This window comes from Anser brachyrhynchus (assembly GCF_964034855.1).
Source record: "Anser brachyrhynchus genome assembly, chromosome: 22".
In the NCBI taxonomy this organism is placed as follows: domain Eukaryota; kingdom Metazoa; phylum Chordata; class Aves; order Anseriformes; family Anatidae; genus Anser; species Anser brachyrhynchus.
The window spans coordinates 2,684,494-2,793,857 of record NC_137715.1 but is presented as its reverse complement, the minus strand read 5'-3'; the positions used below and the strand labels follow the sequence as shown (position 1 = coordinate 2,793,857).

The 109,364-nt window shown below is 57.6% G+C and overlaps 6 protein-coding genes across 14 annotated transcripts in view; 4 read left to right on the top strand and 2 right to left on the bottom strand.

Moving 5' to 3' along the window:
- Window positions 1-14,616: 14,616 nt before the first annotated feature.
- On the bottom strand, window positions 14,617-39,538 carry CDK12 (cyclin dependent kinase 12). Of its 3 annotated transcripts, none has more exons than XM_080565069.1 (14): window positions 38,338-39,538; window positions 32,203-33,087; window positions 28,337-28,513; window positions 27,348-27,487; window positions 26,713-26,883; window positions 25,840-26,029; window positions 24,906-24,962; window positions 24,252-24,353; window positions 23,128-23,205; window positions 22,545-22,661; window positions 21,805-21,936; window positions 20,785-20,999; window positions 18,627-19,076; window positions 14,617-16,148 (listed from the first exon to the last, which is right to left on the bottom strand). In XM_080565069.1, the coding sequence occupies exons 1-14, from the start codon at window positions 39,396-39,398 to the stop codon at window positions 15,463-15,465; spliced, it is 4,461 nt and encodes a 1,486-aa protein (XP_080421195.1). In that variant the 5' UTR covers window positions 39,399-39,538; the 3' UTR covers window positions 14,617-15,462. The 3 variants fall into 3 exon arrangements, with proteins under 3 accessions (XP_080421195.1, XP_080421196.1, XP_080421197.1); XM_080565070.1 differs by having other exon boundaries at window positions 15,322-16,121; XM_080565071.1 differs by lacking the exon at window positions 14,617-16,148 and adding an exon at window positions 17,239-17,670.
- Window positions 39,539-40,185: 647 nt separating this feature from the next.
- MED1 (mediator complex subunit 1) lies at window positions 40,186-57,368 on the top strand. Of its 2 annotated transcripts, XM_080565177.1 has the most exons (18): window positions 40,186-40,451; window positions 42,152-42,258; window positions 42,812-42,890; window positions 43,331-43,385; window positions 43,514-43,646; window positions 44,398-44,426; window positions 44,803-44,874; window positions 45,183-45,257; window positions 45,825-45,898; window positions 46,243-46,332; window positions 47,070-47,181; window positions 47,474-47,598; window positions 47,812-47,930; window positions 49,058-49,259; window positions 49,451-49,546; window positions 49,653-49,758; window positions 51,146-51,286; window positions 51,464-57,368. In XM_080565177.1, the coding sequence occupies exons 1-18, from the start codon at window positions 40,424-40,426 to the stop codon at window positions 54,393-54,395; spliced, it is 4,575 nt and encodes a 1,524-aa protein (XP_080421303.1). In that variant the 5' UTR covers window positions 40,186-40,423; the 3' UTR covers window positions 54,396-57,368. The 2 variants fall into 2 exon arrangements, with proteins under 2 accessions (XP_080421303.1, XP_080421302.1); XM_080565176.1 differs by having other exon boundaries at window positions 51,146-57,368.
- Window positions 57,369-57,730: 362 nt separating this feature from the next.
- FBXL20 (F-box and leucine rich repeat protein 20) lies at window positions 57,731-94,837 on the top strand. Of its 5 annotated transcripts, none has more exons than XM_080565180.1 (15): window positions 57,731-57,852; window positions 71,170-71,231; window positions 77,433-77,487; window positions 79,618-79,692; window positions 82,041-82,135; window positions 82,599-82,667; window positions 82,858-82,953; window positions 84,220-84,346; window positions 86,322-86,396; window positions 87,408-87,538; window positions 88,885-88,945; window positions 89,475-89,519; window positions 90,837-90,893; window positions 91,750-91,962; window positions 92,656-94,837. In XM_080565180.1, the coding sequence occupies exons 1-15, from the start codon at window positions 57,832-57,834 to the stop codon at window positions 92,761-92,763; spliced, it is 1,290 nt and encodes a 429-aa protein (XP_080421306.1). In that variant the 5' UTR covers window positions 57,731-57,831; the 3' UTR covers window positions 92,764-94,837. The 5 variants fall into 5 exon arrangements, with proteins under 5 accessions (XP_080421306.1, XP_080421305.1, XP_080421304.1 ...); XM_080565179.1 differs by lacking the exon at window positions 57,731-57,852 and adding an exon at window positions 57,957-58,238; XM_080565182.1 differs by lacking the exon at window positions 57,731-57,852 and adding an exon at window positions 59,815-62,462.
- Window positions 94,838-95,879: 1,042 nt separating this feature from the next.
- Window positions 95,880-98,933, top strand: STAC2 (SH3 and cysteine rich domain 2). Of its 2 annotated transcripts, none has more exons than XM_080565560.1 (11): window positions 95,880-96,056; window positions 96,359-96,584; window positions 96,675-96,772; window positions 97,226-97,307; window positions 97,421-97,518; window positions 97,620-97,677; window positions 97,786-97,841; window positions 98,154-98,188; window positions 98,304-98,355; window positions 98,450-98,587; window positions 98,690-98,933. In XM_080565560.1, exons 1-11 carry the CDS (start codon window positions 95,973-95,975, stop codon window positions 98,783-98,785), a joined length of 1,023 nt encoding a protein of 340 aa, XP_080421686.1. In that variant the 5' UTR covers window positions 95,880-95,972; the 3' UTR covers window positions 98,786-98,933. The 2 variants fall into 2 exon arrangements, with proteins under 2 accessions (XP_080421686.1, XP_080421685.1); XM_080565559.1 differs by having other exon boundaries at window positions 98,091-98,188.
- Window positions 98,934-100,567: 1,634 nt separating this feature from the next.
- RPL19 (ribosomal protein L19) lies at window positions 100,568-102,591 on the bottom strand. Its single transcript, XM_080565175.1, is given in 6 exon segments — window positions 100,568-100,757; window positions 101,204-101,314; window positions 101,543-101,663; window positions 101,884-102,006; window positions 102,452-102,530; window positions 102,532-102,591. Coding segments are annotated over 6 exon segments (585 nt in total). The 5' UTR covers window positions 102,559-102,591; the 3' UTR covers window positions 100,568-100,633.
- A 3,342-nt stretch (window positions 102,592-105,933) lies between these two features.
- CACNB1 (calcium voltage-gated channel auxiliary subunit beta 1) overlaps window positions 105,934-109,364 on the top strand; it is a 15,181-nt gene continuing 11,750 nt past the window's right edge. Inside the window, 2 exon segments of the mRNA XM_080565173.1 lie at window positions 105,934-106,088; window positions 107,578-107,664. Coding sequence (XP_080421299.1) covers window positions 106,002-106,088; window positions 107,578-107,664 — 174 coding nt within the window. The 5' untranslated portion in view covers window positions 105,934-106,001.

Here is a 109,364-nt window from a genome sequence, read left to right as displayed (position 1 = left end):
TGCCACCGGCGAGTGCCAGCCGGGGGGGGGGAGGAGGAGTCATTGCTTCAGTTTAAATTTCATGGCATCTGTTCATTATTATACAGTGCGGATTTTTATATGGACAGCTAAATTAAAGACAGATTTCTGCCAAAATTGCAGATACCATAAAAAACGGATGCTGCCGGCGCTGGGAGCCCGCCGCGCTGCGGAGCCCGGCCCGACGCCGCCACCGGGCCAGCCCGGCCGGGCCGAGACCCCCCCCCGGGGCCGGGAGGGGGCTGCGGGGGCCGCGGGGGCCGCGGGGGCCGCGGGGGCCGCGGGGGCCGCGGGGGCTGCGGGGGCTGCGGGGGCTGCGGGGGCTGCGGGGGCCGCGGGGGCTGCGGGGGCTTCGTCTGCTCGGGAGCGGCCGCCGGGGCCGGGGCTGCCCGGGGTGGTGGTGGTGGGGGGGGGGGGGGTCGGGGCGGGCCGGGGCTGGCAGCGGGCCCCGGTGTACCGGGGGGCTGCCGAGCCGCCCCCTCCCCCAGGCCGGCCTGCCAGGATTCATCGCAGAGGAGTTAAAACAAGGACATCTGTGCCTGGAATCGCTGCGAAGCTCCAAACCTGCCAACGCCTGCTGGCACGGCCCCGCCGAGCAAATGCCTGGTTCTCCGGAATGCTGCGCAGCCTGGCAGCCCCCGCGGCACAGCCCGGCCCGGCCCGGCCCGGCCCGGCTCGGCTCGGCTCGGCCCGGGGCCTCTCCCCCCGTGGGGTGACCCCCGGCCGGCCCCCGGGGCCGCCCCCACTCGCGGTGGTACCCGTGGGGAGCTCCCCACGCCCCGTGGGGACGGGCACGGGGGTGGGCGGGGAGGGGACCCCCGGGGACGGGGGAGCAGCCGGGGGCGGGGGGGGGCACCCCTCTGCGGAGCCCTCCCCGGGCCCGGGGGGGCAGAGGGGGCACAGCCCCGGCGGGGGCCGCGGGGGAGGCCGGAGCCAGCGGGCGCGGGGCCAGCCCTGGCCGGGAGCGGCGGGGAGCAGGTGGCGCCCACCTGAGCCCCCCATGGCAGCCGGGCCCTCGCTGCGGGACCCCGCTGCACGGCGGGAGCCTCGCACAGCCGCGGGATCCTTCCCTTCCCTTCCCTTCCCTTCCCTTCCCTTCCCTTCCCTTCCCTTCCCTTCCCTTCCCTTCCCTTCCCTTCCCTTCCCTTCCCTTCCCTTCCCTTCCCTTCCCTTCCCTTCCCTTCCCTTCCCTTCCCTTCCCTTCCCTTCCCTTCCCTTCCCTTCCCTTCCCTTCCCTTCCCTTCCCTTCCCTTCCCTTCCCTTCCCTTCCCTTCCCTTCCCTTCCCTTCCCTTCCCTTCCCTTCCCTTCCCTTCCCTTCCCTTCCCTTCCCTTCCCTTCCCTTCCCTTCCCTTCCCTTCCCTTCCCTTCCCTTCCCTTCCCTTTTTCTGGGACCCCCATCCTGGGCTCCGGCCCCATCCCCTTGGCACCTCTGGATGCCCAACTGTGTGTGCCACCCTCTCCCCATCCCCATCCCTGTCCCCATCCCCATCCCCATCCCTGTCCCCGCACCCCGGGGCCAGGCCCGCCCCCCCGGCTCGCTGCCCTCGCCCCCCTCCCCGTGGCAGGCGGTGGCACATCTCATATGGGAAATGTCCATTTTGTTGCTACTTAAAAGCTGATTTACGGCGGCTGCATCGCAGCCCTGCCTTGGCCTGCGTCCCTCCCATAATCTGCCCATTTCTCTTGGCAGCTCTGCCGCGGCCGGGCTCGCCCGAGGTCTGCGGCGGGCGGCAGCAGCGCCCGGCCCCCCCACCCGGGCCCCCTTCGGCTCCGTCCCCTCTCCTCCCGCCGGCTCGGGCAGCCTGTTCCTCATGCTGGTGCTCACAGCTGGATCCCATCTGCTTTGATCGGATCCTGACAGCGAGGAGACAGCAGCTCCGCTTGATGCCTCCACGCACCCGGAGTGGCGACGGAGGGGCCCCGCCACCCCCAAACACCCACCTGGGCCACGGGGCTGGGGGGCGCAGCACCAGGGGGGGCTCTGCAGCACCGCTACAAAGCCCTGACCCACTCCCGTCCTTGGGTTGGGCAGAGAGGGCCTGGAAGCGGGGCAGGACAGATGGCCACGGTGCCCCGGAGAGACCCCGGCGGCTGCGTGGGGCACGGTGGCAGTGCCAGGGCTGGGCCGAGGTCCCGCAGCCCCCGCGCCGCTGCCCCGCAGCGAGCAGCCTCCCGGCTGGCCTGGCCCTCCCGCACGCTCCTAATTAAATTTTACCCGACTATAAATCTTTTTGTTAAATGTAATTGAAAAACACACCTTTGGAATCATCAAATTAACCCGGCATCCTCTTTATTAGAGTAATTAAAGCCTTTCTCAAGTTAGCGCCGGGCGGATCGGCTGGATTGTGCCGTAATCCCGGCAAAGCAAACAAGTTCAGAGCAAAACTAATTACATTTAGAACAGCTGTGATAATAATCCTAATTCAACCCCATTTGGTGCCTAAAATCCGGAGATCCAGCAGCGAGGGCAGGAGGAGGGGTGCCCGCGGCCGAGCTCTGCCCTTGGGCTCCCGCACGGCCCCAAGCCCCTGGCAGCAGGGGCTGCGTGGTGCCAGGACCCCAGCACCCATGGGTGCTCCGTGGGATCACCCTTCCCAAGCCCTGCACTCCTCCATGCCCGCAGGGCCAAGCGGTGAGGCCGGGGCACCCTCGAATCGCCCATGGCAAGCTCTGCATAGCTCCATCACTGGGTGGTTTGGGGATGCTTGGGGAGAGAGAATGGGTATGGGGCAGGATGAGGCCCCCTCCCCAGCTTGTTCTGGCTCACCCCAAACCTCGGGGAGCCCCCCGCGGCGGCTCCTTTTGGGGTGCCCTCTTCCTCACCCACAGCTCCCGAATCCCCTCTCTCCACCGCCCGCCCGACCCTGGAGCCCCTGCGCCTGGCACCGCCGGGGACGTGGCGGGGAGGGCGGTGGCGGCGGTGGCAGCCCCGGCGGTGGCACGGTGCCCGGCCCCCCCGGCCTCCCCGGGGACGCGGGATCGTGCGGCCGCAGCTGGCGCGCGCAGCCGTAATGGCCACGGCTGGGCTGGCACGGCGGCCCCGCGCCTGCGGGCACGCGGGCAGCAGCAGCTTGTGCGCGGTTTGTCCTTGACGAGTCCCCGCGCGGCCGCCCCGGCACAAAGCCCCCGCCGCCGAGACCCTCCCCAGCTCATCACACGCGTGGCACCGTGGCCTCGCCGGGCTGGGGTCCGGCCGGGGCGCCCCAACCCACCGCCAAGGGAAGACCCCTCCCCACCATGGGCATCGGCCTCGTGCCGTTGGCATCCTCCTGGCGGCGGAGGCCGGGGGTCGAGGCCGAGCCCCCCCAGCGGCAGCGCCACGCGCGGAGCCGGGCGGGAGGGAGGGAGGCCGGCTGCATCCCGGCGGGGACCTCGGGGGAGCGTTTGCTACAAATGTATATTGGAGCTTTTTATTAAAGTTGCCAAAAATTTGTGTTAGCTAATGGATTCTTAATTCTGTCTAAAATGAGAGAAGGAAAATTATGCTATTCATCTTGTATTGGTTTGAAATCACATCTGACAACTAATCGATCATACTGTGGGACATTAACTCCTTTGGATTGGGGCCCAAGCCGGCTCTCGCAGGCTCCCTCGCTCGCGCGCTGGATTAATTTAACTACTTTACTGCTGGTATTTTGGCACGTGGCTCCGAGGGCTGGTTCCTCTCCGGTTGGTGCTGCTGAATTATTTGCCTTTCTCCGGATACAGCTGGCACGTCTCGCCGCATTATCCCCCGCCCCGCCGGCTCCGCGACCGCCCCTCCGCGTGCCGCCGGCGCCCTTCACCCGACCTTCACCCCGTGGCCGCGGCCCCCCAGGTCCCCCCGCGCCCCCCGTGTCCCTCTTGGGGTTATTTTTTAGGCCCGGCCCTGGGTGAGCATCGGGGGATGCCCAGGGGGACAAAGGGAAGGTCTCGGGGACCACACGGCGGGGGTGGCCTTGCTCCCTGGCCCTGCAGGTGAGCCGTGCCTCAGTTTCCCCATTGCTCCACGGGTCCCCAGGGCGAGCGGGGGTCCCCCCCTGGGTTCCCCCCAGGGAACGCGGAGCTGGTGTGGGACAAAGCCCGGCCAAGACGCCCCCTGCCACCGCGCATCCCCATCCAGCCACCAGCAGCACCCAGCGGGACCTGGAGCACCCCGGGGAGCACCCGGCTTATATAGCCGGGGTGGGCGGGGCAGCGGGCGGGGCCGGCTGCGATTGGTCAGCAGCACGAGTCCTGACAGTGGATTGGATGGAGGAATGAGTCCCGGATGGGGATTGGCCAGGAGCTGTCCCCGTCCCTGGGGCCAGGAGGGTCCCTGGGGGCACCCATGGGTGCGGACGCGCTGCTGGGGACGCTGGCGCCCCGCGGGAGCCACCCCCGGCGCCCCCGTCCCATGGGTGCTGCGGCACCCGGGGGTCCCGGTGCCCAGGGAGGGGCCGCAGCGGGGCCCGGCCCCCCCAGCGCTGGGGGCACGGGGACAGCCCCTGCGCCACGGTGGCTTCTGGTGGCTCCTGCGCGTGGGAAGCCGTCCGCCACGATGTGTCCGTCTGTCCAGTGGGTGCCTGCCCTCCTCTGGCTGTGCACCCAGCTGGGTGTCTGCCTGCTGGGACCTCCCGTCCATCCCACCTGCCCGTCCGTCCATCCCTCTGTCTGTCCGCCCTCCTGCATGTCCGTCCGTCCGTCCGTCCGTCCATCCATCCACCCATCCATCCACGTGTCTGTCTGTCCGTCCACCCACCCATCCGTGCACCCATCTGTCCGTCCATCCACCCTCCCATCCGCGCACCCACCTATCCGTCTGCTCGTCTCCCCACCCGTCTCCGAGTTACCTCTCCGTCCGTCCGTCTGTCCGTCCACCCTTCCACCCATCCATCTCTCCGTCCGTCTGTCTGTCCATTCCTCCCCCCGGATGCCGTGCCCCCCGCATGTCCCCGGAGGGGCTGTGTCACCCCCGCGTGGGGCACGCTCACCAGGGGGTGCGCACGATTACCCGGTGCACGGCTTCGGGTGCGTGTGCGCGTGCAGAGCCCAGCTTTGCACACTTGTGCGCTATGTGGACGGGGTGCGCACAGCTGGTGCGTGTGTCTGTGCACGTGTGTGTGCACGTGTGTCTGTGTACATGTGTGCGCGTGTGTACATGTGTGTGCCCGTGCGTGCCCGTGCGTGTGAGCACGCGCACGTGTGAGCGCGCGCTCGCAGGCTGTGCACTCACCCAGGGCCGTGCACCCCCTGCTGTGGGTGGCACCAGGCGGAGCCAGGCAGGGCGTGGCCAAATGGGAGGGGCCTAACAGGGCGTGGTCAAAAGAGGAGGGGCCTAGCAGGGCGTGGCCCAAACAAGGAGGGGCCAAACGGGGTGTGGCCGAGTGGGCGGAGCCTCCAGCACCGGCCCCGCCCCCGGCATCGCAGCATCCCCGGCCCTGCCCGCGAGGCCTCGCGGGGCCCCCAGCATGCGGCAGGATCCGGCCCCGCTCGGCTCCCGGGGGCTGCGCCGCCGCCCGCGCCCCCCGCCCGCAACGGGGCCAGGCCGGGCCGGTGCCCCCCTCTCGGCGGGGCCGGGGCCGGGGCCGGGGCCGAGCCGTCCCCGCGGCGCGGGTGTCGCGGGCTGCGCGTGTGCAGGCGCCTTTTTTTTTTTTTTTTTTTGGATAGCAGTAGAATGCAGTATGCAAATGAGATGGTTATTACCGCAATGTTCGTCAAGCTGAGCTGAGAAGACATTAATAGCCTGATGAATATGCATGTGAATTTGTTAATTAAGTTAATTATTCTGCTGAAAATGCATTCGTCTTCCAAGGACATTTTCCCAATGATTTTTACATGCTTCAGTCATTAGTCATGCTATATTTTATCAGGGAAATGAGTTTGCTTAAGTTGTAAAAAAAAAAAAAAAAAAAAGGGAAAAAAAAAAAAAAGAAGAGAGAAAAGAAAGAGAGCGAAAGGAAGCCGGGAAGGCAGGAAGGGGAGCAGGGGAGGCGAAACAAAGCGCGGGCGGCGGGCGCGGGCCCCAGCCAAGGGGAGCACCGGGGGCGCGGGGCTGCAGGTGGGTGCGGGCACCCCGGCGCTCCCGGCACCGTCCCCCCCCCGCCTTGGTCCCCCCCCGGTCCCTCTGATGACAAACTTTTTTTTTTTTCCGGTGCCAAATTTCCAACACATTAATTAATTGTTGTAGCCAATTAACTGTAGTTGTGCAAATGAGTTTAGCACTAATTACCATGCAGTGCCTGTAATCACATAAAAAACTTGCTGAGAGATGGAGGGAGCGGGAGGGAGGGGGGGGGGCCGGGCAGCGGGGGCTGGCGGGGGCAGAGGGGACAGGGCCGGGTCCCTCCCCCGGGCACGGGGCCGTCTGTCCCCAGCTGTGCCCGACACCCACCCGCTCTGTGCTGCGGGGGGCGGCAGCAGATGTGGGAGCCCCCAGCGCCAGGGCACGGCCCTGGCAGGATGCGGCCGTGGTCCCGCAGCCCGGGGCAGCGGCAGGGCGAGGCCACCCTCGCGGTGTCACCCTGGTGTCCCCAGGGCTGGTGGGGTCTCGGTGGGAGGGGGCGCGGGAGGTCCGGCCGCAAGGCGGTCGTGCGGGGGCAGATGCTCACCTGCTCCTGGTCCCTGTCCTCAGAGGTGCTGGGGCACCCCCACGGCCGCTGCCCTGCCACGAACTGTGCCGAGCTTTGCCATGCCGTGCCGAGCTGTGCCGTACCATGCCACACCGAGCCGTGCCGTGCCATGCCAAGCTGTGTTGTGCCATGCCGAGCCGTGCTGTGCCACGCTGAGCTGTGCTGAGCCACGCTGAGCTGTGCTGAGCCAAGCCATGCTGTGCTGTTCCGTGCCACGCCGAGCTGTGCCATGCTGAGCCGTGCCATGCTGTGCCATGGGAAGCAACAGCAGAACAAAGGAGGGGGACGCGTGGCACCAAACGGATGCTCGGGCCGAGCCCCGCTCCTTGTCCCCCCCCAGACCCCCCATGGGCAGAGCCCCCACAGCCACCAGCACCTGGCACACCCCAGCCATGCCCCCTGTCCCCCCCCCCATCACCCCGCTGCCCCCCTGGGCGCTGGTTTCAGCAGTGCCGGGGTCACCAGGCCTGCGCCGAGTCCCCAGGCTGCTCCCTTGGCCACTGCCGGTGGTGAGGGGCAGCCGGGGATGAGCCCCCCCCCCCAGCCGGGCTGCAGGCAGCGGGCGGGCAGCAGCCAGGCTGGCACCCGGCCCGGCCGGGGATTATCTGTGCCATGGATACAGGCTCCACGGGGACCGCCTGCCTGCCCGGCTGGGGCTCCGGGTGGCACGGCACGGCACGGCATGGCATGGTGTGGCACGGCATGGTGTGGCATGGTATGGCTTGGCACGGCTTGGCACGGCTTGGCACAATGCTGCACGGCGCTGCATGGCTTGGCATGGCACGGCACGGCACTGCAAGGCTCTGTATGGCTCGGCACGGCACTGCATGGCTCGGCACGGCTCAGCACAGCCCCGCACGGCACGGCACAGCCCCATCTGGCTCAGCTCCGGCGGCCCCACGCACCGCGCCCCACCACGAGCGGTGTCCCCCAGCATCCCCAGCACAGCACCGGCCTCTCCCCACCCACGCCCCCGTCCCCCCGTGTCCCCGTCCCCGTCCCACGCCGCCGTCCCCGCCCGGAAGGCAGAGAGTTAACGCGAGGGGCCCGGCGTGCTATAAATTTTGCATCCGAGTGTGGGGAGCCGGGGCGCGGGGGGAGGCTGGGAAGGAGCCAGTGGGCTGTCTCTAGGTAACAATAAACACTGCGAGCACGGAGCAGCTGTTACACTTACTCTCTCTGCATCACAATGCCGAAATAACGCTAATAAACCCACATGCGCGCGCATCCGCACGCCCCGGGCCGGGGGGAGCGGGAGCTGGGGCGCGTGGATGGACGGACGGACGGACGGACGCGGGGCTGAGACCCTCGGTGCGGGCAGGGAGCCCCGAAGCCTCCCCGCGAGGCCCGGGAGAGGCCGAGGCTGCAGAAGCGTGGCCGTGGGGAGGTGCCCGGTGCCCGCGCCGGGGCCTCCCGTGGCCACGCGGTGCCGGTGGTGGCCATGGGGACGCCGCGGGTGGGAAGGGGCGGCCACCGCGTGCCCCCGCTCCGGGCAGCCGGGGCGCTTGCACCGGGATCCTGCAACAAAGGCTCCGGCGCCGCACGGCTCCACGTGGCGGGGGGCTGGGTGGCACCACGGTGCCCTGCGGGATGCCAGCCCCAGCCCCACACCAGGGCTGTCCCCATCGCCCCCCCCTCAGTGGTCACCCCACCCGGGGGGGGGGGGTGCGGCTGTGTCAGGACCCCCCCCAGCACCATCCTGCCCCCTGCACGCTGCCGGTGGCTTCGAGGGGCCGGGGCACGGCGCCCGCCGCGTGTCACACTTCTGGGGCATGTGGTTGTCCAGGGTGGGGGGGGTGGGGGCTGTGCCCCCCCCCCAGCAATGTGCAGGAGGGCGGGGGGCCGGGGGGGCCGGGGCGGCGGCAGCGCTGCAGTTTGCATTCCAGCGCAGGAGGCAGCTGTGCCGCAACCCCGGCGCGGCCCCCCCAGCGGCACTAAATATTAATGCCTGCCCTACATTGCGCGGCGGCACCTGCCGCGGGCGAGCCGGGAGCCCCCTGGCCCCCCCCGGCCCTCGCTGGCCAGGCAGCTGCCCCGGCCCCCCCAGGGGCTGTGCCAGAAGGTGCGGGGGGGGCTGCGGCTGGGCCAGCTGTGCCCCCCGCCCGGGAAGGGAGGAACAAAGCGAGGGCAGGGGCATGGGGCAGGTGGGGGCAGCGGGGCACGGAGAGCACGGGGGGGGGGTCACACAGAGCCCCCCCGCTCCCATAAGAAGCGGCACCGGCCCTGCAGCCCCCAGCCCGGCCTGGGGGGCGCAGCACGAGCCGGGGGGCAGCGGGGTGGCTGCGCACTTTGCCAGGTCCAGCTGCTGGCGCTCACCGCTCGCCCCCCCCCAAGCCGCAGCTGAGGCCGTGCCGCTCATCACACGTGTGCCAGGCGGCGGCGGGCTGGGGGCCGTGCCCCCCCCCCCGGCCCTGGGCACCAGCCAGAAGTCCGGAGCCGAAAAGTGGCGGGTGATTGATGGCAGCGTTTGCCGGGTAAGCGCACCCCGCGGTCCAATCCTCCTACCTTCCCCAATTCCTCCCCTGTCCCTATTCAGAGATCATGTTGTCTCATGTTGGTCCCAGAGGCACCATTAATTAAAAATACATCCAATTAAATGGCAGGTGAAAGCGTGCAGGCGCGGGCCCTCCCCCCGGCCGCCTGCCTCGGCTCAGCTGTGCGGCTTCGCGGGGGGGGCACCGAGCGGGGGCCAGGGTGCTGCGCCAGGCGCCTGCGCCGGGCTCGGCCAGCCCCGTCCCCGGTGTCCCCAAAGCCACCGGCTGCGCTTCGGGCCCCGTCCCCGTGCAGGCACCTGGGGACGGCGTACGGGGTGGCAGGGGCAGGAACGGCCCCAGAGGAGAAGTCCCGGATTCGCAGGGGGATGCGGCGGCGGTGGCACAGCCACGTGGGCTCGGCGTGGCCGTGGGGACACGGGGACACGGGGACGCGTTGAAGGAACACCTGGGGGCTGCCGCCACGGCCAAGCTGGTGTCCTGCGTGGGGGGGTGCGGGGACACGGGGAGGGGAGGATGTGGGGTGCGGGGATGTGGGGATGGGGGGATGGAGGGATGCAGGATGTGGGGATGTGGGGACGTAGGATATGGGGATGCAGGATATGGGGATGCAGGGCTGCGGAGATGTGGGGATGCAGGATATGGGAATACCGGGATATGGGGATGCAGGGATGCAGGATGTGGGGATGCAGGGTGTGGGGATGGGGGGATACAGGGATGCAAGGATGCAAGGATATGGGGATGAGGGGATGTAGGGTATGGGGATACGGGGATAAAGGGATGCGGGGATGCAGCCTATGGGGATACAGGGATGCAGGATGTGGGGATGCAGGGATGCAGGATGTGGGGATGCAGGGATGCAAGGCAGGATATGGGGATACGGGGATGCAGGGGTGTGGGGATGGAGGATATGGGAATACGTGGATATTGGGATGTAGGAAATGGGGATGCAGGCATGTGGGGATGCAGGATATGGGGATACAGGGACATGAGGGATGCAGGATAGAGGGATGCAGGATGTGGGGATGCAGGGTAAGGGAACGCAGGATATGGGGATGCAGGGCCACAGAGATGCGGGGATGCAGGGCTGCAGGATATGGGGATGCAGGATGTGGGGATGCAGGATATGGGGGTGCAGGATGTGGGGGTGCAGGATGTGGGGGTGCAGGGCCGTGGGGCCGGGCAGCGGTGCGGGCCGGGGCCCGGCGGGGGCGGCCCGGGCCGGGGAAGCCCCCGGCTGCGCGCTCGGCTCCCGCTAATTGCAGATTTTAATCTCGGGCGCTTTCCGCTCGGGGTGCCGGCAGCAGGCACCAGCTGGGCGCGCCGCCGCTTTAATCAAGCTGCGGGCGGGGGGGCGCGGGGCCGGGCGGCCCCGGGGGGGCGGGGGCTGGGGGCTGCCCCCCCCCGGGCTCAGCCCCCGCAGCCGCTCTGCTCCCCCCCCCCCCCCTTCCCCGGCAGCAGCCCCGCGCCCCGCACCGGCGGAGGGGAGGCTGGGGGGGGGGTGCCCAGGGCTCCCGTCCCGGGAGGGGGGGGCCCTGCCCTCCCCCGCAGCCCCTCGGGGGGGGTCCCCCCGCTCCTCCCCGCTGCCCCCCCCCCCCCCCCGCGGCAGCGCGAGGTGGGAACAGATTCGGGGAGGAAGCGGCGGAGGCGCGGGAGGAGCCGCCGGTGCCCGAGCAGCTGCCAGCAAAAAGCGGCCGCGGGGGGGGGGCGCGGGGGGGAGGCGGTGGCCGTGGGGACAGCGACACCTGGTGACGGCCGCGCGCGGCCCCGCGTGAGCGCGCGTGCACAGGCGTGAGCGCCAGGACGCGCCCGGGTGTGAGCGCGCCCGTGCGGGGGGCACGCGCGCGCACGCGGGGCGCACGGACACGCGCGCGTGCGGGGTGCGCGCGGACGCGCGGGGATGTAGACGCGTGCAGGGTGTGCACGTGCAGGGTGCACGCGCCCACGCAGGTGCACACGCGTGCAGGGTGCGCACACACAGATGCACACGCAGGGTGCGCGCACACACCCCCCCACACACGCACACTTATTCAGGGTGCGCGCACACACACACAACCCCCCGCAGGGTGCCCACACCCAGGCACACGCGCCCACCCGCACCCACCCGCACACCCACACTTGTGCGTCCGTGCACACGCAGGCACCGATGTGCTACCCCGCCTGGGACGCGTCCTGGGGCTGTCAGAGCCCCCTTTGCTCCCCGCGTCACCCCCCCCCCCCCGTGTCCCCCCGATGCACACTCACCATCAGCACAGCCCCCACGCGTGGGCTCAGCCAAGGAACATCAAAAAGGCAACCTGGAAAAAAAAAAAAACAAAAAACAAAAAAAGGGGCCAAGACTCAGCAAGAGCACGCAGAGGGACCGGGAGGAGGCCACCAGGCGCCACCAAAAGCCCGGAGAGAGGTGGGGAAACTGAGGCACGGGGGAAGGCGGCCCCACCGTCGGCGTAAAAGCAGGAGATTTACAGCGCCGCACGGCCCCGAGCCATTTGGCACGGCAGCTGCTGCGAGGGAAGTTCAATGCGAAAAATAAATTAAATGGAAGCAAACGCCCTGGTCACCTTGGGATGGGGTCGATGCCGCAGGAGCAAGGGCGGGGGGGCAGCCAGCATCCAGCTGGGATTTAATCCCGCGTCTCGAAGGCTCCCTCGGGTTGCAACGGGGACACCCCCGGCCGGTTCCTAGTGGGGAGGACGTGGGGGTCGTGCTCAAACAGGACCAAGGACGCTGCGTCCTGCAACCGAAAGGGCTTTGCTCGGGGTGCTGAGACCACCGGGGGGGGTCCTCTCGCTGCGCCCTGGGCGATGCCCCGGGGCTGAACAGCCCTGGGCAGGGCGCAGGAGGATGAGGATGAGGACGGATGGGGATGGGGACGGATGGGGCTGCCCGGCTCCCAGCTGCCCCACTCATAAATCACGAGGAGGGTGGCAGGGAGGGCGGCCAGGTCCGGCTGCTGGCGAGCTCGCTCCCGCTTTCGGAGGCACAGCAAAGCGCGGCGCCTCCACCCCCCCCCCCCCGCCATCTGCACGCGGGTGTATTTTAAGACGTGTCAGCGGCGGGGATGCTAAACCAGGAGAGGAGAGCGAGGAACCGGGGCTGCAGCGGGAGACGAGGGGCGGGTGCTGCCGAGCAGGAGGCACGGCGGTGGCAGGCGGACCCCCCACCCTGTGGGGAGCCCCCAGACAAAGCCCGCAGACCCCAGCCTCCTTGGGGCCCCCGCTTTGCTCGCTGCAGCCCGGCAGGATCGGGCCTGGCTGGCACCGAGGGTGCTGGAGCCAGCATGGAGGAGCAGCATCTCCCCGCCACCAGCTCTTCTCCTCCGCCTTCGCACCAGGCCCCAGCTCGGCCGCCCGCCTGCACCCCCCAGGGTCCCCAAAAACGGCTGGGGCCACGATGCCCCAGGCTGGTGCCATCGCTGGGGGGCAACCACAAAGCACCAAGCCCCCGCTGAGCACCCCACGAGCCAGGCTACGGCCGGGGCTGGCATGGAGAAGCCCAGGGAGCGTCTGCTGCCGCCCCAGGGAGGGCGACGCGTCCGTCCCCGAGGGGCCGCGGAGCACCCGAGGGACGGGGCTGCCTCTGTCCCTGGGGCCGTGGGGACCCCCCAAGGCTGCGTCTCTGTTCCCGGCCCCCCCGGGCTCCGCTCAGCTCCGGGCTCCATCCCGCAGCAGCCCCGGCATCGCCCCCCGACCACATCCGCTGCTGGGGGCCGGGGGCTCGCGGACCCCTTGAGGGGGGCACGGTTTGGGGGTGAGCACCGCGACCACCCGGCCCCGGCCCCGCTCACTTACCGGCACCGCCCGCGGTGCGAGGGAGCAGGATCGGGCGCTGGGAGGGGGGAAAGGCTTCGGGGAAACCGCGGCTACCGCGCCATCCGGCAGGGCTACGGCGAGAAGCGGAATAATTCAGCGCAACGGAGCAAAAGGTGATACAGTAACAGGAAATATTTAATTTTCCAATCTCCACTTTCCATTTTTATAAACTGAAAAGAAAAAATCTTAATATATTACAAAATATCTGTACAGAGACAAAGGTACAACCAAAAAAAGGCGCGCTCAGTCTCGAAACGGAACTTGGGAGAGGTACAGAGAGAGCCCGGCCAGCCGCTTCCCCACCGGGCACCGACCCCAACGCCACCAAATTCGGGAGGAGAGGCGGGGTGGGTTCCTCCAACGCCTTGTCTGCAACCTGCATCGCTTCCTAAATCCTGTCAATGCATGTTCCCCCCCCACCACCCAGGAAATCCTTTTGTCTTCTTTGTACAGAGCCACTTAAAAAAAGAAAAAAAAAGAAAAAAAAAAAAGAAAAAGGGGACGCTGAGGCTGCAGGAGGGCGAGCACCCCCCAGCTCTCCTGCACCATGGGGTGACGTTTGGGACCAAATCCTTGGCCCTGGCACCCGCACCCTTCCTTCTGTCATTGCAGGGACCGGGAGCCTGGTGGTGGGACCAGTTTGGAAGAGCCACTGGTGGAGGAGCCCCCAGCTCTGCCCACGCCTCTGCCAGGGAGCGGCGAGGGTCACGGACCCGAACAAGGGACAGAAGTCCGGGATTTCTGTCCTCTGCTCGGGGCGCAGGGGGCCAGGAGCCCACCTGGGGTCCCCGCTGCAAACCCGAGGGGCCCCGGAGCTGGGGCCGGTGCCTCGTGGTGCCTCCCGGCCCCGGCATCGCCCCGCGGGGAACGGGCCCGAAGGCTCGCGGGGCTGCGCCAGGTCCCGGGGAGGCCGCCCCTGCCCTGCTGGTTTAAGGAAGGCTCCGTCCTCGTCGGGCTTTTCTGGGGAGAAGCCAATTTGGAAAGATAATAAAATAGGCATCCGCTTCCTAAGAGGATTCAGCACTGGAACACGGCTTTTCCTTCCAAATTGGATGGGCTCGGGAAGAGAAGGCAGAACAACAACAACAAAAGCTCCAACACGCACCAGCGCTGGCAGCTGCACGGTGGAGAGAAAAAAAATAAATTGAAAAAAAAAAAAAAACCAACTCTGGAGAGGTGACTGCTTTATTTAGCGCGCTCTGCATCTTACACAACTTCTCTTCCCCCCCCCCCTCACATCAGGCATAAACTGGCAATTAAAAAAAAAAACAAAAACCAAAAAGCTGCCCCAAACCCCAGCCCCGCGCCGGGGATGCGCAGCCCGTGCTGGGGGGAGCCGCTCGCCCTTCCCGGCCGGGCGCACCGGGGGAAAAAGAAATAAAGCCAAAGGCTGCCAGGAGCGAGGCCCCGCGGCCCCTGCGAGCGGTCGGCTCGAACTCAACCAACAACTCCGGTTTCCATAGGAAAGGCCTACTCGGAAAAAAAGCTCATAAATATGTACCTCTGTTTTATCCGTCTCTTTTGTCGAAGTCTCACGGAAACGGGCACCGCAGCGCCCTGCGGGGGGAGGAAACCCACGGGGACGCTTCCCCAACAAAAATATTTACGCTCAGCCCAAGGGTGGGGGAACGCCGGCGGCCCCTCGAGCCGCTGCCCGCCCCACAGGCGGCCTCCTGGAGCCTCCCCACCACAACCGGCGTTGGTTTTGTTTTCAAACTTTAATTCTTTCAGTGTTTTGGAAGTCCCGAACGACACAGAATACATATTTTTAAGTGAGGTGTTCTCTTCGGCTCTCGAGAATCTAAAAAAACCCAAAAAAACAAAAAAAACACTTCCCACTGCAACTTTAGGGCAGGAGAGGTACAAAACCCAAAGAGACCCTTCACGAAAGCCAATTTTCTAAGGCTACTGTCAGAAGAGAAGTGCCCCAGAGCCACGGCAGGGGGGGAGACGCGGCCGGGGTCGGAAACTCAACGTGGAATCAAGCGAGGAAGGGGCCGGCGGGCGCTGCGTGGGAAGGAAGCGGTGTGGGGAAGGCTGAGTAGAAGCCAGTGCCACGTCCTGGCTGTCCACAGCCAAGACAACTGAGCCCAGTGTCCCTGCAGTGATATATTTCCATTTATTTATTCCTTTTTTTTTATAAAGGGGATTGAAAACATCGCTTTGGGAAGCAGGCTCTCCCTCAGCCCTACCTGCCCCCCGCTTCTCCCTCCGAGCAGCCCAGCTTGCGAATTTTCTTTATTTCGTTCCTCCACTGCGGCTGGTTTGTCCCATTCCTCCTTTTTTCCAACAGCTCCCCCCCCCCCCCCCACCGCTGGCTCAGGGCAGAAAGCTCACCGTGGTTTTTTTTTTTATCACTACCCAAGCACGAGAGGTTTTTCCAGCGCGCCCCCCGAGCCGGGAGCACAGTACGTGGCGGGGCGCCGCAGCGAGGAACGCAACGGGGAGCGGGGCAGCAGCTGAGCGCGGCCCAGCCCTCGCTCCGGCCCAAATCCTGTCGCTAACGGGCGCGAGGCGAGGCAGGGAGAGGCGACGGCAGAGGGCAGGGATCAGTAGGGAACCCCTCGGCCCCGTCCCCCGCGCGGAGGCACTCGGCTCGGCCCGCGGTAAGCCTTCCCGTAGGGCGCAGCCTGGGTCGGGGCACCCCAGGCGTGGCCGGTTCCTGCCCCGCTGGCGGCGGCCGTCCCCGCGCCCAGCTCGCCGTAGTTTTGGATTTTGGCCTCCGGGTGCACCAGCGTGTTGTTGCTCCCCTCGGTTTTGGCGAAGGACTGCCCGACCGAGTGTATGGCTACGGGGACTCGTGCGAAGCGGAGGTCCTGGTCCCCTGGGAACTGGACGGAGCCCGTGCCCTGGTAACTGCTCGTCTCCCCGAGGTGGCTCACGGAGCCCAAGAAGGTCCTGCTTTTCCCCAGAGGCTGGGCAGAGGGTTCCAGCAGCGTCTGGCCAGAGTTCAGCTCCTCGGCCCCGAATCCCCCCTCGGAGCCCTCGGCGCCGTAAGTCCTGGACGAGTGGGACCTGACGTAGTCCGCGGACCTGGAGGCCTGGTGCTCGTGCGCCGCGTGGCTCTGCGACTCTGCCTCTTGCTGGGAAAAAAGCTGCAGCAGAGCAGCCGTCACGGCTGGGTTCAGCTCCGGCGCTGCGCTGGAGAGGTCTCCTTCGGAGAGAGGCGGCGGCGGCGGCGGTCCGGGGGGCTCGGGGGGCCTCTTCTCTGGTGGGAGAATGCGAGGAGGACATGCTGTGGAAGGGTTACTCCTTTTAAACACCGTCTTAAAAAGCACGCGAGCAGATATAAATACATTTCTACCAAAACAAACATAAGAGCAAAGAGCCCTACCACGCCAGCCCGCTCTGCAGGAGGCGCTGGAAGAGAGGCGGAGGATTTTAGGGGCTGGCGCTCGCTGCAAGCCCAGCGCACACGTCCGTAAACGGCTCCCCCGCGCTCCCACCTACTCAGCAGCAGCTGCCCTAACACCTGGGCACCCGCAGAGGGAATTCCTGCTCCCGGATCAAAGGCTAAGGCGGGGAGGGAGACAGATGTGAGCCACAGACAGCCCGTGCTCCGTGGAAGCAGGGCCTCCTGTCCACAGGGACACCGGTGGCACGCTCGCTGGCAGCCGGGTGCCTGACTGCGTGCCACCGTGCTGGTAAAGGGTTTAGAACAAAACCCAGCCCAAAAAACAGCCCCAATTCCAGCCCCGACCCCGTCCCACGCCCCGGTACCAGCTCCTGACTGCGCCCACACTGATGGGAAGGGGACAGCTACCCCCGGCTGCGTCCCCGGCCGTGTCCCCTCTCTGCCTCCGGGGCTCCTTACCAGGGGCTTCCCGGCTTTGCCTGTTCCCCGACCCTTTTAAGAGGTATTAAGGAATACTTCTCCAGCGTTCAGCCCCAAACAATCTCAACCCCCAACCGTTTGCGTAGCACAGACTGCCCTGCCACACGCGAAAGCCCGTCCCCTTTCCCCCCCTCCCCGCTCAGACCCGAAGCAACAAGCACTGCTGGATCCAAAGGATCCCTCCTGGCATGAACAAAAGCACCCTCCTAGCACGCCCCCACCACGATCCTGCTGCTTCGCCTTCCTGAGCCGGCAGGAGAACAAAGCAGCCGGGTGAGGCGCTGCCAGGAGCCCAGAGCAGAGCTCGGGCCCTATCCTGCTGAGGCAGCCGCCCCGCAGGACGCTCGCCCCGGTCCTGAGCCCTGCACTGCCTGCGTCTCACTCACCACCAGGATCGGCTACGTGGTGATTAAAGCTATTACTGGCGATGACGTAAGAGGCCACGAACGCCTGACTCGAATCAGATCCTCAAATCATTTGCAAAAAGTGGTTATTAAAAAGGTCAAACTTTATTGTGAAAACCAGTAGTCTTCCAGGACCACCCCTCCACCCGTATCCGTCAGTCCACTTTAAAACTAGATTGTATTTAAATCCAGAAAACAATCTTCAGGTAATTTTAAAGCCAAGCTGATTTGGGGACAGCATAGCATTTTAAAATAATTATAAACAGAGAACAATGTTATTTAATTGAATCTGCTCTACAATAACCTAATTATCTTCCAGTACTAGGGCAAAAAAAAAAAAAAAAAAAGCACGATCACAACTGGCTTGTGGTGGGCGGGTGTGTTGAAGGCACGAGAACACAGCACGTTCAGCTACATTGCAGAGGAGTTGTGTATCGGGCCAAAAGAGGCTCCCTGGAGAGTCTGAGACATACTCAGGAGGCGCTTCTAGAATTTGGTGAGGTCGTCACAGGATGTTGCTAATAATTCAAAAAATCAACAGAAAAAAAAAAAAAGACATGGAGACATTTACACTCACCTCTGAAAAGGAAATCCAAGAGATCACTGATACAGTAGGTCTTTAAACATGCCTCTTACTCGCTCTACAAGAACCAGCCGTGCGGCTCAACCTCAGAAGTTGCTGAATTTCAGTGCTCGTAAAAGTCAGACTAGGGCGTACGGACCAGGCACGCTGAAGCCGGACGCACAGTTTGTGTGCAGAACTGCTACTAGCCTTCCGTTTCAGCACTCTCCAATATTTCAGTTCTCATGATATTTACAATCCTCTCTGCGCTTTTTTTTTTGTTTGTTTCTTGAGTGGGCAGGCAAGTAGGAAGGGGACGGTGAAAAAATTGTTGGGGTAAATAAGACGGGGAAATCTGCGCAGCTGCAGATCCAACGCCCTGTGCAAAAAGCCCTACCTGCGTGTGTAAGCCCAGTGTGAAATAACAGCAACTAATGACAAGGTGCAGACTAGCAGCTGCTAGGAGTATCAGAGGAAGAACTGACCCGCCACAAGTTCCCCCTTTCATTTTGTTTTTTTTTTTAGGGAAAAAGCAAAGCCTTTAATCTTCACTGACCCACTCACAGTGGAGTATTATGGGTTTTCGTGTTTTGGAGACCTGAAGCAGACTGGTAAGCGTGTGTTTTGGCTCTCTGCAGTTGTTAAAAACCTCCTGAACAGTCCTGTGCTTACCGCAGGGAGTGGGTCAGTGGCTTTCTTTGGAAATCTAGTGCTTGACCACCACATCCTAGCCCCCAGCTCCTCCCACCCTCACCCCCCTGCCCCGCTCCACGAGCCTCCCTCTGACACAACTCTCCAAACACCTCGGTTCCTCCCGGGCAGTCAAACTATAGGCACTCGTATGGAAGGCTCTAATTGTTCAAACAAGTGAATGGCATCCCAGATGCACAGGCTACGGCCGTGAGTATTTACCTGTACTTTCCTCCGGGTGCATTGTAGGGGTTTTCCTTGGCCCCCGCTGCTCGCTGCTTTTCTCCCCGTTGCTCTCCTCCAGGGTTATAACAGGCTCCTGGCTCTTCATCAGCTGGCTGAGCAGAACGGCCAGCACGTTCTGCATATCTCCCTGAGCACCGGCTGCTTCTGGAGTCACCTGCTCCTCCAGTGGCTGGGCCTCCGTGGGTGGCTCTTCTATGGCTTCCTCTGCTGCCGCCGCCGCCTGAGACTCCTGCTGCTGCGTGGTGGCTTCCGTCAGAGCGTTGATGGACTGGTTGAGAGCCTCCAGCTGCTGCTGCATCTCCGGGTTCGAGTGTACATTTAACAGCTGGGCCATCTGGGGGACGCTCAGATCAGTCTGGCTCTGCAGCAAGTTCAGTAGGACAGCCAGCTCGCTCTGATTCAGCTGCTGGGTGATGTCTCCGAGGCCTGCAGGAAGCACAAGAAGCATCACAGAAAGGTCAGGGGAAGCTACGTCTCACCAGTCAGTAAGCGTGGCACTGCACCAGCCAACACCTTCTCCGTGGGCCTGGGGAAGGCGTGGAATCCTCCTTCCGGAGCCCGTGAGACTGTTTGCTCAGATTTCCCCATCAGCTTGCCCCCCCCCAGCCTGCGATCAGCTCAGAACAGCACTGCAGCAGCACCCCGTGGCACCGCTCACACACTGCACTCACCCACGGCTGCAGCTCTGCTCTGTTAGGAAGAGGGAGGCTTTGCCACCGCCCGCCCAAACCTATCAGAACCACGCACGGCTGCTTGTTAAAATCAGCTCAGCCAAACCTGCCCCCCCGCGGGGCCGTTAACTAACCGAGGTCGTCCCAAAAATCACAGCAACTACACCCCTGCTCGTGGCAGCGAGCCTGAGATGCGTGATGGAGACCTGAGCCCGTTTCAGTGGCGATCAGAGCAGCAAGCGAGAGCAGTCAGCGCCTCCCGAGGCCCCTGCAGCGCCCCGTGGCCCAGGAGCGCTCCCTCCTGCACTAGAAAGCAGGTTTCCTGGGACGGGGCTAAGCTGCTATTTGGGATGGAAGATGGGTGTGTTCCGCTGATGCGGCCAAATAAATTAGGTCAAGCTGAAAGCAATTCCTCATGAAAAGCTGGCCTGGGATCAGAGGGCTCCATCCTGACCTGTGAGTTTGTGTGAAATGCCTCCTTTAAACGGCATCGCCTCCCTCTGCGCCACGCAGGACCAGAGCCCTCTGAGTGGCACGGGTGGCCCTTTCACACTGACCTTGCAAGCCAAGCTCCTTGGCAAGCACGGTGCGCTGGTTTGGTTTTAGAAGCTTAAAATTAATCTTCCCGTGCAAATTCGGCTTCCCTTACTGGTACACGACCGATGCCCTGACACTCGCTCCTCTCTCTGTTAACCCAAGCAGCACCTTTTGTCCATCTGCCATGTTTCAGCGAACACATGGGTTGTGCATTCCCTCGAGCAAGAACTGTCTTCCTTGCTACTTGTCTGTTCAACATTTGACACAAAGGAATCCTCAGCCCGCATATGGGTTTTCCTCAGGCTTCCAGAGAACAATCGGAATGGTCTGGGCAGCTCTGCGTATCTCTACATTCCCGGGAATCAACATACCTCCCCCCTCCAACTATTTTTGGGACACCAGAAGGTTGAATGCATTTTGGTACAGTGCACAAGTCCCTGTCCTGGGAGTCTTTAAGACCAGAGGATCTTTTCTCTAAGGAATAACGCTCAATAATATACGTTTTTGCCCACCAACCCCTAGTCTGTTATCTCCCATGCCTAATCTTTATATAATTTGATCAGCAGGATCAAACTCCAGTTCATTTGCACGCTCTTTAGATGGCTGCTCCTGCCAGCCTGTTATCTGTTACTTTGCTGGCCGAAGCAACTCCAGGATTCCTCGCATTATTCTTTGTTAAAGCGTGCTTAGGAGCCGATAATATAACTCTGACTTCTGAAGACCAGCCAGAATGCTCCGTAGCCAACAGTTTTCACAGCAGACAAAAAAAAACAGGAAGATTCTGGAATGCCCCTTGTGTAGAAATGCAGGTGAAAGAATCAGACTGGCATGAAGAGACTCAAGCACCCCACATCCAGGGGAAACTGCAGACAGAGGGAAGGCAACATATCAAGAGGAGCCCTTCACAGGCCAGACGAGGCACTGACCTACTGCATCTCCAACGCCAGACTCTGTTTTGAGCTGGGCAGGCTGTGAGTGCACAGGACTGCTGTTGTTTTTGACAGTGTCTGTGCTTGTAACAGAGGTAGTTTCTTTCCGAGAAACTTTTGATAACGGTGGCTCCTCCACTGCAATCCCGCTCTGCCGCTGCCGCCGTCGCTTCTTGCTCCACAGCTCGTGGCAGTCCTGCCAGTGGGGAAGGCTGGAAGAGAACAAGACTTGGCAGGTAAGGAACGTGGCACCAAAATAAAAAAACAAACCACATCTGAAGACCACAGAAAATTATTAGTGCCGTCAGAGAAGCACGGATGTTCCTGTAACTGCAGCTCTACTATTAAACCCAGAAGGGGTGAGCTCTAGAACCAGGAAAGGCAGCTCAATTTCCTGTGAATCACATAAGCTGCACCGAGGTCGCACTCCTGAATGGACTGGGTTCGCTACAGTACACACACACCCATCACGAGCAAACTTACACCCAGCTTTGTGAGCACAGTGGCTTTAGAAAGCAACTCATTTTAACAACTCTGAAGGAAGGGGAACCTCAGAAGCTGCTTGCTGTACTCGCATGCAAAGTAGCGAGAGCAGAATTTTACAGTCTGCCTAACTGGGGTGGGAGAAAAGAGCCGCAAACAGCGGCTGCTGAGCAGTGTTCGCTCTTCTAGCCAACTAACAAGCCGTATGAACAAGGCCTGGATAAACACGGCCTGGCCAGTCCTCGATGGCACAGAGGACAGGGGTTTACTACGTGCTGCTCTCATATCTCCCAAGTTTTAGAGCACCTTACGAGCATTACGTTGAGCTTTATAAAACCAGCCCCAGTTCCAAGCAAAAATGAAGAGACGACAAGGGCTATCTGCTCAGCCATATCCACATCCAGGGGCAGAGCTGAGAAACAAATCCAGAAATCCTAACTTAATTCTAACGGAAAAAAAAAAAGGCCAAGTCAGTGACTCCTTCCCAAAACTCAGCAGAGCCCACCACCGGGGAGGATGCCAGCTGGAACTTACTCTGGAGGTGCCATTTTGCTCAGGTCAACGTCCTTCAGGAAGTCACTCTGCAGGGCCTGTTCTGCTGTGCAGCGCTTGCCAGGGTCTAGCGTCAGCATGTGGTCCAGCAGGTCGAGAGCAGACGAAGGAATGCTGCACAGAGTTGGAAACACGGCTGAGTTAAGGGGCTGTTCTGAACCGGGGGAGCTGCCAGCTTTCAGAGAGCCACCTCACGCCCAGGAGAAGTCTGTACAGTCAGATTTTATTACTAAGGGATGCACAGCTCAAAGACATCACGACAGGAAACAGATCCGCAATATTTTTAGTCTAATTTTTCCCATTTAAGAGCAGCCCTGCCACAAGTCCCACAAGCTTATCACGCAATTATCCTCTCCCCCCAGAGAGCACATCTCTGAAGTCACACAGCCTCAGCACCGGGAGGATGCCACACTGCCAGGCGTGCCTTTCAGATACAGACCGACAAGGCAAGACCCAGCTCGAAGTGTCCCACGTGCGCAGAGGCAGGGATTCCCTCTGGAAAGCACGTGTGGCAGATCAGCTATTTAGTGGACAGTGAGCCCCTTCCAGCCTTCCACAGGCGGGAGAAGCCCTCATGGCTGCCTGAGGACACAGGAGAAGCATGGGAAGCACCGCTCCACCCTGCCAGGTACACTGCAGCCGAGGGATGGATCTGTCCCACAAGGTAACAGGCGGCCGTAACCCCCACGCGGCCGCTTATCCTCTCCTCAGTGGAAACTTACAAGGAGAACTCCTCACGCAGGCGCCTTCGGTATTGCTTCTTGGGTTTCATAGTGTTGAAGTAGGGCAACTTGATGACATCTGGCCACACTGCTGGACAGGGGCTCCCACAGAGGCGGCTGAGAAGCAGAAAAGCAGAGTAAAATCAGCAGGTGAGACGCACCAAGAAGCAGAAGTGTCACTGAATCAAGTGAAGACATTTCCTTTCTAAGCAGCTCAGCATACCGACAGCATAGGTAAACAGCTGGTTAAAAAGATGGAATCAGGAAGAGGAAAAATGCTTACCTGAGTTTATAAGCCATCCAACAAAATGAATTTTCAGTGTGAGATGTAATTTAAGGTCATGATTTTTGCGCTCAGCTAACTACAGCAAAGTTTACTGAGGGTGCATATATTAGTGGCCACACACTTGATAGTAGGTATGGACACCTAGATGCTTAACTATTCACATTTGCAGTTACAGTCATTTACTGATCCTATTTTGCAGGCAGATTAAAGAAAGAGGACTCTTATAATACAGCGACTATGTGCATGAGCAGTTTCTGCAGTACCTCTTCTCATAGGCATGCATGTGCAATGCTTTACCTGATTAATTCAAGCTGAGCCAGTTCCAGATTGGCTTGAAAAATAGGCTTCTTTGTAAACAGTTCCCCGAGGATACAGCTGGAAAGAGGAAAAGCAAGAGGTCACGACAGCAAACCCTTGGGATGATCGTTTGAACACTGCAGCATTTCTGTTCAGCAGCAGGTTTGCCTAAAGAGAATTATTTGCATCGGGGCTTGTAGTTGAGGACTGACAAACTAACCTACGTGTACAGTCACCAATTCCACGCAGCTGGGAAATAACACTCACTAGTCTGGTTAACACGTCACGGGCTTCACGCTAACTCTTTGCAGGGAAAGTAGGATGTGCCAATAGCTCAGTAAGGAAAACAGACAGGCATCTTTTTCCTCCAGGTTCAGCCCAATTACCCTTCCAACTTCACCGCCACAATTTGGGGGATATCTGTGGGCCCAAATATCCTCAGCTGCCAGGAGCCTGCTGTTTGTCATGGCCAAGCACAGAATACAGACACAGAATGCACACACAACGCTTGTACAGCTGGAAGGGAAAGAAAAGGAGAGGGGACAGCTCTGGCTCAGTCAGTCCTCAACATCTACCCTGAAGCCTTCTGGTAGGAATGACAATCAGTGCCAAATATAGCAGCAGACTGATAGCGGCACCTGTCTGCTGGCGCTGGGCTGACCCCACTCATTTGGCACAGGGACTGGGAATAGCAACGGGACTTCATGGCCAAAGTTTCCAGAAGTAATTAGGAGGGCCTGCCTTTTACAATGCCTTTGTTGTTTGCGTACTAAGCTCCACTAAAAGTTTACCCGTGTATATCACAATGGGATGCACACACTTCAGGAAATCCAGTCCCACTTCTAAATGTTGAATCCTCAAGATTTTGGTTCCGAATCACTTGGAAGAGTTTTTATCTTTGCAGCTGAACTGCCCAAAGATAGCTTTAGTTAGGTGACAGCCACCTATTTACTTAAAGCACAGAATTTTGGAAGTACTCCTATATTATTCCAGCTAGGCAGAGAGTGCTGTCACAGATATTTTCAGAGATTAGCACAAGTCAGCGGCTACCTTCCATCAGAACTACTCCATTCACATGATGTTCCCAGCCCAAAGAGGACAGAAGATACAAACCAGGCACTTACCCACAGCTCCACACATCTATGGCCGGCGTGTAACGCTCCTCACCTAGCAGCAATTCTGGAGGTCGATACCATAACGTAATGACTTTATTTGTGTATGGACGGCTGGAATGGAAACACAAATGTAAATTGACATCAAGAACCATAAAATCCTTACAAAGGGTAATTATTAATTCCAAAGCATGGAGTTAGGCACGTAAGTAGAAGCAGTGGGCCTTCAAGTGCCTCGACTTTCACAGCACCTGAGTTAAATAGAGCTGCTGAGACATTGCAGCTTTTATAATCTTGCCTAAACGCACCAGACAGCGGGTTGTAGGCATTCAAGACTGAAAAATCCTGACCTGCAAGAGGCAGCAGCATGCTGCCGCAACTGAATAGTGACCGACCTCAACAGCTCACAGCAAAATGTGGTCCACGGCAGGCAGAGATGTTTCAGTTCCTCATGGGTGCGTCTGTCTAATGGGAGGCTATTAATACCAGCCAGGAAGATTTTCTCCTGACAGCTGGAACTGCAGTACACCACTTACACCACGCTGGAAACCATTTCTCAGGCAATGCCAGGACTTCCAAGTGAGGGGACTATGTGGGTATCAAGAACAAAGGAACTCATCCCACCTAGGTAAGTCATTTCCCTTCTCCTTTACCCCCCAGCCTCACCTCTCCTCCGAGCTGTAGAGTCGGGCGAGTCCAAAATCTGCAAGTTTGATTTGCCCACTGAAAGACAAAAACATTCACTGGTTTGAACTGAGCTGGGCTCACGTGCTGCAAGCAGTAAAAGGGAAGGAAATCCCTCCATGCAGCAGAAAGGCCTAGTCAAGCAGCGCTTGCAGCAATTACTTCTGGCTCTATCAGTCTTAGTTTTTCAGACCCCATTTAATGCTTAAAAGAAATAAAGTACTAATTCAGTCCTATTTCTCTCACCATCCCCACAGACCAATGTCTCAGAAGCTTCTATATGACAACCAGACCTGTGGATGCCGTTATGTGCAGTATCATTCTCACAGGTTCAAAGTTTTCTTAAGGGTATCCAGACAACAACTTGATAATTAACAGCAAATGAATAACTGTAATGTATTCTGCAACGAACCATGTTACTGCCAAACACTATCTGGAGAAGAAAGAATTCAGGGAGAGCTGCTGCTTTTGACCTTAACCCTCAATGGTTTCCCGGCATACCAGCACTTCCAATAAATGGTATTTCTGCCAAAATGCCATGGAGACCAAGGGCAGAGGGAGATCCAATTTAAGCTAACACAAAAAGTTAACTACAAGAAGCTGCCAAAGAGCAGAGGGTCTCATGTGGAGAGACTGCTACTGACAGCACATTACACAGAAGGCTCTTAGGGCTGTTCCCCCTTGCAGAAGGAGCTGTGTTCCCAGCCAGCTGCAGCACCCAGGAAAGCTAACACTTAATTTCAATCGTCTGTCACGCTGCTGGTGGAAACACGCAGGACTTTATTCTTACAGGGGTTCAACACCTCCTATTCCTAAGCTTACTCAAGGTGAAGACAACCACTGAGTGCTTTCAGCTGAACCCATGGAGAACGCAGGGAAAGGAACTTGGAAAGAACTGTGTCGACTGCCAGCTTACCTGTTGTTCAGTAAGATGTTGGAGCACTTAATATCCCGGTGAAGGAAATTCTTTTTGTGACAGTAATCCAGACCTTCCATTAACTGTTTCATGAAAGACTTGATATGGTCCTCTGAGAAATGTACCAAGCCAGATTCTAGCAGCCCCATTAGGTCATGGTCCATGTACTCAAACACAAGGTAAAAGGCACCTGGTAAAATAAAGAGGAATAATTAAGACAAGAGAGGAGAGACCAAGGAAGAAAAAAGAATGAAAGTACATTCAGTTGTTGAAACATTCTTTTCTTTGTGTGTTCAAGCTGAACATCTGAAATCTGAATGTCCAAATTCTGAACAAATCAGTTACCTTCGAAACAGTCACATTTATCCAGCCATTTTTTATTTTAAAAAGTTACTTTTTTGAAGACTACTGCTATGCATGCCTTAAACTGGTGTTTCTGTTGTCCCCTTCTCTCATGATGGGGAAGTCCACAAAGAAACCAAAGCAGGTGGGATGCTGTTGCGCCATTCTTCCACAGTGGCAGAGGACAGAAAGCTTTCCCCTGTTGGCGAGTTTGTCAGCACTAATCAGTGTTAAGTGACCCCATATAGGCTTTTTTTTCCCTCTAAAATTGCTTCTTTGACTCTATAGGAAAAAATGCAATGCATCCTTTTAAGCCTGCGTCTACCTCTGCACTGCGACAATGCACAGTAACCAGAATCTATCCTCTGATGTAAGGCCAAATCTGGACACCAAACTTGCTGGAAACGCGCACTGAGGAGGAATGCAACAGCAACGAAACCTACAAACATCGGGATTTTTAGTTTCACACTAACAAATGAAGTTGCAACACCTCTTAGGCTAATTGAAGCCACACCCTGCAGCGAATACTACCTTTGTCCTTCTTGAAATCCAGTGCATCTTGTTTGTCCGTGACAATTTCCTTCATGTTAACAACACTGCGATGGATCAGCTGCCGAAGAATTTTGATCTCGCGGATGGCTGTGATGGGGAAGCCTTCCTTTTCATTGTCCAGTCGCACCTTCTTGAGAGCCACCAATTCACCTGCCAGAACAAGGCAGCGTTAAAGCCTCCGCACACATCCCCGCTAACAACTCGGGGTTTCCAGCAGGGCGTTGAACATAGCTACAGGCACAGCCAACGTCCACTCAGACACAGCGGAGCTGCTTTAGCTACCACCCCACTATTTTTTGCTAGCACTGCTCTGTCAAAAGTTATCACACCAACACAAGGCAGATGACACCAGGGCTCCTCTTAGTTTGCTTTAGCAGAAAAATCAGACAGGTGAACTTAAATTACCCCAGAAGCAGCTCCAGTCCCTTTCACAAGCTCTGCTCCAATAAAACCCGATAGGGGCAGGGCTTCAGTTGGCATCTGTGGCTGCCATGGTTGTGCCTACCACGACCATTTGACCACACGCCACGTTGTGCACACTGGATACACAATTCCAGGAGCAGAGAGGGCAGCTGGGCACTCAGCAGCATTTCAGAGCCTGAAATGACCTTTACCTGTATCCTTGTCCTTGGCCTTGTACACCTGCCCATACGTCCCTTCTCCAATAATCCCGATGATATCAAACTTGTCCACGCAACGCTTCCCCCAGTCGCTTTCTGTCTGCCTCCTTTCCCCGTATCGAGGACAACAGATTCTGAAAGAGGCAAGAGGACTGTTAGACAGCTGAGTGCTCCACCTCACCCCTCAAACACCCCCATTCAACCGTTTGGGGCTATGCCCTAAAAAACAACAGCAGGATTTGTCTGTGCTCTCATATGCCAGGAGCGTACATTTAAGAGTTTAACGAATTATGCTACGTGATCTCAGCTACTCCAGATCCAGGCGCTGTCATACAGGGAGATAATCCTACTCCAGAGACTGAGGCACCCCAGCCAGAACACTCTCGGTATCAGATCTTCCCGCTTCTGATACACACCTACCAGCTGCGCATTGCTAACAAGCAATGCATTTCTCCTCTTGAGGAAATAAGGAGCACAAAGCAGAGCGGAGAAGACGAGCAAAGTGGAGAGCACACCGCCCTAAATCCACAGGCTTTGAGATGGCAGAGCCACTTTGCTACAGCCTTCCTGGGGCATGCAGGTTACTACGCAGATTTCTACACAGATCTCATTACAGACTTTAAGAGAGTAGCTTGAAGAACCAAAGCCGTACCTTTATCTAACGAATATCAAAGAATTACATTACAGTAAGACAAAATTATTATTTGGAACTTTTCTTTTAAATAAACCCCAAATTTCCAGTGTTTATACGAAGTGCAGTTAGCACCGTGTACAAAAATTACCAAGGGAGCTCGCTGTCTCGACAGCTGCATAAATTTTGCTACCAAGGGAAGCCGTGGGTGCCCCGCACACAGTCAGCTCTTCTAGGAGTTTCAGTGTGCACCACAGCACTACCGTCAAGTTTTGGAAACCCAGGCTGACACCTCTGAAGAAATACAAAACCCAACAACCAGAAAGAGCTGAAAAAAGACAGGCAGCCTTACTTTGGTCTCTTCTTGAAGGGTTGCTGAGGTGGTGTGGCTGCCTTTGGTTCCGGGGAGTCAGGAGGAGATGGATCCCCCCCAGGGAGCTCTGGAGGGAGCGGGAGGTCCGTGAGTAAGTGTCGTGGTCTCTGCTCTCTATCTTTCTTCACAGGTTTTGGAGGAAGAATCTCTTTTGGACTAAACTCCGAAAAGTTAATACAATACAGGAATCAGACTTAACAGCCAATTAACAAACAAACAAACATTCTACTGTAGGACAAAAGCTCTCCATTGGAGAGCATAAAGCTAGGAGCCCACATTTAAGCGCCAAAATTAGCATAGCCAAGTATAAAACTGGAAAACAGCCTTAAATTTCACAATGATAAAAGTCAGGAAACGAGCGTTACATTTGAACGCACCGTCTTCGAATAAACACGCGGCTCTCCGCAGCTAGAACTTGCTCAATCTGCACAAATAACTGCTTCTTCTGAAGTTCCTGTCCAACCGCTCAGGTTAGCAGCCAGCACCCGCTCTCCGACCCTTACTTCCTCTATTTAGTCCGTTTCGCACTGAAATTCAATGCATGGCTTGGTAAGGATCGCTATAAATACAAACCCAGCACTACGTCTCTCCGTGAGTCTCTTAACTTCTTAGCAAGGACTGGCACACAGCTCTAACTTGGGCTGAGAAACCAGAACTTTTTTTTTTTTTGCAGTTAAATTATCAACGGCATCAGGAGCTCGTCCGTGTACATCTCTTGTGTATGCACACGGCAGGAAGAATTCCTAGGTCTGATTTGGCAGGAATTCTTCTACATGCAACTCTGTTTCACCAGGCAAAGAAAGACTGAGAGGTATGAGCAACCTTCCAAGGTTCATTTTTTTGGGTGGCCAGCGGGGGGTTTATCAGCATCAGCAGGTCTAGCGCTCATCAGCACAGACATCTCCGCTCAGATGAACACTCGGAAGTGGGTCGTTTGTCTGATTTTCCTCCTAGACACTGCCCAATTAACATGAAAAGCTCTTGTGAAATATAGTTAAGGTACAAGCGAGGCAAAGCAAGGCACCGAGGTACGTTCTGTAAAGGAACGGGGCAGCAATCATCCCCTGCTACACAAGTCACCGCGCAGCTGCAGAGCTCAGCACGAGCCACAGCAGCCAGGCCTCCAGAGGGAAACCTTCGCTGGCAGGCGCTGCTAGGAGGAAGAAAATCAAGAAACACCCGAGAAACAACAGGAGCAGGAGAGCTGTGTGCTCTGAAGCTCCCTCCCCGTTATCTGGGAGCGCTTAGCGTGCAGAACGGTGCGCAGGGAGCTGAACGGTGCCCAGGGAGGTCACCTCAAAGCAGAAGCCGTGGTGAAGCCCAGAGGAGGCTCCGCAGAGCAGCAGCCAGAAAGCCAGCTCGTCACGGCTCTCACACGGGTACTCGCAACGCTGACCTAGCGCCCAGCCTTACAGAAGTTCGCAGTGACAAGGCGGCAGCTCCTTATCTGACTTCGCGTTTAATCCGCTTCTAACAGGCAGCTGTTTGCTTCTGATACTATAAAAATACCTACTGGTACGCGCCAAGCTCAGGCCCTCCGGCCCTGCCGAGATCTCAGCCTCCTTTCCAGACTCACAAACACCGATGTCTTCAAAAGACTTCCTTGGGAAGGGCGCAGGTGTGCCCGTGGGCTCCAGCCACCAGCGGCCAGCCTCAGCTCCCTTCTCTCGCTCTCAGCCCCTTGCTGACGCCCTCTGTTAGCGGTTTACAGCCGCTCGTCTTAGAGCTACGAGGCGGCTGCTGGAACGTCAATTACCACCAGGACATTCGGGCTCCTCAGCAGGCATCGAGAAGGCTAAACGGGCGCTTCAGGGTTAGCCAAGCATAAAGATGACAAAGTCCAAAAGCCAGACCCTAACAAAGGCTCCCAGAAGCTACCTCCTGTCCTCCCCACCCCGAGATAGCACAGATGCCATCGGTCGGGTCTCTGTTTTTAACCGTTAGCGCCGTGAAGCCAGCCAGAGGTTCCCAAAGGTCTGTGCAAGCTAAGGGAGTTGGTGCAACGCCACAGACGATGTCTGTACCACCCGGTTCTTCTCTCTGCCCTCCTGCCGCCCCGCTTCCTCCTCGGGGAGGAAGGCGAGGGGTCCCGCGGCACAGCCCGAAGCTCACGGACAGGGAAGTCTCACGAGCTCGGCAGGCACCAGGGAAGGCTGGAGAGGCTGCGGAGCCTCTAATTGAAGGAGGCGCGCTTTGTGCTGGGATGCTTCAAAGCTTGTTTTTGGACCCTACACTTACCAGGGCCTCAGAGCAGAGGTGTTTTCCACTCCAAGCACGTGAAAACAAGAGGCTGCTCTACAAAGTTCTGCTCCTAAGAACGAAGCTGAGGAAGAGCGCACTTCTGCAGCGGTCGGTGCCATACGCGCCTGCCACCGGCCTCAGCAGATCAAGTGGAGTTTCCCCATCCTTTTACTGGGAAAAAGTCCCCGAATCCTTGCCCTAAGCTGACAGCCAGCCCTGCCATCGTTCACCCTCCCGAGTTCACGCCGACGGCGGGGACAAAGCACGCTTCCACAAACCTGAGCCACACCAGGGCAGGGAAAAGTCGCTCGAGGTGCGAGCGGCTGAGAATAAAACACGGAATTCGCAGAACCATTTCTGTGGCTGGAAGCAGGGGAACACAGCAGCAGGATCCTGCTGAGGCATGCATTTGAGTTGAAAAAGTCTGTAATCTATTAAAAGCTACTGCTCATCACAGGTGCGTTTAAATGAAATAGGTATTAGCTGAGCAGCATTAAACAGCCGAGGAAGGGCAACGTGAACAGGCACGAGTTTGACTTCTGCGTTGACAGCGGTGACAGCATTACCCTCATTTACACCAACACCAGGATGACCCATGAAAAATCAATGAAATTCATCAGAATATTTGTGTTCACTTACACCACGGGGTAATTAAAGCAAATCTTAACTGTCACGTAACATCCTCCTTGTTAAAATCATACAGCACTGACAAACGAGACACCCAATACATCTTCAGCAGTGGCTGGAGAGACAGAAGTTGTTAGGAGAACCACAGGCCGAGCAGAAAAATATCAGCAGCGACCTAGCGGTATCAGAAACACCACATACTCACAGCTACAAAAGAAAAAAAATGCTCTTTTCTACTTCCACTTCAGGTGTTCAGTAGGGTTCCCCTCCTCTCCTGCGTGTTACAGCTGTGAGCGTTACAGCTTAAGAGCTGAGCTCAAGAGACTAGCCCTCAGGCACTAATATATATATATATTTATATATATATATATAAATAAAAGACAAAAAAGCTGAAGGTAGGTGCACTTTTTCAGTTTTCAAACAAGCCATGCCTCCTCAGTGATTAATAAATACATCACTGCTCGGATAACTGAGAGTTACGCTGAACCAATGCCATTTCTTTACCTGTGGGCACTGCGTGTTCAACGAATTTGGGAGAGGCACAGCCCTGGTTCGTGCTCCTACACCGGAGCTGTCAGCTCCTTCCTAAGTACAGGTTTTAGGCAAGTCAAGTGAAAAAGCAGTTTCAAAGCAAGCCTGTGCAAATGGCTGCAACACAACGGGGCGTGTAATTCCAGATCTGCGTTTTCACTATGAAAAATATAAACAAAGGGTCACAGAATTTTTGCTAGCCAGCATGAAAACAGAAGCCAAGCCTCTCTTCCTCACCGTGACCGTACGTAACTACCTGCACAGGATGACAAAAGGCTCCACAGAGAGCTGACGAGCCAGAAGCGGGACCAGCCCAGCAGCAAGGCACTTTTACAAGCAGCTCAGTCTTCAAGGGACTCTGCGGGACGAGCTAGCGACTGTCAGCCCACCCCGAAGAACCACGAACCTGTCTGCTCGCAAACACAACGAGGACACTGCGACCTTACCTATCCAAGTCATCTTCCCCAACTAAAATAGGGGGGAGCGGAAGCGGAGGCAACGTTGAAGTTTTCAGGTGTGGGATAGCAGCCGTCACAGACACTTGCGGTTTCGTAGCGACTTGGACAGAGGACTGGGAGTTCACCTGAGAGGATAAAGTAGACGTCCTTGGGTGGGAAGAAGATGGCAAAGACGTTGGGACCGAAGTAGGGACCTGAACAGGAGTCTGTTGGGATGGTGGCAAAGGCGGGACCGCAGGTGACGGAGGCAAAGGTGGCAACGGTGGAGTTGGAGGTGGCGGCGTGGTTGTCGGCAGAGGCGGAGGAGGTGATTTTATGGAAGGTAGCGGGGGCGGGATCTCCTTCTCTGCCGTGTCCGTCTCTTTTGGAGACCGAAGGTCCTCTGCTGCTGCTGCTACAGGCTTTGAGTCTTTTGTTCCCGGCTGTTTTGAATCTCTGACTGGAGCAGGATGTTTCCTCTCCGAGTTCTCCTCTGCCTTGATTTTTGTCGTCTCCGCAGGCGCTTTAGTCTCTGCGTTTGTACACGGTAAATTAACTAGCTCTGTATCTGAAGAAGATTTTTCAGATTTAACAGTTTTGGTGACCTTTTTGGATTCTGTTCCAGACTCCTTAAGTTCGGCTAAGCTGTTCTCCTTCCTAGACAGGAAAACCGGTGAGCCCTTCGCCTCCTTTCCGTCCACCTTCGCGGCAGCTGCCGCCGCTGCCGCTCGTTCCTTCTTCTTCCTGCTGAGCTCTGCCCCCAGGCTGGAGTTGAGCGGCAGCCTCGTGGGCGATATACTGGAATGGCGGCTGCGCGACCCAGACCTCTGCTTTTTGCTGTGAGATGAGTGTCTTGAATAGCCGGGACTTCGGCTTCGGGACTTCACAGACTTCCTGCGGACAGAACAGGGAGATAAATGAAAAAGCATCTCAGAGCCTCCGAGCTACTCACCGACAGCCACGGCTCCCTGAAAACACCGCCAAGTTATTTCCCAGTTCAGGCAGGCGTGGCAGGAGAGACCGAAGCTACCCAAACCAGCTCGTGAGCACGAGCTTCAGGTCACCGCGCAGCCTCCCAGCACCAAGCCTGCCCCTACAAACCACGCCGTTAAGGCGAGGGAAGGAGGAAGACTGGAGGAGCCCCCAGGTAAAGGCGAGATCGATGCACGTCCCCAACAGAAACCCGAGTCAAGGCTGTGAGCTGGCAGCGCACAAGTCTTCCGCAGTAATTACGTACAGCTTTAGAGGGAACAACAGATAAAATACGTGCCCTCATGGGAACGCCGCCTCAGGACACGTCTCACTTCAAGCTAATTTTCCCCCGGTTCTTTTACCACCACCAGAGCTTAGATTCGCATCCTGGGGTTCGGGAGAAGAAAACCCGAGAATTTTAATTGTTTGAGGGATGTTCAGAGGGTCTCAATCTTCGCCCACGATAAATGGGCTCTGAATTTGTTAATCTGTGCATGTGCAGAACGGAAAGCCCCACTGAAACCCCGGGTGGTGACAGCAGCCAGGCAGGAAGCGCCTCGCACCACCAGGGCACGCACAGCACGCGGGGCGAACCCCGTCAGGAGACGGCCGGAACCTCAAACCTGCTGAAGGCCGATTGGGAAACGAGATAAAAGTCAGATGGAACTGGGAACCGGTACTGCCGGCGTACACAGCAAAACTCCTGACGAGACGGAAGGGTTTCCTCCACCTCGGGAGGAACGAGGGTGTTGCAGGGTACGAGGCAGCAACCAAACCGCACGAGGGGCAGGCTTCGGTGGCCTGAGGAGTTGCAGTAGCCGGCAGGGAAGATTTGAGACCAGATTCTACGGATATTGTAAAAGGAACTCTGCTTAAAGTTGATTTTTACTCCATCATTTACTATTGGGAACGTGTCTAGCTCTGAAGGTACAGAATTCTCTTAAAGCACAGCTCCGCAGTAGCTGGAACTCCTCGAAGCACCCCGCTGCGGACAGGGGTCGGTACGGCAGGCGCTGGCTCACCCGGAACCGCACAGTTAACGACGAGGAGCGCTCCACAAACCAGCATTATCCTGAGATAACAAGTTTGGAAAGTAAGTGGGAAAACTGATTCGGCGCGATGCAAAGCTCCTTGCCAGGCACCAGCAGAGGTGCCTGCATGCCGCTGGCTGACCCGAACCCTGCTCCTTGGTGCCCTCGCCCCAAGCTGCGGCACGCGGGGCCCCCGGCGAGCGGTGGGCAGAGCACCAGCACCGTACGTGGTCCTTCACCAGCGATGGGAACGCTGCCTCAGGATCCCGACCTTTCCCAAGGCTTCTGCAGAACAAATTTAACTGTCTCGGGCCCAGCGTACCGCCCGGGCAGCGCCTCACCTGCCGCGTCCCAGCGCAGAGCTGCCAGGAGCTGCAGCTGCCCTTGGGTTGTCACTGTGCTCAAAGACACGGGCAGGCTAAAACGTTCCTGAGGGGCCCTGCAGGATGTCGCTGACCACAACCACAAGCGGTGCCGGGGGCAGCACTCCCCGTCCTGTTCTTTGGGGATAGGGTAGGAGGTGGCGGCACTCCGCTCCCTGCTCCCTCGCCCACCCACCCGACCCCCTACGGCCGCACCGACACAGCTGGGCACGGGGCCTCCCTCTGGACGAGATCGCCCTGCCCACCCGAAGGGAAACCTCTCCAGGAGCACGATTCCTACTGCGTTTGTCGCAGGACACCAGCGGGGCACGGGGCTGTGCCCCAGCACCACTGCCACCCCGGCACGGAGGTGGCTCCGCGCCTTTCCTGCAGCTCGCCCGCCGCCGTTTCACCTGGGCCCGCTCCTCGTCTCCCTCCCCCGCTCACCCTTTTTCTCCTCAGCTGCGTTACACAGAGCCGCTGTTCCTCGGCGCGTTTTCCAGCTTGGCGTTCGCGGCTTTGTTAGACCTGGGAAGGGGCACGGCGTCCAGAAGCTCCTTGGCTTCCCCAGCCCTACCGGAGGCACCGATCCCGCGGTTGTACAACAGACCCTGCCTCTTGCACCACCAGCAGCCCCGGCTGGGCTTGCTGCAGCGCAACGACACTTCCACAACACTTCTCGCGCCACTGCTGCGCGTTCCAGAAGAGCTACAGGGACACGGAAGGTGCACGAGGGCAGATTTTTGCTTTTCGAAGCCGCTTCCTGCCCTCCGGAACGATGTCCCCAAGGCTCCACCTGCAGCCACTCACGCGCCCCCTTCAACCCCCGCACCTCCCGGAGGTCTGCAGCTCCACTGCCCGCTGGAGTCACCAGGGATGGGCGGGTTCGGTCGCACGAGCAGATCTTCGTCCAGATAAACGGGGTTAAAAACCACCTCGTCGTCTCCCTAACGCCGGGAACCAGAAATACAAGACGCTAACCGTGACTGAGCGAGCATACAGTTGTCAGCGATGAGGAACCATTTAAAAACCCCAATTAAAAGAGCGTTAATTTCCCTGATACGATCCGAGTTAGGGCAGGCCTGGGAGGAGGGCGTGCTGGAAGCCTCCAGGCCTGGTGCCGTGCGAAGGAGCGGGGCGAGGAGCTGCTCGCAGAGCTGACCCCGGGCGAGCTGGCAGAGCACGCTGCCGCATCGATGGGCCGCCACACGACCCCCGGGCCCCACAGACACCCCCGTACTTCACTTGCCACGAGCTCTAACAGCACGGTGGGGAGCAACCCAGTACCCGGGAGGTCCGACCGCACGCCCCGCGCCCTACCTGCTCGACAGACGGGCAACCAGAAGCCGCCATCGGCTCCTGAACGCCCCGCGACCCCGAGGCACGCCGACCCCTGCCCGCCGCACCGACGCCTGGCTGCTGGGCTTGGTGACAGCACGACCCGCCTTCAGGTAGCTGACCCATCTGGAATTCCTTCCTCTGGTTCTAGCTGCGACGACAACGGCGGCTGCGAGGCACGGCAAGCCACATCCGACACCCTCCCGACCGACCGACCCATCCCCGTTCCTCCTAAACGGAGAGCGAGCTGTTCCGCGTGGCCGCCTGAAACGCAAACGTCACTTTTCTCCAACCGGCACAGCACTTCGCTTCGGTTTCCTAACGCTGCATTTTGGACGTGGAAATTAAACGCTAAAAAAAAATGAATATATATATATTTCCAGCCGGCAGAACTAAAGCAGTGCCCCAGAAAGGCCCGCGTTACCTCCCCGGAGGGCTCCGCTCACCGCCGGGTGCTCACGGCGTGCGCGCGCCACTGGAGGTGCTCCGATCGCTGCCACTGCCCCTCGGCTCCTGGAGCCGGCGTCTGACCACGACCACGTTGACCGACACGTGAGCTACAGCGCAGGGTTCGCCCACCATACGGAAAACGCATCAATTCCCTCCGTCCCTTCGCTAGGATTCACCTCAGGAGCGGTTTCCGAAGGCACAACCCGTCTGTCTTTGGGTGTGCCTAGAGAGAACGGACGGCACCGCGAGTTACCGGCCCAGAGCAGAGCCGGCGGGCACCGCCTGAAGGCGGGGATGCAAAAAACCCAGCACGGGCTGAGCATAAAGAGCGCGTAGCCTTGGGATCTCTTTTGGTTCGGGGTCCAGCGCTTTGTCAGGGAGTCAGAGCCACCCTTAAAACGTTTCCCACGTGAGTTTGTCAGCCCAGGGAGCAGCACAAGGTGCTGCTGAGTGCCTCCCACGACCGAGATCCAGGAGGGGCGCCGTGGTTTCCTCGGGACAGATTCAACTCGCCAGTTACGGAGCTCCGGGTTCACCTGGGACACCGAAACACCCAGGAAGGAGCCCCTTTTCCACACCCCTTCGGTTCCCACGGGGTTTTCTCCCCCGCGTGGGGCTGAACGCGGACGTTTAACAGGTGCCACAACGCAACCCCATCAGGAAGCACGCACGCGTTTCCTGCTCCCGTGCTCTCACCCCTCCAGAGGCATCAGCACACAACCTGCACGGGCAGGGCCACCAGGGCAAAAAAGCACCAGGGGCAGGGAGGAGACGGACACCGGCTGTCCCTCGGTGCCTCCCGGGGTGCACGCAACCAGCAAGGCAGGGGAGATAGCACCGAACCCCGGGCCGCTGACGCAGAGCCCGATTTCGTGCCACAGAACCGGAGCAGAGCAGGCAGATTTCACCAAACAGCTCCCGGGTGCCAGAGCCAACACGCCTCTTACAGAGGACAAAGCCCAGAGCTCACTCCCGCCACGCCACGTTGTATTCCTGAAGCAAGGAGAAGAGTTCTGGGGGGAAAGGCTCAGTTTGAAAGCCCTCCCCCAAGCTCTCCGGGACCTGCCGATCAGAGACGTGCCGGAGGCAGCCCCCCAGGCCCGGCTCCCGTTCGGAGCCGGGGATGCGGCGCAGCCAGCGCGGGGCAGCACGGTTCGAGGCTCTCACATTCCAGGTCACATCTTAATCGCCATGGAGCCGCCAGCAAAGCGCCGCGGCACCCGTGGTGACACAGGGAACTCGCTGAACACCATCTGCAGCTAGAAAAAAACGTTAGGCCGCGTACTTGTGCACGTAACGGGGAGATCAACGAACACCTGAAATAAAACAGTCGGCGCTGCCTTCAAGTAACAGTTCCCTTCTGCAGCAAACTGCTCTCTAAAGAAAAAAAGACAATTACGGTTAAGCCAAAATCAGCCGATTCCTACCCTTGCTCCCCGAATGCCCCAGTTTCAGAACGGGAGCAACCAGCTGCAGAGAAAAATAAAGTTTAGGCTGGAAAGATGGAGTTCGCACGGAGCCATCTAATTCGGGGGAAGAGAAACCCCCGAGTCAGTTCAGAAAGGGCAAACCCCGCTGGAAACAAAGCCGCCTCCTGAAGAGCCCGATCCGATTTCACAGCCGGCAAACAGAGGGAGGGATCCAGAGACAGGTGGAAGAGGTGAGGGCGTTCCCCCCCCTCCCCGGCCGAGCTCCGCCGGGGAGCGCCTCGTGCCCGGAGGAGCACAAAGCTGCCCACGAGGCCGCGCGCAGGGGGCCGCCTCCCTCCCCAGGGGACGGAATTCAACCCCCGAGCTCCCGGGTGCCCGCCGGGGAGGGCTTTCCTGAAGCCCCGCTCCGCAGGGCACCCTTCCACGGGGGTCACCGCCCCGCTACCACCCCACAGGGCACCCCCTTACCACAAAGGGGTCGCTCCCCCCGCGCCCGGAGCCAGCCCAGCCGCCCCCCGGCCACCCCGTCCCCGCTCCCCAGGCGGCGCGGAGGGCACGCACCTGGCGATGGGGCTTCGGCTGACGGAGCGCTTGGCGGCGAAGGGGCTGCTGGAGCGCCGGCGGCCGTAGGGGCTGGGCGACCTCCCGCCGTAGGAGCCGCTGCCTCGCTCGTAGCTAGAGGAGCGCCTCCTGTTGTAGGGGCTGACGGACCTCTGCCGGCGGCTGTAGGGGCTGGGCGAGCGGGCGTTGGACTGGTAGGCCACCGGCTCCTTGTAGGGCGGGCTGAGGGACGGCCGGCGCGACGAGCCGCCGGGGCTCTTGCGGTAGGGCTCGTAGGTGCTGGACGTGTGCGAGCGGGGCGGGCTGAGGTCGTACTCCTGGATGTAGGAGGCTCCCGAGGGGCTGTCGTCCAGCTTCGGGCTGTCCGACCATTTCCTGTGGGGGCTTCTGGATTTCCGCTTGGGGCTGTCGGCGGTTTTGTAGCTTTTGGGAGCCTCCCGCTTGCGGTGGCTCTTGCTGCGCTCCTTGTGGCTCGACTTGAGCTCCCGATCCTTCCTGGACTTCTCCTTGTGCGCCTTGCCCGAGCGGGACTCCTTGTTGCCGCTCTTGGACGACGGCGCCTTGGGGTGCTCCTCGCTTTCCAGGAGCCTCTTGGAGGACCCCGACACCCTGTCCTTGGTCGCCCCGGCCCTGCTGGAGGCCTCCAGGCTCTTCTCCAGCTTCCTCTCCCTCTCCGCCTGCTTGCTCTTCAGCAGCTCGCGGACCCGCTTGTGCTGGTGGTGCCGGTGCTTCTGCGCCCTCTCGCTCCTCTCCGCCTTCCTCTCCTCGTTCTCCCTGCGCTCCGCCTTGAGGCCCACATCGTCCGAGAAGGTGTCCGAGTCCGAGCTGATGTCGTCGTACTCCACCAGCGGCTTCAGCACGGCTCCCAGCGGGGCCGCCGCCGCCTCCTGCGCCGCCAGCGCCGGCGGCGCCTCCTTGGAGTGCCGGGACTTGTGCCGCTTGTGCCTGGAGGCCGCCCGGTGCCTCTCCTTGCTGCCGGAACCTCCTCCGCCGGGCCCGTGCTGCGAGGAGCCCCCGCCGCCGCCGTCCCTCTTGCCGCCGTGCCTCTCCGGGTTGGGCATCCCTCCCGGGGGTGGGGGGCAAGGGGGGGGGAGGGGGGGGAGGAGGCCGCCCCCGAACCCCCCCCCGGCAGCTCAAAGTCGCCCGGCGGCCGCTCCTCCGCGCACCATGCGCGGCCCCGGGCCCCCCGCTCGCGGCCCCGTCTGCGTGAGGGGAGAAGGGGGGGGAAGGGGGGGGGGGGCGGGGAAGGGCCCGGCCTCAGCGCCTCATCCGAGGAGGGCCCAGGCCCGGAGGGCGGCAGCGCCGCCGCCGCGGGGGAGCCCCGGGAAGGCGGGGCCCGGGCCCGCGCTGCCTCCGCTCACTCCACGCCTCGCCCTCGCCCCCCCCCCCACGGCCCGGCCCCGGCCCCCTCCCGTAGCACCGGCCCCGGCCCCGCCGCCCCCCGCTCACGGCCCAAAGCGAAACGGCTCCGGCGGAGGGGGCTGGGGGGGGAGTGGAAGAGGTGGGGGGGGACGCGCCCGGCAACTCTCGCGAGACTCCCGGCAAAGCTCGCGAGACCTCTCGCGAGAACCACCCCGCTTCCCCAGCGGCCGTCCTCTAGCTGAGCTCCGCGAGGTTTCCGGGAGGGGAGGGGCGGGGAGGAGCGGGACGCGCGCGCGCTGCGTGCTCTCGCGAGAGCTTCGACGGGGAGCGGGGAATGAGGTCGGGGGGGGGGGTGGTAACGCCCCGCCCCTCTCCTGACGACAGGAGGCGGCGGCCAATCAGCGCTCGGCAGGTTGAACCGCGGGGGCGGGGCCTGCGCCCGGACGTCCCCCCGCCCCTCACGACGTAGGGGCGGGGGGGCGTCCGGGCGCAGGCCCCGCCAGCTCCGCTCGCCCTCCCCACGTCTCGCGAGATCTCGCGGCTCTCGCGAGACTCCGCGGCCCTCGCGAGAGGTGGCGCGGCCGGGGGATGGCGGCGGCGGCCGGCGCCGTGTGAGGCGGGCGCGGAGCGGCCCCGGGGGCCTCGGGGGCCTCCCCCCGGCCCTTCCTCAGGCGACACCGGCGCCGAGGCCCCTCCACGGGCCTCCCCTCCCCGCCCCCGCGACATGAAGGCGGCGCCGGGCGGCGCCGAGGGTGAGTAGTGCCGCCCAGCGACAGCGGGCCGCGACTCGGGGCGGGGGGGCGCTGAGGGGAGGCCGCGGCCTCGCCGGTGGGGCCCAGGGATGATGGGGGGGGGGTTACGGGGATGGGAGGGGTCCAACCGCCCCCCCTCAGCCCTCAGAGGGGTGACAGGGCCGGTGGCACCGGGCTGGGCCCGCTCCAGAGCCGTGCCCGCAGCTCCCGGGGCTGTTGGTGAGGGAAATGAGGAGAGAAACGGTCAGGAAGGGGCCAGGAATTCTCGTCAGGAAGTGGGCAGGCGCTGGGGCGGGTTGGGCAGGAGGTGGTGGCATCGCCGTCCGTTGAGGGGGGTTAAGGAAAGTCGGACGTGGTGCTGAGGGACGTGGTTAGTGGGTGACTGGCGACATTGGTGACGGGGTCGGGCCAGGTGCTCCTGGAGGTCTCTTCTAACCTTAATGGTTCTAGGACTCTATGAAATAAAGGCAGCAGGCTCAGCACGTCGCAGCTCAGCCTGTCCCCACGCTGCGAGGGGTCCGCTCTGTGAGCATGAAGCTATTGGGAAAAGGCAAGGATTTGCCAGGGGTTCCCAGCCACAGGGCAAGAGGCAGCGGATGCCCCGGTGGCACTGGCTGAACACCAAAGCACTTTGTCACCCTGCGGGTGACTGAGTCCCCGCTGGGTTGCCCTGAGCTCGTGGACTCTCCCCTGTCAGGAGAAGTTCAGAAGCCAGCTGGACGTGGTCCTGGGTCCCCGGCCACAAGTGGCCCTGCTGCAGCAGGGGTTGCTGCAGGTGGACCCAGGTGCCCTCGCCAACCTCAGCCAGCGTGTGCCCGTAACGTGGCTGGGAGGTGTGAAGTGTCTGAAAACGTTTAACAAGCGCTCAGTTATTTCGTACCCTTGGACTTGGTGGTGCCAGCGTCAACTCTGTGAACCGTGCGTGCATCGGTAACGAGAACAAAGCCTTTGAATTCCTCACCGAGGGCTTGCAGGGCTGTGCTGCGGCAGTTAACGTGTCACGGGCTTGTGTTTGCCTTGGAGCCAGTAGTGCCTGCGGCAGGGTTTATTTTGGCACTGATGTCTGCTGGTGTTTTTTTTTTTTTTTTTTGGCAAATGCAACTTAAGAAAAAACTCAGCACAAAGGGGGGGAAAAAGCTAAGTTATGGTAGTACCAAAGCCCACATTCTCTTGTGTAAGGCTTCTCTTGGCTGAGGCTTTCGGTGAGGGAAGGTCTGTGAAGGTCCTCGCTGTACAAGAAGGTGGAAGAGCGACCAGTGAGGGAGAACCCCGGGAATTAAGCGTAACATCTCTTCTTTACCTCTCTATTCCTTATCATGGGGAAGCTTCATCTTCAGGCCATGCTGTCGTAGCCCCAGACAGGCTGCCGGCGTATTCCTGTCGTGCCAGAACTTATCCCGATGGGGCTGGGTCATTCAGGGAGGGGCCATGCAGAAGAGGAGCCCTTCTCCAACAGGCCCTTAGGCCCTTTAGGGACCTCTAGGTTTTGATGGCTGGTGATATGTTCTTAACGCTTATTTAGCCTTAAAGCCTAGGTTGCAGGGGTTAAACAGTAATAAATATATATATATTTTTTGAAATCATGCGTAGCTTAAAGGTAGAAAGAGTTATTGTTACAACTGCCAGGCTGTGTTACTTGTAAAACCTGCAGATATTGTCTTGGTCTCTCTCCTGAGTTGTCCCCGTGGTTCGTCTTGCAGAAGCGGAGAAGCTGAACAAGATGAGCACCCTCTTAGAAAGACTTCACGCAAAGTACAACCAGAACAGGCCTTGGACAGAAACCATGAAGCTAGTCCGTCAAGTCATGGTGAGAAGGGCTGGGATCCGAGTAGGAGGGTGCTGGAGTTCCTTTGCTGTTCGTTCTGTTGTTGGATCTCTGCAAAGTGCTTTAGGTTTTGTTCAAGCCTTGGCTGCCTTTTGGGTGTCCTCACACCTGGCAGCGGGCAGGGAGGGGTGGGATACCCTTTACTCTTCCAGCTAGGTGAGGGTAGGGAGGAGCAGGAGGCAGGGCAGAGCTACCTCAAGGACTGCTGCGTTTATTGTGGTGGTAAAAGTTTGCCTCTCTGTTTCTGTCTCCTCGTGCACAACTCTCAGCTTATGCCTATTAAAAAGCTGTTGCAGCCTGTTGTTCCACAGGAGCACGTTGCTCAAAAAAAATCAATTCCAGGCCTGCGTTTGTTACCCGCTTCCAAAATAGGTGCTGTTCTCGTACAGGAATCAAAATGAGGATGTAATTTCGGGATGAAATCTAATCTGCCTTTAATTACCTGAATAAACCTCACTTGACTGAACAAGAGTTGCAGCGATTCCCTCTCACTGAGTGACACACAAAAAGAACATTTTTCTTCTTCCTGGCTTAGGAAAAACGAGTTGTGATGAACTCTGGGGGGCACCAACACCTGGTGAGCTGTTTGGAGACTTTGCAGAAGGCATTAAAAGGTTGGTACATTCTGTGCATGCGCTTCAGGAAATGCTTAACTGTGATATAGCGTGGAAATTCTCTGCGTCGCAGAAGCAAGGTCGTTGCTAGCACATCTCACTGTGCTCGTGGTGCTCACGTTTCCATAAGCATGCTTCTGTCTTATGACTCAGTATCAGCCAAGATCGCTTGTGTTATTTTTATTCTTATTGCCCGTACCCGAATTCCACTCGAGGAAGAAATCCGTTCTCCCTCTGTACTTCTGAGAATGTTTGTTTTTCTCTGTACAAATTGTTCTGTTTCAGTTTTGAGTGCAGGTAACGTTTAGAGGTGCACGTGTTAAGGTATGAGCAGACGTAGGAGTGAGCAAGGAGCTGGGGTTGTTTTAATGCCGATGTCTCATGCCAGGGAAGACGCTGAATCCTTTCAGTAAGCCTTGTTTTGTGCTTTCTCCATCCAGTGTCTTCTCTGCCTGCCATGACGGATCGCCTGGAGTCCATAGCCAGACAGAACGGGTACGTCCACTCCTTTGTTTTACGGCAAAGGCATTTCCTGTTTATCTGTACGCATCGTAATCTCACTGCTGGTTTGATTGTTTTTTGTGTGCATCTCATAGCAATTTTTGTTTTGTTTTGTATGTAAGCCTTGGATCTCACCTTAGTGCAAATGGCACTGAATGTTACATCACTTCAGACATGTTCTATGTGGAAGTCCAGTTAGATCCTACAGGGCTGCTGTGTGATGTCAAGGTGGCTCACCACGGAGAAAACCCTGTGGTACGTATTACTGAGAAAGACGAGCGTAATACCTTTTTGGTTTTGGAACTGTGGTTTCGCCTCCCTTTCGTTTGAGCAGAGAGAAAAATCACACTGAATGGCCTGCGAGACCTAGCATTGTGCCTTTGCTGCTCACTTGTTCTAACGGAGGGTCAGAGCCCCCGTGGAGTAGTTTGCGAGGAGCGTTTTACTCATGGTCTCTCTATTCCTTTGAGTAGCGTTCCAACTGGAAGAATGATTTGAAGAAGTTTTTGGTGTGTTTTTGAGGATTTTATTTCTGGAGGAAGGATAGGGAAACGAATCTTACAAAACTTAAATTTGTGAATGGAAACTACTAAGATTTGGAATGTTATGGTTGAGATCCTGAAAGAAAGTGGCTTTACTTCCCTCCTCCTCAGGTGTGAGAGTTTGAACTTGCCCTTTATGTTGGTGTAGCTGCTCTGCTGCAAACAGGCCGTTTTTATATCTCTATGTGAGATCGTAGGCTTTCAACCTACGGTGTCACAATTTTAAAAGCTTATTCCCAATCAGTTGTTTAAGAAGAAAGAACACTGCTTGTATTCGTTCCAAGGGGGGTTGACAAGCAGAACTAGAAACATAGCAACGTGTAGTTGTGAGCATTTTGTTGCTTCTCACCCAAAGATGATGCTCAAAAACTTCACCGTTGTAATATTTTACAGTTGCTGTGCTGCACAAAGGCTTAATCTGATGCGTTTGACATTGATGTTGCTGCATGTTCTTTCCTTTTCAGAGTTGTCCAGAATTGGTGCAGCATCTGAGGTGAGCAACAAGAATTGGTTGTTACGTTTTCGGGTTGGCTTCTCTTTGCAGTGTTGATGTGATGCTATTTCATGCCTGGAAACACAGAACATTTCAAAACTGTTCTTTCCCCGTAAAGTCTCTCCTCCTCAGGGGATTTTCTGGCTTTGGGTCAGATGTTTCTGATCCTGACTGCCATGCCTGGCATCTTGGGAGTCACAGCACAACATTCATCAGAATTGTTAAAGCTGGATCATTTCAAGAAGGCATCCTTTAGCTGTCATGTAGCAAAAGTCTATTCTAAAGTGACTTAATGTTTGTATTAATGTAACTTTTAAAAACGAAGCCTTATCTGCAACAAATTTGAACGCATGTTACTTTTTCTCCTTGCTTTCAGAGAGAAAAATTTTGATGAATTTTCTAAGCATCTAAGGGGACTTGTGAACCTGTATAAGTTGCCAGGAGACAAGTAAGTCTAGAATATGTATGATATTTATTTACGTCCGTGTATATACAATTAAACCTACAAGCTTTTAGCTTTGTGCTTAAATTTTCATTGTTCCTGTGATCCTGCTGACTTCATCACCATGGCTTGTGTGCGAACACAGTGGGCTGGAAGGATTTAATGCAGAGCGGTGGGAATGCAGATCGAAAAGTTAAAATTTCTAAATGCTCAATCTGATAGGAGGTACTGCAGCTTGTCAGCCATTGGTTTGTGAGTTGAGTTTCTTTGCGTGGTTCCTTTTAATTTTTCTTTTTTTCTTTTTTTTTCCCCAGCAAACTTAAAACTAAAATGTACTTGGCTCTACAGTCCTTGGAGCTGGATCTCTCAAAAATGGCAGGGATGTATTGGTAAGAACATCTCTATGGTTTGCTTTTTCTTTTTTTAATTAATTGCCGTATCACATTGACTGATTATAATAATGCCAAGTACTGTATATCCATGAAGTGTCACATCAATCCCTATAAATTGTGACTTTATTGCTAAAAAGCGCAGTGCTGAGGTTATAGAAGGACTATGCTAGCAGGAGAGTGATAAAGAGAGACAGAAAAACCGCTCAGAGCTTTCTGGAATTTACCATTGTCCTTTTTAACTACAGAATTCAACTGAAGGAAAGTCTGGAAGGCCAAAAAAAGTTCACGACTAGATGGATTAGTGGTAACAACTGTTTTACAGTCAGAAACGAAGAAACATCTGACCACCTTTTACTACTGTAGATTCAGGAGATAAACCGTTCATGCTGTAGGAATAAAAAGTAGCTTCTGCTTTGCCTATGACACTGTGAAGTTTAAAATAGCTACTTCTGTGACTGAGCAGTGTGTATATTGAGTTAAAATCTTAGGCTGCCATCAGGACATGAATTCTGGCTTCAGATATGGCTCTAGCTTGTTACAGACCTGTGATTGCCTCTCTTGCAGGCAAGCCACCAATGCAAATCCACTCGACAAGATTCTTCATGGCAGTGTTGGCTATCTCACCCCCAGGAGTGGAGGTATCTTTGATAAACGCTTAAAAAAGGAAAGAAAAAGTTGGTTTTGTTCAGGGTCCCCTTTATTAACGTTAGTTGGAAATTAACTGGTGGTAATAAAGAAAAACGCTAATCAAAGAGGGACAAGGTGGTTGAATATTTGTAAGTCGCACGTGATCCGGAAAGCCAGGCTTCCGTTACAAAGCTACGTCTGTGGCTGTGACAGCAGAGAACAGCTTTCAAGGTGCGCTAGGAGCTCTGGGCAGCGTGTGCTGTGTTACAGTGCAAACATCGTGGTTACAGGGGCTAGTAATGACGGGGTTAACCTGCGGCATCAGGATGCCTGCTCATAAGCCTCTCTCCCACAGGTCTCCTTATGAATCTCAAGTATTATGTCTCGCCCTATGATTTATTTGAAGACGGCACTGGAGCCCCCGTTATTCTGCATGAGAACAACGGTAGGTCGCCTTTGGAAGCTACTGTGGACCTACTGCTGCTTGAAGGAGAGAAGAAAGCAGAAGTCCAGGGGAGCAGTCTGGCTGCCCTCTGCTGTCACTCTGTAATACGAGGAAAGCAGAGGCTGCCTTACAGAGGACACGGGTTTAATTAGTACATGGGTAAATGCCGTCTGAGCTGACCATCTTCTTGAGCCTCATGGCTGTTCTGGAGTTTGAATTGGGCTGCTACCAGTGGTGGCAGTCTGCAGACAGAGCCTTTGTCCTTAGGATGAAATTCATTGTTAACATGAGAGTTATTTTATTGTTGGAATACTTGGGTATTCCCATCTGCTGTCTTACTGTAAGATTGTTTTTCATGCGTGTGCGTGGATATTTGTCTTTTGGTAAAATGACAGAACCCAGCAGCAGTTAAAACTGAGGCTGGTCTTGGAAAAGAAAAGGGTGAAATTATTACAAAGCAAAACAATAAATGGCTTTGAAAGAACATACTACAGACTGGCGAATGTATTTGAAATATGTTTTAGGAATTATGCCACTGATCAACCTCGTAAGAAAAATAGGTAGCACAATTAACTTGTTTGGCTGTAGTCCTTTTAGTGATAGCAGTGAATGCTGAGAACTCTGCTCTGTGGAGAAAGCAATTCATTTCCACCATACTGATATTTAGCTCATAAAGGCTGCGTTGTTTTTTCATCACCTTATGTTGTTCTCTCTTTTTTTCTTGCCTTCTCTTGCAGTTCCTCGATCTTTAGGAATGAATGTGTCAGTAACAGTTGAGGGAACCATGGCGATGTACAAACTTCCAATTGCACCGCTGATTATGGGCTCTCATCCAGTTGACAGCAAAGGGTAAGCAAAGGACCTATTGGCCAGGCCTTTCTCAGTGGCCTTGGTTAGACGCCAACTCAATATTTAGCCCTCTTTTGAAGTCAGAGTGGGGAGATGAGTGCGTGATGTCACAGCATTATATGAAGCTGAGAAATGGGTATTTCAGGCACGTGACATGCTTTTGAGGACTGTCTTTTAATTTTTAAGAAGGTATACCAGTCTGCTTGTATCTGAGCTAGCTGCAAATTGTACATCTGGCACACGCGATCATGCCCTGCATCTAAAAAGACCGTGTATTAACTTGATTTTCTAGAACTCCATCTTTCTCATCAATCACCAGTGCCAACAGTGTGGACTTACCAGCTTGTTTCTTCTTGAAATTCCCACGTCCCATTCCAGTGTCTCGAGCTTTCATTCAGAAACTTCAGAGCTGCACAGGTGAGTGGCAGATCTGTGAGACGGACACTCCCTAGGTGTTTTTTATCAAAAAACTGCTGCTATTTTTTAAAACACGCCATGAAAGTTGTTTATGGTTTTGTGCTGGTTTTGGTAAGAACCAGAGAGGTTTGTTTCAGGAGATAGTAACTCCTCTGGCCCACCATCACCTTCCAGCTCCCAGTGCTATCATTCTGTGCCATTTTGTTCCCTCAGGTATTCCACTGTTCGACACACCACCAACGTTTGTACCCTTGTATGAGTTGATCACGCAGTTTGAATTGTCTAAGGAGGCTGATCCTGTACCGTTAAACCACAATATGCGCTTCTATGCAGTAAGTACGTCATGACAACCAGGGCATTATACTTGTAGAGGAGCACTGGGGGGGCTTTCATCTGTTCTGGGTATTCTTCAAGGAGGATAAAGGAAATTGGTACAGCGTTTGTTCGCGGGGAAAGACTGTGCTATCCAGTCATTAGAATTCTGATACGGACATGACCGCAGTAATTAGGAAAATAAACTATTTTGTCTTAAACGTGGATTTGTCATAATACGCATTCCCACCGAATTATTTGTGTCTACATCTGACCTGTTCTCTGATCTGAAAGATGGATGCAAAGGCTGTTTGGTCACACTGGTGTGTAAGACGATGTGCGCGCACCCAGTGAGGTTGCAGGGGTTGTTTTCTTTCTCTTTAGCTAAAATTGTATACCAGAAAGCTTTATGTGGAGTGGGTGATGTAAATAAAGGTGAAATGACACAGGGCAAACCTTGAATAAATGACTTTAAATTTAGGCACGTGAGTTGGCTCTTCAGAAGGTCTGTTGGCTGTTCTTGGGTAGCAGGTAAGAACACTGAAGGTAGCTGCAGCAGTGTTCTAGAGGCTAGACCGGGCTTGTGGGAAGACATCAGGATCACCTGTGATGTTTGCAATTTTCATTGATTTTGTGTGCAAATAAATAAACATATAAGAAATGGAAAGTGACTTAGTAGTGAAAAATCCATTGCAGTAAAAGTGCAGCTGCAGTAATGACAGCAGAGGTATTGGAGAGGTCAGCATTGCCAGATTCTGTCCTTTCCTTTTTCTTTGGACTGTAATTTGTGGCTGAATCACTTGCATCACTTGGGAGAAATCCTACGTCTTAAATTAGTCAGTGACAGATCTCCTATTAACTTCAGAGGATTTCTCTTTCCTGAGAAGGGGATGCCGTGCCACACGAAGCTGTTGCAGTGGGGGACAGGTAATGCTGTTTGGCAATACTGCTTCTGAGGAGCCAAAGTCCTGTCTTGCTTGTTCGGGTCTGCTTGTCATTTAATGGAAGGAAGATGTCTTCATTGTCATTTTCAGCCAGAAAGGTGGCTTGGCATCATTTAGGTCTGGAGCCTGCTCTTTCCTCCTTAGATGTCTGTTATCGCCTTGTACCCAGCGCTGGCTGGAGTAAAGCAGAAATTGTTTGTCAGGCTCTTCCAGGACAGCAGCACTGTTACTTTCTGAACAAGGATGCTCCTCTCCCAGATGGAAGAAGCCTCCAAGGAACACTGATCAGTAAAATCGCCTTCCAGCACCCTGGACGGGTTCCTCTCATCCTTAATTTGATCAGACATCAGGTGGCATACAACACACTAATCGGCAGCTGCGTCAAGCGAACAGTTTTAAAAGAAGGTGGGTACGACATCAAGCGGAATATAATGTGGGGATAATAAGGAGCTGTGGGTGATTTTCCCAGGTGTAGGAATTAGCAGTAAGGCCCATGCTGCTTCCCTTTTTCTTTTTTCTTCTATATGGGTGTATTGAGCTGGCGCCTCTGGTTCATCTCCTGTGTTCCCTAATGTAATAGTTCCCATGTCTTTCAGATTCTCCTGGGATCCTGCAGTTTGAAGTTTGTCCTCTCTCTGACTCCTGTTTCAGTGTATCCTTTCAGCACCCTGTGAATGACTCCCTAGTGTGTGGTAAGTGGACTCGCTAAAAGCATGATGTATTTAGAGGCAGGCCAGCAGGGTTTTCTTCCACTGTAACCAGAATTTTTATCTCTTCTAAATGCCTTCTCTCTTTCAGTGGTAATGGATGTGCAAGACTCCACTCATGTGAACTGTAAGCTGTACAAAGGGCTATCTGATGCTCTTATCTGTACGGATGATTTCATTGCCAAAGTTGTTCAAAGGTAAGCTGGATGTTTTTGTTCCGACATTCCGTGTTGCTTACAGTGATGTTTGTAAGCCAATATGCAGGAGCTTGCAAGTACAATTAATTGCACATGCCTTTGATAGCATCCTACCAAGTTTTTTATATTGCAGAAAATTCAGCTTTCAGGAGGAGAACTGACAATGCAAAAACAGGCCCCAAAAGTAACCCAGAAGCAGCTAAAATTAGTGGTAGAATAGCGAAAATTTAATTGCTTTCCCATGTTCCCAGGATTTCTGTGTAATGATCAGGATAAGTGATTTATATCCAGAGTGTTTTCCATAAGAGTAAGTGTCATTATCCCGGTTTCATCACCGGGATGAGCCGAGGTGCAGGCAGACTGCGTGGCACGTCTGTGGTTACTCAGCCGACCGGCGCCGGAGCCAGAGAGGTGGCTCAGACCTGAGTCAGTCTGGTGCCGTGCCTGTAGGACCAGGCTCTCAGGTTCACTCCTTTCTGTTTTATGAGCTGTAACAGACAGGAGATATTTCACGTTTAAGAACGTATCGGTGAGTACCGTGGCTTTAGTAATGGCATGCCTCTGTTCAGGGCACTCCAAATCGTGAGGATGAACTCTGTTGTATTTCTCCTAGTCGTTTTTGGAGCCATTCTGTCTGTGAGTGAGTTTTACCTGCGGTTGTTTGGAGGAGAGGCAAACCTGGTGTCCTACTGAAAATTCCATTCCAAACATTGAACCCTAGCTACTTATTTTTGGGTGTGTGTCCGAGGTGCCTGCCTGTTTATGCTTTCTCCTCTAGTTGGTTGCTTTCAAAGTCTTGAAAATGTGAAAGAGCTCCCCTGCAGGTTGTCATTTACCCAGGTCTTTTATCAAGGTTACTCCACCCCAGCCACCATGGAGGCATGCAGAACGCAGCAGAATGTTAACAGTGCACAGCATAGACCTCTTGAGTGAGAATAGCTGTTTTTATTTCAGAACATTATAGGGTAGTTGACCTTGAGGAGAATGTGACAGTATCATTGATTTTTACAGGACTGCAGGAAGTGTAAGGCTTGCCAAGCTTAGACAAAGGTGTTCCCTAGCAGAATCAGAGTAACAACCCAGGCTGCATCCTGTGCTTTAACTACAAGATTATCATCTGTCAGCTATTAATTATTAGAGTTAGTTGACTGATTAATTATCCCTGCATTTGTGATTGCAAGACACAGTTGTCTCATGGCTGGATAAGCACGGTGGGGTAAGTATGAATACAAACAGAGCAGCAAGGCACTTACAGTGCCTGGACCTGTTGCTCTCTTGTGCCCACGAGTCTCACTGCTTGCTTTGATGAAGGGTTTAAAACTGCTTTGGTGAGCGTCGCTGTAGGGCAGCAAGATGCCTGCTAAACCCTTTGCCTTGTGTCTTGCAGATGTATGTCCATTCCCGTGACCATGCGAGCAATTCGCAGAAAAGCAGAAACGATTCAAGCAGACACACCAGCCTTGTCCCTCATTGCAGAAACAGTAGAAGATATGGTGAAGAAAAATCTTCCCCCAGCCAGCAGCCCAGGGTATGGCATGACCACAGGCAGCAACCCAATGAGTGGTACCACTACCCCAACAAACACTTTTCCTGGGGGGCCCATCACTACTTTGTTTAACATGAGCATAAGCATGAAAGAGAGGCATGACTCGGTGGGCCATGGGGAGGACTTCAGCAAAGTGTCTCAGAACCCTATTCTCACTAGTTTGTTGCAGATCACAGGGAATGTGGGGTCTACCATTGGCTCAAGTCCAACCCCTCCCCATCACACACCACCACCAGTATCCTCACCAGCAAGCAACACCAAGAACCACCCCATGCTCATGAACCTTCTTAAAGAGAATCCCCCTCAGGATTTCTCCACTCTGTATGGGAGCAGCCCTCTCGAAAGGCAGAACTCTTCCTCTGGCTCTCCCAGAATGGAAATGGGCCCTGGGGGGAATAAGCAAAAGAAAAAAAAATCCCGCATGCCAGCCGACAAGCCCAAGCATCAGACTGAGGATGATTTCCAGAGGGAGCTCTTCTCAATGGATGTTGACTCCCAGAATCCCATTTTTGATGTCAACATGACTGCAGATACCCTGGACACCCCTCACATTACTCCAGCACCCAGCCAATGCAGCACTCCTCCTACTACATACCCGCAGCCTATACCTCACTCGCAGCCCAGTATTCAGAGAATGGTTCGACTCTCTAGTTCGGACAGCATTGGAGCCGATGTTACTGATATCCTTTCGGATATAGCAGAGGAGGCTTCCAAGCTACCCACCACTAATGAGGACTGCCCGCCCATTGGTACTCCAGTGAGAGACTCTTCTAGTTCAGGACATTCACAAAGTGCCCTCTTTGACCCCGATGTTTTTCAGACGAACAATAGCGAGAACCCGTACACAGACCCAGCAGACCTGATAGCAGATGCTGCTGTGAGCCCCAACAGCGATTCTTCAAACCATTTTTTTCCAGACGGGGTAGATTTCAATCCTGACTTGCTGAACAGTCAGAGCCAAAGCGGCTTTGGGGAGGAGTACTTTGATGAGAGTAGTCAGAGTGGAGACACGGATGATTTCAAGGGCTATGCATCCCAGGCTCTAAGTACTTTGGGGGTACAAGTATTAGGGGGCGATGGGGGGGAAAATAAATTTAAGGGAAGCAATCAGTCCGATACAGTAGATTTTAGTATTATTGCAGCTGCAAGCAAAGCGCTGGGGTCCTCTGACATCATGGAGCACCACAGTGGGGGTCAGAGCCCCTTACTGAATACAGGGGATTTAGGAAAAGAAAAGTCTCAGAAACGGGTAAAGGAAGGCAATGGTTCTGGAGGTAACCTGGCAGGTCCTGGAATAGATGGGAAGCCGGGGAAGCGCAGCCGGACGCCATCCAGTGACGGCAAAAGCAAAGAGAAACTCCCGAAGCGGAAGAAGCAGGAGACAGACGGGAAATCTCCATCTCACAGTTCATCGAACAGGCCTTTCACGCCACCAGCGAGCACTGGTGGGTCCAAGTCTCCTGGCAGTTCAGGCAGATCTCAGACTCCTCCCGGTGTGGCTACTCCTCCTATTCCAAAAATCACCATTCAGATCCCAAAAGGAACAGTGACTGTGGGCAAACCATCTTCTCACGGCCAGTATAGCAGTAGTGGCTCTGTCACCTCCTCCAGCAGCAAAAGCCATCATAGCCATTCTTCCTCCTCCTCCTCTTCCTCCTCCTCGTCAACCTCAGGCAAAATGAAAAGCAGCAAATCAGAAGGGTCTTCGGGCTCAAAGATGAGCAGCAGCCTCTACTCAAGCCAAGGTGGCTCAAGTTCAGGTCAGTCCAAAAGCTCGGCTCAGTCGGTGGGGAAGCCTGGATCCTCCCCCATCACCAAGCATGGCCTCAGCAGCGGGTCTGGAAGTACCAAGATGAAACCTCAAGGAAAGCCATCGTCGCTTATGAACCCTTCCATGAGTAAACCAAACATCTCGCCATCTCATTCTAGACCTTCAGGAGGTTCTGACAAGCTTGCTTCTCCCATGAAGCCTGTTCCAGGTACTCCCCCGTCATCGAAGGCAAAGTCACCTATCAGTTCAGGTTCTGGAGGCTCTCATATGTCTGGGACTGGATCGAGCTCGAGTATGAAATCGTCTTCAGGAATGGGATCCTCTGGGTCCATGTCACAAAAGCCGCCTCCTTCATCGAATTCTTCCACGGCATCTTCATCTTCCTTTTCATCTAGCGGGTCTTCCATGTCTTCATCTCAAAACCAGCATGGAAGTTCCAAAGGCAAGTCTCCCAGCAGAAACAAGAAGCCATCTCTGACTGCAGTCATAGACAAACTTAAACACGGGGTTGTCACTAGCGGGCCTGGTGGAGATGACCCGATGGATGGACAAATGGGGCCAAGTTCCAATTCCTCAAGCCATACTATGTCCTCCAAACACAATATGTCTGGGGGGGAGTTCCAGGGCAAACGCGAGAAGAGTGACAAAGAGAAATCTAAAGTCTCTGTTTCCGGAGGATCTGTTGACTCTTCCAAGAAGAATTCAGATTCCAAAAACGTCGGAAGCACTGGAGTGGCCAAAATTATCATCAGCAAGCATGATGGTGGTTCCCCTAGTATTAAAGCCAAAGTAACTTTGCAGAAACCTGGGGAAGGAGGTGGGGATAGCTTAAGGCCTCAGATGGCTTCTTCCAAAAGCTACGGATCCCCTCTAATCAGTGGGTCTACTCCAAAGCACGAACGCTGCTCTCCCAGCCACAGTAAGTCACCAGCATACACTCCCCAAAACATAGACAGCGAGAGCGAGTCGGGCTCTTCCATAGCAGAGAAATCCTATCAGAACAGCCCCAGCTCTGACGATGGCATTAGGCCACTGCCCGAATATAGCTCAGAAAAACACAAGAAGCACAAAAAAGAGAAGAAAAAGGTGAAAGACAAAGACCGGGACAGAGACCGGGATCGGGACAAAGAAAGAGACAAGAAGAAATCTCACAGCATCAAGCCGGAGAGCTGGTCTAAATCCCCGATTTCCGCTGACCAGTCTCTCTCCATGGCCAGCAGCGCTATGCTCTCGGCCGAGCGACCGTCCCGGGCTAGCCCCGAGTTTTTGATCGGGGAAGAAGATGATGATCTCATGGATGTTGCTCTAATTGGCAATTAATTTTCGTAGTATCTTTGAAAGATACTAAGTACGCAGGACCTGCGGGTTCTAGAGATGGAAAGAAAGGAACCATCCGTTGCAAACCTGCCACGCTGACGTCAATGAGGTGTTTTAAGAGAAAAAAAAAGTATTTCCAAGGATCTCCAAAGTTCACACAGAACGTGTGAGTGCCAGCAGCTCATTCTGCAAGCCAGGTTCCTGACTGTGGCCTTCATCCTACGGACACTTACACTCGTTCTTAATTTATAAGTATTAATAGGCCCATTAGAGGTAATGGGTGTAAAGCTAAGTGTGCGTGTAAGCGTGGGAGCAGACCTCCAACTGGTGCAAACAAACATAGGCTATTCTGGGAGAATCTGAGTTCCTCTGCCCCTCTTCCCCCTCAGACAGAGTTGGTTTTGCTTTTAGGAAGTTTTAAGCTAATTATTTTAAGGCATGTTTTAGGGCTGGGTTTTACTCTCTTAAAAAGGGTGGTTGGAGGAAAGAGGAAAAAAAAAAGTGCTTTTTAGTTATTTTTATTTTTGTGGCATTTCTTCATTCGTTGCCTGATTGAGAGCAGTGCTGAGGAACTTTGTCTTCCTCTGACATGTGCTGCGGAGTCAGACACTGTGAGGGATGTTGGCGTTTTATTCCAGGTCGAAGTGATGAAGGAATGCTGTCGAATTTTTTACTTCCCTTTCATTTTAGCTATTTATTTATGTCCGTATCTGAGTGCATTACGCTGCTTGTTTTCATGCGATCTCCATTTTAATTGTACGATGGAGTCCAAAGGGACTTGAGAATTTGGGTAGAGCCTGTGGATTTGGAAAGCTCTGCACACGTGCAGCCACTGTAGCTTTGGTGAAGCTGGTAAAATTCTGGCGTGCATTGGAGCACACCTAAATTGAAAAGGAACTCCACTGTCTTAATCTGAGCGCTGCTTCCTTGTAAACCAAGCAAACAACGTCCCCGGGACCCCTGATGCTGCATTTGTAAAGAGAGAGACTGTAAGCCGCGCACGAGCCTCAGTCCTGCAGACTTTAGAGCTGTGCTAAGTCTATCCACAGCGAATGCTCCGTTACTGTCGCTAGAACAGCTCGTGTGCGTTCATGGTTAAAAACGGGCCTTGTTTTCTCAAGCTGTTTCTGTTGCCGAAGCGCTTAAGGTTTCTTTCTTTTTTTCTTTTTTTCTTTTAACTTGCAGCACACTTCTCAAATAGTAATTCTGGTAATGCACACAAGCATTCCCTTCTCTCTCTGGGAGGTGTTAGCCTAGCACTGTGAGTCAGTCACTTCCTCGTGTTAGCACTTACACTGCTGGAAAAGCAGACCCTAACTGGTTCGTCTGGATAACAATTGCAGCAGAAGCAGTGGTTTCCTTAAGTGATGGATTTTCCCCTTTTGGCTGGAATTAAGAGCGTGACTCAGGCATCCTGTGTGGTCTTATCTTGTGGTCCCTGAAAGGAAAAGAGACTCAGGAGCGTGTTTTATTTTTAAAAGCAGTTAAATGTGATTTGCTGAAGAAGAAAAGTGGGAAATCGCGAGTTCTCCATTCGAATTTTGTACTGGCAGAGTCCTGCTCCCAGTGGATTTTGTCATTGACTCCTGGAGGCCAGGATTTCACCTGGGGGAAGGAGATTAGACTTCGCATTTGGGGATGCAGCCTGAAAACATGTCAAGGATTTAAGTTTCTTTTAAACACACAGATTTCCAGTCCTGCTCACAGTCTGACCCCAGTGATATTCCAGGCAAGCAGTTTCTTTTCTGGCTCGTTCAAAGCCATAGCAAGGTAGATGTCTTTTCAGTAGGGTGGCAACTAATCAGTTAATTGTAGGGGGTTTTCACCACTTCCTCCTGCCTTCAGCTTCATTCCCAGGCTCCTGTAGGGTGCAGGAGCCCTGAATTTCCTAAAGCCACCCTGAACTCCAGAGAGCTGCCCTTCCTTGTATTTTCCAACAGTCATCCTTTGCTCCTTGTGGTCTGCGTACTGTAGCTTCCCCCTCCCCAGTGCTCCCACCTTCACGTGCTGAGATGATAGAAAAGTAGTGAATAAAGCCTAAACCCGGAGCAAATGACGTTATCTTACGCAGCATCAGAATCGGATGACTGCGGGGTGCCTCTGAAGAGGATGTAAGGAATACAGCACCAGATGGCTTTGTCTTGAGACCCTGCTACAGCGGCTGCACCGGGGAAGTAATACCTGCTCAGGCTCCAGCAGGTTGTCAGCTGTTTTCATTCTGCCCCTCTCATTTTGTAAGTTACTTTATTTTTTTTTTTTTTAAAAGTCTGATCTTTTTAAAAAAGTTTGATCTGTTCAGGGCTGGGTGAAGGTACAAACCGCCTTCAAGAGAAGCCCTCTTAAAAGTCGAATCAGGGCTGGGGATTTCACGGAGCAGTGTGCTGGACTTGTCGCTGATCGGAGTAATGTTTTACCAATGCGAAAACGCAGTCAAAGTTAAAAGGAAATACTGTTCAGCTTCAGCATTGACACAGAACTGCGGTTGGAACGGAACAGCTGAACACGTTTCCTTCTCTGCTTGCCCAAGACCAAAGTTCAATACTCTCCATTTCTCCTGCGAAAGGTGGGCGTCGCGGACACCCGCAGAAGTACAGGGAACAAAGTCTCCTCCTCTCTCAGCCTCCGCGACACCGAGCGCTGCAAGAGAAACGGGGGCCTGAACTGCGGTCGTAGCAGGCTGAAAGCTTTTGGATCCGTTTTGATGCACTGTACCCTTCCCCTTTGTACACCCTCCGTTTTGTATCGCGTGAGAGAGAGAGAGAGACCAGAGCCAGGCGCCAGCTGCATGATGCTTCTACCGCGTTGAGAGATGAGGTGCACCCCTCCCTACACAGACACTTTGTGTGTAAACGCTTGGTCTCTTACAAATGTTTTATTTTTAAAATATTTTTGCTTATTCTCGACGATATTTTACATCTTTCAGTATTGGAAAGATAAAACGTGTAAACAAAATAAAAGCCAAACCTTTTAATCTCAGCTGCAGAAGCGTCACAGGGGCGTTAAAAGCCGTTTTTTCCTGCGGGGGCGGCCCTGGGAATGGCGCCGAGCTCCTTTCTCAGCCTCCTTTGCTCGTGGGGCTCCGGCCGGGTCCCCCCCCCGATCGCTCCCCTCGCCCCCAGCGGCCTCGGCTCGGGGCGCGCCGCGGCGGCCACGCGGGATTTTCCCGCGGTAATGACGTCACCGCGGCGCGCCGCCAGCCGGGGCCCTGATTGGCTGGAGCTGCCTCCCCCTCCCAGCACACCCGGAAGGGAGTGGCGGGGCGGGGCCGCTCCCCCCCTCGGAGCCCCCCCCGCGGCCCCCTCGGGGCGGCCCCGGGTTGGGGGGGGGAGGGGGCGCCCCGTGGGCCCCCCCCGGTACCGGGGAAGGGGAGGGGGGGGGGGCCGCAGCCCCCCGGAAGTACCGGGAGGAGGGGGGGGGTGCGGAGGCCGGCGGCGGCGCGATGGGCGCGGCGGCCTGCGGGGTAGGTGGGCGCGGGGGGGGGGGGGGGGGGCGGTGCGCGGAGGGAGGGAGGCGGGGAGGGGGGGGGCGCGGACCGCTCCCCTCCCCCCTCCCGTTCTCGTCCCGGGGCGTCCCCGCCGCAGCGCCCCCCCCCCCCGCCGCGCCGCGCCGACCAATGAGCGGGCGCGTTGCTGGCAGGTGCCGTGTTTTTGTTTTGGGTCGAAGTTGAGGCCGGAGGAGGCGCCGCGGCGGCGGCGGGCGGAGGCCGCGAGCCACCGGCACCCCCGGGACCCCCCCATCCCGCGGGACATTCCCCCCACCCCCCCCCCCCGGCACCACCCCTCCCTCCCAGCCCCCGGCCCCGCCATGCGGCGGGAGATGAACGGGGTCACCCGGAGCCGCTTCGAGGTGAGGCCGCGGGGAGGGGGGGGGCGCGGGGGGGTTGGGGGGAGGGGGGGCGGTGTCCTGCGGCCCCCCCCCCCCCCGCGCCCATCGGTCACCGGGAGGGGGAGGGGGCTGCGGGGGAGGTGGGGGGGAGAGACCGGGGAGGGGAAGGAGAAGGAGGAGGGGGGGAGGACGGAGAGGGGAAGGGTTTTTGGGGGGGGTTGGATTTTGGGGGGGGTTGTGGGGGGGGGGGGTAATTTTTTCGTCCCCGGCCCCTGAGCAGTGCGGGGGGGGGGCGCCTGCGAGCCCCGGGCCCTGTGCGGCCTCCGGGCCCTTTGTCCGCGGCCAGGCCGGGCTCGGCCCCCCCCTGCCCCCCCCGGGGGCCGCCCCGGGCTTCTGAGGGATCGGGAGGGGGGTGCGAGGGGGGGGGGATTTATGGGTTCGTGGTTGGGGGGCGGCGGCTTTTGTGTCTCGGGGGGTTTCTGTGCTCCCCCCTCTTGTGGTCACGGGCGGGCAGCTGGGAAGCAGCGCTCCGGTACCGGCTGGGGGTGTGAATTGAGCCTGCCCCCCCCCCCCCATACCCCCCCCCCACCCCCCCCCCGGGACCCCCTCGTGGGCTTTGTTGGGTTTTTGCTTCGTTTTTGCTTCGTTTTGGCTTCGCCACGTTTGGGTCTGGAGAGCCGAGCGCGGGGCTGCGCCCCCGCAACCGGGTTTTGTTTTTCGGAGGGGACGCGGCCGAAGTTCGGCCGGGCCCTTCCGTCCCTGCCCTGGCAGCGGGAGCTTCTGCGCCCGGGAGCCGTGGTGCATCGGGACGGCTGCGGGGGGGACCGGGAGCGGTGGTCGGGGGGGGGGGGGGTCCTCGGGTGGCTTCGGCTCGGGGCGGAGGCCGGTGGGGAGGCTCTGCCCCGGGAGGCTCAGCCTCCAGGCCCCGGTAACGCGCAGCTCGCCGGGGGGAGGCCGGTTGGCACCCCCAGGACGGGGCGCGTGGGCCTCCGGTGAGCTGCGGGAGCGGGGTCCTGAGCTGCTGCTGCTGGGCTCCGAAATCGGCTCCCGAGTGGCTTTGGTAACGATTTGGCCTTACCGTAGTGATAAAATACGGTGAGGGGGTAGGGGCTGGGCTTCTGGACGGCGGCGTGGTGGGGGGGGGTTTCTGGCGTGCGGGCGGCCAGCCCTCCCCGGGGCAGACGGGAGGCTGAGCCCCCCTCCTGCCCAAACGGGAGCCTGTCCCAGATGAGTCCCCGCAGAGGAGGAGCGGCCGCCACAGGGAGCACGGCCCCGCACCGCAGCGAAGCAAACAAAAGAGGAGAGCGTCGCCCGGCCCGGCTCCTGGCTCCCGGTGGTGGTGGCGCTTTGATCGGAGCGGGGCCGGGCACGGCGGGGCTCTGCCTCGTGCGGCGCCGGCCGAGCTCCAGCCCTGGGAGCCGAGGCGAGAGCAGGGGGTGGCGCTTCCCGGAGCTGTCGGGGGGGGTCTCTGAGCCCCTGGTGCCCACCACGGCTTCAATATTTCATCCGCGCGCCCCTGGCGTAGGGTGCAGCTGGAGAGCAGGCGCCTCGCTGCCACCGAATTGTCACCGAAACGGGAGCAGGGGCAGCTGTTTGGAGCGGACGCGCTCAGGGCCACTCAGGTTCGTCAAGAGAAGAGCTGCTGAGCGCAGGAGCGCCCGCGTGCCTTCAGGAGCGGGGTGCTCCCTGCGAAAACGGGGGCTGCCAGCGTCTTCAGCACGGACGGATCCTCGCTTTTAGGCTGTCCCCGTGCCAGGGAGCTTCTGCCCTGCAAAGCCTCGCTGCACCGAGCCACGTCGTCAGGCCCGAATGGTTACAGTTGGGTTTTCCAGGCTGTGAGCGACGCGCACGGTCCCCCCCACGTCCTTAACCGAAAGCAAAACAACAGCGAGCGCCGGCCCTTCAGCCTCCTCCGGGAGACGCCGAAAGCTCCCGTTAGCAGGAGCCGGTTTGGGCTGCGAGCGGCTCTTTGCGGGGCAGTGGAAAATCAAAAAATAAACACCGGGGATGTGGCTGAGGAGCGGGCGCGTGCGGGGGCCGTGCAAGCCTCCGTTGTAGGACAAACGCATCGATTCCGTGGTTTTGGGGCGTTTTTCTCCTCGGGTTTAGGGTGGTGAATGCCGGGCAGCTCTGACTCCTCCGAACGACCCGCCTCGCTCCTGGGTCTTGCTCGGGCTTAGACCTGCCGTGAAATGAGGTGAGCCGAAAGCAGAACGGGAAGCTTGGAATGCCCCAAACCCGAGCTGCCTTCCGATAACCCCATCTGCGCCCGGAAAACCGAGCTGCGTAGCCTCGGTTACCCCAATTCCCTTTCCGAATCCCTTCGGATCCCGGCTCCCAGTGCCTCCCCGTTTCGGCAGGGCTCGGCTTTGCGATGCGGAGCAGATCCTTTTTGGGGCCGTCTTTGTTCCCTTTGCACGGCCGCTCCTGCGCTGGGTCAGGGCTTTGTTATTTCAAGCCACGAGGTTGTGTAAACAGAGGGACCCGGGCAGGGCAGCGGGTAACTCCTTGCGTCCCGCGGCCTCTCGCCTCGCTGTCGGAGCAGGAACGCGCGGAGCCCGGCACTAGGCTCACGGCGGCGCCTCGCTGCGTGTGGCGAAAGAGAAGAGGAAACGCTGCTGGCCTAGCACGGTGGGGACGCTCGAATCGGAGCAGTTTGGTTTCAGCAGGTACCTGCCGGTGTGGCTCGTGGGTAGTGAGAACCGTGGTCGGTGCCTGCAGCGCAGAATCGGGGTGGGGAGGTGTGAAAGCTGATGTCCGAGCTTTTCCAGTCTCTCGTTGGCTCCCCGTTCCGGTTTGTTATTTTATTTCGGTGTTGCCTTATGCCTCCCTTTCTGTTTTAAGCCAGCGCTGCTGAAGAAGGGGGCTTTTGGGGCAGACGCCTGACACGGCGTTCCTTTATTGCCTGCGAAGTTGGGTAGAAGTTGGGATAAGGAGAGAGAAGCCGCCACCTCTCACCTGCGGCTCAGCCCCGTGCTCCAGCCGAGGGGCTCAGCTGGGTCTGGAACCCAGAGGCGGGTTTGTTGAGCTAAAGGTACTCGGGGCAGGCTGTAGGATTAGGCAGGAGCGTGGGGTTTGGAGGAGAGGGGGCTGTGGGGGGGGTCCCAGCTGCTCGGAGTTGCTCCCCTGCGCTCCCCGTGCCGCGTTCGGTGCCGCGCGGGGGAACGGCCACGGCCACAAAACGTGCCGGTGAAGGGGAAGGCGTTTCGGGAGCCTTGCATCCTTTTGTTAAGTGGGGGCAGGATTCGGGCTCCCTGCCCGTGTCGGCTCTGTGCTGGCCGGCCAGGAGCACGTCCCGGCCGTAATTAGCGCGTCCGGGCCGTAATTAGGCAGAGCGGCAGCTCTCGGAGGGGGGATTAGGTGAGCGAGTGCCCGACCTCAGCCTGCGCCACCTGCGAGAGGCGGCGTGGGGGCCGCGGGAGCTGCTGGCCGCTGTGTCCCGCGTGTCCCCGTGTCCTCTTCCCGCTGCTTCCTCTGCCGGGAGCCGCTCGCAGCTCGGGCAGGGGTGGAAGCGTGGAGTTTTGGGCAGGAAAGAGGCAGAAACGCCGCCGCCTGCGTTTCCTCCCCAGCTGCGCGCTGACACCGGGGCAGTGAGCAGCGCCGGACCCGGGTCTGGTCTGCGGGGCGGGGTGGGGGTGGTCCTGGCCTCGTTTGTGGGGGGCCCAGCCTCATTTTGGGGGTCTGCGGGGCGCTGCCCATGGTTTCCCGTGGACTGGGGCCATCGGGAAGCCCCCGGGGCCCTCCAGGAGAGGCGTTGGCCCGCGCCGTGCCCAGCAGGAGCAGGGCTGGCCGGTGCGCGGGGCTCTGCCTCGCTTCGTCGTGGGCGCTGCTAATTGGGGCCTGCACGGGGCAGGTAATTACTGTTTTCGCTGCTGGGTTACCTCCCCGCGGGTTCCGTCTGAGTCACCCCGAGACGAGAGCCAAGGTGGTGGCGTCGGGCCCCATCCGGCCGGCGGCCGGGGCCGTCGGGGTCGCCCCCTGCCCTCGTCCCGCGCCCCGGCACCGTCCTCGGCTCCGTCTGAGCGCTCGTGCCAGCCGTGTCACCGTCTCGGGGGTGGCAAAGCCGGCGCTGAGCAAACTCCCGGCCGCAAGCGCAGAGCTGGAGGCAGGGCGCCGAGCAATTTGTTTATCCAGTCGGCGTTTTGAGTCGGGCTGAGCTTGGGTACGTCCGCGGGGAGCTGGAGGGCTCGCTTCGAGCCTGGAATATTCAAGCGTGACTCCGTGAAAGAAAAATCCGTTCAAAAGGTATTTGTAGCAAGCTGCTGACCTGCGAAAATAAGCTGCTAAAGTGGCCAAAGGGAAAAATAAACAGCGATACCGGCTGTCTTATGGCGCGGTTCATGGCCACGGCTACGTCCCTGCAAAGCCAGGAAGTCTTTGTCGTATTTAGACTCTCCTTTGTTGCTCTTGGATGTTTGTTTTTTATGGTCAGCCGTCTATATTTAAAGCTTTAAAGGGTGTGTGTGAGAAAGTAGCATCATTTTAAATCAAATCTATGTAATAGGTCATAAAATACCCAGATGACCGCTTGTAGGATGCTGAGGTTTTTAATGGAGCTTAAAAAAAAAAAAAAAAAGAAGCGCCGCCCAGAACCACATCTGATGACAGCGTACGTGGTGTTTCTGCCTCTCGCTGTTTCTGCCATCTATTTAAAATGAGATGCCAGCTGCCTTTGACCTCTGCAGCTCTCGGCTGCACTGCCTGCCCGTGACGCCATCGGAGCTCCTCACCCAGCTCCAGACACAACTTCTGGGAGGGACGAAGCCGATGAACCGCGAGCCTCTGCCTCCGGGTGCCGCCCAGCCTCGCCGCCGGGACGCCCCGGGGGGCTCCGGGTGGTGCCTTCCAGCCCCACACCGAAACCCCGCGAGCTTTCGGGTGCAGTCCGGGGCTGCTTTGTTTGCGGGAAGCCGTCCTGGAGCCGGGGCTGGGGCAGGAGAACAGCCCAGATGAGCAAAAAGCGCGTGAACGCGCCCTCCTGGTACCTGGCAGCAGCCCGTAGCTGTACAGCCACAGGGCGTAGCGCCCGGTGTTTCCTCTGAAATGGGGTTTCTTGCACCAGACGTCCCCCGGGTTGTCACCAGCGCGGCGTACCCGTACTTGAGGCTTTGCCCTCGGGTTGCGGCGCCCTCGCCAGCTGCCTGCTGCACTCCGGTGCTGCGCCGGTGCCGGGGCTGCGCAGCAGGCAGCTCTCTGGGGTCGGTTTCTGTAGGGCTTCACCGATTCTCCCATTGCTCTCACGCTCCCAGCGCTGCCAAATTAAGAAAAAAAAAACAAAAAAAAAGGCCATTAATTATTTTAACCCTGGTCCCGGGTGCGGGTGCCGCTCAGGCTGCGCTCCCTGGGCCCTGTCCGCTCCCCGCTGCCCAGCTCCCTAACGCGCCGGTGAGGGCGAAGCGCTGCGGCGGTGTGCGCCGAGTGAACTGCACGTCGAGCTATTTTTAGGGAGATTAAGCCCGTAATCAGCCGTTGCCGGCCGGGGTCTAGCTCGTAGCTTCTCGTGGCTGCTTAGTCACGGCCGTGGCCGGAGCCAGGCGGGCGCTGGCGGTGCCGCGGGAGCTGCCCCGGCGCGGCAGCGCCTTTGTTGGGCAGCCAGCCGTCTTCCTTGGAGCCTTCGCACCGCTGGAGCTGGATGGGATAAAATAAAGCTCGCCGCGTAACCGCGGGCTGGCAGCAGAATTCCCCCGGCGTGGACGCGTGCGCGCGCACGGCCCCGCGCTCTGCGGCGCGTGCCGAGGAGCCGCGGCTGTCGCCCCACACGGCGTTTCCCTGCCGCACGGCGAGTTCTCGGTGCCCCTGGCAAGGCTCAGCCCGCCCCAGCCCCTGCTTCCCCTGAGCCCCGTGCTGGGGAGAGGGGACAGGAGGGGTCCCCCAGGCGTGCCGGTGACGCTGTGGGTGCCTCAGCCCTGTAGCAGCGCTGGGTTTTTTTTTTAGAAGAGCAGAACCAGAGGCGAGGTGTCGGTGCGTGCCGGCAGCGTCTGTAAGAAGTCGCTTCGGAGCTTTGCTGAGCTTTTCCTGCAAAGCAGGCGCAGACGGGGTTCCACGTCTTGGTCTTCATGCTCAGCTTTTTCTTTTTTCTTTTACTACCTTCGAGTTGTGTGTGATGCTCTAGGTTCGACGTGCGTCCTGCCGCCTTTCGGTGGCTCTCCCGGGCTCGTTCATCTCCATGTGGCCGTGATTAAAAACCTCCGGTACCTCTAGGCTTCTTTTGGGGGGGGGGGGGGGGTCCAGCAGCTGGGGAGCCCCAGCACCTCGCAGGGCACCTCTGACTCACCAGCATTTAAACTCCTGGCATGAATTTGCACAGACGTTTCGTTTCTTTCCTTTCAGAGCAGCAGAAAGTTCCCTCGCAGCTCCGAGGGGTGATCTCAGAAACGTCTCAGCACAGCCTGGGGAGGGATGTGAACTGGCAGAACGCGCCGGCTGCCTTTGCCATCCCTAATTTACGGTGGCAGCTGTTGATTCCCCACCTTTCCTAGCTTAAAAACAATTTCCAGGATGCGTTATTTATCCCCTAATAGTCGCAGTCTGGTTTCCGCCTTGGTTTTAATCACTTAATTTCCTGCGCTTGCGAGCGGCCGTGGAGGCTCTGGCCAGCGTGTGCGGGTGGACCGGGGGTGCTGAGCTCCAGGTCCCAGCAGCAGCTACGCCTTCAGCCCCGGCGAAGCACGCGGTTGGCTTCCTCCTTTGTAAGGCTGCTCCGAAGAGGTTGTCTTACGCCAGTTCCTGCTAAACAAATCACAGCATTAAAAAAATGATATTTATGAGTATTTCGCAGCCTGAAGAGGGTGTGCTTTTAAATTCTGTGTCTGTTCTGCGGTGCTTGCTTTGTATCGAGACACGAAACGCTTCCTGAGAACCCGATGCCGATGGTGTTTGTGCTCGCTTTCAGGAATATTTATAGCTTTAATTTCCTGCTGAGCACCTGGAGGGACACGTCTCCTGCTCCCTGCGGCCGCAGGGCTGGGGGGTTGGTTTGTCCGTGGTCTGCACTGACCTGAGCCTGCGCCACCTTCTGCGGGTGCTCCCTGGGCTGGTCAGGATTTCGGGGCGCGCAGGTACACCCCGTGTTCTGGGCTGGGGTGAACGTTAGGGCAGAAAGCCCCCGGTCCCATGTGCGAGCGCTTCTGCTGCCCCTTGCAGCGCTAAATTCCGTGAGGCTCCCAACAACCCGTGTCCCTTTTTCTCCGCTGAGCTTTAGAAGAAAAATGTTTGAGTCCAAAGTCCGCGCGTCCAGGCTGGCGCCGGGTGCTCAGGTGTCGGCTGGGCTCGGCGCAGATGCTGCTGGAGTTAGGGCTTGGGAGATTTTTTTTAATTAAAAATGATTTATTTGGGAGCACTGAGGAGGACGCGGAGGGGATGGAGCATCCGACCTCGTCGGCGCCCCTGACGGTGGGCGCTTCTGTGCGGGAATGAGCCCTGCAAAGGGTCAGGCTGAGAGCGGAGGAGTCCTCGTGGGCAACCTTTACTTCTTACGCCAGTGAATTCCCCAGGGTTTGCCGAGGAGGCAGGATTCCTGCTGTGCCGGGCTGCCACGCCGTGTGTGTCCAGGTAGGTCCTGGCCTTCCAGCCTCCGGGCACCCCAACCCCTGTGTGGGGTATGGCACGTCTGCTCCGTCCTTTTTGCTCCTCGCCTCTCCTCCGTGGGCAGACTTCTCAGGAACAAAGCGCTGGGGAAATGCCGGTGTTGGTCAGCGCCAGGCAAGGCGGCCGGGTACCTCTTTGTGTCCGATCTGCACTTTTCTGGGGAAAAGGAATGTCCCTGCCGCTGTTGTAGCGGCGAGTCTTTTTTTGGTACGTCAGGCGGGTTTGCTGTTGTTCGCTAAAAATGCAGCCAACGGGTTCAGAGTTGCTTACAGAGAAATGTTTGGAATATTTAGAGCAAAGTAAAATGAAACGCGCTTTGTGTTCTCCAGCTGAATATTCCTCATTTACTTCCAGTAAACCGTAAACGCTGTAACAGCTCCGTTAAAAAACTTCTCAAGTGTCTTTTTCCGATTGCAAAAAAGGGAAAACCAAAGCTCCGGTTCCCCGTGGGCACGCCCAGCCCTTCCCAGGGGAACAGCAGCACCCCTGCCAGCTGCGGCGCCTGCAGGGAAGCCTCGAACCCCGCTGCCGGCCCCGCGCCTCCTCCAGGCCCCCCCCGTGGGCAGGGGGCAGCCCGGTGCCGGGGGCTTTCTGTGGGTCTGGGGGGCAGGAGCTCAAAAGTTCGACGGGCAGAGACTTAAAATCCTGAAAGTGAGCAGGAAGCTCGCTCTCGGCGGAGGAACTTGTCCTCGCTCGCGCAGACTGAAGCATCCTGATGCCGGAGCCTCTTCCCTTAGTGCAGCTTCTTTTTCCCAGGTGGGGATGTCTAAAACGCGGGGGAGTGGGGGCTTCCTGGGAGGAGCTGTTGGCTCTGCCAGCTTCCAGCGTCTCCCTGGCCGGTACGACACGCGGTGTGTTACGGGGAGGAGACGCACGGTGGCTCCGAGCACGGCGGGGGGACGAGTCCTGCGCTCGTACGGCTCCCGGAGCGAGGCTGAGCCGGGCTGCTCAGGGGCCCGACGGGTGGCCGCAGGGGTGACACAACGTCCTGCTTTGCCTTCCAGCTCAAATAATCCGTGCCTGCTTCGGGTTGCTTCACTTGGGGCTTGCGTCAGCTCTTGGTCACATCCTTCTCTGCATGCGTGCCGAGCACGGGGCATACCTGGGTGTCTCTCGTGCGGGGCCGTCGGTAATTACACGCTGTCACCGCCGCACGCCCGGCTGCGAAGGGCTGACACCTTGCTCCCGCGCTGATGTCACGCACCGTGACCCAGTTGGGATTCCTGTGCCCCGCGATGAGTGCTTGACACGACCGGTGCTCAATGGCAACTCCTCTGCACCGCCAGCAGAGCCTCGCGGCGGGTGGATCTGCTCCCGCTGGCGCTGTGCGGGGCGCTTGCAGGCTGCTGCAGGGCTCCCCCCCCGAGGAACGGAGCCAGCTTGCAAAACGTCCAGTATTCTGAAAGGGCAAGCAAAGAGTTACTAAAATAAAAAGACAACGGAGTGTTGTGCTAAGGGACTTCGATGTGGGGCGATAAGGGCATTTTTCGGACGCTTTTGTCCTTTCTGTGTTCGTAAGCTCGCTCAGTCTGAGTGCTGCTGGGTGGCAGCGCCCTGGGGAGAGGCAGAGCAGAGCCCGAAAACGCATCCCAGCAGCTCTGGCTTTGCTTCCTGACCTCTGCGTCCTCATCTCCGGGGCGTCTAATTGCTGTGCGGGAGAGCAGGAAAGGGTGATTGAATTTGGGGGCACCTGGGGAGTCCGTGCGAAGGACTGGTGGCCGGACGGGGAATGGTCTTCTCCTCGCTGCTGGCTCCTGGGGCTGCCTGCTCCTCGCCGCCGTGCCGTGCGGGCACCCGGGGTGCACCTCGGTCCTGCCTGCACCAACCTGCTCTCAACCGAGCCACCTGCTTGTAATTCCCCTTTTATTGCCCTGTAAATGTAAGCGGCGCATTAACGTCTTAATGGGCTTGCTAGATAAAGGATTGACTTAAGGATTAAATCTCTCAGCTTCATCATTTCTTTGGGCTTGTGGAGGTGCTGCTGAACACTGAAGCTGCAATTAAATGGATTTTGTTCGTTCTCCCCTCTGAGCCCCTGTTGGAAGGGGGAAGCGTTTCCACTGACAGGGCGCTGAAACGTGCGCGCCAAATACCTGCAGGGCTGTAGCACATCTTTCGTTGTAAAGCTCCTGCCAGCAGACAGCAGCCCTGGAAAACTCTGCGGGTTCTGCCCGTTTTCCAGCCGTGGTAGAAGACCTGGATGGCGCGGGGGTGGCAGGAAGAGTAAATCTGAACTGCTGCCGACCAAGTGCTGTGTGTGACCGGCCCTTCTGCCACCTGCGGACGTGGCCCTGAAGATCCCAGGAGGAGATTATCTGAAATAACTGGGATTTGCAGCACTCTCCGCTTCGAATTTTGTCCAGCTCTGGCGTTTTGGCAGGACATACCTCCCTTAACCTTGCAGCAGGCTACGACCACCACCTATACTGATTTAACGCAAGCCTTAAAGCCTAGCGCGCGCTTCCACAGCGTTTGTTCTGGATCGGTCCCTCCTGTTCTAGCTAGAAAAGATGTTGCGTTAGGTTAAGACGCTGTGTCAGTGATGGTAATCTCGTGAAAATAAATCTTTGGGTTACATTCTACCAAAGGCAAGAACCTCCTGACCTGCCAGGCCCACGTACGTCGTCACTGTGGGGACTGCCCAGAGAGGAAAAGCTCTGGGCAGCTGAGCTTTGCGGTACGTGCAGACTGCTAAATTTATGTGAGAAGTGTATATTTTTCTATATCCTGTCAAGACCAACTTATTCTACTGAATAACACCTGGCATTAAAGGACGTCAAGGGAAAGGTTTGTCTCTAGAAATAGTTTTGGAGGCCTGGAAGCCTGGAATAGGCCCTAACATTTTTGGGCTCGCTCCATGGGTGCACCGAGCTCGCCACAGGGTCCCAGCGCGGCCTCGCCCGGCCTCTTGTCCTCCCCACGGCGGAGGAGTAAAAAAATTCAAGAAGCTGTGTGCAGTAGCACGGGGCCGCCTGTGAGCATCCCTGATGGACGATTCCGGCTAACGCCGGGCACGGCGACTGCCTGGGGTCTTGCAGTGAAATGGGAATTCAGCCCAAGCCCCGCTGCCCGTGCCGGTGAGGCCTTGCTGCTGCTGGGCTCTGTTTTGACGCTTCCTGTTCTCTTCCAGTCCGGTTCCTTTTTGGAAGCGCCCGACCCCGATCACATCTGGTCCTTGAATGTCTCCCCCCGTTTTTTTGAAGGGGGCAGAGGGCGCTGGCTCGGATGTCAGACTCGGCCTGGACAATAATGGGAAGGAGAGGACAGATAGGCCTATTTACTATTGTTCTTGTAATTGGGGGCAGAAAAATCACACTCGTTTTCCCATGAATCATTCCCCTGCCTCTGCGTTGCCCTTTCATTAGCGCTTTCTCCAGAACTTCCTCCGTTTCCCAGCTGATGGAGCAAGCCACCTAATGACGATGGGATCCCGGAGCTCAGCACCGTGGATCCCATCCTGGCGCGGCAGGGGACCCGCGGGCGCGGGACGTGCTGCTGCCAGGCCCCGTGGTGTGCCCCAGCCGGGCGGCGGCAGCGCTTCCCTCCTGGTTCATCTGCAAAAGGGGCTGAGAAGTCGCCCGTCGTCTCGTGGGCCATTCAGGACTTGCTAACTTGTGATATCTGCTGGTGGGAAGCGCTAAAAGCGTCTGCGGGGGAGAACGACACCTCTCGTCTGCGTGACATTCGGGGAGGGAACGCTGAGAGTTCAGGGCCCGCTTCAGCAGCGCGCTTCGGTACCTCCAGATAACGAACAGGAGAAAGCAAACCGTGGTTCAGAGCGGCTTTCGAGCTTCGCTCTGGCTCCAGGGGCGTTGTCGTGTTCCTGTAATGGTGGAATCATCCTGGGATAGCCGCCGTGCTGTCACCAACCGTGCTCAAAGGCATCGCGGCAGCACGCCGGCTCCTCATGCTGGGCTCCGCTGTCCTGCTGCTGGAGCTGGGCGGCTGCTGCCTCCCATCGGGGCCTCACACGCAGCCCCGTAAGCCGCTAAGCCCTTACTTTCCTTTTTTAACTCTTAATCTGATCCTCTGCCACTTAAGTGACCTGGCTGGGGCTGGTTTTGTCTGCGTCGTGTGCCTGCAACCCGACCGATTTGGATTCGGAGCGCTGCCTCGGCTGGTGGGAAGCAGCCTGCTCAGCCCGTAGTCCAGTAGCAGTTGTTACCAGGTGTGTAGCTCAGGAGGACCAGCTCTTAGTTCCCCAGGAGGCTGAAGGGAACCTGTATTAATATTAAAGCTCCTTCTCGTTCGCTGTCGGTGCTGGGGATGTTGGAGGCACGCCTCCAAGCGGAGCGGGGCGCTGCCGCTCGCGGAGCGCTCTAATCATTCCTCCCACGGGCAGGAGCGTGTGGAGGCTTTGTGTTTGTTTGTTTTTTCACCATGGCAAGACTATACAAAGTCTTTTAAATGTATGTCGGTACGCCTTAAGAAACAAACGAGGCTTGGCAGTTTGTTTGGTTTTTTGGACTCCTTGGGGAAGAGAAGTTTCTCGCCCTCTTACAGCTTGTGGGCTGCTTTAGCTGGTCAGGGGGTCCCATCCCGGACGGGTCCCATCCTGGACTGCTCCCATCGCCGGCCGCTTCGCTGCTGGTTTGCATGAAATAGCTTATGGGATACAACGAAGCTCTGGGTTCAGGTCCTTGGAGAACACAGTTCTTTCCCAGAATCGCCTCTCCTCCTGACACAGCACCGAAGATCATGCCACCCTTTAAGCCGTGCTTCAGGATTGCAAGAAATTCTGTTTGCCTTTGTCCCCAGGGCTCCTGAGAGCCGTGTGAGCGCTGTAATGCAGCCTCGTTAGGCTCCTCTTCATCAGCCCTCTGCTTCCTTTCGGGCTGCAGAAACCAGCCCTGCCGTGCTGACATCCTCGGCCTCCATTTGATGGATTTAGAGCTGCTCGGTTGTTCCTGTCGCTGCCCTTCCCTGCGACCCGTTCCCCACGTGCTTGTTCGTGTCGTTGCGTCGCTGCTGTGAACTGAACGTGAAGGTTTTGCCTTGGCAGGGCTGTGGGACACCACCTAGAGTGGTGTGGTTGCTGCCGTGTTCCTGTAGGCAGTGCCAGCTCACAAGTACCCACCAATTACCATTCACGTTAACGAATAAATAAAACTCTCGGTTTATACTTAATCTGCCAATCCACCCAGTGTTTTGGGGCCATTTGAAAAACCACGTGGGGTGTAATAGTAGCTGTGGTCTAATCCAGGAGTTTGAAGAGTTGAGCACAAAGTTTACCTTTGGAGAATTTATTGGGCTGATGTCTCTGGAAACGGCCTCGTTAACCAGCGGTTTCTTCCCTAGAGCAAAGGAGGTTTTGTTTCCTTAATGAAAATATATGGCTAAATTGTTGAATTGGTTTTGTTTACAGATGTTCTCAAACAATGACGAAGCTGTGATCAACAAAAAACTTCCAAAAGAGCTGCTGCTTCGGTAAGCCTTCTTGATTTGTATTTCAGCTGTGTTTTGTTATTTGCAGCCAGGAGCTGGTTTTGCTGGTATGCTCGTAAATCACGAGCCTGGATTGGGTCACTTACAAAGCCATGGACAAACAGAAGCAGATCAAAGGTCTGCATCAGTGGCAGTTTATGCTAAATGTTATTAGGGCTTGTTTTTTAAAATGTTAAATTAATTTGCTGGTCACCTGTTTTGTAGATGGAAGAACTGTAGGACTAGTCAGGCCCTTAATGAAAAGAGATGTAAGTATAGGGTAATGCGTAGAACAAGATTCTGCCCATCTCTGGCAAGTGCTACATTTAAATAAAAATTCCAAATAAAAAGTTCAGCACCTGGCAGAATGGTGCTGTTGGCCAGGATCAAAGGGGTGAGGCTCGGGGGATGCGGGTATGCAGCTCTGCCCGCTCCCCGTGCTGCCCCTCGCTCGCACACACCCCTGCACACGATTTGCAGCTTGCCTTCTCAGCACAGGAGCAGCACGACGGAGGATGTGTGGCTGGCTCAGCCCTCCGTTCAGCATCTCGAAGCCTTGCTCGTCAGTGCTTCGAGCTGAGATGCGAGGCTGTAAACGGTGACACGCAATTGTAGGTGGTGGCTTGAATTATTAACACCAACAAAATTCTCGAGCTGCAAGAAACTGTGCAGCACTGTCAACGTTTAATGGCGATAAAAGCCTGGGGAGAAGAGCTCTGGCACAAGAAGCAGCTCCTAGCTCACTCGTGAAATGAATAGGAAAAAAATATATTGACTTTCTCTTGGCCACACTGTCTCCTGTATTTTCTGCAGCAGTATCTCTAGTTGGATTCAGCTACTTCTATGCCAGTATTACTCACCCAAAAGCCAAAAAAAAAAAAAAAGCGAAGACTGTTGGGACAGAGTTTAACTGAGGATGTGCATGGATCTCGGGGGCAGCGGTCTGCGGGCGCTGGGCTCCCCCGGGGCAGGACCTTGCTGGAGTGTGGGCGAGATTCTGGCAGCTTGGTCAAAGTGACCAGGGAGCACTTGGGCATCAGCCCAACTTGGGTGGCGTTGAGGAACATCGCCGGATGGCTGGAGGAGGATTTGTGGTGAGCGAGGGAAGCTCCTGTGCCCCGTGGGAGCTCGGTCAGTGCAAACCCGTGGCTGGGTTCTCAGCAGTGCATGCACTTCTGCAGCATGGGAACGCTTTGGGGTCTTGCCTTGCTGTCACCGATCGTCCCAACGCGCTGTAGGAAGAGCAAGCGCTCGGGATTGCGTGGAACCTAGGGAAAATCAGGAGATGGAGTTTATAAATGTTAAAGTTCATAAGTAATAGTTTTGAGAGTTGGAATTCACTGTTAGCATACTGTGAAAATTAATTAGTGTGGATCGACAGTGCAGCCTTTGAAAGAGAAACTTGGATGCATTTATCTGCAGGAATCTCCTGTAAATGAGCGTCGCTGTCTACAAGACAAAGACTTATGTGTTTAAGCAGCACTGCTGCGTAAAGGCTTGTTCTCTGGCGTGTTCGTTCTGCAGATGGCATTGATGTCTCATGTATGTGGTTGCAAAGTGGAAAGCTGTACTTGAGCAAAATAAAGAGTAGGAGGATATGCGAGAGGTGAACAGCAGTCTTTGTCACGCCCCACGACAGAGAAGTGTGCGGCTCCAGTAGCGCTCTTGACTGGGAGGATGGGGTGGACGTGTAAAGCACCCGCGAGGCCGACCTCAGGAACCATTCGTGCTTCAGCTGTCGTGTCCTGCCCGCCGTGTTGCTGGCACACAGCGGTGGTTTTGTCTGAGCAGCGCTCTCAAACAAAGCTGTCCTGCAGCACCTGGGGCCAGAGGGCAGCTGATGGCCCCGAGCCTCGTCCTAACACTGCTGTACCTGCCTCGGCCTTGTCTGCTCCTGCCCGCTGGGCTTCCAGGGGCTTGTGCATGAGCTTCACGCTCTTAAAAATGAGCCAGACCAGGAAAAAGCAGAATTCTGCTGGCTGTCTCTGTTACTTCGGTGCTGCCAGCTCCTCTCTGGGCGGCTCTGGCTGGGTCCCTTCCCCTGGTTTCCATCCACCATGGCCTGCCCCACGGCTGCGTCCCCTCGTTGCCGGCCAGGCCCGGGCCTTGAGGCGCCGCTGGTGCCCACTGCTCGCAGCGTGGCGTGGGGCTGCTGAACTGCTGTGCCTGGGGGGTGAGGTGGCCTCGGGAGCCGTCCACGTCCCCTCTGGGTGGCGGGCAGGCCGGGCCAGGTCTCTCCTGGCGTAAGCAGCTTTTGCTCCAGCTCCACGTCCTGACCTCCGCCTGGCGTCATTGCTTGGAGCTCTGGATCTGCCCAGGGCGAGGAGGTGGCGGAGAGGCCGTGGGGACACCCGTTGTGCCCCCTCCCAGCCAGCCCACCGCTAGAATGGGTCAGGAGCGAAATTCAGCTTGAGCAGTGGGCCACTGGCGCTGGCGGTTTTGGAAGGTGAAGGTCCAGGCTGGCTCACCCCAGAGCCTGCAGCTGCCAGGCACCTCATCAGTCTTGGCCCTAATCTAATTAGAGCGGCAGTGGGAAAGTGAGGAGCCCTTAGAAAATCCGCAGTGGATTAAGAGGTTGAAACCTGAAAAATGCTCCAGCCGCAGTGTGTTTTAGCTAAATTGTCTGCTGCCGGGCTGTTCGGGCAAGGCCTGTCCTTGCAGCGTGTTCCAAAGCCTGCTTGGCCCTGCTGCCTCGTCACTGCCCGCAGCGAGCCGCTTTGCAGCAGGATACTTTAATCTGATGCGGTGCCAGGCCTGTTTAACTCCCCTCGGGAGCGCTCGGTCTGCCTTCACCTTTGGTCACCACTCGATGCTGAAGTGACCGGTGAGGATTATTTTCTTACTGTTGGCTCCGATGAGCAGAAAGGCGAGTGCGGGGGGAGAGCAGTCAGCTGCGATCGCCCAGCTCCGTGCCTGCTGCCCGACGAAGGCAGAGCCAGGAAGCCATTATTCAGGCAGCGCTCTTCAGCCTGCTGCTACTTACTTTTTTTCTGCTTTCTTTCACCAGAGAAGCAGAATCTGAGCAGAGCAGCAGATAATATTTGCTAAGGTTCTGGTGTCTTGGAACAGTCCCAAGGGGATGGCTGCTTTCTGGTGCCCTGCTATTAATGTGTCTGGAGCTGACGGTTTTCATCCAGATTTCCTGTCGGCCCAGGATGCTGCCTTGTTGTCAGGCTTGTAATTATTTCAAGTGACTGTGTAGGTTACTTTGCTTTGCTTTATCCTGTGCAGATTGCTGAAAAGAACCCCAGTGCTCATGCCCCTTGCTGTACTCAGATGAAGACGTCTGCCCGGTCACTGCTAGGGCAAGCAGCTTGGTGGTGGGATTTGGGGTGGTTTGATGTTCCCCAGGAGCTCCTCGGAGAAGCAGCAGACCATCCTTGGGGCTGTTTTATAGAACTTGAGGCCGTTGTGCCTGCGGGACTTGAGCTGTGCTCCTGCTGCTCCCAGCAGTTTGCGCGAGGGCTGTGGCTGCAGCCAGCTCTGAGGCGGCAGAACCACGCAGCAGCGAGGCCCTGCTGCTGGCAGAGTGATTTTTTTTGCAGCACATTCTGCTGAGTCACTGGCTAACATTCCCCAGCAACCATCAGAGCAGTGCAGAAACGAGGAACGCTCTTACGCTTCTCAGAGCAGAAGTCCCCAAATCCTGTTGGGGTCCGTGGGTTTCCTGCCGAGGTGCTGTGCGGGCCGCCCCCCCAGCGCCCGGAGCAGCGGGATTTCTCCTTCCCCTCGGAGAGTTCAGCCTCGCAGCGAGCAGGGGGGTGGGCTGTGCGTCCCAGGAGCCCTCCAGCAGCAGGGGAGCTCCTGGCAAAGCTCAGAAATGTGAGCTTGGGAGGTGAGGGGCAAGCGTTCGGTGCTGGCATCCCTTCTGCTGTGTGGGCAGGCTGGGAAGGGAGGAGCAGGAAGCAGAGAAGAATTTGGCCCTGACGGAGGGATGAGGGGGTTATTAATAGCCTGGGATTTCCACGGAGAAAGCGATTTTAATGAAAATATAGAAGTGTGCCTAGTTATTGACTTAGCCACTGTTCCCATGGAGGTGGTTTTTGTGCTCCTGTGCTGGGAATCCAGGGTAAAAGTAGGAATTTTCCCCAGCTTCTATCACTTCCACAGGCTTTCCTTGTATTGTTGTTTGTTCATATTGTGCTAAAGAAATCCTCAGCGCTTGCATACACGCACACATAAATAACGTTTATTTCAAGGGAAGACTTGTTCCTAGGCAGTGAGAAGTGAGTGTGGAACTGCGGGTGTATCTGAAGTGCTTCGTGTGTACCTGCTAGGTCGGACACCTTGAATCGCGTGGTTGCATCATACGAAATCATCTGTAACATCACCTCAATCTTGCTCCTGTCCTCTCCTAAAATTTGGAAGTCCGTTTTGCTGTTTGTACCTAGCAGTGTGCGCGCACACGTGTGCCTGTGGATGTGCACGGCACGGTAACGTGCACGCTGCCACCAAGGTCCGTAGCACAAGCCGAGGTAATGCTCCTCCTTTATCTCTGGGACAAAGTGCAGTTGGCCTGCATGCACGCGGTGTTTGTTGTTCCCAGCGCTCTCCCCCCATCTTTATCAGCACTTGCGCTGTTTATTCAAATGCATTCTTTGTAAATATCTGGGTGGGTGAGCACCTCGTACGGCTTTCCTCTTTAGTAGGAGAGTTTCAGTAAGCGTTAGCGCAGGGCGTTTGGGTCTTATATATAAAGAGCTCGCTGCTGGCAGCATCTCGCCCGGGAGGCTCTTCCAGCACAGGCGGCTCCCCTGGGGACGTAGGAGAGCTTGTGTTCGCCCTCCCAGGCCCACCACGTTGTGGGGGGATGAATCGAGTGTTGTGGATATCAAACAACTGCCTGTCAGGCTGTACGCTGTTCTCTTGAGAAAATCTGGAGGTTTTTGGAGCGGTGGGGCTCTGCTCATTCTCAGAATTTCTTCTGGATAGCCGTGCTTTATCTGACGAGAGTGTTTTAAGAAATGCGGAATAGCACTGGAACAAAACTGCTCGCCCCAAAGCCGTAACGCTCACATCTGATAACGTTTGCCTTCTCTTCCTGGTGGTCTTCAGGTTTAAAACACCAAAGCACACGTGCAGGTGTGTTCCTGTAGCCACCTGTATTATCGGGACAGGTGGACCAAGTGGTCTTGGAGGTCTTTTCCAACCTTAATGATCCTGTGATTCTTTATTTCCAAAAACGTTGCATCCTGTGGTTTTATAACTGCTGTCACAGAGAATGAAACCTTGCTACCTTTCCACTGACTGTTTCACCTTTCCTGTTTTTGCTATGTGACTGGATAACCACACACCATAAAATACACCATAAAACGATCCTATTGATAAAGGTATGTGATCGGTACAGATTTGGGAGCCTTAAATGGGCACGGTACTTCATGCCTTCAGACGGAGGTGCCCGAGATAAAAGCATCGGCGTCTCACCCCGCTCTAGCACTGCCAAGTCTCACTGCCTAACTCCTTTATCCCAGTAAGTGGGACAGCAGCGCCGGGGTGTTGTCCTGAGCATGGGGTGTGCCCGGCAGAGGAGCACACGTAGCAGAGAGGGCTGGCGGAGCACGGAGCACGCCACGCCGACACACGCCAGAACACCGGCCAGCTGCGCGAGTCGCTTCGCAGCGCTATGGAGCAAAACTCTCCTCCCAGCCTTGTGTTAATGACACTTCGTGTTTAGCACAGCGGTGAGAGAAATAGGAAGCAAGCCGTGCGCCGAAACCGGGCCGTCGTGCTGCTCTGATTTATTGGCTGGTAATTAGCACGCTGCCCGCTTTTGGAGCGTGGTTGTTAAAGAGGATGGGCTTTGCTGAGCGGCAGCGCTGGGTGCAGCCCTACTCTGATGTCAGAGAGGAGCCAGCACAGCCAAAAGTGACTTTATTCGGCCATATCCTGGCCCAGCCAGTCATTTATGTTAAGCTGTAGGATGATACCTGTGTGCATCTGTTTCAATACCTGCTCGTCCTGTTCACTGTCAGCAAATGCTGCCGGGTGTGAGGTCAGTGCTCCCCAGTACATCAGTGTCTCTGGTTCTGCTTTCATTTGTTAACTGCTAGGTTTGCACTTCTTTTCACGGTTCAGCTTTCGACTGATTTGCAAAGAAGTTTTGCTGTCTCCAGCCCTTTTTTTCCCATTGTTTTTCTTTTTTTTTCCATGCTCTCTTTGTTGTAAATGTGGATAACCAAAAGGTACCTTCTGTTTCTGTTGCAGAATTTTCTCGTTCCTGGATGTGGTCACTCTGTGTCGCTGTGCTCAAGTCTCCAGGGTAAGAACCTTCCTCCTTGCTGGTGGGTTTCCGTGGTTCGTGGGACTGTTACGGCTCTCGCTTGCAGCCCTCCCTGGCATTTCAGACCCGGGGAATTTGTACAGGGGAGCTTTGTGCACAGAACATTTCAACTATTGTTATTTAGTGTCCTGTATTAAAGGGGAATGCCAGAAACTTCTGATGGCCGCTGAGATCAAGCTTGAACACTGTTTTAATGGCACCCAAGGCCCCGAGCAGACTGTGAAAGGGAAGCAGCTGACTTTGACAAAGAGCTCTCCCAGCAACCTGGGCTTTGTACAGGAGGCCTGCACTGATGCAAGCACTGAACTTCAGCTGTGACGTGTGGATGAGTCTAAAACTTTCTTGGTTTTGGTGGAAGTAAAGAAATTTTGATTGACAAGGCACAGTCAATGAGTGTTTGCTTTCCTACTTGGATTTAGTTGATACAAATGTAGAAGAAAAAACAAGTGTCTTGTTTACACTTCTTTTTTTTTTTCCTTAAATATCTCATAGTCCTGCGGGATTCAGGGAGCAAGACCTGGCCTGGGTTATTCACTTGGGAAAACTCCACCTGCAGGCCCAGCCATCTAAAGCTGTCAGACGTGTTCAGGTGCTTCATCTTGCCAGAACCTGGTTCAGGTCAAACCCGAACCATAACTTTGTTCATTATTCAGAGCATACAAGAATACGAAATACTATGCTTAACGTTTTTAATTGCATTTTAAAGAAGCCCTGTGATGTCCAAGCAGTGTGGTTACGATTCCACATTCTCAGAATACCACAGATCTTCCGATGAAAGCTCCTCCAGCTGAAGTTCGCTGCTCCAGCACTGACAGCACATTTTGGTCAAGCATCCGTGCCGGTCCCAGGTTGTGCTCCCAGTTTTGTCACTGCCTTCTGCTTCCACAGGGCATCTGAGAGCAGATCCGTCACTGGCACTGCGTGTGTTGTAAAGGGCCAAAGTACCTCCGCAGAGCCACAGAAGTTTGCGTGTAGAAATCTCTCCATTAGACATTAAAACACGCAGCGTTACAGCTTGCATCTACCGATGGGTTTCTCTTCCACTGGAGCTGGTGGCTTTCTCTTGCCAATGACCAGACCTTGAAACAAACACCTGTAATGAGGCTGCAAACGCAGAAAGTCAGCGCTCAGTTCTGTGAGCTGCTGCAAGTCCCTGTGTGGCTTGCACAAGAACTAGTATGTTGTGATGGAGATGTGGCTTAGTGCTTGTAATAGGTGTAGTACAGGAATACGCCTGTACGCACACACACTCTTTCACAATGATGGACTCACGGCTATTATGAGATTCAGCTGTTTACTTTGATTATGCAATTAAAACTTCAAGTACGGTATTGATGACTGTTTTCAACTCTGTTGAAAATCAGCTCTGTTAAAAACCTTGGTTTATTAAGGGCAGAATTACTAACTTTCAATTCCTGGTTCTCATTTGTAACATAAGCAATATGAGAGGTGTTTTGTTTTGTTTTGTTTTGTTTTTTTATTTGTCCACCCCTGCCTGCTTAACAAGCCAAAACCCACTCTAAGTCAGAGGTAGAAAACGCTGTCACTACAGCAGTGGTGCACGGCTCTCGGGAGCTGGATGCTTCACCTGGGCAGCTTACGAGGCTCTGAATTTGTCTGGGGGACGTAGCACCGATCCATGGAAGAGCCTCGAGCACCTTTTCCTGCTGGAGGTAGGAGAAGGTGTGCAGGATGCCAGCCTCCCCCACCTCTGATGGGATCCGACCGCGAGCCTGGCGCCAGCTGTGCTCCTCGGGGCAGCGCAGGAGCCTGGGGTCGCTTCTCCTGCGTGGCTCCCCCGCGTCCTGGCACCCTTCACATCCTTCACCTCGGCTGCTGGCTTCCTCCGAAGGTGCTGGCGAGCTGTGCTGAGGGACGGGGCTCCGGCAGGACTGGTGGTGCCCCCGAGGGACCCCCGGAGGAGCCGTGCTGTGGGCGATGACTGATCGGGGCCGGTAACCGATCGGTTTTCCTTGTCGGCCGTAATCACTTGTTGGGTTTTCCCCCGAGACGGAATGTTGTTTCTGAAAGGAACGAACTGTGACTAGGTCCCTGCTGGCGTTTTTTTTCATATTAACAACACATTTACATTTTTTCCCCCCGATAAAGGCATGGAATGTTCTGGCCCTGGATGGCAGTAACTGGCAGCGAATTGACCTGTTTGATTTCCAGAGGGATATTGAGGTATAATTAAGTGACATACAAACCCGTTTTTTCTTGTTAAAATGTAATTACAGCCTAGGATGGATTAATACTCCCAGCGTAACCCCTTCTACCTTCCCTGGAGATAGAAATCATTAATTTCAGTTCTTCTTAGCTTCAGGGAGTCTTTAAAGTCTTGGCAATCCATTCAGCTTTTGAAAATGGACAGAATTACATATCTGTATCAAGACTTAAAGATAGTAATAGAGGGAGAGGTTTTTCGTGCATGTGTTCTAAAACCAGAAATAAGTAAATAGGTGTATTGAGGAAAATTAGTTCTGCATAGCAGAATTCAGGCTGCTTTTCCTTTGACTCAAAAAATAAAAATGCTCTCATAGCATGGACTTGGACCGTTAAGACTCTGAATGTCTCTTGAAACGTGGCCCACAACATCTCTCCTTTCCCGTCTATCTTTAATGTAAAGAAATGCGATGTAAATGTGGCTGTTTCAGGGGCACCAGGGGCAGAGTTGCTCCTAAAAGACGCAGCTTTAGAAGTGCTTCGTTGCAGCTATTCTAAATCTGTTGGATGTGGTCTAGTTAGCACACACAGGAAGGGATGCTGCTGTCATCCTCTTCTAAAAACTGAAATTGCATTTATCAGGATAAGAGACCCCCCCAAAAAAAAAAACTACAAGAAACTTGTTTCTTATCACAGTATTCATTTGCTCTTTGAAATGCTTTGGAGGAGGGAGATGGTGCATCGCTCAACTTACTGTAGACGTGAAGCAGACGATGACTGAAGATGCACACCTTGTGGGAACTGGAGGGAAATGCACGCAGTATTGCTGGAGGAAGGAGTTAAAACCTCCCTGCCAGCTGTGTCTAAGTGAGGTGCCCGGATAAAGTCACCACCCTGTGACGCTGGGTGACTTCTGCCTGCCCGAAGGGGTCTGGCCGGGCTGGGACTCCTTGCAGGAAGTAAATGGTGTGATGTTGTTGTTGTTGTCGATAACAGCTACCGATCTGATAACAGATACTGATCTCTTACCGTGCCCCGGACGTGCCGGAGGTGTGCCATTGCCCTTGCACAGAGGTGCGGCACAGCCAGAGGTGCCCGGTCTAGCAGGAAGCGTGGCCGGAGCCGCTGCGCTTGGTCTGTGTAGGAGGGAGAGCAGAGTGCTGCGGGCACAGCCCCACCTGCTCTTACCAACTGCTTTTTGCACGGTTTCCACATCAAACACGTGTTCTTCCACGAGCCCCAGCCTCCCCTTTCAAAGGAAGATGCTGTGGAGTGTTGCACCTAACCTCCAAGCACCTGCCAGGCTTCCCGATGTCCTAAATGTTCTTGCTTTAAAGCAATGCAAATCCACCAGCTGACACGAATTCCGTTTATAATGTGACTTATTCAAATCTTCTCGTTCAAGCATATGACTTCATAGGCTGGCTAGAGGAATCACAAAGGTACGCGTGCTGTTTGGGACCCTCCACCCCTTCCGTGCAGGTCAGGCTTTCGGCTGTTCCCACTGCCCCCAGGGCCGGCGGCTGGGTGTTAGCAGGAGCCCACGCAGAGATCTGGTGGGGCTGGTGCCCCTCCTTCAGTCGTGGCATTACGTGGTGCCCAGCCTGCTGCTTGATTCTTACTTATTTTGCTTGGAAGAAGATAGTGGGAAAACATCTTTGGCACTACAAGGGGCTTAAATGGTGCCTTGAAGAACTGAGAGGAGTTCCTGTTGTGGGATAAACAAGCGTAGAATAAAGCGGAGGGGAAGGTGCTGGAATTCCTGGGCACTGGTACTAATGCTCTCTAAGTGGCTTTTGCACTTCATTCCGTCAGAAATACCTGGCTAAATGCTACCTTGTCCTAGGGTCTTCGCAGACTTCCACTGAGTGCAAATGTGGGGGGAAAAATCCATTTCTCTAGCTCTCTTGAACACAAACGTGTGGATCCCTTTTTCTGCAAGAGGAAGGCTCGTGGGCTACTTCTGTCCCAGCGCTATTTTGAACAGAAGTTGAAGTATCTCCATTCACAGTGCGCTCACTGTGCTCGTTTGTCAGTCTTCTGCCCCGCCGTAGCAGCAGCGCTGCTGCTTTCCTTCTTCGGGTAGTCTGCATCAGCGTCCAGGGCTCTGGGCTGGAGCAGATCCTCAGCTGTCAGCCTGAACTCGCCTCCTCCGGCTTTAGGTGCCTTGTCTCTCCATCTTCAGAAGCTGAATAATTTCCCCCCTCCCTGCCTTAGATTATCATCATGGCGCTTTTGTTTTCTTAGCAATGTTTTCCCTAGAATAGCAAGCTGTTGTTAACGTGCAAAACTGTGAATTTGGCTTTTTGAATGCTGAAGCCACTTTGGGTTCTTCTGGATTTTAACGTAGCTCTTTCTGTCTCCGACAGGGCCGAGTAGTTGAGAACATTTCCAAGAGATGTGGGGGGTTCTTGCGGAAGTTAAGCCTGCGTGGCTGTCAAGGAGTGGGAGACAATGCGTTAAGGTAATGGCACGGCTCGCTTCTGCTCTTAAAAGTAAAGTAGAGAGTGATTCGGTCTCTACAGCCACAGAGGACTGATAGACATGAACGCTTTGGAACTGAGACCTTTAGCCTGTGTCTGACTTAAAACACTGAGAGCAGTAACACAGAAGCAATCTTGGATATCTTTATCATTCCTGAACTTCACTCACTGGTTGTTCGCATTAAAATAATACCAGCTGCTGCTACAGGCTAAGCAGTAATTGCTGCTAAATCACAAACTTTTGCCGTTGGGCTGGGAAATCTGTGAATTTATTTCCATTCTGTGAAGTCCCAGGGCAAGATACAGGGCAACATGAATTTACTTTTTGTTTATTTTGCTTGAGAGGATTTTACAAAATTTTATCTGATGTGTTAATAAACGCAGTAGACCACCTGGAAATCTATTGCCTGACAAGTGCTACGTTTTGCCTTTCCTTTAATAAAGGACATTTGCACAGAACTGCAGAAATATTGAAGTATTGAACCTAAATGGCTGTACCAAGATCACAGACGCGTGAGTAATGGTCTCTTTTGTTTCCGCTGTTATCCCCCTTTTCTGTGTGCACCATGTTATAGTCTCAGCTCCCTTTTTAAGGGAGGGCCAGGCTTGTGCATGCAGCAGGTAGTATAATGCATGTCGTATGAAATGCGTATGACTTGGAATACGTCTGTCATGTCAGAGTCTGTTGTGTGTTCTCTTTCAGTACGTGTACCAGCCTCAGTAAGTTCTGCTCTAAGCTCAGGCACCTTGATTTGGCTTCCTGCACTTCCATAACCAACCTGTCCCTGAAAGCACTGAGGTAGGAGTTGACAACGTTGACTTTTGCCCGTTGATTCCAGGTAGTGTGACCTGCTGCAGCCCCGTGTTCCTTGTGTGCCTTGGAGGAGACTGAAGTAGGCTGAGGTTTAACCGTGGTTAGAGTTCAGGCATCCCCCAGCAGAGCTCAATGTTCATGTCGTGCCTCCTGGTTTGCAGAGACAGGGGAGGAGGACGCAATAAAAGCTGCCCTTAAACTTGTTTGCATCCGTCCTGGCGATTGTTAGCGGTAGAAGAATTATGTTGCGTTGAAGTCTTGGAGGAGGGATCGGGGGTGTAGGGAAAAAAAAAAAGGCTTAGTCAGTTTGCCTTTTTTAAATGTTCGTTTGCTAACAGTCAGCTTCTGCATTGTAAGTGTACCGCTGCATACTTGGTGTTTGTGTAGCCAGAAGGCGAACACCAGCATGTGACTATTTGTCTTTTCAAACTGCTTAGGAGACTTGTAACTGCTTAAATCTGCTAAATGGAATTGCCAAGTAATCTAGAAAAGGAAGGGAAAGACAGACATTGGTGGGAAGATATTGGGACAGAGGAAAGGAGGCAAAAAAACACTGAAGGTAATGATAGAGGCTGAGCTTTAAAAAAAAAAAAAAGTTTCAAGTGGTATCCCCGTGGAAGAAAATACAGGAAAGCTGTATCACAGGGGAAAAAACTGGAGGGTTCACCTAGGTACCAAAAGAAAAACACGGGTTTAAAAGAACAAATGAATGGTTATATTATTTTTGTGGCTATGTTAAAATACTTTGAGCTTTTTTTTTATTCCCTTGAGGGTCTTCATCCCTGTCTCTAATTTCAAATGGTCAGACTTGTGCTGCAGCTACCTTAAATACCTGATAGCATCTATATTTCTTCCTGATTGCAAATTGCACTTGAGTGTTGCTCCTGCTGGCAGCTATTTGTAAATGCAGAGTTACGTCTGGAAGGTCAGAAGCAGCATGGTGGAAATCAACACAATTTTTGGCTCTGGCTGCAGGTGGTTTGGTTGTATTTGGGTCCAGAAAGCGCATAAACACACAAACTGTGTGTGTGTGTAGGAGCTGGGAGGTGCCCAAAGTGGGGTATGCTCCCAGTGCCTCCGGAAAGCTGCTCACAGCTGGAGGTGTTTGACAAGGAAGCGTTCCCCGTGGGGTGTGGGTGTGCATCGGTGCTCGTGTGGGTCCCAAAACCGGGGGATTCCCGGTTCTGTCTCGAAGCAGGATGTCTTTGTAAAACAAAAAGTTGCCACGCGCTTTTCCTTTCGCCTCCCAAGCGAGGGATGCCCGCTGCTGGAACAGCTGAATATCTCCTGGTGCGACCAAGTGACGAAGGATGGCATCCAGGCCCTGGTGAGAGGCTGCGGGGGGCTCAAAGCCCTGTTCCTGAAGGGCTGCACGCAGGTACGGCTCCGCAGTGCTCCAGCGAGCCACAGCAGCTGGCTGATGTCTGCTGCAACAAAGTGTTGGGGATGAAGTGCTGTGGGATTTTCTGCTTCCAGAAACGTTGCATTACTGAAATCATTCACAATCTGTCTGGTGGAGATTAACGGCTTTTTTTTTTGGAAATACTTTAATAGCTGGAGCTCAGCGTGAGTAGTGGGACAGGGGACAAATTGCCTGTCTAGCTGTAGAATCATTCTTCTCCCCCCCCATCGGGAACACACTGAGCAAACTTTTATTTTTTCCTAAAGAAAAGATAACTTTATTATTCGTGACTAGACCCATCTGGTTTTGAAGGCTCAGAAAATTTTAGAAAGCGTGGCAGGCCTTTCATTTGCAGCGGTGATAGAATTGCCTTTCCGTGTCAGTTGGACCTTCCAGCTGGTCAGAGAAATCCCCGTGTTTGGGACTCCTTGAAAAGACTTCTGCAGCCAGCCAGGATCGTAGTACTGTTCCCACAAGTCCCTCATGTAGCTCTTGAGCCATAGCAGTACGTTTTGAAGGGGCTGCAGAGACCGTGCTGCTTTTCTTTGGAATATGTAAACGGCGTGCCAGCTCTTACAGCTGAAAACTGGCTTGCTCCCTTTTCGATATTTAGACTTAATTTCCTTTAATCATACTTCAGTTTCTTGTCTGGTGAATCATTGGAAAGTGTAATACAGGGAAACATTTACACTACATCCTTACTAAGGAGCTATATTAATTGTGAGCTGGGGCACAGGGAACATCAGCCTTGGGCGTTACTCTCTGAGCGAGCGGGAGCTTGCAAAGCTCTTTCACAAAGAATGTGGGGACCGATCCTCATTTCTTAATTGGGGTGCAGTCTTTTCAATGCAGACAGATCAGGCTAGAAAGAGCAAAGCTGCATCTCAGAATCTTGCCCTTGAAAAAGGAGAGGAAAAGAGGAAAGCTGACCCTGCAGGGGCTGAAACCTGTGGCCCAGAGGCTGCTGAGAGCTGAAGAGCCCCACGGTGGACCCAGCAGCCGGGCGCTCTGATCTGCTGGGTCCTCGTCCCCAGACACCATCAGCGCTTGTTTGGTTTGGATTTATTTTTGGGGGGCGGGCATTCCTTTCGTATGAGTCATTAAGTGCCATTTTCATCTGCTGCATATAGACAAACAGCTATATGTTTTTATCTTACAAAAAGCACATTTCTCTTGTGCAAGGACACAAAGTCCTAAAAGGTTTTCGTGATGGGCAAAGCAGCAACACATCGTGCGTGCACAAGGCCAAAATACCCCTGTGTGCACAAGAAAGCCCAGCTGTAAGGGCAATAGTCGGCAATTTTCGTTGAATGTTTATTGCTGTTGTTTTTTTTAACATGTGAGGTGGGTATATATGGCTGTCAAAATGACTTGATTAAAGATAATAACAATCTCAGCCTATTTTGAGGATTCAGGTCATGGAAACAGCTTGAGTTTCTAGTAATTTATAGAGTCATGAGTAATATTGATGGTAGTACATCCTTGTTATCAATTATTTGCCATCTGTTCTTATAGATTTAAGAATAACAAGCTTTTTTTTATCATCAGAAAGCAACGTGGATGTGTTTGTGCTCCTCATGTTGAAATAATACTTTATCTTTTTTGAGAGCTCCACTGTTGCAGTATGAAAGCAGTTCCTCGTGGGCCCTCGCTAGTGAAGCGTTGCCTTAATTCCCGTAAAGAGTTTCTGACTTCACGACTGGCTTTGTTGATCACACGTTTGATCGGATCAGCCTTTCTCTAAATCAGTAACTTAGTGCCGTGGGTCTTTGAACTCTGTTCCTGGGATGTACAAAATGGCACGCGCTTACTGCTGCGTATTTTGAGACTGCATCGCCCTCCTCCCCCACAGCTGTCCCAAGCACAGACATCTTATTGTTCTCAAAGCTTCCTTTTGAAGACTGTTTCAAGTATTAACAGGTTGTTTCAGCCTCTGATTTTTTCTTTCCAGCTTGAGGATGAAGCTCTCAAATATATCGGCGCACATTGTCCTGAACTGGTGACTTTAAACCTTCAGACGTGCTTAGTAAGTAAACCGCGCTGTGACTTCCCGGCTCAGCCCGCGTGCGTTTTGAGGCCGTCCCTAAGCAGAACCACGCAGAACAGACTCGATCCCAGAAACATCGTCATCTCTGCAGGCGGGGCGGCTGTAAATTTACGAGACTCTTAAAAAATAGTTGATGAGAAACAGCTTTCTGGGAGCGCTCAGCAGTGTTGAATAAGCCCCCAAAACGGTGTCACCGCATTCAGCTTGTCAGCTTTGTTTGTCTCCTCGCCCTGCCCGCAGGGCTTCTGAACTCCTTTGCAGGACTAGCTGGAGAAATTCTTTCCATGGGGCTGGAATGCCGGCGCGGCGCTCCAGCCAGCTTCCTCCCAGCTCTCCTCGCACTGAACCGAGAGGGGCGATTTCCCTGCTCAGGACTCTCAACCAGTTGCTCTGCAGTGCCAAAAATGCGTATTTACGCCCAAAACGAAACCGGAGCGGGCTCTTTGTGCGTAATATCACGCAGTCGGTCTGATGCAGCGGGGATGGGCGGTCCCGGCCCTCTCCCAGGGAGGTGGGCACGGCCCCTGGGGGCTGTGGGGCCGGGCCCTGCGCTGCTGCCCTGGCCCCGTGAGCCGAGTGGAGTTGCTGTGGTGTGAGTTTGACGGGGTCTGGGCCACAAGGTGGACTCCTTCCACTCAGGTTGTGTTCCCAAACCGCTCAAGTGTTTGGTTTTTACAACCAAGAGCTGCAGAGGTAGGAAGGAGATTCGGGCCGGGTGCTCCTGTGCCTCCCCCTGCCATCCACGTGGCCCAGCTCAAACCCGTCCCCGAGCGTGTGGGATCACTCTGGGGATGTTTACAAGTCACCGCAGTGCGGCTTAGCCTGTGTCAGCTGCTCCAGTGAAATACTTGAATGCGTTTTTGGGTTGAAAGAAGCATGACTTGGCCTCGGTTAAGTTCCTGGTTGGAAATCTGAGAGGAAAATGTGCAGCGTGTTGCTCTTCCCCCTCCTCCGTTACGGCTTGTGATGTTGTTGTTGTTTCTCTTGCAGCAAATAACAGACGACGGGCTCATCACGATATGCAGAGGGTGCCACAAGCTGCAATCCCTGTGTGCCTCGGGCTGCTGTAACATTACCGACGCCATCCTGAACGCCCTGGGACAGAACTGCCCCAGGCTGAGGTGAGCTCTCAGCGGGTACCTTGAGTTTCGGCAACCCCTGAGCGTGAGCAGAGGGTCCCGGGGACACGGTCACGCCGTGCTTGAGCTGCTTCGGGCACTGAAGGTCTCAGGGTGCTTTGTTACTGCTGAGCTTACTCCTGTGCTGCGAGGTGACCGTGGTTGTACCCCCCAAAAAATCCCTCAAGTTTAGGAACAAACTCGAGGGGACAGAAGGCTGGGAGGAGAGCTCCGTGCCGCGGCTCTCTGTGCTGCCAGGGCAGTCGCTCGCAGCAGTCTCGCTTCAAACCGTTGTGTATTTACTTCTGTTTTTTTGTGGAAAACAGCTGAGGTTAGGTTACGTCAGTACTGAGAACTGAAAATGCATTTAGACAATATTGTTTCCTCTTAACGTGTGATACTCGCGGGATTTTTGTGATAATTTTATAGCAGATGGAATTTGTGCTTTCGCTCAAAAGGATGAGCTTCCAGCGGCAGCTCTGCAGGTGCTTGCTTTTATTTAAAGGCTTAATTTATCAGGAAAAGTTTTTCCAGGAAGATTTTGCTGTAGTTCAGAAAATGGCCAGGTGCAGGAAGAAGGGATGGTTGTTATCTGGCATCTGTAACAGCTGGGTAGCCTGTATTAATTAACATAAAATACAGGGGGGGAGTATCTATTTTCCACAAAAAGCTCATTTAAAGAATCGTGGTGTAAAGTGCAGTGTGCAAGTGTAAAGAAACTAGTTGTGAAAGGGGAAGGCAAAATGTGGCTTCAGTTCAGGCGATTTCTCTGTGTGTTCAGCTGGAGTTCCACACAGTTCTGGGAAAGTTGGTTTGCCTTTCTCTAAAGGCACATAAATGTTAGTGCCGTGAAGCAAACCCCTGCAGAGCTGCAGTAACTGCCCACCAGAAAGCTCGTCTCTTGTCGCACAAGCAGGCAGTTGGCCTCTGAGAAGACCTGAAGCTCTTCTGTCGAGGCATTAAATATTTATTTTCATGTCCATCTGCTGGGCTGTCGTGCGTCCTGGCTTGTATTGCACACTTTTCATGATGAGCCCTGTGTTTGGGGTAGAAACCAGAGCAATGAAGACTTTTTTTGAGCACCTTAGTCCAATGTTTTTCAGACCAGACCTGCTCTGCCTCGTAGCAGGCACGGACTGAGCGAGCCTTGGAGTTCCCCTTAGCCCAACTTCTCCTTTTCTTCTCCTGTGACCTACGCTCAGGTGTAGAGGGTGGCTGCTCTGTGCAGATCGTCCTCAGAGAGCACAGCCTAAACCGGGGCAGACTTTTCTGGGTTGCTGGAAGCTTTTAATGAAACTTTGAAAAGCAAAACGACTCCACCATGGTTATTATCAATTCTTTCTGTGCAGAATATTAGAAGTTGCAAGGTGTTCTCAGCTAACAGATGTGGGCTTTACTACTCTAGCTAGGGTAAGTGCTCGTTTCCACTCTTCTTCGAGTATCTTTGCTTTCTTTTCATGATGGATATGAACAAACAGTAGCCTTCTCTCTTGAGTGTAGCGTTTTTAATGCTTTTCCTCTTGAAGTTTGGATGGAAGCTAGGTTGTACATAATTTCCGATATCTTAAGCATTGTCCTGACCCACACCCCTTAGAGGATTTGCATCTGAACTAAGTGAAATGTTAAATACTTGGGAGTTACAAATCTGAATGTTTGTTCTAGATTAATCTGTGCTCTGTACAACTGACCCTACGTTTAAACCCCCTTTACTTTCTATGAATTAAAAAAAATCTCAGTGCGTTTAAATGAGTGAAATTGCTAGATTCCCTTTACTCTTTGGTGATGTGCATAAAGATGCAGTGAACTTTCTTTTCCATCCCTTTGTTTCATGGAGAAAAACCTTTGTTCTTAAAAAGGGCTGTCTGTCTTGTAGATGTCTTTGTGTTTGCTGTCTGAACTTTGCACCTAGTTTTGTGTTTGGTCTTCTGCTTGTTCCTAGAACTGCCACGAGCTTGAAAAAATGGACCTGGAAGAGTGCGTCCAGGTAGGAGGTGCCACGTCTGGCAGTTACTTGTTTTTTTGTTTGTTTGTTTTGTTTTGTTTTAGCACAATCACAGCAGTGTAGAAAGATGGTGAAAAAGCAGCAAGTTGTCTCCAAATGGGAGCTTGATTTAGGATCCTGAGGAAAAAGATCAGATACCTTTGGACAAGAAAACGTTGCCTTTGTAGTTTAATCCTTTGTTTGTATTTCATAGTAATAAACGCTACTGTAAGTGTAATAAAATAGATCTTTAATAGTAGTAGATGCGTCTAGGAGGTCATGTATTGTGTGAGCTATGACCTTTGACACAAGATAAAGTCCCAGAATAAAATCTTTGCACATAGGGGAAGGTTTGTGCCATATAATATTGCTAGGAATAAAGGAAATTAGGTTGGTTATTTTTTTTTTCTTGGAGAAGAGAAAGACATTGTTGGAACAGCAGTGAATTTTGTACACGGGACATGGAAACAACTTGAAATAAAACCAGGGTGCCCGTTCTAGTCCTGGCCTTCCTCAAAGGCAGTGGGATGCAGTGTAAGGAGCCTCTTGTTGTTGGCTCTGGACATCCCCAGGGATGTGCCGTAAGCTGGTTACTGTTTCGGAAGAACTTTGACAGGGAAAAACAGTTGAAGTTACTGAGGATCCCAGGACAAATTTCCAGCCTGAAGGACAGATTTGAAGCTGATCGAGGTAACTGGGTTTTGCTCCCTGCGACGAGAACACGGCGACCCCAGCATTTTGTGCTTCCTGGTGTTTACGGGGCAGAAATTCAGGAGGTCGTAGGAGGAAATGACAGTAGTCCAGACAGGAAGCGATTTAAAGTTAACCCAAAAAGGAAGAAGAAAAATCGGGCTGTGTCCTTGGGCTGCGTTGAACAAAGGCAGCCCGGCGAGTTCCCTCTGAAAGCCTTTAGACGAGAAACCCGTTGTGCTGAGTCACTTTCTTCCTGAAGAAATAACGAAGAACAATTCGGTCCACGGAGCTGTTGGAAGGGCTTTGGACACCTCTTGTACTTCAGAGACAAACATTTAGGAGTCGTCGTGTTTCTGCTCGCCTGCTTCACAGGAGCTGCTTCAGGAGGCTCAGAACAACAGCAATAGCCGTGCCCCAGCAGTCCTTTAAGGACGTGAGTTGGTTTCTGTGAGGGAGCAGAGGAATCTGAAGCTTGGTCACGCAGGAGATGAGTCCTGAGGAGCTCAGGACGGTGCCTGTGGTGTACACGGCCATGGATTAGGCAGAAGTTTGCGGTTGGTCTTTGGTAGGGCGGTAAAAAGTCCTTGTGGCAAGCGTCCGACATGAAAAGGCTTTTCTCTTTTCCAGATAACAGACAGTACACTAATCCAGCTCTCCATACACTGTCCGCGGCTTCAGGTTCTGGTGAGTGTTACAAGTGAGACTTTCAGCATTTTCTTCCTACAAACAAAGGGATTTCGAGCACTGCCTGTGGGGATTTGTCTCTCTGACTTCATAGATGTGTTGCGAAGTCTTAGAAGAATTCAGCTAGAAACTTGACCCCGGAGAACCTATTGTCCCTCCCCTACTGCTAGCGTGAATCGTGTGCCAGGCACCCACGGCTGCCTGAAAATGAGTTAGAGGACACTGAATTCTGATAGCAGCCTCTGGTTTTCCTCAACACGCTTAGCAGAATCTGTCCGCGAGGCAGGCTGTCAGTAAATGTGTGGGAGAGGAGCCTGCAGCCCTTCTCACCCGTAGCATGGAGCTGGGCACCTGAGACCCACAGCAGCCTGTGCCCCCGTGAAAAGCAGCAGGCTGGTGCCCTCTCCTAGACCAAGCCCTCTTCCTCCCACAGAACCTGTAACGTGCAGCCCCCCAAAAGCACCAAGCAGGTGGCGATGCTGCATTCCTGCTGCTTCTTACACCCAGCACCAGGGTCTTGCCTGTGATGTGTGAGGCCACAGATTTTATGAAGGAGGCTTCTTCAGCAGCAGAGGCGTTTGTTCCGTTCCCTTGCAGTGAGCATCTGCTGTCCTGTCTCCTGGCCCTGGGCCTCATCCTTCCCAGGCCACCTTTCCCCTCGCCTTTCCCCCCCCGAAACCCCCAGGGGTGGCTCCAGCGCACGGAGAGCGCGGATCTGCCCGGAGCACCCGTGGGGCAGACCCACGGGTGTTGCACCTACAAAACCTGGGCCAGGTTGTCTCTTGTCCCAAAACACCCCCGGCAGGGCGTTTGCTGCTGGTGGCAGAGGCCGCTAACCATCTCCGTTCGGGTGCAGAGCCTGTCCCACTGCGAGCTGATCACGGACGATGGGATCCGCCACCTGGGAAACGGCGCCTGCGCGCACGACCGCCTGGAGGTGATCGAGCTGGACAACTGCCCGCTGATCACGGACGCCTCCCTGGAGCACCTGAAAAGCTGCCACAGCCTGGAGAGGATAGAACTGTACGACTGCCAGCAGATCACGCGGGCGGGGATCAAGAGACTCAGGGTAAAAATAATAACGATAATTAAGAGGAGCACTGCTGGGGTTGTGACTTGGGTGCTTTATCTGGTGGGGAGAGGGGAGGGCTGAGGCCGTAGGTTCCTCGTGGTCTGGTGCTCGTTCTGGAAAGCGTTGAGATCAATCATCTACCAAAGTAATAGAATTAACAGCGCTCCGGTGCTCAGAAGCTTGTGTGGGGCTGGATGCTGCCTGGTCGGGGAGAAATGGGATTGCTGTGTCTCTTTTTTGTTTTGTTTTTATTTTTATTTTTATTTTTTTTGTAATTGCTACGTGGCCGTTTGTGTGGGCGAGGAGCCGGAGCGGCTGTCAGTAGCTGCGGGGCCAACTGAGGCACCCCGAGCCCTGTGCCTCAGTTTCCCCATCCGTAAAAGAGGGATAGGAGTGCTGGCTTGTTTGCAGAGAGCACGTGGGACGGTACAGAGATGTTCTGCTCCTCCAAGAGGAGGAAAGGGTGTCGTCAGTTCTTACTCGCTGCAACTGTGTTCAGCTAACGCAATTTGCTAATCTGCAGCTCGTGGAAATCACCGCGCTGAACTGAAGGAGTCCGACCCTGCTTTTTTACAGGCATTGTGTGTTTGTAGTCCTAGCCCACGCGAACCAGGCCGGTCCCGACCCCTTTGCGTGGCCGCTGCCCTGCCCCTGCCGTTGTTACTCCCCGCGCTGTGTTTGTCGTTGCAGACCCACCTCCCCAACATCAAAGTCCATGCCTACTTCGCGCCCGTGACACCCCCTCCGTCGGTCGGGGGCAGCAGACAGCGCTTCTGCAGATGCTGCATCATCCTATGACGGCGGCGGCGGCCGGCCTCGCGGACTGAGTATTTAATGACACCCGTAGAGTCACGGTGGACACCAGTACCCTCGAGGAAAGCGATACCAGTGTCATTCGCAAGGGCCAGTGACCGGGGCCGTGGCGCCGGGCCCCCGTAGCCACCCATACGCATACATCCACACCCCCACCTGCTCCAGCAAACCGCTGAACTCCGCGCCCCGGAGCTGGAGCCGTCGGCTTTTTCTGTAGGTGGACTGGGAGAACTCGGAACCATTCCCGCTGGGCATGCTCACACAAAAGCGCTGCGGAGAGGAGGGGAGGCTTTTGCGAACCCCCAAGGACTGCTGCTGCTGTGGAGGTTGGAGTGGTAACTGCAGCCCTTTGAAACGGGGAGAGGGAGAGGAAGGAGCGTGCTTTAACCCTGCATCCGCTGTCCAGGAGGGGGAGGAAACAAAAAAAAAAAAGGAAAAGAAAACCCCAACGAGTTCCGTGTCCGTTTTTCGGTGAGGGGACGAACCAGCAGCTGCTGAGGCACGGCTTCCTCGCGCTCCCCTGCTTCCCGTTCCCGGCCGAGCGCCCTGAGCATGCTCACGCTGAAGGTTCATCCCCTTTGTGCTCGGCGGCTTCCTAGGTTGTTGTGATATAGCTTGAAGTCTGTAACGTCAGGATCAGTTGTTTTTTTTTTATTATTATTTGGTTTTTTTTTTTTTACCCTTCCCACATCCTGCTCTTTTTTTTTTTTATCCCTACCGATTTGTAATTCAGTAACTCTGAGATTTACCAAACGAAAGTTACGGCAACAATTTAAACTATTCTTTTCCCACCACTAGGAGCCTGAGCCTGTAACGACCCGTTGGGAAGGTTCTTACACCGAAAGCGAGCCGCGCCACAGGCTGCGCTCGTGGGCTCCTCGGCCTGTTTTTCCCAGAGATCGGGTGTCTGAATTTGTTTTGCATTTCAGGTTTTACCCCAGTGATGACAGTATCCCCCTCGATGTAGGGGGGCGAGTTAGAGTCTGTTCCGGTGACCGTAAGTCCCCCGCTCTGCCTGTCCTTCCCCCCCCGACCCTCCATCCTACCCCCGGAGGAACAGCAAAGCAGGGACGTAGGGGCTGCTGCTCGTTGCGCTGGCCAAGAGGCAAGGACCCCGTAACGCAGCGGGGGGCGCGGGGCCGTGCCCTGGGTTATTCGCTTCGTGCCCTGGGTTGTTCGCTTCGTGCCCCGGGTTTTGGTCGCTTGGTGCTGCACCGAGGTGCCGGGGGCTTTCCTCGCTTCGGCACCTTCCGCAGGTAAGTGGAGAAGGGTGAAGCGAATGCAACGAGATTTTGCCACGGGCCGGCTCTTCCCGGCTGCCAGGGGGTGCCCACGGCAGCCGCTTTTGGGGCCGTTTCAGGCGGGATTGCCCCCGGTGCTTCGGAGGAGGGGGTGGTCGTCAGCCCTCTGCAGCCGAGGAGGGGGGGCTGCCCCGTTCTGCCGGAGGCCTGCCGTGGGCAGGAGCCGGCTGCAGCGCGAGCGGCTCTTCGGGGGTCCCCAGGGCGCCTTTCACTCTTGCTTGCCTTGAGGACGCTCCAAAGGGTCGCTGACCGCCACCAGCCCCATATAATCGGCCTTTCCCCCCCCCCGGTGTGCGTTTAATGAAGTCTGCTGGAGGAGAGGCAGCGTGCCGCCTCTCAGAGGCTGCTGCCAGCTCCTTCCCCGCAGGTTGCTTTCAGTCCCTGCTATTTATTCAAATCCCCTCCAGCCTCTCCCTCCTCAGCGAGCATCTTCTGCGCTCCCACCCGCAGAGCTCCCTGCTCTGGTCCTTTTTTTTTTGGGGGGGGGGGGGGGGGCAGAGCGCGGGGTGCAGGTGGTGCTGAGCCGGGGGGGAGCCGAAAGCGGGCTGTAGCAGCCTGGTACCAGAGCAGAGTTTTGGGGGGAAAACTCCCGAGTCCCGAACCCAAAAAAGCCTCTCCTGTTTTCGTTTTGTTTCTCGGACAGGGTAACGGCGTAAGGTAGCTCGAGCGCCTGGGCAGCGTCCTTTAGGTGGTTGTCTGTCTACATGGACTCTTCCTGATGTTTGTATTTATAAGTACCAATAAACACCATTTTCCAAGCCTCGCCTTACTCGGGGAACGCCTCTGTGGGAGAAAAGAGCGGGGAAAAAGCGGAATAAATGGGGCTGGGGCTGGGGCTGGGGCTGGGGGCTGCACCCCCCATGGGGCTGGGGGCTGTTGAGGAAGGTCCCGATCCCCCTGGGGCTGCTCTGAAGGGATGAGGGATGCCGGGGGGGGCTCATTTATGGGGGGCATTGAGCATGGGGGGGGGCATCGACCTTTACCTGGTGCTCGGCAGGGAGCAGCGAGCTGCCCCATCCCCGTGCCGCCCCATCCCCGCGCTGCCCCATCCCCGCGCCCCCTGCCCCGGTCCTTATGGGGGTGCTGGAAGGGGGGGTGGCAGCGAGGGGGGGTTCTCCCAGTTGGGCCCAGTTTGGGGAGAATTTGCCCCAAATTTACCCCCGGTTTGGGGAGAATTTACAGTAAATGGGGGCGGGGGGCAGAGCCCCGTGGTTGTTGGCGTTACGATTTCGCTGCGGGGGGATTTTAGTGCTGGGGGGGTGTTCCTGGGGGCTCCGACGGACCCCCCCCAGCCCTGCCCTGTCCCCAAGGACACCCCCCCCATTGTATCACCCCCCCCATTGTATCACCCCCCCATTGTCATCCCCCCCCCGCAACAACCCAATTCCCCGCATCCAGGGCTCGCAGCCAACGCCGCCGCCGCCAGCCCACGGCCCCCGGCGCATCCCAATTCAGCCCGGATTTGGTGCAGTTTGGGGCGGGGGGGGGAGAAATGGGGGGGGGGGGGCACTGAGCACCCCCTGGGTGTCAGTGGGGGCAGTGGGGCCTTAATGGGGGAGCTGGGTGTGGATTGGGGGGGGGGGGTCCCACGGGTGCTGCCCCCCCCCCAGGTGCAGATTGGGGGGGGGGGGTCCCATGGGTGCTGCCCCCCCCCCCGGCTGTCAGTGGGGGGGGGTCCCCCCAGTGCCCCCCCCCCCGCGTGCATCGCCGGGGGTGTGTCCAAGCCCCGCCCCTTGTGGGGACAGCAGCCAATGAGCGAGCGCGGATTTGCATATCTCCTCCCCCCCCCAGCGCACCCCCCCCGCGGGGGGGGCCCGGCGGCAGCACGAGCTCGGGGCTATCGCGACCGGCTCGCGGCGCTGTCGCGACAGGCGCGGGGGGGGGGGCGGGCGTATGACGGAGCCGCCGGGGGAGCGCGAGGCACCGGGACCCCCCGCGCCCCCCCCCGCCGGCCCCGGGGCCGGGCAGGGCAGCAAGGTACGGCCGGGGGGGGCACGGGGGGGGGGGGGGACGTAAGGGGGGGGGGGAACAAAAAAGGGGGGGCTGCACGGGGGGGGGAGCACAAGGGGGGGGCTGCAAGGGGGGGCGTAAGAGGGGGGAGCAAGAAGAGGGGGCTGCAAGGGGGGGTGCAAGGGGGGGCTGCACAGGGTGGGGGGCATAAGGGGGGAGAGAAAAAGGGGAAGGCTGCACGGGAGGGGTTGTACCGGGGGGGGCAGCGTGCACAGGGAACTAATGTGCCCCCCCCATGTGCCCCCCCCCCATGTGCCCCCCCCCCCCAGATGCAGCGCTTGAGGCGCTCGCTGTCCCTCCGGACCCTGCTGCGCAGCAGGAGCGTGGAGAGCCTCTTCCAGCGGCCCCCCCCGTCCCCCCCCGGACCCCCCCCATCCTCTCCCGGCCCCCCCCGGCGCCCCCCGGCCCCGCTGCAGCCCCTGCGGACCCACGGCTTCCAGGAGCACGTCTTCAAGAAGCACTGCCCCTGCCGCCTGTGCCGGCAGCTGATCGCAGGTGGGGGCCGGGGGGGGGGTCTGGGGGGGGGGGGGGGGTCCCGAGCCCGGCCCCGGCCCTGACCCCCCCCCCCCCCCGCTGCTGCTGCAGGCAACTCGCGGCAGGGGCTGCGCTGCAGGAGCTGCAAGGCCGGCGTGCACCTCTGGTGCTGCCAGGAGATCTCCCAGCAGCGGTGCCCGGGCAGGGCGGTAGGTGGGGGGGGGGGTGCACGGGGGTGCGTGTGAAAGGGGGGGGGGGGGTGAGATGGGACACGTGTGTGTGTGTGTGCGCTGGGAGGTGTGTGTGCCGGGACGTGTGTTCCTGTGCTGGGATGCGTAGTGCGCAGGCGGGGAGGCGTGCCAGGCGTGCCTGCACGTGTGCGTTCACCAGGACTTGTGCACACGCCGGGGTTCCTGCACGCGCCAGGGCTCGTGCACGCGCTGGGACGTGTGCGCGCGCCGGGACCCCCACCCGCACCAGGCCGCGTGCATGCGCCGGGCCGCGACGTGCGCCGGGACGTGCCCGCGGACTCGTTTGCACGAGGCTCTGTGCTGCAGGCGCCTGTGCACGCCCTGCCCTGGGGTCCTGGCCAGCCCCCAGCCCCCAGCTCTGCCCCCCCCCCATACCCTTCTTCCCCCCCCAACACCAATTTCCCCCCCCAGGCCACCTCTTTCCGACGCAATTTCAGCTCCCCCCTGCTGCTGCAGGAGCAGACGGCCCCCGTGCCCGGCTCGTGCCCCCCAGGTGAGCCCCCCCCGAGCCCCCGGCTGCACCACGGAGCCCCCCTGTCCCCAGCGTGGGGCGAGCCCTGGGCTCTGGGGGGGCCCTGATGCCGCCGCCCCCCCCCCCCCCCGCAGCCCCCAGCACGCAGGTGGACCCGGTGTACGAGGCACTGAGGTTCGGCACCTCCCTGGCACACGGCGCCAGCCCCACGGAGCTGCCCCCCGGCAGCCAGGTACCCCCCCCGGACCCCCAGGAGGGGCTGCACGGCTTGGGGGGGGGGGGGTGCACCAATGGGGTGTGCGGCCCCCTCCCCGAGCCCTCCGTCTGCACTAGGGTGAGAAGGAGGCGGCCGGGGAGGAAGCGAGCACCGCAGAGAGCCCGAGCAATGGTGGTAAGGGGGGGGGGCTGGAGGGGGGGTCAGGGCTGGCTTGGGGCCGGGGCTGACCCTGTCCCCCTGTCCCCCCATCCCCCTGTCCCCCATCCTGTCCGTCTGTCCCAGCGGCTGTCACCCCGGCAGACAGGGGCAGTGCGGAGCAGAAGAGCCCCGGGCAGCAGGTGGGGGCCTGGGGGGGGGGTGGGATGGGGCTGGAGGATGGGGAGTGGGGGGGGGGGGGATAAAGGGGGGGCTTGGGTGGTGCACCAGGGCCGTGGGTGCTGGGACAGGGCTGTGGGGCAGAGGTGTGGGGCAGCGGGAGGGGGCCGCGGCCAGCGGGATGGGGCATGGGAAGGAGGTTGTGGGGCAGAGGAACGGGGGCCGTGGGGCAGAGGGATGGGGCCGTGGGGCAGGGCCGGCTGTGCCCGCAGGCTGCCCGGGGGCCGACGCGGCGGGACGGGGCGCCCATGTTCTCCTACGTGGCCCTCTACAAGTTCGTGCCGCAGGAGCACCACGACCTGGCACTGCAGTGAGTGGGGATTTGGGGGGGCGGGGGGCTGACCCACGGCCCCCCACTGCCCTCCCACCATGGGGGCAGCGGGAACGGCCCCCCCCGCACTGCCCCCCCCCCCTCCTGCCCGCAGGCCCGGGGACAGGATCACGCTGGTGGACGACTCCAACGAGGAGTGGTGGAAGGTCAGGGGCAGGGGGCAGGGGGCTGGGGGCTGGGGTGGGGGGGGTCTCGGAGCCCCCTCCCTTGATGCCGGGGCTGAGCCGCGCGGTGCCACAGGGGAAGGTCGGCGACCGCCTGGGCTTCTTCCCGGCCAACTTCGTGCAGCGCGTCCGGCCCGGCGAGAGCGTCTGGCGGAGCTGCCGCGCGGTGCCGGGCAGCCGCGAGCGGGGGCACCTCAGCCTGAGGGAGAACCAGGTAGGGCCCGGCCAGTGCCCCCCCCCCCCCCCAAAGCACTGGGTGGGCAGTGACCCCCCCCCCCCCCCCCCCCCATGGTGTCCGTCTGTCCGTCCATCCCAGATCTGCGTCGGCGTGGGCGGCAGCCGGGGCCTCGTCCGCGTCACCAGCGGGAGGAAGCGGGGGCTCGTCCCTGCCGAGGCGCTGACCGAGATTTAGGGTCCGGATCTCCGCCAGCACCCCCCCGAGCCCCCCACCCCCCCCCAACCCCAGCGGCGATGTCCCCAGCCCCAGACCAGGGCGGCTCAGGGAGCCCCAGCCGGGTGGTTCCAGACTCCCCCAGGGCCGGTCCCCAGCGTCCCCATCCCCTGGGGACCGGCCGTGGGGGTGGCAGTGCCCAGGGACACGGCCGCTGCGTGGCTGCTCCTCACCCCGCTGCTCCGCATCGCACACGCGTGTGCAACGCCAGCGTGCGCAGCACCAGCACGGGTGTGCAACCACCGGGCGTGCAACCCCTGTGCACGCACCAGAGCCACGCACACGCAGACACCACCGACACCACCGCCCCTTGCACCGTGCGCACTCCCGAGCCCCTCACGCCTGTCCCCGTGCGCTCACACGCGCGTGTGCAGCGCCGCTGGTGCACGGGGGGGGCTCTGCACACTCAGCTGCCCCCCCCCCCCAGCTGCCCCCCTTCCGCGGGTGCCGGGGCAGCGCGTCCCCGTGCCCACCTCGCGGGGTGCTCGCGGCGCGGAGCCTGAATTAAACGTTTCTGTCGCAGTGCGGCTGCCATGGGGGTGTTCTCCCACATAGGGCGGGGGGGGCCGTGGGTGCACCCCCCCCTTGTGCCCCCCCCGGGGTCCTGGGCTCGGTGCTGGCAGCACCCAACGGTGTCACCCTCCAGGGATGGGCCCACGCCGAGCCCCTGGGTGCTGCGAGCCCCTGGGTGCTGCCCGGCCCAGGTGCCCCCCACCTGTGTGATGAGCGGGGAGGGGCTCAGCTTCCTGGGGGGGGGGGGGGGGGGGGGGGGCGCAGCCTAGAAAAGCTCCAAACCTGCCCCAAAGCTGGTGCAGGGCTCTGGGGGGGGGGGGGGGGGGGTGGTCCCGGTCCCGGTCCCGGTCCCGGTCCCGGTCCCGGTCTCGTGGCCACGGCAGCTCCCATGGATGCGGTTTTGGTAAGGAGCTGCTTGAGGGGGGTGTTGGGGGGGGGGCTTGGGGGAGGTGTTGGGGGGGTCCTGGGGGGTCTGGGGGGGGGGGGGAGCACGGTGAGTGCAGGGGCTGCGCCCATCGGGTGGGTCCTGGGGCTTGTTCCAGCCCCCAGCCCCCTGTGCTGGGCCCTGGGGGCACACGCTCAAGTCTCTGAGGCTGGAAACCCCCCCGGGGCTGCGCCCTGCCCCCCTGGGCATCTCGGGGGGGGGGGTTCTTGGAGGGTGCTGGGGACCCCCGGGGGCTTCCTGCTGCCTCCCCAGGACCACCCGCACCTGAGGCCTTCCCCCGCTCGCACCCCCCGGCCCAGCTGTCCGGCCGTGCTTTGGGGCCGTTAAATGGCAGCCGAGGGCTCCGAGCCCCCACCCTGAGCCGCTCTGCGCCCACCCACAGCCACCCCCACGGCGCTGGGGTGCAGCGACGCGCTGGGGGGGGCCCAGGTCCAGCAGGGCCCCTTTCAGAGGGTCTGGGACACCCTCAGGGACTCGCCTGTCCCCGAGCACTCCCACCCCGGGCGCTGGGGGCTCCAGCTGGGCTTGGCCCCCTCTGGAGATGCGGGGAAGGGCCCCGGGTGCCCCCAGACCCTTTTCTCCCCGCAGCACCCAGCCGGCAGCACCGTGGGTTGGGGCCCACCCTTACGTGAGGAACTGCCCGACTCGGTCGGTTCTCAACGCGCAGGGCAGGCCCAGCACGCAACTGGGGACCAGCGCTCTGCCCCCAGTTCGCCCCCAGTTCACCCCCAGTGCCATGGCAGCTCTGGAAGCCCCCCCCACGGAGCCACACCGGGCGCAGCGGCTCTGGAAGCGGTGTTTTATTTAACCCTTGTGGCTGGAAAGCACTATGTACACAAGACAGACAGCGTTCACTTCTTGGTCTCCTCCTCTTTGGAGAGGGTTTTGATGATCTCCTCCTTCTTGGCTTGCAGGCGCTCCTCGCGGCGCTTCCGAGCCTCCTTGGTCTTGGACCTGCGAGCCTCAGCCTGGTCACTGCGAGAAATAAAGAGCTCACAAACGTGCGTGGAAAATCCCCAACAGCCCAGAGAAAGCCTTCACTGCTGGCCCTGCCTCCTCTCTCCTGCTTTGTTTTTTAAACCAAGCAGGCATCAGGCTTTTTGGAAAAACACTGGCTCATGCTTCCCCCCCGTCAGCCACTCGCTGATCGAAGTGGCGGGGCCGGCAGATCTCCCAGCTCGCAGCAGCATGAGCGACGTCCACCTGCTGCCCAGGCAGTGGAACGTGCACAGCCCTGCCAGGACGACGCACCGCTCTGCTTCTAGCCAGCCCTACTCGGTTCTGATTCCTCCCCAGGGCTCCAGACAGAGCCGCCAGAGGCGGGAGCCCCCCGGAATTACCTCCCCGCACTTATTTAAGAAACAACAAAAGTTGTTTTCGCAACTTGGAAGACAGAAGCTTAACGGCGAGGCAGCACTTACGCCAAGAGCTTCTTGCGAGCCTTATCTGCCTTGAGCTTGTGGATGTGCTCCATCAGGATCCGCTTGTTCTTGAACACGTTGCCCTTGACCTTCAGGTACAGGCTGTGATACCTACGGGAACGGAACGAACCGTGAGAGGCTGCCCAGGGATCAAACCACAGCGGCTTCCAGGTGCCTCGAGCCCTTCCCAGCGCGCGCTTTCTAGAGAGGATTTCTTTTCATCAGCAAGCTCCACGCCAAGGAGCTGTACGCAGCTTTGTGGCCAGCAAGGGAGACACAGGTCAGCACGTGGATGCGCTCCCCACGACCCAAAGCTGGGTGCCGGTGCGGCAGGCTTACATGTGGCGGTCGATCTTCTTGGACTCCCTGTATCTGCGGAGCAGGCGCCTCAGGATCCGCATTCTCCTCATCCAGGTCACCTTCTCGGGCATACGAGCGTTGGCCGTACCCTTCCTCTTACCTAGGGGGAGGAAACGAGGTAAGAACGTGACCAGGCTTCTGCCAGTCGGACACAACACTTCTGCTTGTGTCTAATCCTTCTCTTTAAGAAGTAAACTGCTAACGCACAAACTTTGCTGCAAGATCTTTACAGATCTTTGCTCAACACAAGCTTGTAGGTGCGCCAAGCACCACAGAAAACGAACGCTTCCTTCAGTCCTCCGAGGGAAGCCAGCACTCACCGATGCCCATGTGCCTGCCCTTGCGGCGGGCCAAGGTGTTCTTCCTGCATCGAGCACGGGAGTGCACGGTCACAGGCTTGCGGATGATGAGCCCATCCTTAATCAGCTTCCTGATTTGCTGACCTAGAGAAATAAACATGTTCAGCATCTTATGGGCTAAGAGAAACCACCTTAGACAGACTGCAATCCAGCCTGGATATAAACAAACCAGACACGACTCCAGCAATACGAAGGGCTTTGGAGATGCTCCTTCCCCATTCCATTTCTCCCGTTTGTCATCTCAGAGAACGCCACATACCGAATGCACCACAAGAACCCACCCGCTGGGCACCACGTTCCTGTGAACGTGATGGGGGAGCTCTGCAAATCCTGCTGGTGGCTGAATCCCACTTTACAGCACACAGCAGCTGCCCAGGTGTCAGAATTTTACCTGGGCCAACACCGCTGCTACTGAGCAGGTCAAAAACCCCTTTTTAGCACAACTGACATCTCCTTTTTCCACGAGGGACCCCACCTAGCCCCACCCACCGTCTCCCTTTCCCCAGCGAGGTGCCCCATGCCCCCTTACGTGAGTTGGCATTGGCGATCTCGTTGGTCTCATTGGGATCCAGCCAGACCTTCTTCTTGCCGCAGCGCAGGACGCTGGAGGGCCAGCCTCTTCTGCAGCCGGAGCATACTGGGGGCGGGCAGGGGGCCAGCTCAGCCGCCGGAGGGACCCCCCGAGCCCCTGAGGGACCCCCGAGCCCCCCTTCAGGGACCCCCGAGCCCCCCTCGGCCCCCAGTCCCCTCTCAGCCCACCGGACCTCCCTCAGCCCCCCCGAGCCCCCGTCAGGTCCCCCTAAGCCCCCCCCTTGCCCTCCTCAGGACCCCCGACCCCCCCCCCAGCCCCGTTCCCACCCCCCCACCGCCGCCATTTCGCCCCCTCCCCAGGCCCCGGCCGCCATTTTGCCCCCCCCACCCCCGAGTCCCGAGCAGGCCGCAGCCGCCCCCGCGGGGCCCAGCCGCACTCCGCACCCCCCAGACCCCCCCCGCTCCCTTCACACGGGCCCGGTGAAGCCCGCGGGCGGTGCCGGCGCCCCCCGAGCCCCCCTCGTCCCATCCCGGCGGGGTCCCCCGGCGCCGCGCGGCGCTCACCTCATGCGGCGGCCGGGCCGAGAGGGAGGGGCGGGGCCACGCGCCGCGCCCACAGCGACCGGAACGTACCACCCCGCCTCCCCCCCCGTCGCCCTCCCGCCGCTCCGTGGGGCACCGAGACGGGATCGAGGAGACGCCGCGGATCGGTCACGGGTGGGAGAAGCGGTGAGAGGCCGTCGAGGCCCGCTCGCGGCGTGGGGAGGGGGAGAAAAGCAACGCGGCACCCCCCTGCTCCCCGCCGGGTGGTACGGCCCGAGCGGAGCCTGCGCGATGGGGAGGGCCGGGGGGGGGACGCGGCGCATGCGCGGTGAGGCGCCGTGGGCAGCACGTGGCGCACCGGGCACCGGGCACCGGGCACCGGGCACCGGGCACCGGGCACCGGGCACCGGGCACCGGGCACCGGGCACCGGGCACCGGGCACCGGGCACCGGGCACCGGGCACCGGGCACCGGGCCTGGCTCGCTGCGGCGTCCCGCGAGCCCTAAGCCCCCGTTATGCCCTGGGGGGGGGGGGGTCCCCGGTACCGGCCGCCCCCCGGTGCCCCGTGAGCGGGAGCCCCCCGCTGGCCTCTCGGCGGCGATCGCCGCCCCTGAGGGTTCTGAGGGTCCCGGGACCGCTGGCTGTGCCCGCGGGATGGGCGCTGCTCCTGCTGGGGGGGGGGGGGTCCCGGTGCCTGGGGGGGGGGATGTCCCCGGGACTGGGGGGTCCCGGGGTTGGTTGGGGGGTCCCCGGGGCTCGGGGGGGGGTCTCCGGGGCTTGGGGGGTCCAGGGGATGGGGGGCGGTCCCCCCGGTGGTGGGGGTCCCCGGGTAAGGGGGGGGGTCTCTGGGGATGGGGGGGGTCTCCGGGGTTGGGGGGTCCCGGGATTAGAGGGTCCCCGGTGCTGGGGGGGGGTCCCTGGGGATGCCCGGGGATGGGGGGGGGTCTTCGGGATCGGAGGAGTCTCCGGGGATGGGGGGTCCTGGGGTTGGTTGAGGGGTCCCCGGGGCTGGGGGGGTCTCCGGGGATGGGGGGTCCCGGGGATTGGGGGTCCCCGGTGCCGGGGGGTCCCAAGACTGGGGGCCTCTGGGGATTAGGGGAGCCCCCGGAGCCCCCCCCCCGCCCCTCGCCGAGCCCCCAGACGGGTACCGACGACGCCCCCCCCCCCCCCCGAGCCTGGCCGCCGTGCGGCAGGCGGCATATGGCGCGGGGAGAGGAGCCGGTGGCGGCAGCTTTTGGGTTGGTTTCGAGAGAAAACGCGCGTAAACACGGCGGCTGCTCCGCAAAAACCGCCGCCCGTGTTCCTACAACAAACCGCGACACCGGAACGGGGGCAGGAGACGGGCCGGGGCCGGGGGCCGGGCTGCGGGGCTGCGCCCACCGCCATTTTGTGGGGCCACGGCCCCCCCACAGCACCCCATAGACCCCCCATAGACCCCCCCACAGCCCCACAGCCTCCCTGGAGCCCCCCACAAACCCCCCCAGACCCCCGCAGCCCCCCACAATCCCCCACAGCCCCCCCTCATCCCCACAGCCCCCACAGCTGCAACCCCACAGCCCCCCCATAGCCCCCCACTGCCCCCACAACCCCCCTCACAGCCCCCTATAGACCCCCCCATAGCCCCCACAGGCCCCACAGCCCCCCACACCCCCCACAACCCCCCCCAAGTCCCCCCACAGCCCCCTATAGCCCCCCCAGCCCCCCCCCACCCCCACAACCTCCCCATAGCCCCCCACAGCCCCCCCGGGGGGGCACGATGGAGCCGGTGCCGCCGTAGGCCCCATTCCGGGGGGGGGGGGCGGTGATGGATGGGGCCTACTCATGGAAAATGCGGCGCCAGCTGCCCCCCGGGGGGGGGGGCGAGGCCGGAGGACCCCCCCCTTGCAGGGCTGGGGGGTCCCGAGGGATTCCCAACTTCCCAACAGCGACGGTGCCCCCTTGGGTGCCCCCCCCCCCTTGGGTGCCCCCCCCCCCGCACCACGCATGTGAGCGGGTGGGTGGCCCCAGCACGGGTGCCCCTGGGGAGCAGAGGGGCTGGGGGGGGGGGGGCACAGATCGATATATGGGGACCCCCCCCGGGGGGCCCTGCCCGGGGACCACCACGGGTGGGTTTAGGGGAAGCCTCGTCCCAAGGGGGGGCCGTGGGCTGCCCGGAGCATGTCCCACTGGGGGGGCTGACAGCAGGGGAAGGGGCTGGCCCCCCCATTTTATTTTATTTTATTTTATTTTATTTTTTTTATTTTATTTTATTTTATTTTATTTTATTTTATTTTATTTTATTTTATTTTATTTTTTGTAGGGAAGCTCCCCCCAGCGAGCAAATCCACTGCAGGCTGCACACTGCGCCCCCCCCCCCCCAAAAAACCCAACATATATCTATATATTTATTTTTGCTGGGGGGGGTTAAACCATATATCTACATTTATTTTTTTGCTGGGGGGGTTAAACCATATATCTACATTTATTTTTTTTTTGCTGGGGGGGTTAAACCATATATCTACATTTATTTTTTTTACTGGGGGGGGTTAACCCATATGTAGACATTATTTTTTTATGAGGGGGGTCCTCCTCCTCCCGCCCCCCCCCCCAAAGCCACTGCAGGCTACACGCTGCGCTTCCCCCCCCCCCAAAACCATATATCTATATATTTATTTTTGCTGGGGGGGAGGTTAAACCATATATATAAATTTTTTTTTTTGCTGGGGGGGGTTAAACCATCTATATATTTTTTTTTTCTGGGGGGGGGGTCCTCCTCCTCTCCCCCCCCCCCCTTAGGGGTGCCCTGCCTTGCGTGGGGGGGGGCGCATCCCCGCATCCCTCCGGCAGCGCGGTGGGAGCGGCCGGGGCGGAGGCAGAGGCCGTGCCCGGCCCCCCCCCCCCCCCCAGGGTCCTCCTCCTTCCTCCTCCCCCCCCCTCGGCCTTCCTCCTCCTCCTCCTCCTCCTCCTCCTCCGCCCCCCCCCCCCCGCCGTCGCCGCGGGGCCCGGTGCGGCGGCGGCCGAGCTCCATGGTGCGGGAGGGGGGCATGGCGCGCCCCCCCCGCAGCGCCGCGCAGGACATCCCGATGGACGTCTTGGACAACGCCGCCCTCCAGGTGACACCCCCGGGGGGGTCGGCTCCGGGGGGCCCCCCCCGGCCCATCCCCTCCACCCCCGATTTCCACTCCCCCCCCCCAGCCGAGCTAGCCCAAACGCAGCCCCCCCCCCCGAATAAAAGCACCAAGCGGGGTCGACCCCCCCCCCCCAAAAAAAAGCGGGGGGGGTCGATCCCCAAGCTTTTTTTTTGGGGGGGGGGTGAGCCCCCAGATTTATTTTTTTGGAGCCCCCCAGATTTATTTATTTTTTTTTTGGGGGGGGGGGGCAGCACGCTCGGGGGCTCTGCGCCCTTTGCTGTGTCACCGCCCCCCCCCCCTCCCCCGGGTGTGCCCCCCCCGCAGCACCCCGGGTTTTGGGGGGGGGGGGGGGTGTGCATGGGCCGGGGGGGGGGGGGCACAGCCCCGTGGTGCCCCCCCCTTGGGCACGGGGAAACTTTCAGCAAAACTGCACGGGGAGTCGGTGCGGGGGGGGGTGCCCCTAATGTGTCCCCCCCCCCTAAAAAAAAAGCCCCATCCCCTTGGGGGGGGTGGGATGGGGGGGGATTTCTCTAGGGTGGGGGGCACCCAGCAGCCTGGGAGCATCTCGTGCCCGTGGTGTGGGTGGGGGGGGCTGTGACAGCCTGGGGGGGGCACAGGCCCTGTGGGGGGGGGGGGGCAAAGCTTGGCCCATCACACCCCTGCCGTGATTTGTGGGGTGGGGGGGGCTCCGTGGGGCTGCCCCCCCCCCCAGTCCAGGGACCTCCACCACCTCCTGCTCCGAGCGAGGGATGGGGCTTGGGGGGGGGGGGACACCGGGGGGGGGGGCGAAGGACCTAAAAATACCGGGGCTGGGGGGGGACCACCCAGCCCGGCCGGCGGCAGCTGGGCCCAGCTGTCCTACGAGGGGGGGGGCACGGTCCCGCTCGCCGCCCCCCCCCCTTCCAGCAAGCTCCGGCCCCCCCACCCCCACCCCAGCACCCCCATCCCCAGGGCCTGGGGGGGGGCTCAGGGGGGGTGGGGGTGTTGGGGGGGGGCTCTCCCAGTTGGTCCCAGCGGGAGGCACTGGAGGGAACTGGGTGGAATGGGTGGGGGGGTGTGTGACTGGGGGGGGGGGCTGTTAATGGGGGGGGGGCGGGGGGTGCACAAGTGTGTGACACTGGGACGGCGGGGGGGGGGGCGTGGGGTGGGACACCCCCTTGCCCCCCCCCAACCCCTCCGTGGGATGCTGGCTCGGCTCTGGGGTGTCTGCTGGGGCTGGGGGGGCTGGGGGGGGGGGGGGGTGCCCCCCCCATGCAGCGTGGGGGGGGGGCTCCAACTGCCCTATTTTGCTGGGGGGGGGGGGGGCTGCGGGGGGGAGCTGGGGCTCCCCGTGGGTCCAAGCGGCTCCTTCCAGGCGTGGATGCTGGGGATGGGGGGTCCGGGGGGGGGACGTTTTTTTGGGGGGGGGGGGATTTTTTTTGAGGGGGGGGCCTCGCTGCAACCCTCGCCTTTTCCCCCCCCCCCCCCCCAGGGCAAGTACAGCAAGCGCAAGAGCCGCTTCAAGCGCTCGGACGGCAGCACCTCGTCCGACACCACCTCCAACAGCTTCGTCCGGCAGGTGAGCGGGGCTGGGGGGGGCTTTTTTTTGGGGGGGGGGGTCACAGCAGGGGGGGGGGGGCACAGCCCCCGGGTTGGCCCCAGCCATCAGCCGTCCCCCGGCGCGCATCCTGCGGGGGACGGTCCCTGGGGGGCTGCGGTGCCCCCCACGAGGGTCCGAGGTGGGGGTCCCGGTGTGCAGCCGAGCACTGGGAGGGGGGGGGGGGTGTGGGGCCCCCCCCCCCAATTGAAGCAGAGCTTTGGGGTGCACCCAGGGGTCCCCAAGCCCATCCCCACCCTTCCCTAAGCGTGGGGGGGGGGCATTTCTCCCCCCCCTACTGGAACCCTTTGGGGTCCTGGACCCCCCCCTGGCACTCCCTGCCCCTTTCGGGGGGGGGGGGGGCAGCGCTTGGTGCTGGGGGGGTGTGGGGGGGGCACAGCCCACCCTCCCCAGCCCCATCCACCGCCAGGGCTTGGCAGCGGCCCCCCCCGCCCCCCCCCAGCCGCCTCCCCGGGCTATATTTACCCCGGCAGGCTGCGAATGCTGCAACCCGACCCGGGGCGCCCAGCGCGCCCGCCCCCCCCCCCTCCCCGTGTCCCCCCCCCCCCAGTCCCACTCGCCCCCCGGCCCTGCCACCATGGAGATGGCGGCAAGGACCCCCCCGCCGCCCTGGTGAGTGCCCCCGCCGCCCCCCCAGGGCTGCCAGTGCCCCCCCCCTCCCCCCAAATCCCTTCCTGCCCCCCCCCCTCGCCCCCCCCCCCCCATGCAGGGTCCCCCCTTGGTCCGGGGGGGGCTGCAGCAGGCGGCCCCAGGGCGCGGTGGGGCTGTGGGGGGAGGACACTGTGCCTGCACCCCCCCGCAGCAGCCCCCCCCCAATCCCCCCCCCAGCACCCCCCCATGGACCCCACTGCACTGCCCCCCCCCCCCCGGGACCCCCAGGCTGGGACGTGTCCCTATGGGGGGGGGGCGGTTTGGAGGGGGGGGGGGCAGCTGATCTCTGCCCCATGGCTCTTATTTTTTTTGGGGGGGGGGGGCTGCTTGCTGCCCCATGGACGGCGTGGGGTCTGCACCCATGCTGCTGCTGTTTGGGAATGGGGGGGGGGGCAAATCGGGCTGCCCTGCCTGCGGGGGGGCTGGGGGCTCCCGCAGTGGGGGGGTCACAGAGGGGCTGGGGGGGGGCAGCCCCCCCCCAAAAAAAAAGGTTGCTCTCCCCACAGAGGGCACGCCCTGGGGTGTCCCCACTGCCTCCCTCCTGGGCTCCCCCCGCAGCGAGGGGAGGGGGCCGGGGGGGGGGGGGGGGCACAGGTCGAGGTGATCCCACCCCAACCCCGGCCCTGTCCTGGGGTGACCCCGGCCCCCCCCCCCGTGTCCCCCCCCCCCCCCATCACCGCTGGGCCCCTTGGTGGCCGGGACAAGGCCGGCACCGCGGGGCTTTCCCTGGAGGGGGGGGGGGCAGCGGGCAGGGGGGTCCGGGGGGGGTCTGAGGGGGTCTGGGGGGGGGTCCGGGGGGGTCCCCGTTGCCCTCGCGGTTTAACGGGAGGCCCGGTGTCACGTTCCGTGCCGGAGCGGTGGCGACAGCTGCGGCCTGCCGTAACCCCGGCACGGCCCCCCCGGCCCCCCCCCGGGAACACAGGGAACACGGGCTGGGGGCCTGCGCCCCGAGGGGGGGGGCCGGGGGGGGGCTCAGGCCCGGCCCGAGCTCCTCCTGACACCCCCAAACC

Excerpts from the sequence above, each read along its gene's own strand:
- CDK12 (XM_080565069.1), bottom strand. The coding sequence starts at position 39,398 with ATGCCCAACCCGGAGAGGCACGGCGGCAAGAGGGACGGCGGCGGCGGG. Across the intron at positions 33,088-38,337 it reads AGCCGAAGCCCCATCGCCAG|GAAGTCTGTGAAGTCCCGAA; the intron begins GTGCGTGCCCTC and ends TTCTGTCCGCAG. Across the intron at positions 23,206-24,251 it reads ATAGATGTGTGGAGCTGTGG|CTGTATCCTCGGGGAACTGT; the intron begins GTAAGTGCCTGG and ends TCCTCTTTCCAG.
- MED1 (XM_080565176.1), top strand. The coding sequence starts at position 40,424 with ATGAAGGCGGCGCCGGGCGGCGCCGAGG. Across the intron at positions 43,386-43,513 it reads TCCATAGCCAGACAGAACGG|CCTTGGATCTCACCTTAGTG; the intron begins GTACGTCCACTC and ends TTTGTATGTAAG. Across the intron at positions 47,182-47,473 it reads CATCCAGTTGACAGCAAAGG|AACTCCATCTTTCTCATCAA; the intron begins GTAAGCAAAGGA and ends TTGATTTTCTAG.
- FBXL20 (XM_080565179.1), top strand. The coding sequence starts at position 58,197 with ATGCGGCGGGAGATGAACGGGGTCACCCGGAGCCGCTTCGAG. Across the intron at positions 77,488-79,617 it reads GCTGTGCTCAAGTCTCCAGG|GCATGGAATGTTCTGGCCCT; the intron begins GTAAGAACCTTC and ends CCCCCGATAAAG. Across the intron at positions 91,963-92,655 it reads CGGGGATCAAGAGACTCAGG|ACCCACCTCCCCAACATCAA; the intron begins GTAAAAATAATA and ends TTGTCGTTGCAG.
- STAC2 (XM_080565559.1), top strand. The coding sequence starts at position 95,973 with ATGACGGAGCCGCCGGGGGAGCGCGAGGCACCGGGACCCCCCGCGCCC. Across the intron at positions 97,519-97,619 it reads AGCTGCCCCCCGGCAGCCAG|GGTGAGAAGGAGGCGGCCGG; the intron begins GTACCCCCCCCG and ends CGTCTGCACTAG. Across the intron at positions 98,189-98,303 it reads CACCACGACCTGGCACTGCA|GCCCGGGGACAGGATCACGC; the intron begins GTGAGTGGGGAT and ends TCCTGCCCGCAG.